At 41.2% G+C, this 106,099-nt stretch overlaps 2 protein-coding genes across 6 annotated transcripts; both read right to left on the bottom strand.

The window, feature by feature from the left end:
- Positions 1 to 2,471: 2,471 nt before the first annotated feature.
- On the bottom strand, positions 2,472 to 76,421 carry LOC136885558 (inactive ubiquitin carboxyl-terminal hydrolase MINDY-4B). Of its 4 annotated transcripts, none has more exons than XM_067158194.1 (11): positions 76,362 to 76,421; positions 29,427 to 29,491; positions 28,022 to 28,110; positions 27,335 to 27,591; positions 25,480 to 25,645; positions 20,014 to 20,079; positions 14,658 to 14,728; positions 11,481 to 11,628; positions 6,627 to 6,829; positions 3,422 to 3,556; positions 2,472 to 2,581 (listed from the first exon to the last, which is right to left on the bottom strand). In XM_067158194.1, exons 2-11 carry the CDS (start codon positions 29,479 to 29,481, stop codon positions 2,533 to 2,535), a joined length of 1,239 nt encoding a protein of 412 aa, XP_067014295.1. In that variant the 5' UTR covers positions 29,482 to 29,491; positions 76,362 to 76,421; the 3' UTR covers positions 2,472 to 2,532. The 4 variants fall into 4 exon arrangements, 3 of the variants coding, with proteins under 3 accessions (XP_067014295.1, XP_067014296.1, XP_067014297.1); XM_067158195.2 differs by lacking the exon at positions 76,362 to 76,421 and adding an exon at positions 52,809 to 52,893; XR_010861561.1 differs by lacking the exon at positions 2,472 to 2,581 and adding an exon at positions 4,264 to 4,410 and having other exon boundaries at positions 3,463 to 3,556.
- On the bottom strand, positions 71,364 to 103,223 carry LOC136885559 (ribonuclease H2 subunit B). Of its 2 annotated transcripts, none has more exons than XM_067158197.2 (6): positions 102,332 to 103,223; positions 101,884 to 102,022; positions 84,660 to 84,759; positions 81,887 to 82,001; positions 80,759 to 81,150; positions 71,364 to 76,459 (listed from the first exon to the last, which is right to left on the bottom strand). In XM_067158197.2, exons 1-6 carry the CDS (start codon positions 102,417 to 102,419, stop codon positions 76,367 to 76,369), a joined length of 927 nt encoding a protein of 308 aa, XP_067014298.1. In that variant the 5' UTR covers positions 102,420 to 103,223; the 3' UTR covers positions 71,364 to 76,366. The 2 variants fall into 2 exon arrangements, with proteins under 2 accessions (XP_067014298.1, XP_067014299.1); XM_067158198.2 differs by having other exon boundaries at positions 84,660 to 84,756.
- Between the last annotated feature and the right edge of the window lie 2,876 nt (positions 103,224 to 106,099).

Genomic DNA, 106,099 nt, shown 5'->3' with positions numbered 1-106,099 from the left:
TCCACTGAGAGAGTTTATGGCTAAGAAACAGAAACCTTAGCAAAGTGTCATGCAACTTTTAGAACAATTTTGTGTACTAACTAGCCTAGAGATGAACCAACCACATTAGGAGATTGAGATCTGGTTTACAACTTGTTTGGAACAGTGTCTAGGCAGACGTTGCTGATGGTTTCTAAACAAAGCATCAGTGGTTCAAATCCCAGTGAATGCTTGTCTTTTAAAAAATGGAGAATCACAGCCCTGTAACACACAAAACTGGAGTGTCCTTGGCTCTGTCACAGGGAAAGGAGTGCAGTGTGGGGGTGTTCTCCTCTTTTACTGTAAGTAATTCTTTCTGCTCTGACATAACTTGCCCAAAGGAAGAAGGTGGAAGTTCCATGGCAGCATATGCGTAGCCAGTACGGCTTACGGGTGAAATTTAACTCTGCAGCATATTTGTAGCTCGTGGTGATCTGCTTCAGATGCTTCGAATAACCCTTTTGCTGCTCAACGTTGAAGGTTATGAACATCTTGGGATTGTGACCACCTTTTCAGTCCTTTTAAACCCATTTATTATTCACATAGAAGAATAGGTTCATACTTCTCTGAATCACAATTTTTTATTTATTTATCGTATACGTATAGAACTGAAAAACAATTTGATGACATACCCAGGGACAGATTGGTTTCCTAAGGAAAGACATTGTGCTGGTAGCAGATCTGTATAAGAGTACTCACAATTGCCAGTATTTGCTCAGATCCTTAAGGGCCTTCGCTAAGGATACTTACCGTCACCACATTTCTTCTATGATTTTGCAGATACAATCCTAACTGACGCATTGGGAAGAACAAACTTTGGTCTAAACACAGCAGGTGCAGATGATTGACCCATTCTAGCTACAGTACCCTCAAAATGATGATCCGATGTATATGCAAAGTACGGAGTGAAAATGAATAATCCACAGAAAAAAGTGACGTGAACATTTCCATTTATGGTGAGACATTTTAAATATTTGGGAAGAGTAAAGCCAGCAGGATGTCGAGGTGTGGCTCAATACTTCAGCTCGAGGGATCTCAGGTTCGATTCCTGTGGCTCGAGGGCTCTGTGTTTGTGACGTTAGATAGGGTCCCATCATCACAGAAGCGCCGTCATTATTTACTGGTGTGGAGACTGAAACAAGCACTTGAAATGTCCCTCCACATCGAGTCACAAAATGTGGATATAAAATTGAGACATAATGGAGCAACCCGACTATTTTCTGTTACCTGGAAATCTCTCACTGCATGAGACATCGACTTTGGATTTGATGAATAAAACAAGCAATTCTTAGTTCATTGGAAATAATATTTTGCCTGTTTTTGAACTGTTTGCGAACAAGCTACAGCACTCTGAAGTGTGATCTGCAAGACTGAACACTACTCACTTTGGCTTTATGACATTCGAAACATTTTGTCCAAACTTGAGAGAGGGAAGAAGGCATAAGCGAGTGCTCGACTTGTGTCCTGGTCATGTCTGACATTCTTGGAGCTCTTCTTCCGCTGCAGTAGAATAACATCTAACATTATTATATTATTATTATTACTATTTTTTTTATAAGATGCTTTTTTATGTCGCTCCGGCACAGATAGGTCTTATGGCGACGATGGAGCAGGAAGTAGCGCTGGTCTGGTAATAATACATGCTGTCACAAACATTGCTATAACATCTTGTTCAAATTAAGTGGATATGCATTTCATATCATGGAGATGTATCTACATACAAAAAGGTGGCATGCCTAATTACCTTCTTGTTAGAATAAAATTTGAATTAACAGGTGTCAATGAGCATTCACTTATATTACTATCATTGCTTACATAACACGTAATTTCCTGCTGTGTATAATCATTATCACTTGGATTATTCTCATCATTACATTCACCTAATATGCGTTCAAGAGCTCCACAAGATACAGACCATGCGAGGACACCGCCATGTTGTTTACAACGATCGACGTTGATGAAACAAATTCTTTTTACGCCAACACAATGCCCCGATACTCTCCTACATAGAATGATACCCTGTGCTGGGAAGTTCACGTTCATAGTCAACAGATGGCACACATCGCTAGCCTAGTCCGTACATCAAACCTGCTTTAGTGGTTATTTAAGGTACTTGGTATGAAAATGGAAAACCAGCCGACAGTCTCCCGGATACTGGCTGCAGCTATCAAGCTCAGTCCTGTAACATGATGTTGCTGAACTTTGTTTGTTGATAATAATGGTGTTATTGGTCTTACATCTCAGGTTTTGGAGACAGTAAATCTAGCAAAACGAGGCTGCCAAGTTGGGGTCAGGTCTACTCAGTGTGGACAATAACTATCCTTGTTGTTTCTGCTTCACCAGATGTGGGAGTGACCGTGACACCCTCCCGATTGTCGTCAGAGCTACATTCCAGATTATGGGTGAGCAGAAACAACTGGAATTAATGAACAGAAAAGGTATCGACAAGTTGTCACAAAATAATAGCTTTATTTATTACAAGGAAGCACATCGACTAAGAAGGTGAGAGAGCCATCACACTGCATGCGAGGACTTGATCCAGGTGATGTGAGCGTCCTGCCACCTGCAAACACAACAAACACATTGGTGGTTAGCCCTGCAGTACGTGCCAAAAGCCTCGATTCAATTCCAAACCACTCCGCACATGGTGATTCGTCTGTCAGATGGTGATGTTAAACCTTGAGTAGGCTACGTGCCAGAACCGGGTTAATCTCATCTCGTTAACTCCTCTGATGAGGTTGATGTCACGAAGTGCATCCAATAATAAGAAGTCGCTACGAAGATTCGTCACACATTACACCTGACCCCGTAGAGCAGGGCCTCTGAAATGCCGAAAATCTCACGCGTGTAAAGTGAGGCGCAGAGGTCCTGTGCACAGTGCATCGGTCCCGCTCGGCTGGGATTTGGAGCGCTACGGAGCAAGCGAGGAAGGGGGAGACAGGCGTGGGGAAAAAGAGAGACAGCGCTATTGCTCCAAATCGAGGAGTGGGGGTCTGCACTCTGGTCAACCAAGAGAAGTCGTCTTTTAAACCTTGCACCCTGAGAGGAATAGGACAATAACTTACAAGATTGTGACTAACTGCAAAAAGACCTAAAGAATGTTGAGAGATGGACAGCAAGCAATGGTACGATCTGACCTTTAACACTGTCTCAGCTTTAGTTACTGCGCTGATGGGTGAAAGTTCCGTACGGAAATGTTAATATCAGGAAAGATCTTCATTGATGTAATCACATAAATGGAATTGTAAATAAAGGTTATATATGTCTTCACATGCTTAGGAAGTGATTCAAGGATTGTAGGAGAGGACATATAAGTCCCTGGTAAGACCCATAGTAGAGTATGGATTACTTTATACAAGAACTCGAAAAGGACGAAGATGTTGAAAGTAGTGTTGTAACTTACTTGGAGAGAATGACCTTCTCGATGGGCGAGGCGAGGGCTTCGACCATTGGCTCCCTGGGCTCTTCACAGTCGTAGCGAGTGTCGATACTGAGGAGACCGTGAGAGCCGTTGCAGCTGTAGTAGTGGAGATCAAATCTGTAACGTGAAAAGTAATCTGCATTGTAGAGACACTGAAGACGCTCTCAAGAACGAGTGTAGCAGTAAAAGTGAGAGGGGAACAATCACTGGAGCCAGAGGACGGGTTCTTCACAAAGAATGACATGTTTCCTTCTTAAAAGCACATTGTCACTTTCTATCAAGTCACACTCTATCCAAACACCTAGGGATTTGAAATTTCAAACTTATCTTAATTTTATTATCATTTAGACTTTCACGGCCTGTCTAACTATTCATGGAGTATATTTTTGGGCTTATGCCGTGTAATTAATTATAAACACACTCTACGCGTTTCAAAAGGAACCTTGACTTTCTTCTTCAGGAGACAACAGAGAAGTGAAACGATGCATTAAAGGTTGCTAGGACAAAGCAACAAGGATGTAGAAGATGTCTCTAGCATCGTGCTAAAATGACGTCCCTTCTACTTCTTGGGGCACCATTTTATGTTCCTTGTTGCTATCTCGTTTCACTTGTCTGTTGTCTCCTGATGAAGAAAGTCAAGGTTAATTTTGAAACGCGTAGAGTGTGTTAATTACACAGCATATGCACAAAAATATACTTCATGAATATTTATCTTAATTTTTACGTCCCACTAAGTATGTTTCAAGGTTTTCGGCGTGAAACTTATCTTAATGAAGTCAATTTCTAATTCCTAGATGGAAACAAACATAAATAGTTTCAAATACCTGAGAGTGAGTTGATACAACATTCTGCCATCACATACAAGTGATTGAACTCTTCTCAAGCAGGGTTATTGTACATCTACAGCAGTGTCAGAGCTACTTCCTGGGCTCCATAACTAAACAAGATGTGCCCCTCGACTTCATTTCAGTCTCAAGAAATAAAATAATACTTTATTAACGGTAATACCATTTTACATAACAGTACAGAAGAATGAACAAAACAAAACACACTGAACAGAAAGTTCAATGGAGTATAAATAGAAAAATATGTACAGATATGTACACAGGTTATGGTAACAGTCACTTATGGAGATTATGTAAGTGATTTCTCAATTTTGACAATGAGCAGTTAAATATATCAATATCCACTTTGTTTAGAGATCTTGACATTCGTTCAATTGGCCCATTGAATGCGTAGTTAGTTCTATGCCAATTTGTAGACAATGTATTCTTTAACCTTGTGCGTCTGTCTGGTACATGTACGTTAATTTTTGCAAGGAGTTGTGGACAATTCACCAAGGAATGGTCAGGGAATCAGGACGCGCTGCGTTGCGAGACTCATTGCTAGTATCGTATTTATTACAAGTATTTTTTACTTATTCACTGGAGTTTCCTGCTTGCTGGGGCTGTACCTTAATTAAGGCCACGGCCGCTTCCTTCCAACTCCTAGGCCTTTCCTATCCCGTCGTCGTCATAAGACCTATCTGTCTCGGTGCAACGTAAAGCCTCTAGCAAAATTGCTCTTGAGGACTAAACAAGAAAGAAAATTAAAATCTGCCTTGAGACTTGTCAAGATAAACAAGCCAGGAACAAGGTAACCCTCATGCAGAGGTAGCAAAAGCCCATTCATAACGGCCTGTTCTTCCCAAATGTTGGACATCATTGACCACAGCTCTTCCTCTGTGCTCAGGAGTCGACTCCATTAGACCCCAGACTATTATGAGGCCAAATTAGAAAGCTAAAACTGGTCCCACCTACCGAACACTGACTGTGAAATAAACCATTGCTGAGCTGCCCTTGAGCCATGACTTCAGCGATTAACTTGCTGAAGACTAACATGTTGTCCTTCAGATAAATGAAGTGCAATGCTGGAATTAATGACAGACTCGGAAACACTTGGCTCATATGAACATAATTTTGTAGCTTCACATCCCTAACTTGGTTGTGTGCAGGAAACAGCACCTTCTTCTCTCGTGTTGCCAGCAGGGCCTCAGATGTGTGGGCACCCTGAAGAATGTTCTGGATAAAGCCTAGCATTTCGAGTGGGAAAACCTTCTTTACAACCAGCGTACGGTCAGCAACAAATAATGGCTGTAAAGTGTAGAAATCTTCTTCTTCCTGGCCTTGTGTGGTCCGCTTCTCCGCAGTCCGTGCGTCTCTTCCTTGGACGATGTACGTCTGGAGTCAGACTTCGTATTCCATAATCGTGCATTAAGCAAAAGAATGCAATGTCTAACATTAATACGTGTTGCTTGAGTCGCCAGCCCATAGACTGGTTTCATGCAGCTCTCCATAACACCCTATCCTGTGCTAACCTTTTCATTTCTACATAACTCTCTTGTAATCTGCTCGTCATATTCATACCTCAGTCTACCTCTACCATTATTACCCTCTACACTTCCCTCAAAATCCAACTGATCAAGTCCTGGGTGTCTTAAGATGGGCCTCTTCTTCTCGTCAAATTTAGCCAAATGGGTCTCCTCTCATCAATTCCATTTAGTATCTCTTCATTCATGATTCGATCTATCCACCTCACATTCAGCATTCTTCTGTAACACCACATTTCTTTCTTTCTAAGCTAGTTATTGTCCATGTTTCACTTCCATATAGTGAAACATCATTCTAATTCCTAATTCAATATTCAAAGTGAGCAAATTTCTTTTCTTAAGAAAGACCTTCTTTGCTTCTGCTAGTCTGCCTTTTATGTCCTCTGTACTTCTGTGATCACTACCCAAGTAACAATAGTCATCTATGTCCTTTAAAATTTCATTTCTTAATCTAATATTTCCTGCATCACCTGAGTTCACTCCATTACTTTTGTTTTTGTCCATATCATTCAGTACTTTCTCCAGATCTTCTACAGTCTCAGATAAAATAAGAATACCATCAGCAAATCTCAGGGTTTTGATTTCCTCTTATTGGATTGTGATTCCATTCCGCTTTGGGTTACTACCTATAAGCAATTTAATGGGCAATGATGTGTATGAGACAAATGGTGAAACCTATCTTTAAAATGAATCCAAATCACCATGTCTGGATCCAGACACCTGCCACAGGTGCTCCTGAACCTAATTACAATCAAGAGGTGTATTTCGTAAAACATCAGATTAATACGAGCTGAAGTGAACTTGACCTCCTTACAGTACCTGCGCTCGGCGTGGTAGTTGCGCAGTAGCTCGCGGTTGGTGCTAAACAGGAGCCCGAAGTGACCGGCGCCGCTGGCCACCCACACGGGCAGCGACGGCGTCTTCAGTCTGGAGCCAGGCTGGGCAGCGTCGTCCTCCCGAGCCTCGTCCCACAGCAGCAGGCCAACCTCGCCTCGCGACAGCACGCCCCAGCGAGGGAGGGCCTAGGAGAACGCAGAATGCATTGTCACTTGTCAACGATATATGTTTTTACGTCTCACTAACTGCTTTTCGTGGCTATTGGAGATGCCGAGGTGCTGGAATTTAGGAGTTCTTTTATGTGCCAGTAAATCTACTGACACAGGGCTGATGTATTTCAATACCTTGAAATACCACCGGACTGAGCCAGGATTGGGTCAGAAGACCAGCGTCTCAACCATCTGAGCCCGGCGTGTTTTCAAGTGTGTTACAGGTGATAAACTTCTGATCTATAGCCAGACAAAATTTCAAGTCACAAAAGCTGGATACGCCAACTCATTACAGCACCTACGACATTTTAATGTGACTTATACTATAATTATAATCTCCTTTGAGCAGTAACGGAACACGTTGCCTTATGAATACAGATTTGAAGAAAATGTTGTAAAATTTAAAGGTATTCATTTGTCACATATTGCCAGAGCGAGGTTGACGCTAAACTGACGTTGCTACTGATGCAAAGCCTGCTCAGAGGAGATTGTAACTCACACTACTCAGTATACATTTTTAACTCATGTTACTTGTACTCCTTACCCAAGACTTTGTCCATACCACTCAGCAATTTCTCAAGATCGTTTGCAGTCTCAGATAAAATAACAATATCATCGGCAAATCTCAAGGTTCTGATTTCCTCTCCTTGGATTGTGATTCCCTTTCCAAATTCCTCTTTGATTTCTTTTACTGCCTGTTCTATGTAACCATTGAAAAGGACGGGGGACAAACTGCAGCCTTGCCTCACTCCTTTCTGGATTGCTGCTTCTTTTTCAAAGCCCTCGATTCTTATCACTGCAGACTGATTTTTATACAGATTGTAGATAATTCTTCGTTCTCAGTATCTGATCCCAATCACCTTCAGAATCTTAAATAGCTTGGTCCAATCAACATTATCGAATGCCATGTACGTGGGCTTGTCCTTCTTAATTCGATCCTCTAAGATGAGACGTAAAGTCAGGATTGCTTCACGTGTTCCTACATTTCTTCTGAAGCCAAATTCATCTTCTTCCAACTCAATTTCAACTTGTCTTTCCATGCTTCTGTGAATAATTCATGTTAAAATTTTAATAAATAATAATAATCGTATGGCCTCAGCTACCGTTTGCAGACATTTCGATTTGACGCCATCTGGCTGTCTGCTCGTCAATTTCGACGTTCCGGTTTACTCTGTCTGCCATCTAGCGGACCTAGAGTAAACCGGATCTCTCTTGGGCGTCTATGGCTGAGATTTAATTAATTTTGTCGGGTAAATACCAAATGTATCACCAGAGTTCTTTTACATGCCGACATCGAACGACATGGAGTGTCGAATGGACTTTTTTCCACCCTTCAAAAATCCGACTACCTCTGCCGGGTTTGAACCCGCTATCTTGGGATCAGGAGGCCGACACTCTACCACGGATCCACAGAGGCAGCTAATAATAATTCATTGCAGCCAGATGGCCATATGATGGGATACAACAATAGGTTTCAAGGTTACTAAGTAAGCATGAAGTATTGTCACACAACAGACGCTCGAGGCGGTTTAGTCTTTGCTATAGACAACTGTGCTCTTTTCCCTTTTACTACACAGTGTTATGTGATATTTGTCGCATGGATTCTCACACAGAGAACATACATTCTTTGTTCGGTTCATTATAATTTATGTTTTTGCAAATTTTGTGATGGAAGCCATGTTCGGCGAGTCTAGTGATAACGTTTCTTAGTTCCTTGTTTTCCCGTGTCCATCGTCTATCGGTCATTGCTTCCATTGCGTAAAAATCCAGTGGTATGTCCTGTTGCTTCAGATCCTTCTGCTCAAGTACTTTCTCCATTTGCAGGGTGGATGGCAGGTGTCGGAGGTCTTCTATATAGAAAGGTTCCCTTGCTAATTCATAGATTAGTCTGGACGGTGATGATCTTGCCACGCCCAGTGCTTTCTTCAGGAATCGTGCTTTCACTTTTTCTATCGTGGTGAGGTCTGTTGTGGTTAGCCTTTCCCATATTATCTCTAGGCCGTATAAGATAGTGGAAGTTATTTTGGCGCGGAAGAGTGTCATTGCTGTTCGTAGTGAGAGTTTGGTTTTTCAGATCGTATATTCCTCTGATGGCAGCTGTTGCTTGTTCCTTTGTGTGGTGTCTGAAAGAGTGGCACGTTATTTGCAGGTATTGACCGACGTGAGTTGTTCTTCGCCGAGAGTAATTTTGTTTTCCGCTGCTAGTTTTCCCCCTTTTTGGAAAGCCATGTACACTGTCTTTCTCTGGTTTATGTTGAGATCATTATCAACTGCCCAATTGTGAAGGTTGTTTAGGACATTCTGTAGCTTTTGCCGGTTTGGGGAACCCAGGACCATGTCGTCTGCGTAAACATAGAGAGAAACTGAAGTTGTTTCCTCTAGAATGATTGTGACGTCTGCTGTCGCGACGTTAAACAGGATGGGACTCAGTGGGTCCCCTTGCAGAACTCCATTTGTCTGGATTATTTCTTTGAGGTCGATATTCCGTCATATACTTCCACCTTATTGTAGGTCAAAATGTTCCTTATTACCCGTATGAATCCGTGGTCCTCCGTTAGCATATGTTCTAGTTTCTGAACAAGCTTTGATCTGGTCAATAAGTCAAAAGCTTTTGTGAAGTCTACGAATACTGTGTGAAATATTTCTTTGGGATGTCTAAGAGCTTCCTCTATGTCATTTAATAGATTCCTTACGGCATGCAAGGTGGACCTTCCTTTCCTTTCCTGGGTAGTGTTGTATGCAGTTTGCAATTGTGCTAGGTTCAGAATCTGTGCAAAGTGCTTTTCCCATACTTCCATTTGGATTTCTGCTTGTTTTCTATTGGACTTTCTCCTGGCGGATACAAAATGGTCTTTAAGTGCTTCTTCTGGCTCCCTAAGGGCTTGATTTTCTATACATAGGGCTTTTTTTCGCTTTCAGCATGGCTTTGTATTCTTTAGGTTTGACTGCATATGTTTCCAGAACGGTCCTTCCTTTATGTAGTTTGGGCTCATGTGGGGCTTACAGAACTTCATTTTGCAGCAGATAGCATTCTGTATCGAACCATGGTTTGGCTGTCCTTTGTATGACCGGGATGGTTGCATATTTTAGGGCTTCTTGTATCGTTACCAACGCATGGTTTATGTTGTTGGCTTTTAGATGCTGATTAGCTCCATATATTGCTCTAGTGTTGTTGTTTAAGGAATTGTCGTCTATCTTTCTGGAAGTTCTTTTGGTTATTTTGTTAAACGCATTTTCTTTGGGTTCTTTGAGTGTGATAGTCATCCTGATGGCTATATGTGTGGTAAGTGGTGTAGAGGATGCCGTCCATAGACCACTGTGATTCCTTATGGAGATGTTCCCTCTATAAAGAACTAGATCGATCACACCCTGTGCCGTTATGAGCGATGTAGGTTATTTCGTCTGGTTTGTTGATCAGGGTGTAACCTTCTTCGTATAGCATATTCAGCAAAGCCCTCGTTTTATTGCTGGGCTGGTCGACTCTACAATTGAAATCTTCTGCCAGGATGATGTTCTTGTCTGACTTTGTTCGGGCAATGGACTCAGCTATTATCTCTATTGTGTCTTCTAAGGAGGAGCCGTACATTATATATAATCCTATTATAATTGTTAATTTTGAAGTTTTCATTATTACCGTGTTGTCTTTCTTAAATATTTTATTGATTGATCCAACTGAAAGTTTGTAGAATATGGAGACCCCTCCCTCTGGTCTGCCTCTTAGGTTTGGTTTTGTAAGTGAGTGGATTGAGTAGACAGTGGTTCGCAAGACTGAGTGGTTCTGTCAAGAAAGGTTCAATGGTTACTATGATGTCACTCTCTGACCAGATGTCTTCAGGTGCTTTGTTGAAAGTGCTTTTTAGGCCTTCTACATTCCACAGTAGGATGTTTAGAGTTTTATAGACGATGGCTGAAAGGCAGTTAAACCCCCCACAGGTGTTTGTTCCATCATCTTCTCATAAAACTGAAGCTGGTTCAGTTAAAACAAGACACTATAAGTAAATTTATAAAATTCTTCAGCATTGAGACACTTAAACGAACCACAAATCGAAAAAACTACAACTTCTAAAACACACGAGCGTGATAATGGATATCTATTGGAGGCTATTTGTTGCTTAAACGCTATTATCTAGGTAAGAAACTGCTTGCTGGAGCGGCAACTGGCTCAGTGGTGAGCCTGCATGGGTGCCGCCACTCTCCGGTTGCTGTTTCTACGACGTGCCGCTTTCAGTAACCACTAACCATCATTTCTTTTGATAAAGAAGAATGCAAATGAATGCCACGATTGTTTGAATGCTCTGTTCAAACTGTAATAAAGTGTTATTTATTTGTAATGTATTTTTCTTGGGCTACCACGGGTAGTGCTGGTAGCCCTAGAATACTCCCCTACGCTTTATGCTGGTACTTTGTCCTTCCTGCAACCATTACTCCTCCATTTTCTTCACATACAGGTGCAGACTGCTTCCCTAACGATGACAAATGCAGTGTTACCAGCAAAAGTCTGGATGAAGAAAGACAAGTTACTGCTGACTTTGTATTCGTTGGTAAAGAAATGAAATGGCGACCCTGCCGGGACCCGTGTGACCAAAGGCCAGCACGCTAAGGAGCCAGTGACATTGTTTCGACTTACGTAGTGTTCCTCGTCTCCCACGTACAGAACTCCATTGTGCAGGTACGGAGTGGCTCGTCCTGTCAGCAGCAGCATCACGACGCAGGCGGAGCCCTCCTCGGCCGCTCCGATCAGCGAGGTCTGCGCCTGGTCCATGTCCGCCACCACCCTGCATCAGACAAAACAAAACTGCAACATCTAGAACAAAATATTAAAGAAAGCGACTCTTTCAAGGGTTGTCGCTAAAGGGAAGACGGTGTTAAATCAGCGAATTTCAAATATTTCTTTCTCGTGATGCATGAGATTTAGATTTTAGTGAATGATTTAAAAATGAAATTGAAATCTAGAATAGCAGCAATGAGAAGCAAAATTCTGAACAAGAAAAATTAACTTTCTTTTCTTTTCCTTCATTTTCCTGCACTTGGGGAGGACGACAATAATGTTGGTAAAATTACGCTTGAGGAAGTGAAAAGAATGGTAAATAAACTCCACTGTCATAAAGTGGCCTGACATGGCTACGTTCCTTCAGATTGGACAAAAACAGTAATTGCATCTTTCTATAAATAAGGGAACAAGAAGGATTGCAACAACTATCGAGGTATCTCGTTGATTAGTGTACCAGGCATCTTGTGCTTTCAGGCTATAGAAGAGTTGTCGGAATCAGGTAACTGAAGGCATATGACAGAGTACTGAGGGAGGGATTCAGTTAGGTGGAAATGTAGTAAGCAGTCTGGCCTATGCTGACGACTTCGTCTTAATGACAGACTGTGCCGAAAGCCTGCAGTCTAATATCTTGGAACTTGAAAATAGGTGCAATGAGTATGGTATGAAAATTAGTCTTTCCAAGACTAAATTGATGTCAGTAGGTAAGAAATCCAAAAGAAGGGTGAATGTCAGATTGGTGATACAAAGCTGGAACAGGTAGTATTTAGCTTGTGTATTCTCCCAGGATGGTAATATAGGGTGTTGTAAAGCTAATGCAGGGAGCTCGCAGTTGCGATCAACAGTATTCTGTAAGAAGGAAGTCAGCTCCCACACAAAACTATCGTTACATCGGTCTGTTTTCAGACCAACTTTGCTTTACAGGAGTGAAAGCTGGGTGGACTCAGGATATCATATTCATAAGTTAGAAGTAACAGACATGAAAGTAGCGAGAATCACTGCTGGCGCAAGTGGGTGGGAACAATGGCAGGAGGTTACTTGGAATGAGGAGATAAAGGCTAAGTTGGGACTGAACTTAATGGATTGAGATGTACGCATAAATTGATTTTGGTGTTGGGGTCATGTGAGGCAAATGGAGGAGGATAGGTTAGCTAGGAGAATAATGGACTCTGTTATGGAGGGTAAGAGAAGTAGAGGAAGACCAAGATGTCTATGGTTAGACTCAGTTTTTAACGATTTGAAGATAAGAGTTATAGAACTAAATGAGGCCATGCAACTACACTAGAGTCCCATAAATCTGAAAGTCCAGTTAATCTAAACTGAAATATTGAATTTTTTTTTAAAAATTCTCCTTACTGAAATGAAAGAACACATTATAGAATGAAGATAGACTTGTATTTTATTAGTCATATTTTACTAGAATAACTTAATGTAAACATAATTACACATTATAAACCATCATTCACTCGTCGTTTATCTTTACAAAGTCTGTTAGTTTCTTTTGCCGTAGTGATTGGAACCTAGTCGAAAATGCAGTGTTAAACCAATGTCTCGTAAACATCACATCAGTGGGCGTAGCAGCGCAGTGTTGCTCGACGTAGCTAAGGCGGCCGCGGCATCTGAACGCAACACTAGTTGTTCATTGTGGTCTTCCTCGTAGTCACTGTTCCTCATCAACTCCAGATTCTTTCTCCACCGTGTTCTTGGCATGTTTGTAATAGTTGACAGTCCACCGCTAATGTCATTTTCACTGTGGTTTCCTCATCTATGGGTTCTTAACTACCCTACTGTAATTTTATACAGTATTTTATTAATGTAACTGCTAAGGAATGGACAGTATTGTAGAAACTATTTTCCTCAGACGGTTGAGGCACCGGCCTTCTGACCCCAACCTGGCTCGGTCCGGTGGTATTTGAAGGTGCTCACATACGTCAGCCTCGTGTAAACAGATTTACTGGCACGTAAAAGAACTGCTGCGGGAGAAAATCCCGGCAGCTAGGCGTCTCCAGAAAACATAAAAGTAGTTAGCAGGACGTAAAAACAAGAACATTATTATTAGAAAATATTTTCCGGTTAATCCAAAAATTTCGTAATCCAAACAGACTCCGGTCCCAATTAGTTCGGATTAACGAGACTCTACTGTAGTTACAAACAGAGTTTAGTAAACTCACAGAAGCAGAAAGGCATAACGGTCTGTAATGAAGGTATGTTTGAAAGTTGAATACATCCCACTGGTGAGGAGGTGTTCTGTCCAAGGGGACAGCTAACTGATATTACCTCAAAGTCTTGGAGGAAGTTGGATGCCTCAGCACTGAGCAACTTAGGACAATAAAGACAAGGTGTGGTTGTGAGGATGGAAGAAGCCAGAGAGACACCTGATCCTGACTGCCTTTGGGAAACTACAAACTGTAGTACATGTAAGGACATGTTCATCTCTTCCTGATTCTAAAACGAAATTTGTAAACCTTAACTTAGTGACACTGTCACATTAGGGTTTTAAAAGATTTTAACAGTTAAAAGTACTTTTGTTGTCATATACAATGTACTTTTAAAAGTTAAGTAGTTGTTATGGGTCTCGGATATTTTGGGAATGTGATCAGTTATTGTTATCTTTTTATGAATCTGGATCTTTTCTCCAATAATTAAAAAAAAAAAAACAATTTTTTAAAAGTTATATCATGCATGTGCTGATGAAATTATAACCAGACTGGGAGAATCTTAAGGGCTGTTGAGGGCAACAGCTGGAAGACTACTCCCCAGAAACATACAGGAAAAATAACAGTCTGGATGTTGAGTGATCAAGTTGCAAACCACTTTCTATACAGCTGTGGATCCAGTGCCAATAGTTTGATAAAATGATGCAGCTTCCCCACGTCGCGCCTTGGTTTACTTTGTGTCATGTTGCTTCAAGAAGGTATTGTCCTTAAATTGAGCTCATACTTCAAATCCTTACCTTTGTGATTGTCCAGAACTGATAATTGACACCTTGTGGTATATTCATTACAAATAGACTGTGAACTGTTAGTAGGCACTCACTTGTCGAGTCCTCGAGTGAGTACAGCACTGTAGAGCAGCAGCAGAGCTCCTGGACCGCACTCCGCCTGGAACTCAGAGACAAATATCACAAGTGAATCTCCCTGTGTCTGAGTAAGGTGGGGAAGGATCAAAACATGAGTTTTCTAAAATAAAAGTTGATTTGAGTGGAAGAGCCAGGGAGGAGTTAATCTCTTGATAGCATCACTGTATTCTGTTAGTAGCGGCACAGTTTACCTCAACTCAAATGCACCATCACTGTAATATTGTTCACCTCAGGAGGGAAGCCAGACCGATGTCAAAGATACTCCTGTGGTCGGGGGCAGTGGAGTAACAGCAACGGTATCCCTTGCCTGTCATAAGGGCCCACAGGGCCGTTAGCTCAGGAGCGACTTGTGCCAGGCTCCTCCTATCTGACCTGCCTCGGTTAACTCTTGTTCTTTTCCGACCCCGACGCTATTAGGATGCGAGGTCCAGGGATTCTTTCAATTTCACGCCCTTCGTAGCCCTTGCCCTTGTGTTGGATCTCTTCACTCTGATCAGTGTTAATAGGGGATGGCTGCCCTCTGTCATGTTAATTCGTTGGCTGACAACAAACAATTCAAAATATTTCATTTTTGAGATTTTACCATCAACCTCAACTTCCACACCTCTGAAAATGTTACAACAAAAAATCTGATGTACGGTATTGATGCCTAATGTTTTCACATTAGTTGCTTTGATTAATTCAAAAGGGGATTGAAGCACTTTTCCAGATTATAATAAATTATGTATAGAACACACCAATTTTTATAAAAATTGTATAACAGGTGTATTTCTGATATGAACATTGAACGCTTCTCCTGAAAAACATGGATATTGTATTGTAACCGGGCTGAGTGGCTCGATCGATATTTGAAGGTCAGGCACATAAAACACCTCCGCATCTCCCAAAACAGTAAAATTAGGTAGTGGGACGTTGTGCTTGTTGTTTTCATACAAAATACGTGGCAAGCCTACTTGAAACATATAAAGTTGACCAATGTGTTTTAGTTTTTTATTACAAGTATGTTGGTACCTATGTAAGGGAACGTGACACACCATTCTTCAACAAAAACCAAGCCAGTCCACAAAATCCTCTATAAACTAGCTTCTCTTCTGTAGTGAATATTGAATTTCCACGACCACATTGGGATCAAAATAAATTTTCAACCTATTAGATCGTGTTCTGGACACCAGTGGGATCTGAAACCACAGCCTCTTGATTTTGCCCGTGCAAAACCAACTACAATTGTTTGCTACATACTTCACTTGTTATGGGTGACATTTTGTGACTGACAGTTAATAGTCGCGCCGGTTATTTACTGCTTCTTCTGAAAGTTTGTTGTGTTCTACTCCCTCTGTTTCATCCAAAACTATTCTTTTCATTCTTCTGCTGTCGATCTCGATCGTTACTTCCTCGACCTATGGAGAGAAGTCGCAGAGTAGAAGGATAAATTCAGGAGACTTTAAACCATTCTGCTGAATGGAATAGAATAGAGATTTCATTTGACACTGCATGTGAATAATTAGTCAAATCTTAGAAGTTAATGTCTCACACTCCAGGACACCGCTCCTCAGGTGGTAGAAGTAGGATCCCTCGCTGAGTCTGGGGGAGAAACCAATCTTCGAGGGTAAAAGAAAGAAATGTTCGATAAATTTCCAAGTTGTTTGAAGTCTGCAGACACCTCTTGTTGTTCGAGTCATGCAGCTCTCCATATCACCCTATCCTGTCTTAAACTTTTCATTTCTACATAACTCCTACATCATACATCTGCTCTAATCTGCTTGTCATATTCATACCTTGGTCTACCCCTACCGTTCTTACCACCTACACTTCCTTCAAAAACCAACTGAACAAGTCCTGGGTGTCTTAAGATGTGTCCTATCATTCTATCTCTTCTTCTCGTCAAATTTAGCCAAATCGATCTCCTCTCACCAATTCGATTCAATACCTCTTCATTTGTGATTCGATCTATCCATCTCACCTTCAGCATTCTTCTGTAACACCACATTTCAAAAGCTTCTATTCTCTTTCTTTCTGAGCTAGTTATCGTCCATGATTCACTTCCATACAATGCCACGCTCCACACGAAAGTCTTCAAAAACATCTAATTCCGATATCAATGTTTGAAGTGAGTAAATTTCTTTTCTTAAGAAAGCTCTTCCTTGCTTGTGCCAGTCTGCATTTTATGTCCTCCTTACTTCTACCATCATTAGTTATTTTACTACCCAAGTAACAATATTCATCTACTTCCTTTAAGACTTCATTTCCTAATCTAATATTTCCTACATCACCTGCCTTCGTTCGACTGCACTCCATTATTTTGTTTTGGACTTATTTATTTTCATCTTGTACTCCTTACCCAAGACTTCATCCATACCATTCAGCAACTTCTCGAGATCTTGTGCAGTCTCAGATAAAATAACAATATCATCGGCAAATCTCAAGGTTTTGATTTCCTCTCCTTGGATTGTGATTCCCTTTCCAAATTTCTTTTTGATTTCCTTTACTGCCTGTTCTATGTAACCATTGAAAAGGACAGGGGACAAACTGCAGCCTTGCCTCACTCCTTTCTGGATTGCTGCTTCTTTTTCAAAGCCCTCGGTTCTTATCACTGCAGACTGATTTTTATACAGATTGTAGATAATTCTTCGTTCTCGGTATGTGATCCCTATCATCTTCAGAATCATAAATGGCTTGGTCCAATCAACATTATCGAATGCATTTCCTAGATCTACGAATGTGATGTACGTGGGCTTGTCCTTCTTAATTCGATCCTCTAAGATCAGACGTAAAGTCAGGATTGCTTCACGTGTTCCTACATTTCTTCTGAAGCCAAATTGATCTTCTCCCAACTCAGCTTCAACTTGTTTTTCCATTCTTCTGTAAATAATACATGTAAAAATTTTGCAGGCATGAGATACTAAACTAATGGTGCGGTAGTTTTCACACTTGTCAGCACCAGCTTTCTTGGGAACAGGTATAACAACATTCTGCCGAAAATCGGATGGGACTTCTCCTGTCTCGTACATCTCACACACTAAATGGAATAACCTTACCATGCTGGTTTCTCCTAAGGCCGTCGGTAATTCTTAGAGTATGTCATCAATTACCATTGCCTTGTTCGTACTTAGGTGTCCCAAAGCTCTGTTGAATTCTGACTTCAAAATTGAGTCTCCCATGTCATCAGCATCAACAGCCTCTTCTTGTTCCAGAAATATTTCATCTATGTCTTTACTCTGATACAACTGCTGGATATGTTCCTGCCTTCTTTCTGCTTTGTCTTCTTTCCCTAGAAGTGGCTTTCCATCTGAGCTCTTAATATTCATACGCCTAGATTTCCTATCTCCAAAGGTTTAATTGATTTTCCTGTATGCAGCATCTACCTTTCCCTGGACCATACAGCCTTCGACATCCTTGCACTTCTCCTTCAGCCATTCTTCCTTAGCTACCTTGCACTTTCTATCTACTTCATTCTTTATTTGCCTGTATTCTTTTCTGCCCTCCTCATGTTTTGCATTCTTGTACTTTCGTGGCTTGTGAATCAGGTCTAGTATCTCTTGAGTTATCCACTGATTCTTAGTTGATCTTTCCTTTCTTCCTAACATTTCTTCAGCAGCCCTACTGACTTCATTCTTCATGACTCTCCACTCTTCCTCTATTGTGTTTGCTTCAGCCTTTTCATTTAGTCTTTGTGTAACATGTTCTTTAAAACAATCCCTCACACTTTTTTTTTAACTTGTCTAGATCCCATCTTCTTGCATTCCTTCCTTTCTTCAAGTTCTTCAACTTCAGATGGCATTTCATGACCAACAAGTTGTGGTCAGCGTCCACATCTATTCCTGGGAAAGTTTTGCAATCCAAAACCTGGTTTCTGAATCTCTGCCTAATCATAATGAAGTCTATTTGATACCTTCCACTGCCTCCAGGTCTCATGCATGTCTAGAGCATCGTTTATGGTGTTTGAACCAAGTGCTAGCTAGGACTAAATTGTGATTGGTGCAGAATTCAACCAGCCAGCTTCCTCTTTTGTTCCTTTGTCCCAATCCAAATTCTCCTACTGTGCTACCTTCTCTTCCTTGGCCTACCACTGCATTCCAGTCTCCCATCACAATTAGATTCTCATCACCTTTAAATATTGTATTAAATCTTCTATCTCTTCATATATTCTTTCAATTGCTTCATCATCCGCTGAACTAGTAGGCATATAGACCTGCCCTATTGTGGTGGGCATTGGTTTGGTGTCTATCTTGACAATAATTCTTTCACTATGCTGGTCATAGTAGGTTACCTGCTGCCTTATTTTCTTATTCATTATTAAACCAACTCCTGCATTTCCTCTGTTTGATTTTGTGTTGATAATTCGGTAGTCGCCTGACCAAAAATCCTGTTCTTCCTGCCAACGTACTTCACTTATACCAACTACATCTAACTTTAGCCTATCCATCTCCCTTTTCAGATTCTCTAACCTACCACAACCATTCAAACTTCTAACATTCCACGCTCCGACTCGCAGAATGTCAGTATCCATCTTCCTGATGATCGCCCCCTCTCGTGTAGTCCCCACCCGGAGATCCGAATGGGGGACTAGTTTACCTCCGGAATATTTTACCCGGGAGGAAGCTATCATCAGTACATCATTCATACAGAGAGAGCTGCACTTCCTCGGGAGTTAGTTACGGATGTAGTTTCCCATTGCTTTCAGCCGTGTAGCAGTATCAACACAGCTAAGCCATGTTGAGTATTATTACAAGGCCTTATCAGTCAATCATCTAGACTGCCGCCCTTGCAACTACCGAAAGGCTGCTACCCCCCTTTCGATGAACCATTCGTTAGTCTGGTCTCTCAACAGATACCCATCCGATATGGTTGCACCTGCGGCTCGGCTATCTGCTTCATTGGGACACGCAAGCAGCAAGGTTGCATGGTACAGAGGGGTGGCTCAGTAGCCTACTAGCAGTAGAATAGTTGTAAGCGTAATGAATGGAACACTGCATCAAACAACACAATGGTTGTGCCTGGAATCTTGTGTAATGGTGGAGAGAAACTAATTTTCATAAATTGTGGAGATGACGAAGTTTTCAACTGGATGAGTCATGTGTCCAACTACCAGATATGAAGGTACAGCTACATATGTTGAAGTGCTGCTTTGCCAAACGAACCTGCAAGGAACAGACGAAGGACAAGGCGTGAAGTCACACTGGTTGGCGCACGAGTTCTTTGGGACAATGAAAGTGAATTTATAGGAACATATGAACGGAAGTTGGCGATGACATGTGTCTCTTTGTACACTGAAGCAAGAGCAGGGACTAAATAAATGTGTGAGCAGACACTTACCAGGTAGAGATACCTCTTGATCACGATCTGGAGATCCTCGAGGGAAGTCACTTCGAAGATCTGCAGCTGGAAAGACAATGTCACAATTACTTCTGTGGCTAATTTGATTGTGTGTTTGTGCCATCTTTAATGTTAGTACAGTATTTGTAGTGTGCTACGGACAAAAAGAAATGACGTATATCACAGTGTGGGCGCTCACTAAGAGACGATATTTTGTCACTAAAGAGGTCAAAAGGGGGAGGGGGTTAATTTTTAAATGAGTATATGTCAAAAACTTAAAATGTTACAGGCATGAAAAGTGGTATTTTGAATCTCCTTTAAAAATAAAGAAACATGTATTTTTTTTCCCACAAAATCCACTTGGCGGGAGGGGGGAGTACTGAAAAGGTGGTTGAATTCTGTAATGGGGATACTTATACCTCGAAAACTGAAGATGTTAGATCTGGAAATAGGTATTTGGAATATCTTTGAAAATAAAGAAACTCGCATGCTTTCGTTTTCGACTTCGGAGAGAAGACTGTTTCTTACTTGTACATGGCGATCTTAGCCGCAAAAGGCAATACCACAAACGTGCTTTTGGGGGTAAATTAAACGCAGTTTCTCGATGAGTTTGTAAGATAATGTCTTAGTGCAGTACTTTTATCAAATTAGGAGCTAGTGTACGATACAGCTCTGACAGACTGAAGAATGGAGCCTTCAGTGGATGAGAAAGCAGCCCTATCAATTGGTGGGTCAAAGCCCTTCAGGAAAATAGCACCCAGCATGCGGCATGTCTCGAGTTATCAGCTCAGCTTCAGTGACAAATACTCAACACGGCCTTATTCGGGCGCACCCTTCAACTTGGCCCCACTGTCGGCAGCCCTGAAGATTGTTTCCCATGGTTTGCTATTTTCAAACCAGGTACCTTAATTAACGCCACTAAATAGTAAACAATGAAACACGAAAATGGGCTGTCGTGTAATAAAGTTACTTCAATTGTTGGCTTGGTGCATTAATTGCTATTCAATACAATAAAATGTTATAACATTTGATTATTCATGGGACCGGTGTGCATCATGTTTTGTTCCCATGAGATTCTCGGTTCAATACAGATTTAATACTAATAAATGATCTTGTCTCAGCCTGTCAAAAAGTGGGACTATCCATGAACCTTTCTAAAACCAAAGTAATGCTTAACAAGTGGGCCCCAGCAGGAAAGCTGCATGTGGGAAACACCACTTTACAACAGGTCAATGAATTTGTCTATCTTGGGCAACTTGTAAACATGAAAGGGGACTTAAGACCGGAAATCTTCCGACGTATCAAACTAGGATGGCAAGCCTACGGAAGAAATTCTTTAGTCTTCAAATCCAACATGCCACCCCACCTAAAGAAGATAGTCTTTGACCAGAGTGTTCTCCCCGTACTGACTTACGGTTGTGAAACCTGGACATTGAGCGAGTTTATTAAGCAAAATCTCAGAATAACCCAAAGAGCTATGGAACGGTTCATGCTAGGCTTGACGAAGAAAGACAGGAAGAGAGCAGATTACATCAGGTCAGTCACGAAGGTCAGTGACATTTTAGAAAGGGTGTTTACCCTAAAATGGCAGTGGGCAGGCCATGTTGCTCGGAGAACTGATGGTAGGTGGACAAAGCATGTGCTTGAGTGGTGTCCGAAAGATCATCTCAGACCAAGGGGAAGACCACCAGACAGATGGGATAAAGACATCCGGAAGATTACTGGGATCAATTGGCAGAACATCGCTCAAGACCGTCCCAGATGGAGAGACCTCATGAAAACCTACCTTGCTTTGGACTTAAAGAGGCCACATCGTAAAAACAATTGAATATGGCTGATAGTGATAGTGATAGTGAAGAATGCGGCGTCCAGGGATTGCTTATCGTTATTCCGTTGTTTGTGTGTTGTGAAAGACAGGTTTTCTTGATTGTGAACGTATTATTTGTGTATATTTCAGACACATTTTAACCGCGGATCCAGTGCAGCAGGAGCTGCGAAAACGGGAATGAAGCAGTTGCTGAAAGAACAGCACAAAATGGTTTTTCCCACTTTCTAGCAGGATGGTTTAACTTGTCTGATGATCACGTTCTGGAAGACTTTCACATTTTGATGAAAATCGCTTGAATGAGTTGCTTCGTCAAAGAACGCGGGAAATGGCGCAAGTTTTTGAATGTGATCAGTCAACTATTGTTCGCCATTTGCATTCAATGGGTAAGGTACAGAAATTGGGTACCACATGTGCTAAGTGACAGTAACATTGCTTGCCCGGCACCAGACACCAACATTGTCACCAGTGACGAGAAATGGTGTCTGTGTGTCGACATGAAGAAGAGGCTCAGCCCAACTCTCCGTGCCAAGGATAGCGCCCAACCACGGAAAATTATATTATGCATCTGGTGGAACAAAGATGGTATTCTTCACCAACAACTTCTTCCGAAAAACATAACGATTACATCTGCTGTGTATAGTGACCAGCTAAGGCTCTGTGGTGACGGTCGTCTGCATACAGCGCAATTGACCAAAGGTGTGACTGCTCAACTTGGCTGGGATCCACCACATTCAGGAGCAATGAAGCTTCTCTTGACCAATGGTAACAGATTTCTTCCAGTTCAACAGGCGAGGTCATAGAGAGTGGAGGTGAACACAGTTACAGTGACAGTACTTGGAGACAAACATGACGGCCTTAGCTGAACGAGTTGCCAGTGTTTACACTGGCTGGTCACCACAGGTTCAACTATGGGTAGGAAGTAAGTAAAATGCTTTGCCTCGCACTTTTACTAGATGTCCTGCACAACTGCGGTGGACAATAGGAGCCATCATTATAGGCTGGTGGAAATCTCTGTGAATACCCTTGTTGTCATGTGAAATACATTTGGGCATCACAGCACCACGGTGAGAACGTTACTTATGTACAGATTTCATCATCTTATTCTCAACTATAATCATAGAAAATGAACGAATGTGTGTGAATTCTTTTAAATGAAACGTAGGTTAGCAGACTTTCAGCTACCCAAAGAGTGTCCCAGTTCGGACTCTTGACAACGAGCCACGAGATCTTGATTAGAGCACTCACATATTGAGGATCTTTAAGGAGATGAAAGTATCCAAATTTTAATTACCAATTTCATTATCTTCACCAGTGTCCTCTGGAACCAACACAGTGAACAAAACAGACTGCAGTTGGTGTGTTCAGGCTTCACTGTTTTTCCTGGGGAAGTAAAGCAGTCAGAAAAGGGACTGTCACTTCGTGGATGGCAGCCTATTAGAAATGATGATTCAGGAAACCAGCAGGTAACCAAGTCAAGAAGTTTGAAACTAATATTGACGAAATGAAGGAATTATCATGTGTATGGATCTTGTTGACTTATTAGACAGGCAGTGCCACGGGATTGTTTCCTTCTTTCTGGCACTTCGCAGACAGTGAAGCTAATCAACAACCAGGTGATCATCTGTATTGAATCTAACCGCTCCTTGATAAATTAAACCAAAAAATTGAGACTGCCTTGACAATGGGGCAAGAAATGGTTATAGATGAAACTTTGGTTCCTTGGAGAGGCTGTTTAGTTTTCAGAATGTAACAAAACTCACAAATATGGAGTTAAGGTGTATAAACTGTGTGCGAAAGAAGGCTACACTGTTAGAATGAAGATCTATGCAGGAAAATCCAGTGAGAGTGAAAGCTGAGTGGGTCATGTTCATTCTGTTGTGATGGACCTTCTACGTGGATTCTTAAATGAACGATGTACCCTCTATGCGATAATTTCTACACCAGTGTGCCTCTGGCAGAAGAACTTCAGAGGAACCAAACATTTGTGTGTGGGACCCTTCGTAGCAATAGACGCGGACTACCGATGATAGTGAGACAGAAAATGAAGAAGGGAGAGGTGGTGGGTCAAGCTAACGCTTACAACAGTGACTCTGGAAAGGAAGCCTCTGTCAGTTCTTGATTACAATGGAGCTAGAAAGGGGGGTCGGTTTAACAATCAGATATCTTCTCATTATTCAGTTCTACAGAAAGGTTTAAAATGGCACAGGAAAGTAGTCCTGGAACGGTGTTGGTTAATGCTTGGATACTTGACACCATGATGTCTGCGAAAACAATCCCACTACTGCAATTTCAAGAAGCCTGGTTGGTCCAGATCCTGTCAACAGTGCGCACACTCTCTCAAGGATGGAAGGAAAGTTCGAACACGATGAGTGGCTTGCTAGAAAGCTCAGCGAGAATGTGGCACATCGAAGGACGCTGACAAGAAAACAAAGCAGGAATCACGTGCATTGGATGTTTTAATAAGGTTCATAATACTGGGTTCAAAATAAAAACTGCCATTGTATGGTAACAAAATTAGTGAGATCATGAGTGTAGTTTAGAGAGTTTCGAGATCACTGAAAAGAAATAGAGAACAGTGATATTTTTAAAAAATATGATTTTAATTTTTATATGCACTGCCTTTATTATAAAGCAAATAAATATGTTCATTTATTGTTTGTGTAAAAATGCATTTATGCTCATGCAAATGAGCCTTTAGCAACATGTAGAAAGGGATGGTAACGCGAGGCTAAACCGAGCGCTGGTGGATCCTCCATCGGCAGCTCACAGAACTACTTCCGCGTGCTTAATGTAACAATAACAGCGAACGTGAATTGCACATAACAAAGTGTGGTGCAGTCCTGGCTTCTCTACATTTCTACCTGCTTTCACTTTGCTCAGCACAATCCCTAGTCCTCACGAGCGCTTGACGTCGGACACTCTCGGCATTCATTTTCTTGCCCGCTCAAGCCACATGATTAGAGGCGTATTTTCTGCATAGTATATAGTTCAAAACTGTTCGATAAATGTACCGGCTTCTTTTCTGTATTATGGTGCGTGTATTCCATGTCACTGTCTTCCACCGCAATTTCCTCGTCATCGCTTGAATTTGTATGATATTCGAAAACATTAATTTCACTTTGAGAATCAATCAGAAATATCGCCAATGTGACACAACCGTCCGTAAATATAATCAGGCGTGATTGGTCGACAAAAGACAACACAGAAAGCAACTCAGTTAAAACAACACGAAACATACGATCGAAAGGGAAAATGAAGGATGTCGGACCCCAGCAAACGCCGTTCCTCCTCCGCAAGGTGTACAACATTAAAACTGTATTCCAGAAATATTGCCAAATCAGCCTTCATCATTACTTTAGAACTTGCTGAGCGATCTGTCGGGTGATTTAAACTGAAGAATCCCGTTGAGCGGCCGAAGTATGGACACTTTTATCAGGTTTGAACTTCATTGACTGTCACGCTTACGTCTGCCACGGTGCCACAGCGAGTTTTTCACTTGCCGATACCTTCATTGTTGGGGAAGCGTCACTCTTATTCCCGTAATGAGAACAGCGTGTGGTGCCGTTCTTCCTCGATGGAACTTTAGACGAGATGGTTCATCTACAAATAGGACATGATGAAGGGAATGTAAAGCTTACCTTTTCGGTGACGCCGTCAGGGCAGTAGATCTGGTTGGGATGCAAGTAGCTCTCCTCCTGGGGGACCGTCAGCACGCAGCGCTTCCGCTCTCCAACTCGCCACAGGATGGCCGACAGCGCGACGCACAGCGCGTCCTGCTGCTCGAGAGCGGTAGGTCTCAGTAGCCTGAAACAAGTCGTTAGGATAGAACGTTTCAAACCTGCGGGCTCCAGGACTTGTGAGGAGCAGCATGGTATTATGTTCTGAGCAGCGGCGTGCTCCTTTATACTGCATGTGACTACGCAAGTACACTGTTGCGAAATTACTTACTCCTTTTGTGAACGTCTGATCATTTAGTAAGTGCATTGGAAGCTTCCAGAAGTTTGTCATTAAAAAGAAAGCTTCACTGACACGGTATCAAGAAAAGTACAAAAGTAAGAATTGTTTCTTCAATTTTTTCCACACTAATTGTATATATGGTCCGTTTTATTAATTTTGACTGAAAACAATTAAAATTACATGACTGCACATTACGAAAGTAGAACTGTTTACTTCATTTGTGAACACAGAACGTCAAAATATGAATAATGTGTGAACAATCCGCTCCCCAGTAGCATTGCGCATCTCAAGTACGGTGTCCATATCAGCCGCGGAACAGTATATCGTACAGAGGCGATCCAAGTGTACAGTTTGTCGCGTTCAATACGAAAAAATAAGTAGACAAAAATAGCAGTCAACACAAGTAAGTAAGTATTTAGCGGAAGTATAAACAATACATAGTAAGTCACTATTAAAGCAGACATTAATAACGTCTCATAAGTTTATTACAACACTAAATTCATGGAATCCGGTAATTAATTTAGTGTCGATTGCAGACACCAATCTCCCTGTAAATAAATGAGAAATATTAAGGGCAGTTAAACTTGTTCAGGTACAAATTAGAGACACGTATTGGAACTTTCAAGTTCACTGTCGGCTACCCTCAGTGCGTACGCGCAGGAAAGAACCCTAGGGCGTAGATGCGATCAACATTCTGAATTTGCACGCCAAACAGTAATGGAGGGTAGACTTTTTAAAAATATTTCTTATTTAACATCTAGGATACAGAAGTCCATACGTGAAAGGATTGTGATTGTCCACAGTAAACTCCTGAGGGGAGAGACATTGTGAAGCCACGCTGAGTGGCTCAGATGATTAAGGCCCATTTCGATCCTGGCTCAGTCCCGTGCAATTTGAAGGTGGGTCGCTAGAACTCCCATATAAATCAATATCATGAACAACATTTGAAGTACGTCATTAGGACATAAAATTACAACTTCGTGCCTCAAACGGTTTTGAAGGGATCAGTAATTTCGTTTCCGGAGCTCACCCTTAGGGGTGGAATGTTTTAAAATATTTCTTATTTTGCATCTGGGATTTAAAAATATATACCGCCATTTGGAACGTTAAACGGTTTCGGAGGAATGAGTATTTTTGTTTTGGGGTCTCAGGACACCAGGTAAATGCTGAGGCTCTGCCGTGTGTGTCGGTGCTGAAATGGACGTTACTCCGCTTCAGAGTAGGCGCAAAGATACCGCTGCCATGGGATTGAAGGGGTTGCCTACATCAAGGCGCTGTCATGCATCCGTATCAGCAAGGGAAGGGAAGCAATGGGATACACAGAGGTATTGAAAGGGTTGCCTACCGCTAGTACCTCACGGCGCTGTCACATATAATATATTAGCAAGGGTACAAAGGCAATTCGCTCGACAGAGATACTGAACAGGTTGCGTACCACCAGATAGTCACGGCGCTGTCAGGTAAAATACTAGCAAGATTCAAAAGGTAATTCAAAGTGTTGCCTACCGCTGCACCGTGACTTGTGTTAGAGCTCACCTCTCGTGGTGGTAGGGGTGCACCATGCCAGACGACATGACGGTGCTGTTGGCGAAGGGCGCTGGCACCCCGAACAGCAGGTGGCGCACCACGTGGGCCTGCACCACAGCAAGCAGACCGCGCACCGTCGAGCGACCGCCGGTCAGTCCGTAGCCCAGCTCGCGCTCAGCGGGCCGGAACGTGAAGGCCGTTCTGAGCCACTCGGGCCTGGGGACGGGGACTGCGGCCGGCGCGCCAAACACCGCGTTACGTAGAGCCTGCAACAGAGCAGAGGAATTTGCATCATAGATATGAGCGACGTGGACAATGGTAAAGCTTCAGCAAGTGGAAAAGTCCTGTGTTGATGCCGAAAACTGTAAAGATCTTCATAAGGTTATGAGGGTATTTAGCGGGTGGGGGAGCTGGCCGTGCGCGCAACTCTGAGCTTGCATTCCGGAGATAGTTGGTTCGAACCCCACTGTCGGCAGCCCCAAAGATGGTTTTTCGTGCTTTCCAGTTTCACACCAGGCAAACGCTAGGGCCACGGCCGTTTGCTTTGCACGCCTATCCCACGGTCGCCATGGTGCCGGTAAGAGCCCTGACCGGGGGCTGCGGTGTAAGAAAAGTCACCTGCGTGGACCTTAAATGCAAGTAATTTTAAAAGTTAAGCGTCAGGGAGTAGAGGAGACTGTTTTGTGCTGTACTTACCACGGCCAGTGCCTCTGTGACGGGTTCCCCGCCCGCGACAGGCGCCTTCTGGTCCGGCAGCACGTGCTTGCGGGCGTACAGCACGCGTTCTGTGGACAAACGTACAGACAAGAGTAAATCTCAAATTGTCCAACATGCTCGCTTAAAACTCCATGGAGGATAACAGACGATCTGACTGCGTGTTTACACAAAATTCTACTACGAACAACTAGTAAAATATTCAAATTCATGTTATTATAGAAAAATAAGCATGGATTCGCTTACATTCAGTCACTTAAGTAGCACCTACAACATAGCCAACCCGTCAATCACAAACACAAGCTCAAACAAAGTGACGTGAACAGTCAACGAGTATTTGTGGAAGAGGTCGCAAAATCCTCTGTTGAGCACCTGCTGGACATGAACTGCATGATGGCGAATGGAACTGTCCGCGTATTTACCTGGAAACCACAGGGAAGTATTGTCACCACAGCCGACGGGCGGGTTCGAACCCACTGCTCTCGCAAATTCAGGGCTTCGCTTCCAGTCGTACCGTGTTAACAGCGCAGCCACTGCGGACTTATAACTTCCGGAGAGGACTAGTGCGTATCTTTAATGGATGACGCCCATGGGCAGCCTGCTCTTTTGTGATGAGGAGGCCCCAGCCGCGATGAAATCGCCCACAAACCAGACCAATGCAAGTTAAAATGCCCAGGCCGGTCGGTAACTGAACCCGGAACCGCTTACACGAATGCCCTGTATGTCGGTCAATGACGAAGTATGAAGGCCATACGCCGAATACGTCCGCAACCCACCAAAAGTGCCTGTAAAGTAGTGAAACATAAGCTTCTCTCGCTTACCAAGACAGTCATACGGTCTGGTGTTAACAGGGACGGTTAATTCCTATCGTTCTCATTAAAGGAGGAGTTAGCTACCACTGGGAATGTACGGACGAGTGTAGACCAGTACCTGCACACCTGTCATGTCACTACTGTGGTGACATCACAAGGATAAAAGCAGTTAAACTAGTTTATGCATAGTTTTCAGCATGACTCGCAATTTGAATCTTCTATGAATAATGTCGATAATTTTCAAATTATGACCAAAAATAAATCATTCCCAAGGGTATTTTCAAAAATGACAGCAGTGTTGGTTGTGCCAAAAAAGTTCCAAATCAAATCGATAGTAAGTAAATATCGAGAATATGAACATGGCTGGGCACTACCACTAGAACCTTTGAGTACAGTACCCCATGGGTCTCTCTCGTTATATCTGCGAGTATAACGTTGTCTTGTGATAGCTTTCGCGTATACAGAGCGAAGGTTCGTTGGAGGAAGCTGCGACACATTTAATAAGTGAATTAGAATCCCATCATCGTTTATGATCACTTCAAGCACAATAAACAGCAAGTGAGAATGTCACTTACCTCTACTTCTCTTGTCCTCCACTTTCGACTCCACATCTGGATTGTCGTTCGACATTTCGTCAGTTCTGTAACACGTGTGCGAAAACAATTCACGTTATTATTATTATTATTATTATTATTATTATTATTATTATTATTATTATTATTATTATTATTATTATTATTTGCAGGTTCTGTCGCGTTGAGCGAGCAACACAGGCCCTTGACTCACCACACTGTACTCTGTCTCGCCGCCTACTGACTGGTCCGCCCGCCGCAGGTCGATCAGCTAGAGCTCTTCCCACCCCCATTAACACCTCGCGAGGGGCGCCCAAACTCCCCCTCATTCCCTTCACTCTTCGAAAAGTGGGACGCATTGACAAGCGGCACAGACCCCGTCCGGACTGTACTACACGACCACGTCTAGTGGCAACAATGACTTCAACAAAGAAACTGGAATGGGGCCTCCTGAGGTTACATATGTAATGTAATGTCTAAACTCATCTTCTACAGGTTTAAACCAAAGAATGTTATTGTTTTAGCTACATTTTTCGGAGACGCCGAGCTGCCGCCAGCAAATCTATGGACAAGAGGCTGACAGTACGACAGTATGAGCCACTCACCCGGCCCGAGCATTCTCCTGGTTTAAAAAAGTGGTAAAGCAGTGGCATTCCAAGATGCGACAGAGAATGCGTGTCTTCTCCTCTAATTAGTTTCGAGAGAGCTCCAGCTGGTGTGAAACACACACATTACAAGTCTTGTAGAGTGAGAGGCGGGACTGGTGGGGTGCCCGGTGGAGGAGAGTGGTGGCGTGACCCCAGTAATTGTGCTGTCAGTCAGCGGAAGTGTCAATAGCCATCATAACAATGGTGTTGTTAACAATATGTACACTCCTAGAGCGGGCCGGGCGCCTGGCGCTAGCTGGCACCACCCGGCACCGCGTTAATTGCTCCTGGCTATACTTGGCTCACCAATGACCAGTAGCACATCCCATCTCGTGTTCATATCAAACAGGGACTCTGCACTCCTTTCCTTATACTGCAGCAACAAAAACACCGAAATGCATTTAATTTCAAAGAATTAACTTGTAACGCTGTGCTATACAATGAACTGAACTGCAGACAATTAGTGATAGCGATCGAGTTCAAGGCAATTCTCCGCCTCATTAACTGAAACGAAAAAAATGACAGGGAGGGATGATTTCGTTTGTGCCGTGAAGCAAGTTGCTTAGTCACGGAGCATTTCTGCGCTACACTGAAATTACAACGATTTCCTTCTTTTACATACAGAACAATTGAAAAGCTCGCATTGTTTTCATTAACTGGTCAAATATACAAATATGAAATAAAGAGTTTTGCTTGTAGATTGCTGAGAATTTTAAAAGTGTGTCCGCAGTAACAAGGAAATGCACTTGTCGGTCTGTGTACGCGCAATAAGGCATTATAATGTAGATTGGATGAAATTGTAGTTTAGGGGAACGTGCCGAAAATTAATTATTTAAATACCTATGTTATTGGTTGTATCCGAAAGTATTGCATACAGCTTCCAATCATTTGTGTGCTACGTACCGAGAATAGCAAATGTTGTAACTGGCGATGCTGTGTAAAGATGGGTATCGTGGTTCAAATCCCGGTCACTCCATGGTACTCCGCTATTCATTCCAGCAACACTCTCCATTAATATTTCATTTCATTTGTCAGCCCCAGGCTTCAGCAGCCGGCATATTTCCTATCCTCGCCGCTAGATTCGTAACCCGGTGAGATGAACGCTGCCTACTCGGCACACACCAGCTTCTCCCCGCATTTCAGCATGATTTTAACAAGCACTACAGAAACATTTTATTTTATTTACGTTGGTCGATTCACTTCATCCTAGGTTCTAATGTTAATTGTGTCTTTTTACATTTCTTTACTTATTACAAGTATTACATTAAGGCTGAAGATGGCCAGGCAAGGCCGAAACTAGTCCCTAACCGGGCGAGATGGCCGTGCGCGTAGAGGCGCGCGGCTGTGAGCTTGCATCCGGGAGATAGTAGGTTCGAATCCCACTATCGGCAGCCCTGAAAATGGTTTTCCGTGGTTTCCCATTTTCACACCAGGCAAATGCTGGGGCTGTACCTTAATTAAGGCCACGGCCGCTTCCTTCCAACTCCTAGGCCTTTCTTATCCCATCGTCGCCATAAGACCTATCTGTGTCGGTGCGACGTAAAGCCCCTAGCAAAAAAAACTAGTCCCTAGTTTAGTAATGTAATTCAATAATATTTCATAATAATAGTATTGGAAAAGGTTTATCATACGACATTAATTTAATAATTATTATTGTGATAGGTCAGTTCTATTGAGACTGGGAATTCCGAAAAGTACAAGTACTTTGGACGTCTCACACTAGAAAATAAACATGAACAACAAACTTTCTAGAGAGAAGTTAAAATAGCCTTGGGTAGGAAATTGCACGTTGCTGCTTGATGGCATCTAATGTCTTCCTTTCTGCAATACTTGTATCCGACGTATTTGTCACGTCATTAAGTCCACCTTTCCTCACTGAATATCGTAATTCTTAATTTGCTTCAGCCCCATTCCGTCTGTGGCGTAGCCTCTACGGTTCCGTACAGAGCTCCTAATGTCCCTTACAAAGAAAGGGGATGTAACTCTTGTCCTTGGTGATTTCAATGCTAAGATAGGTCTCGATGCAGAGGATGAAATTGTTGAACAATGTGGCCTTGGTGAGAGAAATGCCAGTTCAGTTTTGTTCAGAACAACAGCCACATCCCCGACGCTTGTATACATGGACGTCTCCTGCAGATTGTGAAGGTCATATTGTCAGGAATCAGATAGACTTCATTCTCATCAAGAGTCATCTGAAAAGATACGTGAAAGCTGTCAAAACCTACCCTGGGGCGGATGTTAACAGCGACCATAATCCCGTCGTCATGGACTTAACACTTCATCGTTTCGTCAAGAACATACGCTCTGACAGACCTAAGCCTTGACAACCCCGTATTTTGATCTCGAACAACCTTGAAGCTCGAAGAATACAATAAAGAACTTGGAAACAGAGGATACTGAGTCACGATGGATTGCACTAAAGAACATACTCACTGATACTCAAGAGAATGATATAGGACATTCGAACAGTTCAAAAAAACACCCATGAAGGACAGAAGATATTCTACAGCTTACGGACCAAAGACGGAAAGTGAAACATGTGAATAAAGTACAATACCAAGAACTAAACAGGACAGTGAGGAGGAAGTGTAGGGAAGCAAAAGAACTATGGCTCGTGGAGAGATGCAGAGCAATAGAACTTCTCCAAGAGAAACATGACTTGTTTAATCTCCACAAGAAGATCAAGGAACTTGTAGAGAAATATCAGAGGCCATGTAAAGCTATACTGAGGGATGCCAATGACACCATTTTGGTAGGAGCCCAAGACAAGTTGAAGTGTTGGAAAGAATATGTTGAAAACCTATTTAGCGATGTAAGGCCAGACAAACCACCTTTTATTGGCGAAGGCAGCGAAAGAAGTCAAAATATAACCCAAGAGGAAGTACTGTATACAGTCAAACTCCACAAGAATGGAAAAGCTGTAGGTCCGGACAATATTCATGCAGAAAATCTCAAACTCATTGCTGAAGGCCATGGCAGAGGACTAGAGCTGCTAGCTACATTGTTCAACGCATTATATAAATCTGGTAGAATTCCATCTGACTGGCTAAGATCTACTTAAAAAGGGTAGCGTATCACATTGTGATGATTATCGTATGATCAGCCTAATGTCCCATGTGCATCACACCAAAATATCTTGGAGTTACCCTTGATCGCGCTCTCACTTACCAGAAACACTGCTCGAACACCAAGCAAAAAGTGGCAGCCAGAAATAATATTACTACCTGGGGGGGTACACCCCAATACTGTGAGAACCTCTTCCATTGCTCGGAATATGCATCCCCAGTATGGTACAAGTCAAGTCACGCCGGCTGTCTAAAACCTACTCCGTTGAACAAATTGTACAGTCTTGCTGGTATCGCCCCTCCTGATATCCGTCGAGAGGTTGCAGCAAAAAACGAGAGGAAGAAAGCGGATACAGGCCAGTTACTCCAAGACTCAAATCAAGGAAAAGTTTCCTCAGAACAACAGAGGCTCTTAATGGGACACCTCAGCAATCCCGAAGTGATATGTGGCGCGCAAGCCGAAGAATGGTCGACACCAAGTGAAGAATTACCACCTGGTGACATGGAGAAATGGAGTACTTGGAGATTACGGGCAGGCGTGGGGTGAGTGTGGTGCAATCCAGAACAAGATCTACTTCAGGCAACAGAAAATGCTCTGGATGTCGCCTACTTCTGGGCAAAAGTAGTGTAGACTTTTTCTTATAAGTGTGACTTTGTATATAATGTATATAATTCAGCAAGAGTATATATGTATTTATAGTATTAATGCTTCTGATACGAATAAATAAATAAGGTATTTCTGCGTATCATCCACCTCAAATGCGAACACCAAGTTGGACATACTCAGTTTGGCTTTAGGAATGCACTGGGTACTCGTGTTTTGACCCATAGATGCCTAGATATGAATGTAGATGTGCACGCTTGTTTCATAGACTACCGAAAACCTTTTGCTTGCGTATCTCATGCAAAACTTGTTGAGATTTTAAAATCTACTGGTGTAGATGTTGGTGACCTTTGTATCATTTCCCATCTGTACTGGAATCAAACGGCAGAGGTCAAAACAGAAGGAACTACTATTGAGGACTTAGCTATACGAAGAGGTGTCCGCCAGGGATGTGTCCTGTCCCCACTCTTTTCAACATCTACTCTGAAGCTGTGTTCAGAGAGGCTATGGAAGATGTTAATCTAGGTATCAAGATCAATGGTTATGATTTGCTGATGACACTATTGTGTTAGCCTGCAACCCTAGTGATCTTCAAATCATTATAAACAACATCGCGAGGACCAGTGAAACCTACAGTTTATCCTTGAATATTAACAAGACCAAGCTGATTGTATTCTCAAAAACACCAAAACAGGCCTCCCTTTACATCAACAACAACATCATCCAGCAAGTATCTTCTATCAAATACCTTGGAACTCTAGTGAACCAGCGTTGTGATTCAAAATGCGAAATCTTATGCAGGACTGGACAAGCAAAAAATGTGTTCAATACCATGAGGACCTTATTCACCAGCCGAGAACTCAACCTCCAGCTCACAGTTCTACGTTGTTATGTCTTTCCTGTCCTTCTGTATGGTTTCGAAGGGTGGACGTTCAGCCCTTTATTGGAGAAGCGGATTGAATGTTTTGAAATGTACTTATACAGAAGAATACTCCGAATATCTTGGATAGAAAATAAGACAAATGAAGAAGTCCTCAACATCTTGAACAAGAAGGAAGAGCTTCTCATAACCATCAAGGAGTGTAAGCTCAGCTACCTCGGGCACATCATGAGAGTTGAACGATACGAACTTCTCCGACTGATCATTCAAGGGAAGATTGATGGGAAAAAATCTGTGGGAAGACGGAGAAATTCCTGGCTGAAAGACTTGCGGCGGTGGTATGGACATACGTGCCGTTTCGCGTGTGGAACGCCAACCTTCGGAGGGAGACGGCGTCATAAGGAGAAGAAGAATGTACGCATACTATTCCCTTTAGAAATCTTCTCTTTGTTTTCCCTTAAGTTCTTAGATCGACTAAAGACAGTTTTTCCGAAATAATCCCGATAACATAGGTAGTTTGACTGTTGCTCTGTCCGTTATGTGTACTGTGGTTTGCTCAGAGATCCCAATGTAACTGAAGGAATTAACTAATACTAGATCTTTACATTTAGGACACACTGTTAGGACAGGTCTGCCACCTAGCAGAAGAAAGACGTAACAGCAGTTTTGGCTAGAAAATACTTGCATTTCACGGCCTTGTGAAGCATCGCAAGATTGTCGTTAGTGAGTGTCTGTATTAATATCGGTGCGTGTACAATGAACTAGTTTTTTATTATTTCGAGAAAAAATCGTACTGTTTCGTTCCTGGCTGTAAACTGTGATGGTAGTACCGCCAAAAGAAAATGTTCTGGACGAGAGTTATTCCGCAGAAAGATAAGGAATTGTCTGCCAAAAGCAGAATATATGACCTGCATTTTTATTAACTTAAAGGCGGACTGTAAAAACGCTGAAGTTCCTCGTGTGAGGTGGAGCGATGCCTTATATTTTTACAAATTTACCACCGAGGTGAAATAGCGAGAGGCACCCAGTAGAAGAAACGAATGAAGACAGTATCAAGAGGATAAGGAACAAGAATGACGGTGTGATGGCAACAGTCAAATGAAATGAAATGGCGTATGGCTTTTAGTGTCCGAGGACAAGTTCGGCTCTTCAGATGCAGGTCTTTTGATTTGACCCCCGTAGGCGACCTGCGCGCCGTGATGAGGATGAAATGATGATGAAGACGACACATACACCCAGCCCCCGTGCCAGCGAAATTAACCAATTAAGGTTAAAATTCCCCACCCTGTCGGGAATCGAACCCGGGACCCCTGTGGCACGCCACGGAGCAGGACATGGCAACAGTGAGCGGTGAAGTTCAAAGGCAGTCTGTCTAGTGCTCTTACCGATACCCAGTACGTCTCAAAAGGCGAATAACGAATAATAATGTCTCTTTCCTCAGGCAAAGCTAGGATTAATTTTCTACAGGGGCACGGAATATTTTATGTGCTCCTTTTGTTTAGTATGTAAAGCACGATATTGCTTTCGCTGTTTGTTATTTCGTGTGTTCTCAAGTCCAAGTTCATGGGGACTGAGAGTGTGAACAAGCTCTCAGGTCGGTATTACCAACAGGCAGGATGTACCGCGGAATACAAGTCGTCATTCATCTTCCCCCCGCCTACACACTGTTCATTCGTGTAGTGTCGGTGATTGGCTCCACTGAACTCGGTGAGTCAGGTGGTGAGGATCTTCCTGTTCCTTTGAGTGTGGGGCACGTCTGTAGTCACACGCTGCGGATCCCAAGATCGCAGCTTTTTGTTTTAACGAGGCGTACAAGGTCCAGATTTTTAACTGGCTGACTTATCGCGTGCGTGCCTTGATGGTTCTCCTCTTGGCTTCTGACCCGTGTTATGCTACATTCCAATCACTCTTCACTTTAATTGAGAAGGCACAATTGTGTCCATAAAATTTCAGTCGTCTTTTTCTAACAGTGTCTCAGAAGACCTCCACACTTCTTCTGTGCATACTGGCCCAAAGATTTTCATTTTACAAGTTGCTTTACGTCACACAACACAGATAGGTCTTATGGCGACGATGGGATAGGAAAGGCTTGGAAACTTGCCTGGTGTGAAAATGGGAAACCACAGAAAACCATCTTCAGGGCTGCCCACGGTGGGGTTCGATCCTACAATCTGCGTGCAGTGACGTACAGACATCACCAACACGGCTAATGAGGCCGTAGAATATCTGTTCTCACTCGTTATAGTCGTAGCTGAGGAGACATCTCGCTTTCCATCTTCCTTTCCCTGATCACATGCCCAAAGCCTGTTCTGGCTGTAAGATTCGCCGCCAGCACCATCGGTCCATGATTGTCAGAGTATCAGTAATGCACGTCCAACAAGATGGAGGTACTCACCACAGGATGGCACGAGCCCTTTCCCGGTTGATTTTGGTTAGAGAACTAATGACAGACTAAACTACACAATGGGGCGCGGCGACGATTGTGTGTATAATCCCGCCCACATGGAGGCGATTAAAAGAAGCCCTAGGGGAACGTGGGATGCACACCATGGGACCCTTAGCCCTCTCCCTTGGTCAACTCTTGTTGACCCCTGCGTGGACCTTGTCTTTGTTTAGCCGATGCCTTCGAAGTGTCGGACTTCTTCCAGTTTTGTCCTCTTATTAGTGTCAACAGAGGATTGTTGTCCTGTAGTAAACACCACTCGGGTCCGCATAAACTAAAACCTAGTTTAAACGTTTTACCCTATAGGCAGACAGGAGTGGTGCGGTGCGGACGATATCCGCTTGCTTCTGCTTCAAGAGGAAGAAGGGGCGTTGCTATGTTCTTCCCCAACTAGTTGTCTATCACAAGCCAAACAGTCCAAGCCTTCCTTCAGGTACTAACCAATCAATCAATCAATCAATCAATACTGATCTGCATTTAGGGCAGTCGCCCAGGTGGCAGATTTCCTATCTGTTGCTTTCCTAGCCTTTTCCGAAATGATTTCAAAGAAATTGGAAATTTATTGAACATCTCCCTTGGTAAGTTATTCCAATCCCTAACTCCCCTTCCTATAAACGAATATTTGCCCCAGTTTGTCCTCTTGAATTCCAACTTTATCTTCATATTGTGATCTTTCCTACTTTTATAAACGCCATTCAAATTTATTCGTCTACCAATGTCATTCCACGCCATCTCTCCGCTGACAGCTCGGAACATACCACTTAGTCGAGCAGCTCTTCTTCTTTCTCTCAATTCTTCCCAACCCAAACATTGCAACATTTTTGTAACGCTACTCCTTTGTCGGAAATCACTCAGAACAAATCGAGCAGCTTTTCTTTGGATTTTTTCCAGTTCTTGAATCAGGTAATCCTGGTGAGGGTCCCATACACTGGAACCATACTCTAGTTGGGGTCTTACCAGAGACTTATATGCCCTCTCCTTTACATCCTTACTACAACCCCTAAACACCCTCATAACCATGTGCAGAGATCGGTACCCTTTATTTACAATCCCATTTATGTGATTACCCCAATGAAGATCTTTCCTTATATTAACACCTAGACACTTACAATGATCCCCAACAGGAACTTTCACCCCATCAACGCAGTAATTAAAAGTGAGAGGACTTTTCCTATTTGTGAAACTCACAACCTGACTTTTAACCCCGTTTCTCAACATACCATTGCCTGCTGTCCATCTCACAACATTTTCGAGGTCACGTTGCAGTTGCTCACAATCTTGTAACTTATTTATCACTCTATAGAGAATAACATCATCCGCAAAAAGCCTTACCTCCGATTCCACTCCTTTACTCATATCATTTATATATATAAGAAAACATAAAGGTCCGATAACACTGCCCTGAGGAACTCCCCTCACAACTATTACAGGGTCAGACAAAGCCTCACCTACTCTAACTCTCTGAGATCTATTTTCTAGAAATATAGCAACCCATTCAGTCACTCTTTTGTCTAGTCCAATTGCACTCATTTTTGCCAGTAGTCTCCCATGATCCACCCTATCAAATGCTTTAGACAGGTCAATCGCGATACAGTCCATTTGACCTCCAGAATCCAAGATATCTGCTATATCTTGCTGGAATCCTACAAGTTGAGCTTCAGTGGAATAACCTTTTCTAAAACCGAATTGCCTTCTATCGAACCAGTTATTAATTTCACAAACATGTCTAATATAATCAGAAAGAATGCCTTCCCAAAGCTTACATACAATGCATGTCAAACTTACTGGCCTCTAATTTTCAGCTTTATGTTTATCACCCTTTCCTTTATACACAGGGGCTGCAATAGCAACTTTCCATTCATCTGGTATAGCTCCTTCGGCCAAACAATAATCAAATAAGTACTTCAGATATGGTACTATATCCCAACCCATTGTCTTTAGTATATCCCCAGAAATCTGATCAATTCCAGCCGCTTTTCTAGTTTTCAACTTTTGTATCTTATTGTAAATGTCATTGTTATCATATGTAAATTGTATTACTTCTTTGGCCTTAGTCTCCTCCTCTATCTCGACATTATCCTTGTAACCAACAATCTTTACATAATGCTGACTGAATACTTCTGCCTTTTGAAGATCCTCACATGCACACTCCCCTTGTTCATTAATTATTCCTGGAATGTCCTTCTTGGAACCTGTTTCTGCCTTAAAATACCTATACATACCCTTCCATTTTTCACTAAAATTTGTATGACTGCCAATTATGTTTGCCATCATGTTATCCTTAGCTGCCTTCTTTGCTAGATTCAATTTTCTAGTAAGTTCCTTCAATTTCTCCTTATTTCCACAGCCATTTCTAACTCTATTTCTTTCCAGTCTGCACCTCCTTCTTAGTCTCTTTATTTCTCTATTATAATAAGGTGGGTCTTTACCAGTCCTTACCACCCTTAAAGGTACAAACCTGTTTTCGCATTCCTCAACAATTTCTTTAAACCCATCCCAGAGTCTGTTTACATTTTTATTTACCGTTTTCCACCGATCATAGTTACTTTTTAGAAACTGCCTCATACCTGCTTTATCAGCCATATGGTACTGCCTAACAGTCCTACTTTTAAGACCTTCTTTTCTATCACATTTATTTTTAACTACCACAAAAACAGCTTCATGATCACTAATACCATCTATTACTTCAGTTTCCCTATAGAGCTCATCTGGTTTTATCAGCACCACATCCAGGATATTTTTCCCTCTGGTTCGTTCCATCACTTTCTGAATCAGCTGTCCTTCCCATATTAACTTATTTGCCATTTGTTGGTCATGCTTCCTGTCGTTCGCATTTCCTTCCCAATTGACGTCTGGCAAATTCAGATCTCCCGCTACAATCACATTTCTTTCCATGTCGTTTCCCACATAGCTGACTATCCTATCAAATAATTCTGAATCCGCATCAGTACTACCCTTTCCTGGTCTGTACACTCCAAAGACATCACGTTGCCTATTATCTTTAGAAATGAGCCTTACACCTAGAATTTCATGTCTCTCATCTTTAACTTTTTCGTAGCTTACAAATTCTTCTTTCACCAGAATGAACACTCCCCCTCCCACCATTCCTATCCTATCTCTACGATACACACTCCAGTGCCGTGAGAAAATTTCTGCATCCATTATATCATTTCTCAGCCATGATTCAACTCCTATTACAATATCTGGTAAATATATATCTATTAATTTACTTAATTCTATTCCTTTCTTTACAATACTTCTACAGTTCAACACTAACAATTTTATGTCATCTCTACTTGATTTCCAGTTCCCTGTTCCCTTATCACCGCTCCCTAGGCCATCCCGTTTCCCTGAATGTACAAACAAATTTCCTAACTTATACGTACCACTGCGGTTTAAATGAAGGCCATCCGAGCACATTTCGGTTGAGCAATAGTCTACCGATAAAGAAATATGGCAGTATACAAAAATGAAATATTTTTAAATTTAGCGGCAACAATTATTAGTTTCCTTCTTTGAAGCCGTAAAAGACCCCGTATTGTCGTTGATCTCCGCTAGATGCCACTAGTGTTGTTGGGGATCAAGACGCTACTTTTCTCACTGGAGCTCACGCACGCCGCGATCTCAGCACCGACAAGTTTATATCTGACAACGCCCAGAGGTGGGGACAACCGCTCGGTGCGACACAGGCTATATGCACCAGTGGCTATCGGTGAAGCCCAAACCTCAATGATGCAAGTCTAAGGCACATCTGGCACATTGTTCCATTTACAAAACTTGAAAGCAGTGAGAAAAAACATCGCAAATAGAGTATTTCTGAGAGTAAGGCATCGGAGACTGATATTGCAGACCAGACTCTCGCCTTGCTCATAGGTGATAGCTGTGCTAGGCTTCGTTCCGTCAGATCGCCACTGCTAACTACCATCGTATATACTTCCTCACCTCAGATATCAGAGTGCTGGTATTTCATTCTTCACTACAGAGCTGCTGTTATAGGAGCAATATGGTTTTCTTTTTATAGGTAGATCTGGAAAAATGAAGTGCATTGTTTCAGGTTTAGTGTTCTCTTTTGTTGGTTGGAATCGAATCCGTGATCATGGGTCAGACACTACCACTGATCTACCGTTGAAGCTAATTAACCAGTGAACGATCGATACGACGGCTGTAAAATTCAACAAGTTTATTTATAATAATAATAATAATAATAATAATAATAATAATAATAATAATAATAATAATGGTGCATGGCATCTGTATAGTCTTGGTGGTGACCACATGAGGATAAAATGAATGACGAAGACGTCATAAACAGCCAGTCCCCACGCCAGGGGAATTAACAGTGTGAGGGGGTTGATTCTGATCATTGATCTGGGGCTATCGGACGAAACGCAAGCATTCTATCCATTCAGCCACAAAGCTGAACTTTAATTTGCTAAACCTTCGGCTACCATCTTCAGTGATCAGGGGTTGAGCATAGGCAGCCCTGACAACACAGCAGGCTGGCGCTGAAGGCTAAACCATCCATCGAAAAGTGTAGTGATAGCGCACGCCATGATCCCAGTACTTCATTAATGGAGAGCGATAAAGGAAATCGTTCAGATATTGAGTTAGATAGCGAACATGCACGACCCACTCACAGTCCGTGTGACCAGCCCGGCTCTGACACTCAGCCATCCTGGAAGTTTTCCACTTCTCGTCCAAGCAAATGCCGCAATGGTACCTAACTTGAGGCTACGACCACTCCCCCCCCCCCTGATCAGCATACCAGGTGAGGCCTAGGTACTGGTCCCCCTCCCCAGTTGTATTCCACCGACCCAAAGTGTCACGCTCCAGAACACTGCCCTTGAGGGGGTAGAAGTGGGATCCCTCGCTGAGCCTGAGGAAAAATTATCGCTAGAGGGTATACAGATTAAGGAAGAAAGTTTTTTTTTTATTATTATTATTATTATTATTATTATTATTATTATTATTATTATTGTTGTTGTTGTTGTTGTTGTGTTGGGTATTTAGCCCAACGGCTGGTTTGTTCCTCTACAGCTCCACCAACAGCTGTCATAGATAGCCTAGGTGTCACTGAAGAGGCATACTAGGGAAATGAGGAGTGAGGTAGTTTCCCGTTGCTTTCCTCACTGAGCCAGAAGTCGCTATTACATATCAGTCTGCCAAGCACACTAAAATGCATACGCCAACCGACCCTATGAGCAATATTTTCACACCATTCATAGCAGGGACTGTCTGCATAAGGAACGGTATTACTAGAATCACTCATACCTCAGTCACTTTCATATTGTCAAAGTCAAGGATGAGACTGAGACAGGTCAATGAAAGTAACAAATTTATTCTAACCCATACCAGAAGACATAATGCAGTGTAAACACTACATCCTGCCATCAAAAGCATTATTATTATTACAGGAAGATGTCAGTGTCTTCTCTCCCTGCCGGTGGAGGGTAGAATAACAGCCACGGTATCCCCTGCGTGTCGTAAGAGGTGACTCAAAGGGGCCCTAGGGGAGCGTGAGTTGGCGACCACGGGGACCTGGCATTGCTTCCACTTACTTGAGCTCCTCATACCCTTGCCTTCCAATAGCTTCATTTTTCAAAGTGTCGAATCCTTTCCATTTTTTCTCTGATTACTGTTATACAAGGCCCCCCCCCCCACTAGCTCTCAGGGAAAGGCAAAAATCTAACCTAGTCAGGTGTTTTTCTTTGAAGAAAATGATTTAAAAGTCAGTATTACAGTCAGTCCCCCACGAACAGGCAGGTTATTCTACCGCAGAATACAAATCGCCATTTATCTTCCAAAATATTAATATTACTACGTACCCCAGGTCTGGGCCCCCTGTCATATCGACCGCTAGGTCAACAGTCTGTTCATTTTACAACTTTCGAGGCTTCTTAATTCAACAGATCTGTATTATGTCACTGAATGTTTATTTCACGCCCCTGGGGTGATCAACCGAGTCAGCAGATGGCGTGCCAAGCGCTACTACTTCTCATTTCAACCGCGAGAGCGATTTCGTGATCCTCCCGCACACCCTGATCCCCAGGGGAAAGAAGGTAAACACTCCATGACAGCCGGGAATCGAATTCAGCACCGGCGTGTGTCAAGGCCAGCACGCTAACCACTCCGCTATCATTCCTCCAATATATGAAGCGAATACCAACTTGGGTCTAGTTGAAAAAACAAAGCACTTTTCAGCAGGAAGCAGCCGTGGTCTTTAAAAAAGGTACCATTGCTGAATTTGTCTCGAGATGAAATGAATAACTCTTTGAAGAATGGAACACGATGGGTTTCGAAGTCCGGATTACTTGCCAACAACCCGTGCGGGTGAGGGCAGTAGAATAACACCCACGGTATCCCTTGCCTGTAGTAAGAGGCGACTTACATGGGCCCCAGGAGCTCAACTTTGGAGCGTGGCTTGGCGACGACGGGGCCCTTAGCTGAGTCCTGGAATTGCTTCAACATACTTGTGCCGTTCTTCTATCCGACCTCTCTTGGTCAACTCTTGTTCTTTTCCGACCCCGACGGTATTAGAGCACTAGCGAGTCCTTCATGTTCATGCTCTTCGTCTTCCTTTGGCCGATACCTTCATGTTTCTGACGTCTTCCATTTTTTTCTCTCTGGCTAGTTTTCATCGAAGATGGTTGCCTAGTTCTACTACCTCTTAAACGAGTTATCACCACCACCTTACTTGCCTTGGGCCCTACCGCTGTGCTAATCCGGTCGGCTGCTCAATAAATAATAATAATAATAATAATAATAATAATAATAATAATAATAATAATAATAATAATAATAATAATAATAATAATCTCCACTCGTGGCATTTTGGTGTGTATATTCATTCCGTTAATTCTCTAGTAGTTAACCCAGATATGACTACCGACCTTTTAAAAAGACAGCTGATACTCTTTTATTATTTGTCAGTCATTGTTACTAGCTAGAATGAGTTCGGATTAACAATGTTGCGGTACTGGAGGGAAAGGTATGAACTTGCACACTACCCAGCTGAGAGAGTGTATGTGGATGGCATGCGTCTCTAAAGAAAACCATATTACAATCATGGAAGACAACGTGCGCCGACAAAAGTACCTCACTGATTCTTTTTTCATACCTTACATTCTCTTGGCGTGTAAGTATTATATTTCGATATCACCTAATGGTATGCTTTTATGGTTGCTACGCCAATGACAGGAGAATGTAGGTACCCTATTAAAAAGGACAAAAAACAAACCCCATGGCACTACAGCCCTTGAAGGGCTTTAGCCTTCCAAGCGACCGCTGCTCAACCTGAAGGCCTGCAGATTACGAGGTGTCGTGTGGTCAGCACGACGAATCCTCTCGGCCGTTATTGGCTTTCTAGACCGGGGCCGCTATCTCACCGTCAGATAGCTCCTCAATTCTAATCATGTAGGCTGAGTGGACCTCGAACCAGCCCTCAGGTCGAGGTAAAAGTACCTGACCTGGCCGGGAATCGAACCTGGGGCCTCCGGGAAAGAGGCAAGCACGCTACCCCTACACCACGGGGCCGGCATTAACAAGGACAGTAGGCAAATATTGGTCTACGACAAGCTTCGTTTTTGTTTTCAGGTTTATGACTCTTGATGAAATAGTGAGTGCATAGGAGGAAGATGATGACGATTTTATTAAAACTGAGATGTCTCATAGGCAGTTAATTAATGGGTAGGCAGGAAATCTTACTTTAAAGTTTCTTGGCGAGGAGTTCCATAAGTCGAGTTTTCTTGGTTGTAAAATGGTCAATCACATCATCAATTCCTTCAGAAGCATTTTCTCGTTAGAAATGGTACTAAGACTGCTGAGTCTTTCAATGTTCATTGACTTACTCTTCAGAGTGATCATACTCCTTACAGAGGAAGCCGTGGTCTTATGGCGACGATGGGATAGGAAAGGCCTAGAAGTTGGAAGGAAGCGCCCGTGGCCTTAATTAAGGAACAGCCCCAGCATTTGCCTGATGTGCAAATGGGAAACCACGGAAAACCATCTTCAGGGCTGCCGACATTGGGATTCGAACCCACTATCTCCCGGATGCAAGCTCACAGTCGCGCGCGCCTAACCGCACGGCCAACTTGCCCGGTACAGGAAATGTTAATATTAAATGAATCAATCTGACACTTCCTCATACACTGATTCAAGGTCATTGAGGACAATATAGTGTAATTTTTTGAGGGGACAAATGCTTTTCTATATCGGAATAGGCCTAAATGTTAATCAATTCACTTTCCAATCTTTCCCTATTAAAAAGGGATAAATGTTCATAAGATTGCTCAGTTTAATCGCAGGGAAGCTCTCTTTGTGAACTATGAACTGATTTGGATCTAACAACTCAACAAACCGGATGCTTTCAAAATCGCCAAACCGTATTTCCATTTGCATAATTAAGGTGTCACCACCAAACAAAACACACGTATAACGAAAAAGGTTCTTGGTTTCGGAACAGGCTGTTAACCACGAATATCGTGTATACCAGGAAAATTGAAATTTTCTCGCTACTTTACCATCAAAATAATTAATAAGTTAATAACCAGATTAGGCATACACTTCTCTTCGTAAGCCCAAGATGAGAACGGTTTACGTTTTAAAGAGTTCAAAAGACTCGTTAAGTTCCCGAAGGGGCCTACATCACATGTCATTTCAACGCGATTTTCAACCGAATGATGTCAGTCTCGTTTTACGCAACTAACAGTCCATGTCTGAATTGTTACAAATAAAGCCAATAACCTAATGCACGGATTTCCCACCAATTTCAAAGAAAAACACACACTTAACAATATGGTACCGCTACTTCATAGTCACCTTCGCGCTGGGAATTACTACGCTCTGAAATAACACATGAGGTGACATGAGGCTTGCCTCTCTGGGGTCTACACTTTGCTGTGAGAGGAGTGCGGGCGGTAAACCTATCTTCCCTCAAATACAGTAGAGACAATACACGACACTTGCGGATTTCGCCTTGCTAAAATGGGAGACAATTCGACGGTGGCGCTCCTAGTGACTTGACCTGAACAAATCGCGCTAAATTCAAATATCAATGGAAATGTATATACGGAAATGGATAAATAAATTACGTCTAGAAAGAAAGTGGTATTGAGATATTAACTTCGAAGTTGCTAAAGCAATTCTGGATAAATGAATGAAGAATTATTTAAAAGGTTATTATTCAAAGACTGAAATCAGACACATAAACAAGGTGTGAAATGGACTGCTGTGAAATGGCTTGATCTTTCATTTATGCATTACTTTTTTAGCTTTAGCATACCTGCCTGAAATCTTACGGTTGGATTTGTCTTTTTTCCTCATTTAAAAACAATGTATCATCACATTAAGACATTTGTCAATAAAAATATCGGCACATTCCTTACACATATGATGCAATGTATTAACAATGTATTTAATAGCTGGACAATTTTCCTCTTAACATGAAGCCTACTAACAGAAAGAAAATCTATAAAATCCTGGCTTTAATCTGAGAAGAGGGATAAAAGAAAGAAAAGTTTGAAAATGTTGTCGATAGTGATGCTTTGAGGAATATTTACGTACAATTAGAGTAAAAATGTAACACACTCTTGGCTGTATAGTCGAGGATTTTTAAAGTCGCTGGCCTGGAAATGATCTGAACAGATCTTATAATTCTTATACAAGCGTAACGTCCCTTCTTTCTTGTACACTTTATCCAAATCGCTTCTGTGACATTTCAAAACCCACAGATCACAGCTACAACAACACATCGGTATTGAAGGTTAACTGCTGCACTATACAATAAAATATGCGAATTATATTTTAAGCCCGTTAAAACATGGGTCGAGCAGGTCAGAAGATTATGAAGTACTATAAAAATCTCTGTCACTGGAAGAATATATATGCAAACACAATATTACTTACATGTTCTTGTCACGAGGGAACCTGAAGAACGACCGCGCATTTTTCTCTACTTCGTAATTACTGCTGCCAAACACAGCACATACCTTTCCCCTCATGTTGAGAGGAGATATCAAGGAATGACACACGCTACTATTTAATTATGCCAACTCACTGAAAACGCATAAATAACACCAAAACCTTCACACAAAAATACACGTGCTCTTATGACAGAATCAGTACCGTTCAGGTCTATCCGCTAGAGAGAGCTCTAATAGCTGTCCCTCGATATCTCGCTCAGTGTCGCGTATTGTCTCTACTGTATTTGCTTCCCTCCACCACCCCGCGCCTGTCGTCAAGCTGACTGAAGGGAAACAAAACAAAAAATCCTGGGTGAGGCAACTTACAGACTGCCTCCCAGTCAGAACAAGTGGTCTGCTGTCGCCATCTAGCGGGGCGATCAGCGAAGCACATCATCTGCTGTCATCATGTAGCACATATAAAAGAGATTATTGTTGATTTAACACAATAATAACAGCAGATAAATTTGTTACGATATGTATGTTTAATCGTATTTCATAGGGTAGGCATTGCCTCAAATGACTCCAAGTAGTTTCGCCACTGCTCATAGGGAGAAGACAAGAATCTGTCTGAAGCAAGCACACCTCTTCAATGAGTTCAACACTGGAACGGGGGGGAATGTAAGCCTCTACAGAATTTCCACTCGTGGAAAGAAATGGTATTTTTCACGTGATCTCACTGTATTGATGTGTGTGAACAAATTGCGTGGCAGTTGCACAGATTAAGCAAAGGAAAATTGGATCGCCTGACTTTCCGCAGACAGGTTGTAACAAACCAGTGGACTACTACAAAGAAAGATGTCGTCCTTGTAGTCTTGAGATTCCACGTTTGATCAAACAAGGCAAGCAGACGCACTGTGAAGTGCGCTAACGAGTGGCGATGTCATTCATCATTGAAGTGGTACTCTAGTGCAGTACCACAACGAACGATGACTTTCAGATATACTCCCCCACGGTATGTCCTGCCCGTCGTAAGAGGCGACTAAAAGGGGCCCCAGGGGCTCTGAACTTTGAAGCGTGGGTTGGCAACTACGGGGCGCATAGCTGAGTCCTGGCATTGCTTCAACTTACTTGTGCCAGGCTCCTCACTTTGACCTATCCTTTCCGACCCTGGCGCTATTAGGTTTGCGAGGGCTAGGGAGTCTTTCATTTTCACGCCCTTCGTGGCCCTTGTCTTTCTTTGACCGACATCTTCTTTTTTCGAAGTGTCTGATCCCTTCCATTTTCCCCCCTGATTAGTGTTATATAGAGGATGGTTGCCTAGTTCTACTTCCTCTTAAAACAATAATCACCACCACCACCACCACCACCACCTTTCAGATATACCTAGGCCAAGATGTCCCTTACCTTTTATGCATATTTGTAGGTGTGTGTGAAGGCGATGGTACACAATAGTATACAATAAATACCTGACAACTCCATACATGTTACCTTATTCATACATGTGACAAATGCCTTTTAAAAGGACACCTCTTTCTGTCTAAATTAATATATTTTTCCTTCAAAGTTGATGTTTACCTGTACTAACTCATGCATTACGACAATCATGAACGCACTCAAAAGAAATATTTTGGGCATATCTGGGTTAATACGTGCATCGACAATTTTTCATCTGCCAGGGAAAGTTAAATTTGCTACGTAAATTGGCCTGAATTCACTACTGTATTACTGTGTTTGCTGCATCTGAAAACGAAGAGATTGTTTGGGACGGGCAGTGTTATAGTTGGCACAGTATCATAAATAGGGTCCCGCCTTCACGACGCTAAAAAAATTAAATTCAAGCCATCAGGTGACTAAAAGTCGGTGCTGCGAAATTGGAAATGACTGAAGTCCTTTACACAATGAAGACATTCACTTTTCAATAAAGCTAAGTAATATATTTTCAAAGTTAAACAAATTCTGTACCTAATAATCAGCTGAATTTGCCATTTCTTGTCTAACAAGCTGACAGCGCAGGGACTCAGTGCACTAGAATTATTGAGGTGCAGGGTGAAATAGCCAGTTCGAGGACTAGCGCCGGTATCTCCTGTCCCATGAGCTCTGAACATGGATTGTCGATCACAGGGTCCTTAGCACAGTCGTGGCATTTGCCTCCTCACTCGCCTCTCTTGTTCTATTTCGGCCCCGACGCTATTAGCGAGTCTATCATGGCGCTTGTCTTTCTTTGGGCGATACCTTCCATTCTCTCTCCCTGATTAGTGTTAATAAAGGATGGTACTTCTACCACTAACTGAATGTACCACGCATTTTAATACCACTGACTCGGCAAATATCGACATTTACAATTCCTCGCGCACGGTGGTGGTGATTATTGTAAACCACCTCCTATATGGGGGAAGGGGTCCGACGCTTCTAAAAACGAAGATATCGGCCTAAGAAAGACAACGGCCACGAAGGGCGTGAAGACCTCGCATCGCGGTCGGAAAAGAACAGGAGTTATCCAGGGGAGTGCGCGAGTACGAGCCACGTAGCGGTGCGCAGGTCATCAAGAAGCGAGATACAACGGACGAAGCATTACATCGAAGATGGTAACTCTTCATATTATCAAGAAATTGAAACATTGCGAACTCCAAGAACGCTGATGACACATGGTTTTCAATAGTGCATTCGTTTTTAAAAGAGAACCCGGAAATGAACTGAATTCAATCAAATCTGGATATGGAAGTTCAAAAGGCCAGTGTGCTCCGCCTTCGTGCATTCTGAGCAGAGCTCTAGACCTCCTCGTCTACCCCTCAAGTCCTCCTCTGATCGCTAGTTTACTCGCTCGATAACCGTTAAAGGAGGGCGTATGATTGGCCCGTCGCGCTAACTTCATGCAGGTTACTTATACCTGCTTTAGGTATTTACTCTTCTAGTTTGAGTGCAGTAGCCTGTATATTCCAGGAGTTAGGCTAAAATATTTTCTGTTGTTTTTTATTACAATTTTTTCCTTAAATTTTTGTGCATTTTTCTGCAAATATACAAGCTATCTCTTCCATTCTATAGGTATAGTATCATTAGGGTATTATAAATGAACTGTGAAAAATCAAGAGTCTGTCTTCTATAGTTCCTCAGGAAACGGGTTATTTGTCTGAAAAAAATACGTTCTTTTTTTTCAGAAACTGCTATTCAAAATTAATTTAAAATAAAACTTGCTTTTTAACAGAAACAACAGCTAGCACGTGTCAGCACTGCATTCTTCATCTTCTACATTGTCCAAGTGTCCAAGTCTTACTCCTCAAAGAGTTTTGGCAACAAACGAGAAAGGAACAGAAGAACGTGTGTAATTTTTTCATTCTTTGTGCTGCTTTCTTATTGTACTATTGATCTTGTGTGTTGATTATTACATTTTATCATGTCAGGAACAAAAGGAGGGTTTAATATAGTAAAAAACAAGGGAGACCGGTTCTACAGAACTTATACTGGTGTATCAGAGGTTGCCAGTGAGCTTGAAATGGAAGTTCACCCAGTACTTCAGTCCACACCCAGAATATCGTATTTACAACTTAAACAAGAATCACAACTGTTACGCCAGTCCTACCAACAACGTTTCCACTAAAATGTAATATAAACCACAGCCTTCTAAGCCTTATGGTTCTTGACATATGAATTAATAACTGAATAATATTTTATTAAATCGTAAACATGCCCTATGCAACTAATTGCATTAAATACACAGTTCAAAATAATTAGGGAACATGTTTTTGAACGTATGCAATGCTCCACAAAACAATACCTCACACTCAGGTATATTACCAACTAAACCTTTATTTATTACCGTTGAAGTATACAAAAGAACATAGAGGGATTGGCGTTCATTATCAGAACACAAACGGAAATGTCCAAATAGGGGCGAAAACAAAGTGAGAACAGTCCTCCAGAGTTTCAGTATGGTGTATGTCCTCCACGAGCATTTATCACAGCTTGGCACCTACGTGGCATGCTCCGTATAAGTCGACGGAGGTCACGTTGCGTTATCAGGTCCCATTCTTCAATGAGAGCCTGTTCGAGGTCTTGGAGAGTCTATGGTGGAAGAGGACGTCCACGAACACTTGTGTCAAGCCTATCCCACATATTCTCGGTGGGATTAAGGTCTGGACTCACTGCTTCCCACTCCATCTCTTCAATGTCCAGTTCTCGCAAGACAGCTCTGCTGATGCGCGCTACATGAGTCCTGGCAATGTCGTACGAGTACGAATTCAGGGCCAGCGCCGTATGCAGCAACCAACACATGCTGTAGCAGTATCTGTTCGATATACCCCGCAGCGGTAAAATTACCACGGACGACGGCAAGATCTGTACGGCCATCATCACCATCACAGAACCTTGTCCGAATCGGTCACCTTCCTGGACAACTTTTGGCATGTACTACTCACCACGGCGTCTCCATACACGTTGGCGTCCATCACGCTGTGTCTGTGAACACAGGTCTCCCTTGGCGAAATTACCAGTTGACGTGGGTACAGCCAAACAGAAGGCGAGCTGCGTTAACGGGGCACTCGAACAGGACGTCTGGGTCGTAAGGACACTTCTCTTAACCTGTTCCTTACTGTCTGTTCAGGTACCGTGACTCCTGAGGTCGTGATACCAATATAATGGTCCGTTATTGGACATTATAAATTTTCCAGCTAACTCATTCTTGGTGCCTGCGTTTCGCCCTCGTGTGCTAAGTTAGGCTCGTCAGTTGGGACTTAGCACACCACCCAAGACGCAAGGCTAGTGCATACCGTGGAGGCCACTGCATAGGCTCTTTGAAGCCACCAGCAGTGCCAATGCACTATGAGAGCTATGTCTCATTTCCAAAAATAGATGCCTGCCTGGCCATCAAACGCAGGCACCAAGAATGAGTTAGCTGGAAAATTTATAATGTCCAATAACGGACCATTATATTGGTATTATAAATTTACTCATTCGGGACAAATATTTCAGGTTCCCTATGGGAATCAACATCTACATCATCCATCTCCTGAGGTCGTGTTGCAGTTCTTGGCAGTTGCTGAATGACGCCGAACGCACAGATGGTCAGATATCGGAAACCTGAGGGGTTGTCATGCGTCCACGACCTTGTCTAACCCTCCTATCTCATTGTAGCGATTCCACAAGCGGTGAATAACTGACAGAGAGACATTGAGATGCGAGCAACACGACGAAAAGTCCATCCTTCCTGGATCAAAGTGACGGCCCGTGCGACTTGAACCTCATGGGATGTGCTGGTTGACGTACAACGTGCAGTAGTCTGTGTACCTCACAACGGCACACGGACTCATCGCTATTCACTTTCTTTTGAGGGGTCACCTGACGGTTTAATGCATAGCTACGCCTACAGATGAAGTATAACTTCGATTTGACAAACACTGAGTGGCTAAGATCTCAAGGTATGCTGTACGACCATTCGAACCCCATCTACCAAATTAGCGTTCATATACCAGACGTTACAAAACATGTTCTAATTTTTTGAACTGTGTATTTCCAGTCAACCAGATTTAATAAATCATACACCGAATTAATCAGCAAATTCTAAATAACGCTTCCGCATAAAAAACAAACATGTAAACTGTTTAACAAAATAGGCGTAAAGTATACATTAATTATATTTTTAAAATTAAGTGTTCTGTTATTATTAACACCATTACTATTGTTATTTGTGTTATCTGTAGTTATAAGTTATGTACATGTATACGTTTCAAGTGGTCAAGTGTAAGAAAGGGTCCCCTAATTTCGCCACAAATGTAAGTCAAGAATACATAGAATAAAACTTTAAGAATCTTGTGAGTGAGGAGACACGAGTCAGCCCTTGGTGCGGCTTACACGACACGCCAGTCTTGCAATGTAGCACTCTGATTTCGTTTCCTTTCACAGCAAACCAGTGGCGGTGGGTTCTCAGTAGCACAGGAGAACGTGAACACCCAGTTTTAATACATATTTACGCATTCACGGATAATTTAAAACTTTCCTTTCTTTCGACCTGATTTCGACAATCGATCGAAAGCACTCGACTTATATCGAAGCTCCGCTACACCGACAGTTATTCGTTTTGACTGACAGTGCAGCGAGCACACTGGATAATGCGCTATTTGCTGAAGACTATACGCGTGCGCAAAGCAGATGACGTCATGGTTTTCTGTACTGATATTCCCATTAGCGAGGAGCACGGTAAGGTACGTGCCTTGTCGTCTAGAGCCACCCTCAACCCAGTGGCAGTATTACAGTTGACCACAAGGGTCCGCCTCCTCCCCTATTACGGTTAGCCACAGCCTCCCAGGAGCTACCATTGCATTGCATTACCGGCAGATTTCGCTAGTACCCTAATTCTGAATAGGCATTTTCTAGCTCGTTGTGAACATAGAGTTACTAAATAATACACTAGAGGTAGCATTGGCGCCACCGTCTACGAGAGAATCACTGTAGCGAGCGGAGCTCCGCCGTACTCATCAATGTAAATTGGGGACTTTTAAAACTGTGTGGATGTAGATACGGTTTAAATTTCTTACATGTAAACATTCTCAGATACTACAGTATACTTGCGTGCTTCTCTCCAGTAAAAACGAGAGCCCTAAAAGCAAAAATACACGAGAAATGAGTGATAAAAGAGGACGGTGTTCAGTTGTAGTTAAGTATTACAAAATCAATTTTCTGTTCATATCAAGTCTTCTAACAACATACGTTTAGAAGGAGGGCACGCATATTTCGCTACCTTTTGTGTAAATGGCCAGGACTTTGCTATAATTCTGCCCAATGACCGAAAATGTCCTCTCTCGTACGAAGCGGATGAGAGAGTTTTTAGGCCTAAAAGCGTTGGCGAGATTTTGGGGTAAAGTAGACAAAATATTGTCATCGCCGGTTTAGATGCTGGTTTTCTGAGCCCAAGTTGGCAGGTTCGAGCCTGACTCAGTACGGTTATAATTGAAGATGCTCAAATATGTCAGCCTCTTGTAGATAAATTTACCGGCACATGAAAAAACTCCCGTAGAAAAAAATTCCGACACCTGAGCGTCTCTGAAAACCGCGTAAGTAGTTAGTGGGACGTAAAATTATTATTATTATTATTATTATTATTAATGGACTCTGTTATGGAGGGTAAGAGAAGTAGAGGGAGACCAAGACGACGATGGTTAGACTCGGCTTCTAACGATTTAAAGATAAGAGGTATAGAACTAAATGAGGCCACAACACTAGTTGCAAATCGAGGATTGTGGCGACGTTTAGTAAATTTTCAGAGGCTTGCAGACTGAACGCTGAAAGGCATAACAGGCTATAATGATAATGTATGTATGTAATGTTATTATTATTATTATTATTATTATTATTATTATTATTATTATTATTATTATTATTATTATTATCGATGTTTTCTAAATGCGATTACAAGTGGAAATATGACACTCGCTTGTGGTTTCAGCCTATTGTGGAATTTTTATTTAGCTTTTCCTGAAATGTATGATTTGCTTTAAGATTTTTAACTTGTAAAATGATTTCTGTTAATGGAAAGGGAAAGTGGTAAATTATATGATTGAAGAGAATTGAAAAAATACAATAATTTTTACAATTTGCTTTACATCGCACCGACACAGATGGGCATTATGGCGACGATGGGATAGGAAAGGACTAGGAGTGGGAAGGAAGCGGACATGGGCTTAAATGAGGTACATCCGCAGCATTTGCCTGGTGTGAAAATGGGAAACCACGGACAACCATCTTCAGTGCCGCCGTCAGCGGAGTTTTAACCCACTATTTCCCGAAAACAAGCTTACAGCTGCGTGGCCCTAACCGCATTGCCCACTCGCTCGGTCAATAATTTACATATTATGGTTGTATATAGTCCTATATACCATTTAAGGAAATAATATCCACGAAAGTAAAGGACTCAGATGTTCACACGGTGTTGCATATTTAGGCTCTAAATTTTAAAGTCTGATAAGGTATGAATGGGGACTGCTACACGTATTGTACAAAGGGAAAGCAACAAACTGTACTTATATACAGAAAATATATTCATTAGCTTTTAATACTATAAATACACACAGAAACTGAAAAACGGAGCACAATTCCAGGCTATCATGCACAACTTTTCTTATTTTCTTTTTGGTACCAATATGCTTTACGTCGCACCGACACACATAGGTCTTACGGCGACTACGGGACAGGAAAGGGAAAGGAAACGACTGTGGCCTTAATTAAGGTGTAAAAATTGGAAACCTTCTTCAGGGCTGCCGACAGTGGGGTTCAAGTTGACAGCTACGTGACGTAAAGCCCGTAGCCACTCGCTCGGTATCATGCACATGATTTTTCTGCATATTCGCTTTCAAAGGCATGGCCATTCAGTGAAAGGAAAATTTCATCCCTTATATTTCCTAAAACTTTAATTTCAGTCTTCAAAGAAAGTTCCAAAGAATCTTATTCACGCCGACAGGGGAATCAGTCGCGAAGTCAGCCCAAATAGGACAATTCACGTGACAATAAGTGTCACGCAAAGTACTATTTTATACGCACGGAAATGAATTTCAAGGAAACATACATGTGAAATGATAGCCCACTGCCCTTTATGAACCTATCTATGCAGCCATAAGCTGCACAGGTAACTGGCATTTTCCTTCAGAGAAGTATATACTTCAATTTATCGGGAAGCTCCAGTAGTGACAGTGCCAAACAATCCAGCTTTTTGCCAAACAGCGCGCTCGTTCAACTTAGCACGCGACTGCAGCGCCAATGCTACCTCTAGTGTATAATATACTAACCGTCTTACTAATAAACGGTGTATAACTTTTATACAAGGTTTATACACCATTTACGCGAAATTCGTTACTAATAAACAGTGTATAAGCCTCCTGTGTATACATCTGTTATAGTTATTCACTGAATTGCTTATACAGTCCACGACCCTTGTATAAGCGTTGTATAGCAGCGTGTAGCGGAAAAAAGAAACGAGTGAGCAGTTTATTTTCGTGGTATTTATTGTCGACAGTAATATAATCGTTGTAAAATATTCGACTTATCCATTTAACATTGAACACACGTTGAAAGAATGACGATAACGTTGATGATCTTCACGATATTTTAAACATAGAAGACATACGGTACACCATTCAGAGGTTATGGAAGCTAGACATCTTCGTAAAGTAAAACACTTTAAAGAGACGGAATGACAATGAATAACTCCCGTCCTGGGATATCCCGGCACTAAAAGCCATACGACATTTCAATGAATAACTATAAAAGAAATGATGGTTGGGCGTATTTTTGTGTAAAAATGTGTTACAGCTTAATAGACCTTTGATATTGCGAGTTTTATACACTATCTGCCCCTACAAAGATCTTTCTTAATTGAGTACCTACCGTATACAAGGGGACATATTCCTCGAGATAAAAAGTGGCATAACTTGAAAACCATACGTAATATGATATCCATACTTTGTAGTTGAATACGTAGAAATCTGATGTATAAATGCCTAATAGAAACTTTTTTGATCTAATCTTTCGTTTAGCTACAAAACAGGTTTTCCTTTCTCCTGAAAAGTAAGGATTTTGGAATGTGTACCCTTTTCAACTCGCCGATTCAATTACAATTGCTTACGTTTTCAGTACTACCCCAGTTAGGAGCTTTTGATATTTTCTTAAGCTTTTCCATTTCTTTTTTAGCGTCCATTACACAAGCAAGCTGAAGAAATGTTGATATCAATATAAGTCAATTTCCAGCTGTCTCACGGAATGAATTTGAATAACTATAAAAGAAATGATGGTTGGGCGTATGTTTGTGTAATAAGGTGTTACTGCTTAATAGACTTTAAATTGCGAGTTTATTATACATTATCTGCCTCTACGAAGATCTTAGATCTTTCTCAAATTTGAGTATAAGGGACATATTCCTTGACATAAAAAACGGTATAACTTGAAAACCGTACGTAATATGATTTCCATACTTTGTAGTTGAATACGTAGAAATATGATGTATAAATGCCTAATAGAAACTTTTTTGATCTAACCTTTCGTTTAGCTACAAAACAGGTTTTCCTTTCTCCTGAAAAGTAAGGATTTTGGAATGTGTACCCTTTTCAACTCGCCGATTCAATTACAATTGCTTACGTTTTCCGTACTATACCAGTTAGGAGCTATTGATCTTTTCTTAAGCCATTCCATTTCTTTTTTTGGCGTTCATTACACAAGCAAGCTGAAGAAATGTTGATATCAGTATAAGCGAATTTCCAGCTGTCTCACTTAGTGTTGCCACTGCCTTTTCGATATGCCGTGCTACTATGCGACTTTACGGAAAGTTTTGCTCGTAGATAACCAGCAGAAGCGATCATAAAGGCGGTGAACGTGCGAAATACGTCAGTGAACTGCAGGAAGAGATTCCTACTCCTTGGAACGAGTGTATACGTGCAGTGTAGTAATACAATGCGTATACCTCGTTTATTAGTAAGAAAAATGTAAAACGCTTATACAGGGTTTATTCACTGTATAACAAAACAAGAGTTAAACAACGGTATAAGGACTTTTTATTAGTAAGACCCTAACTCTATGGTTGTGAACAGGTGTTTGTAATCGCGGGAAGAAGTTTGCTTTACCTTGTGACTGGAAAATCTTTTCAAGTGAAATTAATTTAAGTGTTGTGTTTTGCTTCTGTGTTGGTATGGTTTGTGACCGTGGTATTCTTTATGTAAGAGGAAATGAATTCGGTTCAGGTAATTTTAACCAGTGAAATATTAACCTATCAGGATAAGTTAGAAACTAAAAGGCTTGGACCGGACAGACCGGATTTGATTATCGAAAAAGGTACAAAAACTGACAAACGCGAGTATAGGCGTAAGTTTAAGAGAGACGTGTACGAAACACGCAAGTGGCTCTGTGGATGTAGATCTAGGAATGCGCTTTTCTCTTTGCCCTGTTTATTGTTAAGCAAAGAAAGAAGTGTATGGAATTCAGCTGGGTGCACAGACCTTGCTCATTTGAGTGGAAAAATAAATAAACATGAAAATTCTCATGCACACAAAAACGCGAGTATTGAATTCTCAGTCCTAGGCCGTGTCAATATCACCACGCAACTGGATTCCGCTTACCGTGAATCGATTAAGAAACATAATGAGCAAGTCGATGCAAATAGGTATATACAGTCTAGATTAATCGACTGTGTTAAGTTTTGTGGAGCTTTCGAACTGTCACTGCGTGGCCACGACGATAGCGAAAATTCTGATAATCCTGGGATTTTCAGGGGACTAGTAAACTTTGTAAGCTCTGTTGACAATGCAATAAAATAGCATTTAGAAAGTGCTACCGTTTTTAAAGGTACTTCCCACACTATTCAAAATTAACTTCTTGATTGCAGGTTGAGCGTGTGCAGAGATGAAATATCTAATGCGATTCATGCCGCTCATTATTTGGCAGTTATTGCTGATGAAACGACACATGTTTCTACATTGCAACACATGATAATTGTTTATAAATATGAAGTTGGAGGGGTTCCGGTTGAAAGGTACTGGGGTTTTGTCAACCCGAAAGCTGAAGACGCGGAGTATATTTTTGGAATTGTTCATGCAGAATTAGAACGCCAAGTGGGGAGTCACAGACAGAAGGTTATTGGACAATGCTACGACGGAGCGGCAGTATTAAGTGGGGGTAGAAACGGGGTGCAGGCCAGAATAAGGGAGATTTACCCTCAAGCGTATTACATCCATTGTTATGCTCATCAGTTCAATTTAATTTTACGGAAAGCGGCATCAATAAATAGTTCGTGTAGGATTTTTTTTTTCCAACTTACCAGCCTTTCCAGCATTCTTTTCTCGATCAGCGCAGAGAACGAAAGTTTCGGATTCGCTGGTAGAGAAGAGGCTTTCGAAGTCTATAACCACCAGATGGAATTTCTGAGCTCGTTTAGTCCAAACCGTATATGAGAACACGAACAATTTAATAGAATGTCTCGAAGAAATTCGAAATTCATCTCATGTTGACGATGTTACGAGGCGGGAGAGCTCCGGGCCTGTACAGTTTGAGAGATACGGAATTTATGTTTTGGCTAAAATTCTTTCACCGTTTGATGCCACATGCAGACATTCTTTTCAAATTACTACAGCACAGATATATCGATGCAGTTAAAGTGAAAGAACATATTTCAGAATTCCGAAGGCATGTTGAGAAAGTCAGGGACTGCACCACGGACTTGGACGCTGATATATCCTGCAATGATCAACTCGCTCAAAGGAGGCGAAAAAACTCAAGATCGTTCAGTAGCTGCTAAAGAAGTATGTGATGTAATAACTGTTCACATGGAAGAACGATTTTCATTCCGTTCTCACTTACTGGCTGGTTGATGTACGTGCGTTTGGTGTCTATTCAGACTCTTTTACAGAAAGAGAACTAAATACAGTGGCGTATATGTATCCCTGCCTAAATAAGACACAGCTGAAGACTGAACTAGAAGTATTGTATATGAGAAATGGCTTTCAGAAAGATGATGGGGCCATTTCCATGTTGCAGTTTCTGCTTGACAATGAACTAGATAGGGACACATTTCCACACGTATGCGAATTACTCCGAATTGTTGTCACAACCCCAATGACGACAGCGGAGCCTGAGAGGTGTTTTTCTACTTTGAAACGAATTAAAATGTTTCTGAGGAACACCATGACTGGAGAACGACTGTCAGCGCTGGCTATGCTTGGGCTATTGAGAAGAGATTTGTCAACATCAGTGACTTCAATCGTAAAGTGATTGAGAAATTTGCGCGATTGAAGGACAGGATTGCTTTCCTGTAGAAACAATCAGCATTTACGTGGGTTGCTAATCTAAATTCTTTAATTTAAATAAGCATGATCTAGTGTTGTTGGTTGTACTGCATGCTATAAATTGTTTAGAGTAGTGGCTATAATTTGCAAAATGAGAATAATTAACATGTGATACAGTAGAACCCTTACTAACCGAGATAATGAGGAGACTATTGGGGTCAATTCGGAAATATATATTTTTTAAATACCCGTAAATGCGGTACACATTCCTTCTATGCTTCTCGTCATATCCAGGTGAACTTCGTGCTGTTTAAAAACCAGGAATAGTGCTCGCATCCTTCAGTGTTCACAGTGCAGTAAAGCTATTATGAATTTTACTATTGTTCTACACTAAGACAGCCGGCCCGCGGTGTAGAGGTAGCGTGCCTGCCTCTTACCCGGAGGCCCCGGGTTCGATTCCCGGCCAGGTCAGTGATTTTAACCTGGATCAGAGGGCTGGGTCGAGGTCCATTCAGCCTACGTGATTACAATTGAGAAGCTATCTGACGTGCTAACCACACGACACCTCGTAATCTGCAGACCGCCGGGCTGAACAGCAGTCGCTTGGTAGGCCATGGAGTTTGGTTTGTTTCCACACTAACACCCAGGTGAACTTCGTGCTGTTTAAAAACCAAGAATAGTGCTCGCATCCTTCAACATTTGCATTGTAGTAAAGTTATTGTGAATTTTACTTTTGTTCTACACTACGGTTACAAATTAGTCTCGTATAAAATTTATCCTCGGTTAGAGGGTTTCTACCAAATTATTTGTGAAGAAGGAACCGTACAAGGAACTGTTAGTGAAATGATTTATGTACCTATGTTACTTTTTTGCTGATTTGAGACATGAACAAAAATGTTGTTGTGAACCTCCTAAAAATTTTGTTCTTTTTGAAACAACGAACCTTTTGTCTTGATATCTAATATTAAGTTATCTATTATTATAGACAGAGTAATAATTAACACTGCAACAAGCTTTCATTAAAATTTCATAGGAAAGTGAACATTTTGTTATAGTACCGTGCATATGGAAACGTGACGAGTGCTATTTATTGAGTGAAATACGTTCAACAAATACATTTGATTAAGTGTCTCGTTCGGAGAATGGAACTTTTAGTGCATTATTTCTGTGAAAAATAACTTATTTTAATTTAAAAGATTGTCGTACTACTACAAATTTACTGAATTTTATTACAAAAATACTTCGAAATTCGCATTAATCTGCTGAAAGATTTAAGAAAAAAATGCATGTATAAATGCGAGGTAGGCTTGCATGAAGAACATATTTTGATCTGGAAAAATGTATAATTTTGTTCTACATCTATAAATAAAATTCAATATTGTGGGCTACATCAGTACACCAAGTAGGCTAACCAGTCTCACCCACACATCGAGCTCCAGCTTGGTATTCATTGATTTTCTGCCTTTGTGGCACCTAAGAAACAGACAAGTGGTGGATGGATGGATTGTTACAACACGGCTGCAGCTACGTACTTTTAGTGGCGTCACCTCAATTCATCGAGTAGATCACATTGATTATCCCCTTAAGAGGAAGTCCGTAGTCTCTTAACACTGACTAAAAGGGGTCCCAGGGGTTCGTGGGTTGGCAGACCCTTACCATCGCTTCCTCAATACTTGTTCTTTTCCGACGGTTGGAAAAATGATGGTCGATGCCAAAGAAAGGGAAGGGCATGAAAATGAAAGAGTACTTAGGCCTCACCACCTTATACCGCCGGGGTCCGAAAAGAAGAAGAGTTGACCAAAAGAAGTGAAAGCGAGTAGCCTGACACAAGTAAGTGGAAGACTCAGCGAGGGCTACCGTGTCGCCGGGGATGTACAGTATTCTTTTGCAAATGGCACTATTACCGAAGTTAACAAGTAATGTGGCAATGTTATAAATGTACGTTACATGCTGTTATTCGCCGATAATGAACCTCCCTCACGACTGATACCAACACTGCTTCAGCGACCTCCTACTGGACTAGTCTCGTCTCACTGGTCAGATTCATAAAGATCTTCTTTTCCGCTTTGGATTCTCTGCAAGACTGACCAGACTGTTGATAGACAACCTCGGCAATGTGCAGCTTCACAAAGATCATCTGTTGATGTCATTTGCAACTTGAACAGCTGAGGCACTTCATTGCAAAATACTTCTTAATCGCCGTCTTCACTTGCCCAAATACTCGTGTGATTTCCGTACGTTATGTTGCCATTCACCTTCTTTTTGTTTTGTTTGCCTTTATGTCCGGGAGAAACGTTATTACCTTGTCCGGCATTAAACAGGAATGCCCAAGTTTCTTGTGCAACTGCGCACGATGGCGGTGCTGCAGTCATTTTAGATTCGCCTTGTGCTATCCGTTTCATTCGTATATAAACAAAGTTCTGCGAACACGAGCATTTCAGTATTATACGTTATCGATCGCCACCAACTTATGGCAGCTTGTTGAGGGCGAAGGCAAGTAATTAAGTAGAAAGCAGGAAGTAATACTGTAGAGTGCCCAACTTACCTTCTCATTGGGGGACAGACACCACGAGTGGTCTGCGCCCTCTTTTCCACGTTAGGTTATGGGGGCGCTTTCTTCACCCTTTTCCCTCTAATTAGAGCTGAGAGACGTAGACATGGCTCTCTCTACACCCTGGCCTTATTTCTGCCGGTTTCATTTCTTTAGTCGACGCACGCACGAAGTCCTGTTTGCGATGACAATCACTGCGTCACTTGGCTGTTTGCTCACTCTGATCTACCGGACAAATCCTGGCTGTTCTAAAACGTTTCACATCGTTTTGTCTCTCCTTCCACCAATTCTACTCAGTATCCCTTTATTCGTGATTCCATCTATCTTCAGACTTCTACCGGCAATACATTTTAAGTGACGAATTTATAGGAAGGAACACACAGCGAGCTCTTTGATGGTTTTATTATCCAAAGCACTTCAAAATCACGCGTATTTACGAAAAGGATCCCAATCATAAATGCAGTAAATAAATACAGAATTTGTAACAACCAATGCAGTCAGTGGGTTGATTAAACGTTTCACATTTTCTTCTCGCCTTCCTTGCAAACTGTGCAGAGCACCAATTCTTTATACCGTGGATATTAAACGAGCCACGAATTTTGAAAATTTCTTCATCACTTTTACTTTATCTGGATTTCGAATCAACAAACTGGAGTGAACTAGAAGAACCGGTCCCGGTCTCTACATCAAGACCGCCTATCGGATGCAGCGGCGAAGCGTGAACAAAGTTAGGGGGTAGACAGAGAGTTTTTTATTTCAACTATTTTAATCATATTATGTATGGAATTTTGTATTCGACGCATACAGATCTGTTCTCAATATTATATTAATGACTCTGAAACGAAGACAAACTCTATAACAACCTATAACCCTAGGTGCAGCGGGCAGTTGTCAAATAAGAACATACTTTAAGAATAAAAAAATAGCAATATAATTCACTGTTATGAGATTGAATAAGAGAAATAAATAGATTTTCGTACAAGTCACCTTAAACAATGTTCTTGTAAATGTGTTCAATCAGCCTGTCCTTCATTTCAGCAAATACAGTAGAGTCTCGATTATCCGACCTAAACGGGACCTGGAGTACGTCGGATCACCGAAAATGTCGGATAATACAGAATAACTTTGAAAATGAACTGAAACAAACAGGAAGGCTATACTCTAGTACTAAAACAATGGCGTGTTTTCCGGTACTCTGTTTATTGAATTATCAATTCAGTTGTACAGTACATGGAGTACTGAACGAAAACATTCCAGATGTCTTACGAAAGGAAACTTTTCTCCACAGATATTAAGCTGCCTAATGCCGTACCGGTTTCTCCACCGATCAAGCCACCCAGCACTGGCAGGAAAATTAGGGTCCCCTTCATTAAACTCCTTCTGGAAATACGCAGCCTTTTCCTGTAGAATGGGGTCAAATATTGGAAGGTCCTTCTCCCGGTGTTGAGATAACCAAAGAAATAGTGCTTCACTTACTTTTTCGTACTCACATTTTTCATTTTTTTCTCTGCTCTGGTAGAGCACCACTTTTAAATTTCTTCCCTCTGTTTTTTCCAGTCTCCCACTGTAACACATCTAACATCCATAATCTGAAGCCACATTTTGAAGAATTTCCCTTTGTCCAGTCTCTTTAATACACTTAAGTTGTCTTCTATAGAAACAATCACTTTCTTCCATTTACTCGCTATACTCACAGAGGATATGAAAACTTTAACATCCGCACCCAACCAATACTACAATGAACAATGACTGAAGACTCACCCTCCACAGCGGGTGTGCCTGAATTTAGTCTCCACCAAAATTTCAAAATAAGTCTACCAGTGTCGGATAAAACGGAATGTCGGATAAGCGAAGGTCGGATGAGCGAGACTCTACTGTATATCTATTACTCTTGTCCTGAAGTCAGGCAGTTCCTTCGCTATAGCTAGAGTTCCCAAGTTAAACAGTATCTGGTTGGTCACTGAATTCCTTGAATATGTTTTAAATCGTTTCAAGATACTCATAGCGCGCTCACTAGAAACTGATGTTAAGAGAATAGACAGCATCAAGTTAAGCAATTTCATTGTTTCCGTATATACACACTGGAGTTCATTATTAAGAATGTAAGTCAAAAGTTGTTGGTTATAATAATACCGTAACTAATATTGGCGGGCAAGAAAATGCATGTACGTGACGGGTTTTGATGCTATCATTCATTTATTGACGATGATGATGATGCTTCATGTTTAAAGGGGCCCGCCATCTAGGTCATCGGCCCCTATTTATTTATTAGGTGTAACTTTGCTATACTTCGTACTTGAATATTATTATTTTACTTTTAGACGTGTCTTATCATAAAGTAAAGCCAAATTAATTATATTTAAAGCATGCCTGAGATGGTAGCCAATAAGAGCACCTTTATAACTGAGATCCGAATACTAGCCATCTAACAATGAGAGCAAGAAGAGACGCTGCTAAGTCTGTCTACAGGGCGGAGAATCTCGATATAGGAAAGTCAGCACCTACAGATTGCATTAGTGTTGCTCTATCTGAAAGCTTTGAAAATCAAAGGGAACATGCACATAATGGACAGCGTCTACTTTCACCTACGTGCTTCGTGTAACTGACACGAGCTCGAGCATTGCCGAAGTGAGACCAAAATAAGTGAAGCGGGGAATACAATAATATAATGTATGTGGATATAATTAATGTTGTAAAAGGTAATTGAATTTACCAAACAATATTTCGTTCTCAAAATGTTAAGGGTACACGCTGTCTACCTTGTCTCCCCTGACGCCTCGCCCCTGTTCAGATTCAGTGTTACCGCCCACCCCTAGTGTTTCTTCTATGGGCTAGAATAATTTTGTTACTTTCATTCATCTGTTTGGCTTTGAAAACATGAAGTGACTGAGGTATGAATGATGTGAAAATGTTTGCTCATAGGGTCGGTTGGTGGGCTTGGCAGACTGATGTGTAACAGCAACGGGAAACTACCCCACCCTGCCTAGGCCATCTATAACAGCTTATGGTGAAGCTGCTACTCCAAAGTGTTGAGGTTTCGAGTAAGGTTCAAAATACACTTAATTCTACCTTTGCCCAGGAGGCTACAATTCCTTTCAAACGTACCCCTGTTGTGTTCCAGAACTTGGATTTAGGTAAAAACCTATTCTGTTCCTACTGAAATAAATTACATTGGTATATACACAATTTAGGTAATTCAAGGCCAATACACTCACTTGAAATTGATGTTGGAACTTATTTTGAACAAAAATAAGTAAACATCCATTATTCAAAGTCTGAAAACTGACTTGGATGGCATATAGGCAACCTGCGCATCTATCTTACCTGAAAGTAATTCTAATGCTGAAGATAGCAGACGAATTAACTAATGAAAGTTAAAATTCTCAACCTGGGACCCCTTGGACCAGAGGTCAGCCATGGCAACTATTGCAGACCGAAAAAAATCTACAAACAGTAACGGAACGCACATTTGTCTTTCAGAAAATGGTGCATGTTAACCTCCTGCAATGCAAGTTGATTTATTTGAAGTCTTGCATTCATGCGACAATGGACGCAAGAATTTCTCAGTTCCTCTACAGACGGCAGAATGTGATAAATACATCAGCAGGTTTACCAGATGTTAATTTGATATTTTAACTGTCTCTCACAAGAGTAGTGGTGATGGAATTAAATTCATCTAGATCCATTAATAAGCAATGAAGTTCTATTAAACTGTCCAAATAGTCTATTGTCTTAGTTACCCTGTGAACGCGTGAATGGGGTTAAACATCAACGCAAAAGGACAGAAAATCATGTTTCAAATAGTCACTCTTAAAAATGTGCCATGTAGAGTTGTGTCGTGGCAAATCAGAAACTTGTCAGACAGTATATGAGGATACATTGAGCTGGATAAGCAGACTTGGTCGTCACATAGCTAATTTGACTGTCGGAAAAGCGCTATCTACACCCGCAGCAGAATGTAATGGCCTCAAACTAGGTCTACTTTTCCCCAGTGAAGTAGTGATGTCACTTGTCTTGCTCCTACCCTCCATTGTGTGGCCGAGAAGACAACTCTTCAATTTCCCACAGTGAATAAGCTGGTTTCCACAATTAATGTTAGTTTGTCTGAAGGCACTTACAAGGATTCAGATATTTTGAGAGAAAATTCCAGATGTCCCACTACTACCAGAACCCATCCTTACTTGCTAGGGATCTTGGCTTTGGGCCGTAGAATATTACAGTAAACATTTTGAGGAAAGTAAAGACATTTTTTTTCTAAGCCTAGACAAGGATGGTCCACGTATCAACTTCAGCTAAACATCTACGTTCAAGACATTCACCTATCTGCACAGCGGAGAACCTTGTAACTAACAAATACAATCTGGCTGAGAGATGGTCTCATGATTGGAAATTGTCTGCCCCTCCAGAGAGTTCAGAAATGCCGTCATAACTGAGAAGGTGGCAGGGGTCGTTCAACCTAGAAAGATCTGGTCGAAATTATATAGAAGTTAGACCAATCTCGATGTATGTGGGGATCTCCTGTACAAGTGGAGGAAAAGACTTTCACCGTGTTGTGAGTGTGGCGCTGTAAGACAGACTGTTAGGCACTTAGTTCAAGAATGCCCACAAACATCTTACAGTGGTGAATTAAGAAACTTCTTCCTAGGGACAACCACAGGCACTTCAATACGTTTGTGATCTAATGTGCAATTATAAATAATTCTCATGTATGTCATACGATAAATAAATAAATAGCTTAAGATGTATTGAGGGATTTATGACAACATTGCATACCTATCAAGCCAAATTATCACTGCCCTTGAATCTATGGGAGAACCTATCTACAAGCAAGAGGCAAGACAAAAAATATGTTTGGCCCCTAGCCCTACTAGGGATAAAATTTGTGGAGAATTTGATAGTGTGGTTCACAAACACCCAGGATTATCAATGCTTCATACTGTGGCCATATGGAACATGAATGCCTAATCTCCTACCATGACGACATCAGTTGATGTGGAAGACTCATTTTCTGCTTACAAGCTAATGTTAACAGGCGACAGGTGCAGGTTAGCTGTGGACAGTGAGCACAAGTTACACACTCCATTATAATAATCACTATTCATTAAAACTTATTTTCTCTCATTGAAACCTATTCTTCATTGGGACCGGTAATGACATCTACGATAGCGTTCAGTTTGCAGGCTACTCGTCTCATTTCTTGCTGGAAGATTGCGACTATCCACTGTCGAAGGACAGGTCTGATATGCAGAGAATGGCACGTGGGCTTACGAATATTAAAACTGAACCGGTTGTGCAAACTGTGCCTCAAACAAGGCAACATTATCAAAGCAGTGATTGTGCTTCAAAAGATGAGGAAAGGTGCAGACGTACTGCGGAGATGGACAAGCAGACACTGCCACTGTGCGAAAATAACACTAGGAAGACAAGTTACAGCTTGCCGGTCAGTTTTCGATGGAACAAATTGCCAATGCCTGACGTATTACACACACAAATTTTTATAGAAAGCAATGCAGTGATGTAAACCGCTATGAGTGCCAAATGAAAATAGAACAAAAATTATTGTTAACACCACAAGCAAGACGCAGGGAAAGCAACTCGGGTAGAAATGATTGCAAAGTTGAATCTGCTGTTGGTACTGCTGACCGGTTGTCGAGGACGATTTAGCGCACGGAACCATTATACCTGAAGCAATTGGGTTAAGAGCACATTCAAAATCAAAGCTCCTGTACAACGCACACTATCCAAATAAGATGTTTTTAACCGTATCTTCAGTTGGGCGGGCAAATCACTGAGCTACTTTTGCTAATGCGATGCACATACCACTAGTACGGGACAGATGTGTTTCGTACATCCCGGCTCAGTCTGGCGGTAATAAGACAGCCTCGTGTCTGTAGCTTTACCGTTAAAGAAATCAACCCGGGCTGAGTGGCTCAGACGGTTAAGGCGCTGGCCTTCTAACCCCAACTTGGCAGGTTCGATCCTGGCTCAGTCCGGTGGTATTTGAAGGTGCTCAAATACGACAGCCCCGTGTCGGTAGATTTACTGGCACGTAAAAGCACTCCTGCGGGACTAAATTCCGGCACCTCTGCGTCTCTGAAGACCGTAAAAGTATTTAGTGGGATGTAAATCAAATAACATTATTATTAAAGAAATCGCATGTCCGAAAACCATAAAGTAGTTAGTGGTATGTTAAAATCAGGGGTGAAGTTTCCCTCAAGGCTCTAACGCTGAGTCTACCCTTAACCCGTATACATAAGTTTTGGTGCAGTGTGTACTCACCGATCCCACAAATGAACACGATAGTGTCCTGCTTTGAGATTACGTGGAAATGCTCATGAGACGTTCTGTTCGGCTGATATACCAGTCCATTTCGCGTGTTTTGAAAGTGATCTGGCGTTATATCAGCTTCGTTGGAGTGGAACATCTTTCCCGCTAACGTGTAGCCATCATGGCATCTTGAAGTATACATTCATCTCTTGTTGACTAAGAAATTGAATGTTTCCTCATAAATAGCGATTCTGAAGATCTATATTTTGATAATGAGGATGGAAAATATCTAACTGGCGATAGTGAACTACAAGAAAGTGTGGAACAAAGTAGTACTGATGAATCTCATGTGGAATTGTCACCCCTTCCTCAGATAAATTCTTTTTTCCCAAATGTAGATGATTTTGATAATACCAGTCCTTGGATCAAAAATTTTATATTATTTTTCAGTAATAGTATCATCGAGCGGAGTAGCCGCGCGTATTAACATGGTTCAGCTAAGGATCCAAGCTCTGCACTCGGCAGGAGAGTGAGTTCGAACCCCACTGTCAGCTGTCTTGAGATTTTTTTTTTGTGGTTTCCCTTTTGCACACCCTAGCAAATTCTGGGACAGTTTCTATTCATAAGCCACAGACGATTCCTTCCACTTCGCTTCCCAGTTTCATTCACCATCGTTCACTACATATTCATTATCTTCTCAACTGAGAAGGGCATCCAGCCGTAAAATATCATCTCACTTCATCCCCGACCCTGTATTGGGCTGCGGGGCTAAGGGGGCGATATGCATTCCATAATACCCCGCCCGTCAAGTAGTTGCTACTGCTTATGCGCGAAGCGGGCTGAGTTGAGCTGAATAGCTAAGGAGCGTGAGTTCAAATACACTAATAAGAGCATAAGAAAACTAATTTGGGAATTTAACCTTTTCACTGCAGAGTTTTGATGACCAATTTCCAATTTCTTTGAAATAGCCCCAGTGTGCTAAGATGGACTCATCAGTTGGTAAATAGCACACCCACGAAGACGCATGGCTAGTGCATACCGTGGAGGCCACTGCGTAGGCTACTTGGAGCCACCAGCAGTGCCAATGCACTGATTGGAATGAGCAGTGTGCATATTTAACGTAATAATGCTAGAGGAGTATTCACGGCAGTCTCCGAGCTGGTCATACCAGCACTGGAACTTTTGACTATTAGACTGGCATTGTAGTACTGTTTGTTAAAAGTGAGAAAATGTGCGGTTTTTCATTTGAGCGAATATTTTATATGATAACATTGCTTTTAATCCCTAAGTTCCTGCTGCCGTTTTTGTAATGGCCTAAGTTGACTAACTGTAGTTAGGAAAACCACAAAGACAGTCTTTCTTAGAATCCCGAAGCGAAGCAAGGGTACATCAGCTAGTTGGTATTACAAATTTACTCACTTGGGATAAATATTTCAGGTTCCCTATGGTAATCAAGACTATCATTTGATGGCCAGGCAGGCATCAATTTTTGGTAATGAGACAAAGTCTCTCATAATGCACTGGGACAGCCTATGCAGTGGCCTCCACGGTATGCACTAGCCATGCGTCTTGGTGGGTGCGCTATTTACCAACTGATGAGCCCAACCTTAGCACACTGGGGGGAAACGCTGGCAACCAGGAATGAGTTAGCTGGAAAATTTATAATGTCCAATAACGGACCACATTATCTCCTAAACATGCGCGTTTAGGCTTGTGTTCGCTGAACCGGTTGCTACAGTACAGTATAATGAAACAAGGTATATAGGGTTTAATACAAGATAAAATTGTTTTATGAACCACAACTCATACTACAATGCTTATCAAGTGAAATATCGCAGTTCTAAGAGCTGAAACCCTGTGCTGGTCTTGTACACTATGTGCGCACCCTTGTGCTTTCAATAATACGGCTTTATTATTATTGCTGAAGTACATAACTCAATACTGGGCCAATATATTTAAAAAGAATTTCATGTTCACAATGTCAATCGGGGAACCCTTCTATGTGCGTTTATTTAGTAGTCTTAAAATAAGGCTTTTTATGTTTAAACAATTGCCAAACATAAGTCATAGCAATAAAATCTATAATACTTTCTAAGGACTCACTAATGTACTTATATACGCACTTATGGAGCTATAAAGTTTACCTCTGCTCTCTTATTAATGTGTAAGAGAAAAATACAATTTAGTTAAGATAATTCTATTTTTAATTTTTTCTATACCTAGTATGAGTAACATGCAGTTCGACCTCTAATGGGTAAAGGGACACGGCCTTTCTAGTAGAATAAGGCTGTGATTTTTTAGGAATTGAGCACGTTTGCTACTTTCGAGATTCATTAAATCTCAGCCTACCCCAAAACATCTTATAGGCTGTTCCTAGCTCCTGAAATTTAGCAGCATCATCACCATCATTTGCATTTGTATACACAAGAGCACATCCTGCATTGGCACACAAAAAAAAAAATCTTGTCACAGGTGAGTGTCATAATTTCTAAAAGAATGCTTACTTTCCAGAGGAAGAGGGGAAGTAGAATAACAGAACAATCAGGTTTCTGAGAGCAATCGCGTACATTTAAGGACACGTAAGCCAGTCAATGAGTGAGGAATTTGATAAGAGGTTAATTTGAGAGATTAAGGGGGATGGGGAGACTGTTCTTGTCCTACCTGCACTAACACATCAAAGGTTTTTGGCGATGGAAGGGCTAGGAGTGGGAAGCATCTTCAGGGTTGCTATATCACGGCCTATACTTGCAGCTCTTCAGGCCTGTGCGCTGTGAGGTCTGAGTTCATTCTGTAGCTTGAGGAAACAGGATAAATAAAGAGACGTTCACATTAGGACACAAAAACTTGTTCTTTATAAGTACACTATGAAAACTTCTCATACACATGTAACAAAATAACAATACAGCACTTGTAAATAATTATCAAAAAAGTAAACAACAATACAAATACTGAAGACAACACCGACACTTGCTGACATGTTGCCACAATAAACACAAAGTGTCAGTACCGCAAGCCTCCTCCAACTGCAACTAGCTCTGTGGCTTCGTTTAGTTTCACGCCTCTTACCCCCGCTTCACCTCCCTCTACCTTACCCTCTTCCATTTGTTTCATATGAAGCCACATACAGCTTCATTCATCAACTTAGCCTCTATTTCCTTACTCTGAGATTACCAGTTAAATAAAGTTATCCAGTATAGTTCTTAATTTTATTGCCTCATGAATGAGCATGTAATAGTGATAACTGCCAAAACAAACTTATTACCCATATCAAGTTCTGACAAGCCCTGTGATGGTATTTGCCTCTCACCCGGAGGCCTCATGTTCAACTCCCGGCCATGGTAGGGATTTTTAGCTGGCACTGAGGGTTGGTTCGAGGTTCACTCCGCCAGCATGATCACAATTGAGGAGCTACCTGACGAGATGGTCGCCCGGTGTAGAAAACCAAGACAAGGGGATTCTTCGTACTTACCACGTGTCACCTCATAACCTGACCACAGGTTGCTTGGTACCGGTAGCACCAGGGGATTATGATTTTTTTTAGAACAAATTGATCACAGCAAAAGTACTTCTTTTTTGCTTTTATAAAACTCCGTTCAAAAATAGAAAACATATACAATGAAACCTTGTTAACACGTTTCTGCAGGGGACAAGGAAAAAGAACGTGTTAAGCGAGAAAGCGTACTGATGAATATACAAATAAAAACTATCTAAAAGCAATATGGAAACAAAATATGATTTTTTTACAACATGAGGGCATTTTACGTCGTGTATCCGCGGGTACAGTGAAAACTATAGGCCTATCTACCATTCCTAAAGTATTAAAAGGTGTGAAAAATATGATTGAACAAGTATCAAAACATTTTCCGGTAGGGATTATAAAATAAGTACACTGAAAGGCATGAAAAACACGAGACAACAAATATGAAAACATGTCCATAGGGGCAACACAAATATCAAGTATTACTGCAGACCACACTATTTCTAAAGCAAATGTTAGTAGAATCCTTTTATTTCAGAGCAGTGGGTTATTTAACATTATTTTTTTCATAGACAATGAATTGGAGGTCACATTTGACCATATGCAACTGAAAGGAAATTTTGGCCGCCATTCTGAATTGAAAAAATTTCGACTAACTTGAGACTGAGTCGAAACTCGAAGGCACAGGTTTCAACATTCGTGACGTCTGCGCGCGCCGCGCTTATGTCAGTCCACTTTCAGTCCAGCTCCATGGCTAAATGGTTAGTGTGCTGGCCTTTGGTCACAGGAGTCCCGGGTATTATAATTATTACTTTCATGTCCATATTGATGGTTTAGTATACGCAATTATAAAGATGGAAAACTTCCACCTAATCTATACTTTATTGATATATGGCTTCTAAAACATATCTATATCACAATCGTATACAAGACCGGTTTCGACCCCTGTTCGGGTCATCTTCAGCTGATCATAGAACCCAATATTAACATAATGTACAATTCAAAGCATCACTGAATTCATTAATGAATATCACATAATACAAATAATAATAATATTGTAGTGTTAAAATGTGTTTTTCTCTTAGTCTAAAATGTTTGTCAATGTTCATATGACTTGCAATGTGCGTCTCTAAAACTCCACTTAACCTATTCCTAAATGCCACATGATTTGTTAAAATAATGATTTGTAATGTTAAAATTGTTCTATAGCACTCTTATAGCATACTTTAAAAACATTTTGATCTGTGTTGATAAAACATTTCATTAATTATGTAGGTAAGTTGTAGTTTGCAGAATATTCTAGTATGTTCACTGGTATGGAGGAGTATTTGTTATTATGCCACATCATAATATGTTATCTTATTTCATTTTGTGGTGTCAGCCTGATTGTATGGTTTAATAAGTGCAAGTGTTCCCCTCTTCATAGTTGTGTTCCATTGGACATGTCAATTGATGTCCCGTTCTTAGCTTGCTCGCGAGCACGTTGTGCAATGCCTCATATGTTTTTTTTTAACAAGGGATAACAAATACAGTAACATTTTCAGGCCTAGGAAAAATGTGATCGTACTAAGTCTAAGAAAAATGTGATCGTACTAAGCGCTAATAGCAAAAACTTGTGATGCGATAAGGGAAGTATTTTTATATAGATTTAATACGATGAGAATTGGGACTTTAAATTTACGACGTACTAAGCGGGAACGCATTGACGAGGTTTCATTGTATTATCTTTTGCTGTGGTGATCACTTCTTACTGTAAGGAGTTACATTTAACTGGCAGTTACTCGCATGGCAAGTGTGGCGTTTGTTATTGGAAACTCTCTATACCTTTCGAGCAGATTCTTAGGAAGGGGACATGTGGTGCTCTCATTCCACACCTTGTCTCACGCTCCTGTTTAATGGGAAATGTGTGAATTTATACACGTTATAATGGCATCAACTGATCAGATACTTTCGTGGTTGGGTGAAACGGTGGAGGAAGTGGACTTTACGAAAGTGATGGTAATGAAACAGATGAGGTTTAAGAAAATGATCATAACGCAGAAACAAAGTGTTTCCAAGTTCTGAGGAAGAAGAAGCACTTTTGCTGATTGAAGGCTGTATTTCATTTCTTTTAGAAAAGGATGGAATTACCATCCTCCTGCTGCAAATGTTCGAACCCAGAAATTTTTTTTTGCAAATGTTCAAGGAAAGATGCTGAAAGCAACACAAGTGATGACTGATGTGTAGAAGGATTATTTCCTATTATGCTGGATTATGTGTTAGCGTTATTTATTTCATACTAAACATACTCCTCCTATGTCAAATTTGTTTAAATTTAAGTATTTGTGTTCTAAATAGTTTGTTTACCCATTTCATGATATGAGGTCGGGGATGAGACGAGATGAATTCATATAGATTATTTTACGGCCAGCGCCCTTCCTGATGCCAAGCTCAGTTGAGGAGCTAATGAACATGAAATGACACTGGATAAGGAGGCGACCTATGATGACACCGTCCCTGCATTTGCCTGGAAGTGTAAACGGGAAACCATAGGAAACCACCTCAGGGCTCGAACCTACGCATTTCCCAAGAGCAGAATTCCCCTCCATAGCCACTTGGTCGTGTTCCATCTTTATACGGGCATATTATGGCCTTTGAGCGCTATGCTCACTAGCGAGTAATGCCAGGTTAACTGAGTCGACACTGGACAGTGGCTTCCTTCTTAAGAAATCTTTTCCAGGAGACAAAAGTTGCTAAGTTCAGAAGAGATCCCGAATTATACTCGCCAAAGCAGGCAGAGGAGAAATGTGACCAGAAGTTAGCCCACAACTGGCAGGTCAACAAGCTGCATGAACGCTGGCCATTTTCCACTCACTAGGCCAAGTTATTTGACATTGAACATATTGGTAACAATTAAATCTACAACACAGAATAGCACTGTGAGCGTAACTCTGAACTTGCCAGCAAGTACGGTAAACAAAAGATACAACATAGCAGGTATTGTGATTCATTGTCCATACCGATGAGAACGGTACCACGGACTCTCCAATCCAAGCTCTTAAGGTATTTTGTACTCTAACCCATAGGCTAGATCTTTACTGGGCAATTTTCTGGCAAACCTTTGGAATTACAAAGAAAACACTTAGGAAATTTAATTCTAATCCTGCATGCACATTCCTTTTGATGACACACAGTTTAAGTATGAGGTAAAACATAGAAAAGCAGTTTTCTGGAAAATTCTTAGAGGGGAAGAAAATGCACATTATTTTTCTCTGGAAAACTACATTTTAAATACAGTTGGAGAACTTAGTAACAGTTTTTAAAACTGGCTGGTCTCCAGAGAAGCTAAGAGGTTATAACACTCTGCTGTTGATAAGTCCAGATTATATCAGTTCCGCTGCGAAGCTCTTCCACTCAGATTTTCTTTTCACATTCTCATTTCTTGAAATAAATTAGACGACAAAGCTGTGTTACTTCTTTGAAGATATGTGACATTCGCAACAAACAGAGGTTTAATTACGGAGAGAAGTGTCTCCTGACTAACGCCACCGCCCATCAAAATGCCAATCTATCTTCAGGTCCTGACAGCTTAGAGCAGGCAGATCTGCATTATACTTTTTGACCTCTGATGTCTTTCTAACTCTCACTGCTGTCCATCAAACGAAATCTGGAAGAAATTGTATGCTAAACTCAGACACCAGTGACTTAGTCGACAAACAAGAGGTTGCCATACCCTGTTTGAAACATTGATCTCGGTTCAAAGTTTATAATTACACCGTACTGAATTCCTCCTCGACTATAGTAACAAGATTCCCCTCTCTACTTGGATGTAACCCACCATGGAACTGGGACTCCACGTCTCCCGTCGAGATTCGCAGCGGGAACAAAAGGTTTTTGTCCATCTCTAATGCTTGTATACACAATTTCTTACATGAAGAGGCCCAGCTACCACCCAGGTACAAATACTGACAGCTATCTCCCTGCTGACCACGTAACTCCCATCCAGTGGTACACGTCACATAGGAAAGAGAAAGCACAGAAGCAAACAAAAACCACCAACAACAACAAAGATAATCTTAAAAAAATATTGCTTGTACATGATAACTTAAGTTGCAGATCAATCTCTCTACAAATAGTTTAAAACGTACAACGATCTAGGCATCTTATTTTAACATCGGCTAATACTAGTGTTTTGTGGCTTCCTCAGATCTGAAAATTACAATTATGATAATGATAATAAAAAAATAACAGTATTTGCTTGTGCAATGTTCCACCTCTGTGACCTACAGAGAAGAACAGAGCACAAGACAATGTGATAAGAACAATAAAGACAATATAGGAACACGGAATAGTCTGTAGCTGCAACATACATTTATTACTTCTTTTTAAAGAAGGCCGAGATGTTCTTGGAGCCGACAGCTGCCTTGGCCCTCGCTTTGTCCTTGGATGTGATGCTCGTCTTGCTGGCCTGCAACAAGGACAGACAGTTGGTACTCATGGTCTGTTCAGAAAGACTTACTACGATGAATAAACTTGAACCTCTGTATAGCGAAGATCAACAAACCCGCTTTAAATTATATTTGTGTTTGGTCCTAACAATTTTCCAATCTCAACACACTGGCTCTTGCATTCGACATAAGGTGCAAAATACCTCACCCGAGTTAACAGGTGTACAATCATGAGCTGAATAATTCTGTTTGAATAGTGCACTCAATGTTTCTGGCAACAAAATTAGGGTTTAAAAATATAGAAACCTAGGTGGGAATGAAATAATGGAAGAGGAAGGTGGGCATGTGCCTGTCAGGAGCTGGATGAGGGGAAAGCAGGAGGATAGCAGATATATGAACATACTGCAGCACACTCCAGTGATTCCCCCTATGAACACACTTGTCCAACCTCTCCCAACAACTTCAATCACTGCCTTTTCATGTGTTTCTAGTGTCGGTGTCACAGAATCTAACAAGTACATAGCACATTTTATTAAAACAAAATGTACATTATTATTGAATGACAATTTGGATCATGTACTTACACCTGAAACTGATGTAAGTGAATCCCTGTGCAGAATAAACAGACTGAAGTGATAATTACACCTCCTTCTACAGAGGTGCGAACCTTTGAATTGGATTATCAGTAATCGCCTCAAACCCCCGAGAAAAATTTTGAGTCAAGTCCAGAGCATGCTCCTTCCTTCTCGATAATGACACTCCTTTCGCCCTTCCCTCTAGCAATCTATTCGAAATTATATCATATTACACAATAAAATTTGCACACATCCTGTAAGTTCTGTGATAAACCAGGTAGAACTCCATAGGCTACACCGCAAGGATTGATACATAAAATGTTACTTTAAATGCTGCTCATTCCTTGTAGCTTGTTTCTCATGCAGCAGCTGCTTTTCTTGCAGCATTGTTCCCACTGTGATAACATAAGCAAATCCAGTGCAGATGTGCTTAATGTATGCCTCACTTCATTCTCAATCTTTCTGTCAACTGTCAGGTTCACTTAACACAGCAAATACAAGATTAGTGAGGGATTTGTAGCGGAGAGCTGCTTAAGTCACAATGAATTTTACAATGCTTATGGGTAGATTGAATAAGTATCATTGCCAACTCACAAGCATTGAAATGAAAACGATTTAGGGAAAAGGCTCGATCATTTTCCTTCTTTTCTCTTTTTCCGTAGAAAATTATTTTTTTGTGATAATGTCAGCTTTTCCGTAATCATTCCCCCTTCAACCGTAATCGTGAGGTGAAATCTGTAAATAATTACGGACAATCCATAATAGTTGGCACCTCTGCTTCTATTGTCCATCTCAGGTAATGCAAGACTGAATGTCAATGTCTATAAGTAGAGGCTGTGAAAGAATGAATGGGAATGAAATAAAGGAAGTAAATAAACTCTTATGAATATGTCCGCGGCCAGAGCAGGTCATCGTATTCGTTTTATATGCTACTAACTGCTTTTACAGTTTTCCGAGATGCCTAACACACCTTGAGCCAGGATTGAACCTTCCACATAAATATTTTCGCCATTTAGGTAACAAATCAATAGCTAAATCACTCCGATCATTACATAAACCCCACGAGCATCACGATGGTCTGATGAGTTCAACAATCACTTTGCTAGGGAACAGCAATCGGTGCAGAATACCATGAACTGTAGATCATCCAACATTATAGGAAGTTTTCTGCCTGTGGGAGCCAACAACATTCCTATCTTCCTACATGACCGATATCATATCACTGCCTGTCTTGTTACAGCTAAATGAAATGACACCCTTATCATTCCTATTCTAAAAAAGTCTCCTGCAAAAGCCCTTTCATATTTTTGTCCAGTATCCATATTTTCTAAACTAGTACTTGTAACTCTCCTACACTCCAGCAGCACATTTGACAAGTTCCACCTCACAAACAGGAACAGGGTTCTGTATTTGGACCTCTGCTATTTATCCAAGTACCTTTGGGAAAAGAAATCAACTACCACCTGGATTCAAGAAGTCAAGAAAGATCTGGAAAGGAACAACATACGAAAAGAAGAATTATTGGAAAGAAAGATTTTTAGGAAGAAAGTCTTACAAATGGAAGGATTCCAAGGGAGGAAGGAAAAGAAAACAGGCACAAAGTGGACTGAAAACAGGAAAAAGAAGCACAGTGAAACAATGAAAGAATACTGGAAGAAAAGGAAAGAACAACTAAGGAGGAAGAATTGAAATTGTAACGTGGTCCTTAGAAGGCCAGAACGCAAGCAGAAGAAGGAAAATGGTAATGCAACCTCTATGCAGATGACCTCAAACCTAAGAGTACTTACTGTCAATTCCTATTTCCTCTTAATGAATGCAGTTAAGACAGAGGCTATAATTACAGTATCACTCCGCTTTTACGTTTATGTATTCATGACTTTCCTCTAGTTTACAACATTTATTGTTGGTCTCCTCAAACTTCTTATGCTCCCAATGTATTACAATCCTCAAGCTCACGCCTGGAAAATTTCAGGCCAATGTCAAGCTGTTTGAGAAGTAAAATGGCATCACATCCAAGCTAAAATACTTCTAGTGACTACGGCATGATGACCAAATCAAATGACCCTCCTCAACTCTTAGAATTTCAGCTTTTCCTTGCGGCTGACGCTCCCTTGCTAGGAACGTTAGTGTAAAAAATTGGTTGTCTTTCTGCCTCAAAGCGTGTTCACATCTGTACAGTGTGATCAATGTTCTATAATGACAGTTATGTTCACCGCACTAGTCTATGTTTTCTTGTCATTTTAGAGAACACCATCAAGATTTAGAAAGTTATCATAATAGATTTTTTATAAGAAAGTTTTAATGTGCCCGTGTGTCAAATATTTATTTTAAACGTCTTCATACCTATTAATTTTAACTTGTATTCTTGATGATAATGTTAGCAGAAGATTCTAACATGCACTAATATACTGTAACTGAGGCAGCAAGCAGAGAGACGTTATCCCACTTCCTCAGTCATTTATCCTGGGACCATGACTCGCTAAGCCACCGAACCCTGTACCACATCATCCTGGTGTACACCATCATCACTCTACACTCTTCCAAAAAACTCTGCAGTCACTTCCAACTGTCCACCTAACCTCATTCTCACTCACTACAAGCCATACCAACCTGTGAACAAAACCGCTGCAAGACCTGCCAAGCACCACTTTTACCAACAGCATCACCGACAAGTCTTACCCATACATGACTGTATTTCATCAGAGTCTGCCCAGTTTCTACACTGGCTTAACTAGCAATTGACTAGTTAAACACATACGCAGCCATCGCAATCCTAAATCAGATCTTCCTGTCCCCATTCACACGAGGCACCATCAAACCACGTTTTATGAACATTTCACAGTTAAGATCCTCAAACATTTACCCCCAACACCACCTTCTCGCCCTGAAGAGATTCCGATTTAGCGCCCTCTCAGGATCAGAGGTAGATTGCTGGCCTCCGTATCTCAAGATCTCAGATTCAAATCTGACTGATGTCATTTGAAACCCCATGTCATACTATGAAGAGAATCTCCGGTGACACATCTGAAGTTTATCCAACTCGGGCAGAGTGACACGTTTCTCTGTAATGTGGTACAAGTCTAGGGGTAGCATGCCTCCATCTTACCTGGAGGCCCAGGCTTTGATTCCCAGCCAGCTCAAGAATCTGAGGGCTGGTTCGAGGTCCACTCAATCCACACGAGAACAATTGATGAGCTACCCGACGGTGAGATACCGACCGCAGCCGAGAGGATTCGTGGTGCTGACCATAATCTGCAGGCCTTTGGGGTGGTAGGCTAAAACCCATCAAGTTTAGTGTGTCATTATCATATTGATATAGCCCGCCTGGTCCAACACCCTGCCAGAATGTTGGCCGGCAGGGTAGGGGAGGTGGTGGTATACAATTTCTAATTACTAGATTGTGTGCCAAAAGCCTGGATTCAATTCCAAACCTCTCCGCAGTGCTCAAACGGAGCGATGGCATACGACACTGTCGATGGGGATTTGACCACCGGTCACTGAGCAGACCCCTGACGCTATTCGACAGTGGGAGGTTATGTGTCGTCACACATTTCATCTCATGAACACCTCTGATGAGGTTGACATCAGGAACGGCATCTGGTCATATTAACATGCTATGAAGATTCATCTCACTTCACAGAAAAATGGGACCAGGGTTGGACATACATACATTAATATTATGCTGATATAACAACATAATCTCTTTGAAGCCAAAAATATTGTTATAAGAAGGATTGATCATACCTTTTCTGGTTTGGTGAGGTCCAACACTCCGCCGTTAGCCACCTCCTCCTGCGACTTGGGTTTCTTCTCCGGCGTGGCCGTCTGCGACACAGCCAGCTTGCGCTTGCTGCTGCTCTCCGAGGGTTTGTCTTCCGGAAGACCCATGTGCTGCAGCAGCTTGGCACTCAGATCGTCCGTCAGGTATTCCGAGACTATGCCGTGGGCGTACTTCAGGTAGGACTCCGTGTCGGGCGCGTCCTGCTTCCCTCCCTTGACGAAGGTCGCGGACACCGCCCCGCCGGACACGTGGACACCCTTCTGTTTGAGGACCTCCGCCACTCTTTCTGTTTTCCGCTGCAACCAGCTCAACGCCTTGTCTTCATTGTACTTGTAAGCATTCAGGTCCTCATCTCCTAGAACACAAGGTACAATAGTCAGTTTGTTTCACACCTACTGCCAACTTCTCAATGTTGTACTCCAACTAGACCAACTACCACATAGTCAATAATGTCACCAGTTGTATCTGATGGAGCACAGCGCCACTTGACATCCCCATTCCTGTTCTTTCTGACCCTCCGCTTACCACACCCGTGGATCCAGAATTTTGGCGATATTGTCGTCGCCTGTGAATTTTCAAATGCCTACTACAGCTGGTGCATTGTTGAAAAGTGCAACAAGGTAAGTGTGTGCAAAGGAATGTGGTTGAATTTTATTTGGTCACGTTGAACCTAACAAAACAACCAAGTTCAAGTATCGTCACTTTGCAGTAAATGCAAGCTGGATGACGTGGATCAAGATATAGGAGTTCTATACCATTCTATTTGAAATGTATAAGATGATGTACGGGACACAGCAGACTGGAAGACACTGATCACTGTTCTACCCAGCACTCGCACGGAAAACCACAGAAGCAACGGAAGGACATTGTAAATGTTACTTGAAACAACATGATTAATCACGTGGAATGGAGAGCTTAGTGCACTCAAATCCAGATAAATGCTACGAACAACAAGATGCCCTGCCTGCATAGAGGAAGGAGAGAGACATCTTTGATTATAGAACGAAATACAAATGATACATGAAAAGCAACAAACTTAATTCTATTTTTGCTTTTATGTAAATGACACATCAAAATGTTCGCGTTCATACCTTTTCGGTCTGCCACTTGGTTGAGATGTTTGAGGCCCGTAGACCTGAGTAACCTCTCTGTCTCCGGAAACTCGTCATCCTTGAGCAGCTGGTCGAGTGGCATCGCATGACTCGCCTGCACAAACAAAATACGTTACCAAGAATCAATTATCTCTGTTTGGATTGTTACCCTACAGAGACTGGTTTGATGCAGCTCTCCATGCCACTTGATCCCACATTTCTACAGTAAGACTCCTCAACAGCAGACATCTCCCTCTAACACACTATTTTCTAGCAGTGATAAAATCCAAAATCTCTTCAGGTACTTCTAATGCAAACACCCTCTATTGCAGAGACAAACACATGAAAGCTACTAGAAATTGCAATTAAACCTGTCATAATGGAGGCTTGTTTTTAAATGAAATCCAGGAATGCATTCAATTACTTTAGTGCAGTTAATTATTGGAGCTAAGCTATCCGCCACTACCTTCCCACCTCCTCTTGAACCTGAAATTAGTACTTTCACTGCCAAGTCACGTTTACATTGACTCGTAGGCTTTACTGTACAGTACGTACTCCCGAGAGCGTGTTCGACACAACTCCGAGGAAGTGTTTGTTAGACTCACACAAGCTTAAGAAGTGCAATATGCATAAACTGTTAAAAGTGCGTCAGGCAGCGGAAATTAAGAAAAAACAAGTCCAGCTATTTAAAGAATGCCACTGTAATGGGAACAGTCAGTTTTAAAGTGCTCTTACTGATGAGACAACGCTTCAGTTGATCAGCAACATAAGGGACCAATGCTATAGGAAAAGTGTTAGAATTTATGTAGAATTACATTACAGTGATTTCAGAGATTCAGAAAGCAGCATGATATGTGGAGAATACCCAGGGTTAATATGGAGAGGGATGTGGACGTGAGAAAAAATAAAGCTGCAAAACTCAGGTGTTTTAAGTCTAAGGACATTATACAAAGTTTGGCACTCAACAGAAATCAAAAAGAAATGCACTGATGACGAGAAGTGATGGCAGAGTGGTTACATCAACTGTAGAGGAAAACGATTCACCAGAAAAAGGAAATGGTAATGTACATCACATCCAGATATTAAGCTTCAAACACATGAAAAAATTCTGATCTCTGCACATTGTGGTTAACTTGGTGAAAGCCCAGCAGTCACTTCTCTTACAAACAAGATAAAATATTTTCTGGATGGTTGAAAGGACAGCAACTGTTCTAGAATTACAGGCTGCGTTTTAAAACTGGCTTATTTCCTTCTTTTCCTAACTCGTTATTCAATTCAAGTGAGCACCAGGCAGGCCGGATGGATACCAGAGACCAGGGGCAGATTCTCCATAAGGTTGCAGGTTTGCGCTACCCCATTGATTTTTTATGTTTATTTTAGGTAAAGTTTTATAATTTGGATTATTCAACTACCGGTACGGTATTTTCATTCGACAAGACAAACCTTTCAAGAGCTTGAAAGAGCAAATACTGACTACAGGAGACCACAAGCCGGTACTCATAGATGTTCACTGCAAGAGCCGCAAAGTTTGCAGCAGAGAGTCAACCTGAGGTAGGATTAAACCTGGGCTGCCAGAGGGATGCGCGGGGAGAGGAAAAGGTAGGCGTGGCTTCTTATACATCGCTTAAATGGAGGTTTATCAACCTAGCTCCTCCTACCACGGCCTCGCTCTAGCTAGCTCCTTGCAGCGCAGCGAGGGATCCAGTCGGCCGGGCTCCTACAAAACCAACTACCTACTAGCAAAGTCGCTAGAGACCGCTGGCGCTCAATGTGAAAGTCTGTTATAGAACAGGGATGTCACCTAGCGACATTGGATGGAAGTTCATCTGTTGGATAAATAACGAATGGCTTTAAATTTGAAAGTAAAAACCACCATTTCTTTCAGTATAGTTGTCTAGTTGTGAGCTTTGTTATGTGCGTACAAGCTAAGTAGCTTATTGATTTCACTGTGCAAACATTCGTGTCAGCATGTGTGTTTTTATTATTGTGCGTTTTTATCAGTTAGTGGTATTTTGCCAGATCATGAATTCGGTGCAGTCTTTAATGTCTGGGCCGTTCCCGCAACGGACTGCCGGAGAAAAATCCGAGGTGAAACGAATGGGTAGGCCCACGCAACGTTTAATTTCGAAACCAGATACAATACCGGAATTAGGCTACCTCAAAGTGTTTCATTTCAATAGGTGAAACAGTTTTTAAATGAAAAAATGTTACTGGGTTGTAGTAATATTCCTGAAAATAGAAATGTAAAATGTTTGTTTTATTTTTAATAATAAAATATATTGTTGATGTAACTGGATTTGAAAATTAGCCTGTAATCATATTATATCAACGGTAAAAATTGTGCACCACTGAACTTTTAAACCACCAACCGCCACTGCCAGAGACGCCTGTGACAGTATACACTAACGGGAGTGATGTGCTGAGACTCTGCTCTCTTTGCATCACGCAGGAGGTATTGTCAGACCATGTCTTGTATCTGATGCATGCAGTATTGCAGTAATTGAGAACTGTTCTACGAGGCACACAACACACTGTGGTTGCATTTGTTCTTTCTTTTTCCGTAACGCATGCTCGTGTTTTATCTTGATTTTTAAAATATTTATTTTCTTTTGAAATTATTTGTTGTTTTTTCATAATTTTATTCTTATTACACCTGTGTGCGGCTTAAATTGTAAGACAAGCTAAATAAGCAGCACTGAGCTGCATAAATGTCAACGAGAGTATTCACTAAGGAAGATGGGAATCGCTCATTTACAAACAGATTTACACTCACCTTTCTCAGGTAGGGAAGAACCAAGAAGATTGGGTCGATGGGAGTAGACAGATGCATCTTGCCATCCGACTTCACTGACTCGTCGATGAACCACGACCTGCTATGAAACAACACATCATTACAGTCTTCCTTCCAAAAGAACAAGAAGTCTGCAGTAGAATGTAAACTACAACTACATACTACTTTAACAGTTGAGCCCCCCCAACAATACAGGAACTCAGTTAATCCAAAGTAAACTTTTAAAATGTGCCTAGTATGCCTCATTTTTGCATTTTCCCTTTAACTGCATACCTTTGGTGGTATTCAACCAGGGCTCTAGGCTACAACAACAACACGGTTTGGTTCCACACACTAACTATTTCTCCATACACACTCTGTTATTTCATACTAGACTTATGTTCCATTTCAGATATCCCAAACAGGCCCGGTCCCAGTCTGTTTCCATTACTATAAAACAGATTAAATATCAACAAGCCTCACCAGGGTTTTAAGACTGGATACATTTATGAGATGAAAGTCTCGACCCAGGATTGCAACCTCAGCTAATCACGCCCCACTACATACCTTGTATCGATATAGAGGCATACTGACATATGATGAAGCTGTTCTACGGCCTCGATTCATTTCCGTGGAGCTGCATCTCCAGTCAAGAAAGAAACAATGTGTCTGTCATTGTTCCTGGTATCGCATATTTTCTTTCTCCTTCACTAGCACCCGAACCAAATTCCTTTGTAGTTTTTATAGCGACAGTTTGTGTTTTATACATTTTTCCACCTGAATTTACCGTTGTGAAAACCGGGTGCGACCAACACACTGACCATTTCACTTTGTTTTCTTCCATACACCTTCCTTTGTCTTCAGTCCATTACTTGCCTGTTTTCAGTTTTGTTCCAAGTTCCTTTCAAAGAGGATGTCGTCATGAGGGAACCCGGCTTCTTATCCAGAAAGTAGCCAAAGATCTGTCTGTACTCGAGCATAGAAAGTGATAGTCTTTTTCTTTGAATGATATCCAATATCTTTTCCACATGAGAATGCAGCTTATGGTTGACTTTAGTGTTTCTGTAATGGAGTTTGAATAACTACTTGTCATGGTACTATGTTGTCTCTATTACATTCATGCCTTCACATCATTTGTCTGCATCTCCGAGTGTTGAATATCGTAACTGTATGGGCTTTTCATTAAATTGCTGATGGTGAGCCATCTAGGGGTGGATTTAGTACTAACAATTCGAAGTGAGTAGTTGGTGCTGCTATCTGGGCGCCAAGAAGATAAGCTTGCTTGGCCGTGAACCGTGCTCTAACAATCAACGTGAGCAGTTGTTCGGTTTCTTGGCTTTTAAACTGGAAGACGCGTTGAGCTAATCTCTGCTGGTTGTGCCTTAAAGATACAAATTATCTTACAAGAAGGGAAGATGGTGTGGATATTTGATCCCGGCTGATGGATTCTCCATCTGGCATAAGTGCCGAAGATGTGGCTTTTTTTTTTTGAAACGATTTAATTTTTCGTAAACACCGACCTCGTAAGTAGCTTCATTGGATGTCATGACTGTTTTAAGTGAGGAACTAATCCTGTTATTTTATGGTGCTAAGACGCTGACCACTTAAGTCTACGATATGTGAGAATTTCTAAAGGTGATGTTCGGATTATTTGTGGGTTAAAAAAAAAAAATATATATATTTAGAGTCGAAAACAGGTCATTGTCGTTATCTTGTAATGTGAAAATATTTGAGGTTTCAATTTAATTTAAGAAGATAATTATATGTTAATTTTTGCTTCTGCATTCAGTTATATTAGGTTTCGTGCACGAAAGGAATAATTATGTTCAAGGAGCTCCGACAAGATGGTGTACGAATTAATTGTATAACCTTAAAAGCCTGGTTTTATTTCTTTTCTTGTTTTAAAACATAATCAAATATTTATTATTTAAAATATTTTCAAACCATTTCGGGCTGTTAAAAAGAAAACTTGTGCTTTAAATGAAAGCTGATCTAATGACTTACTCGGTACATCGTGTTCTCATTTTAATCATGGCGGTTGTCCTGTGTAACACAGCTGTGTAATAGAATGCAAACGCAATGGGGGCGTTGCTGTGTTGAATCTGACATTTGAGTGTCTGCTGATTATTGTGGTCTTGACGTTCATCTGTATTGGGAATAGTTGCGTGCATTGGATCATTTCTGCTGTATTTGACTTACTCCTTCGATTTTTAGTTATCGTCTCTGGGGAATTTTGGATTATTTAATCCTACTTCTGTATTTTATTGCATGTTCGTGAATTATTTCTTCGATTTGTGATATAGTGGGTTTGGTTGATCCTTACTGTTTTCACGCAACCTCCGAAAACCGAGATAGTCTATTAGATAGGTTTTCATTCTCCAATCTATAATGGTGGATTTAATTATTTAATTTTGAATTGAACCTCGTTCATTTATTATTCTAAAGAGGTCTTCTGTTTTCATTCAGCAATTATTGATATAAGGATTTTACTTTCTACTGGGTTATTCTTTTAATTGATCTAAATAGAATTCAGTATTTATCGTATTTTTAAATCATTTAAAAAAAATTAATTTTGAGGTCGGTAAATTATAAATGTTTGGGTATTATTAAAGTTTTCTTAAATGGATCAAGGAATTATTATTTCAGTCAATTAGTTAAGCTTATTTTAAGTTGATTCGCTTGGCCTCTTGTGTCCAGTGCTTCCTCAATCAGCGACGGCCTTTTGGTTGGGATAACTGTAAGTATTTCCTTTATTTTGCTTATTTATCCCTGGTCTGCTAACACTCTTGACCTTAATTTATGTTGTGAGAGTTTCTACCAAGACTTTGTTATTCATAGCGAGGTATCCCGCTGCGTACATGAGTGTCTGAGCTTGGCGATGAAGGACAGTGATAGTTTATTGTAAATGTTTATCGCTATGCCATTTCCGTCTTGGTGATCCTCAATACGAATGCTTCCTTTTCGCACACTCATCATGGTGATTATTGTTTTAAGAGGAAGCACAACTGGGCAATCATCCTCTATTAATGCTAATCCGAGAGCAAAAATTGACACTATTAAAAATGAAGATATCAAGCAAAGGCAACGGCCACGAAGGGCATGATATGAAAGACTCCCTAGGCCTCCATACGTTGGGTCGGAATGGAACAAGGGAGGTCGGAGAGGATGGCTGAAGGCGAGGACCTCACAAGTGGAAGCAATCCCAGAACTCAGCTAAGTGCACTGTGGTCGCTCGCAATGTCTCCTGTAAATTATCATTATTGTATCAGAAACATACCATAGAGTTACAATGGTATTATTTGCACCACATCCAGTGCATTTTGGGTGGCATGAAAGAAGACTAACAGCCTGTCTGGGAGGACCAGGAGCGTGCACCACACTGTATCACACCAAAATATTGGTCAGTCGGTAGAAAAGAGTGACCGCTGTATTATTTCTGTTTTGGCCTGCACAGCCATCCAAAAGGACACAAAATTCTCCAACGTTTCCTGGAACAATTAACAAAGAACATACTTCACTCGGTCTCTTTTATTCAATGCCTTCATGATACAAGTGAAAATTTGCATTTCAATTTCCAGAAAGGAAAAAACAGAGCTGTCTATAGCAGAATAAGAGGTATTGGGAGCACTCCGCATAAAGTCTACTGAAATTCTAATTATATATTCTCTTCATTCTGATGTTTTGTCTTTATCTCACCAACCCTCAGTTCTCCCTTACACTGCTATGCCCGAGGTAACTCTTGCAAAATTTCTGAAAAGGAAATATATAATGCACTCGGCTCACGTTGGCAGTGCCGCAAAGCACCTAGCTTCAAGTAGCAGACGGCGCATTCTTTCCAAGCTCGAACTTATAAAACCTGCGAATACCCTTGAAATCGGAAGATGAGCACTCAATCAGTGATTCGGGTAGGATTACAGTCCTTGTGACAGTGATTGTGCCGAGCCTCAAGTACCGGCTCCTCAAATCCAGAAAAAGAATTCGTTCCGAACCTGATTTATTTCAATGGCGCATAGGTAATATGTTTAGTCCTGTAATACACAGTTTTGATGACACTTCATCGGGTATATCATTTGGTGTGATTCATGATGAACCAGCAGCTTTAGACGTATTTCAGCGCTTCTTTTTACGAGAAATTACGGAGTATATAGCAGTTGAAACAAACAAGTACTTTGTATTTGTTATGCAAACAATACCACCGTCTCCAAGTTCAAGGCTACAGAAATGGAGGGAAACCACGCCTGAAGAACTGTACGTCTTTTTCGCCGTGACAATGCTTATGGCAAGAATGAAGAAACTTAAAATTCTTGAATACGGGTAAACATATCCTCTAATAATGACCCCGCAGTTCTCGGATTTCATGTCTAGAGACAGATATCTCTTGTCATTACATTTCAATGACAACAACAGTCAGCCTGAAGGTGCCTGTAACGAAACAAGTTCAGAGAAACGTTCACACCGTTTGAAAACATTTGCACTGATGAAAGTTTCACGCTTTTCAAAGATAGGCTTTCATTCATACAGTTTATCCCATCAAAGAGACAGATTTGTTATCTGCGAGTGTCAGACCGGATATGTGCTGGATTTTATTGTTTACACAGGGTCAACTACAGAAATAATTCCTGAACGTGAATTGGGTGTATCAGGTGCAGTTGTCTTGACGCTAATTGAGAGGTACTCGCAGAAAGGACATACATTGTGGTTTTTAAGTCCTCAACTGTACGATCACCTACACAAAAACAAAACCAACACATGTGGTACCGTCATGAAAAACTGGAGGGGTATGCCAAAATTTACTACAAAATTGAAGAAAGGTCAAACAGATAACATGATTGCCATCAGGTGGCTCGAACGACATACTGACAACATGGACAGACAGGACTGCCTGTAGAAAAACCCCATTGTGTTATTGACTACAAGTACACGAGGTCAGACATCGAGTGTGTGCGCAAGTCAATGAAATCGTTCCGAATGTTCTTTTTCCACCAGCTGGACACCACTGTTCTAAATTCTCATGCCCTCTTCAATGTCAAAACTGGACAGAACACATCTCTAGCAGATTTTCATCTACAGCTTATAAGGGAACTCATCCAGAAGTACCACATATCTAGATAAACCAGTAAAAGAGGGCGTCCTATATCTGGTGACTTCATTTTGTATTATTTACGTAACTACAGGAACTATTATTATTTATATTATTTCTATATACTACAGGAACTAACGTTCTTATGTACTCTGCGGTGAAAATCGTGGGTTTTCGTGGTCCGGACATTTATATGTTAATAGGTTTTAAACTTTTCTTATCCTGTCACTGTTTTTGTGTCATGCTGTATTTAGCACATGTTTTGTGATGAAACCCTATTCACTAGATGTAATTGGGTTGAGTCCAATGACAGACATCATGGAAGATGGGAATCGCTCATTTACAAACAGATTTACAGGAAACAAATGCACTCACCACCCAGACTGACGGAGAGACATTTCCCATCCCCTGCACAACCTACTCCAAAGAAGAAATTTCCTACAAGATGCTGCCATGTCTGATCCAACACAACAATTGGCGAAAAGAAGAGGCGAGAAACCCAGTACACGTGCGTCAAATGTGATGTGGCTCTCTGTGTTCACCCCTGCTTAGAAATATACCACACATTAGTGAAGTTTTGAAGACAGACACATTGGAGTGTCTGCTGCAAATTATGAAACAATATTGTGTAAATTAGGTGAGTTTATATTTTATAACTTCATGTTTTCACTACATTTCTTATTTTGGCCAACTCTGACTTAAATGCAATTAGGGGCCGTTGAACTAGACGTTAGGCCCCTTCAAACATTCCACTGACCAGAATTCAAAATGTGATGAATACAAATTAAAATTATCAGCAGATCCAACTCGCAATACTGAAAGTTGAAGATAATTCCAAAATTAATAATAATGTTATTTGTTTTACGTCCCACTAACTACTTTTTAAGGTCTTCGGAGACGCCGAGGTGCCGGAATTTAGTCCCGCAGGAGTTCTTTAACGTGCCAGTAAATCTACCGACACGGGGCTGTCGTATTTGAGCACCTTCAAATACCACCGGACTGAGCCAGGATCGAACCTGCCAAGTTGGGGTTAGAAGGCCAGCGCCTTAACCGTCTGAGCCACTCAGCCCGTCAATTCCAAAATTAATCCACTGACTAGAATTCATAAAGATGATGATGAAGAACAACGATTATGAACTTAAAACAATCAGTGGATCCGCCCTGCAATGCCCCACCTAACCGGAAACTAACTTAAAACAGTGGCATATACTGACCAAGGGACTGCTTCCAAAGCACAATCCTGAATTGATGACGCTTGTTGTCTAAAGGGGTCCAAAATCTACGACAATGGCCCCTCATGACAGTACTTATCGCTAGTAAAGTAGAACCAATGTACTTCTAATGTAGCGGTACACAGACTTTCGGTTGTGGTACTACTCACAAGTATTGTACATTGCACACGTAACGCTGACGTACGGTGTTTCTCACATAATGGCACCACTCATAGGCAACGCAAACCCATGGTGCTTCTCGCCTAGGTGTACTAATCACAGGCGATGTAAGCCCGTGATGCTCCAGATATAGTGGTACTGGAAACCCACAGTGAACCTATTGTGTACCTAACTTAGTGCTACTACTCACAAACAAAGGTGACCCACGGTGTTCCCAACGTGATGGTACTAATCACAAGTAGTTTCATGGTTATAATTCAATCATCCCTTGGTCGCCCCTCACAACAGGCAGCGGATTCTTCGTCTGCGTCCCCCACCCACAGGGGGTAATCTCAAGATTCAGGACGCTTTCTGAAAGACTCAACAAATTTGACAATTGTCGGTCCTTAGTTGGTCCGTCAATATACCACGGGTAATAGTTTGGTCCACCATGTCAAGTTCCTAATTTTGTACAATTATTTCAACTCTTACACATTTTGGTAGTCATCACTCCCTTCACCAGAGATTTCTACATAACAAAGTAAGATTCCCCATGTCTTAAGATTTAACAACATTCAACTACTCATAAAACATCGTCAATATATAACGTTGTTTGAACACGCACACATTTCTTGTTATGTAAGAGAATATTTTAAAACAATTCAGCAGGCTGTTCTCAGCTACTAAAACATCAGCTGGTTTCCTTGGAAGAAACTTAGCTACTGTTTGTGTTTACTGTTGGAGAACAGTCAACTGATGTACTACCAAAGTTAAAATATTACCATTAGTATATTTATATTCTTTGAAAAGTGTATGCATAATTATACTTGATTGGTCCATCTGAATACTGTGCTACCTTAACCTCAAACGATCCTATGCTCACATCCACTGAGTGGCCAAAAGTCACAGGAAATGTGCCGCCATGTATGCAGCCTGAAGATGGCAACACGTCCCGAGTTAACTGACAACCAAGGTCACACTTAGGAGATGAAGACTGCAGTTCCTACTTTACAGAGCAAAACTGCTGCGGACCCAAGAACTGAATGCTTTTCACACGGGGCTTGATCTCGAGCGACCACAGCAAACAAGACTAATAATGTCATGTATAACAAGGATTTCCAGTGAGAGTGAGATAGTGTGCAACTTCACAACCCTACCATCTCTTTCCGTAATTCCGCACTTTTTATCAACATATTCAAACATTACTAAAACAAAAATTTGAACACATTCTGACAAAGTTTCTAGCGTTCCACACAACTTCTATGCATGCAGAACTCGAGCCAAGAACACTTATCTAATCTCTGCCTCAACAGTTATTGCACGCCATGACTCTTTGGTGCCACGAGGAGCAACTGCATTACCACGACACGTTTCTATTACGGTAATATGCTCCGATGATAGTAGCCATGTGAGACACATTTACTCGAAGCATCTAAGGTGGCGAGATGTAATATATGAATGCTTAAACAGGAGAGATGTGTTCATCGCCAATGCTAGAATCCCACCACCCCGCCTCTAGAAGAAACTTACTTTTATAACAAAACACACAATCCACGACTGGAAGCCTTTTATGAAGTATTGCGTCACTCTCAGAATTTAACGCAGTTAGATGTAATAGCCAACGTGACCCTGCTACTCAATCCTAACAAATCACTTCTAACCCCAAATGCATCATAATGTGGGCCAATGGCTGACACGAAACAGATCCACTGATAATTAAGAGAGGGATTATTCCTTTCAAGAGGTGTTCTCCAAAACAATCCTGACGTGTTAGACTAATGTTTTTTGTCACTAGCAGGGACGTGCAGAAACCAATAAGAAAAGGCTATACAAACTATGTTCCTTATCGGCACTCCAGCCAACCAACAATAAAGGAACATCACCAAGCCTCTGTCTCTAACCTCTGCAAGCTCTATCGGAGGTAATAGAGAACAGTCTTCATGACAGCTGACACAAGCTGGCCAACAGCAGCACACAAAATGGTCGCAAATCCAAGATACTTCCCTACTTAGCGAGTAGACTTAGGGGGGAGAAAAATCAAGTACCTTTACGCTTGCCAGAAACCCACCAGCGTGCTCATGGAAGTATACATTAAAATTAAAACCGAGACTGTAAATCAGCAGAATATGACAATGTGCTGTATTTCTACTGACTGGCCAATTAAAAAGATAAAGATTGTATCGTGTGCAGATACAGGGCTGTCACAGTTGGCAGAAGAAAGAGAACCGTCGATTTGAAAGTTGTCATGGCGTGTGCTGGCCTGGAAACCAAACCAGACCAATGGTGATGTCACTAAGGATGGGCTGTGACTTATGGTTTTGTCACTTGCCACACCTAAGCAATCCATCTTAACAACTAAAAATGTAGCTGTTGGCAAGCTTGCTGAGTATTGAATTGAGCCGCACCATGCTGGATCTCTAACGTAACTTTCTATGCAAGAGTACTTTTAAGGGCGGGTTAGTAGCTCCATCGCAAGCACAAAGGAAGGATCTCTCCTCTACGCTACTCACGTCATTTTTATAGGCTTTTTCACGTGCGTTAGCCGCAAAGGCTCTACAGAAGTACCACCCTCTCACAAATTCCGTCTGAGGGACAGTGGTTAAGAGTGTCGGTCACAAATTCCAAGATGACAGAGGTTCATGTCGTACAATGTCGGCACTCAATTCACTGATGACACATTACAGTAATTATAAAACTGACCACAGATCACTCAAAAGAGATCTAGATTTACTGATATCTAAGAGTAAAATGGAACATGAAAACTGACACACAGATAGCCTATTGCCATCATTACTTTCATAACAAGAAGTGGTGTTAGGCACCAGACACAAACACAACACTAGTCACTTTATACAATAAACTCACTCCTCCAAATAACATTTCTTATTCTTCTTCCTTGGCATATTAGTTCTCGAAAAGACACACTGGCACAAATATTCACTCAGATGCCCAAGTATTTCTTTTGGAGAGACAGTGCTGGAGATGTGCATCAATGTGACTAAACATTGCTGAGTCAAGTAGCAAGGAAATAAACCAGACCATAAATCTATTTCACAGTCAAGTGATATACCTACATAACATTATGTTCACAAAAACACTACGATGTGAACACCTATACAGATATAAGAATTTCATTGCGAATGATTCAAAACGCACGGCACGACAACAGCACAGTCATCAGTGACAGTATCAATAGCTCACGTCCAATTCAACAAACAAAACGAAGTACTCCAGGGAGATCCACTGAGCCCTCTGCTCTTCATTGCAGCAACAGCTGACGTAGTTCAAGCAATAACATCAGATAAGGTACGTCTATATATCTATGTAGATGATATGGTACTAACATCAACAGACCAGGTAGAATTGCAGATTGCCTTCGATCAACTAGTGCAATGGACAAACGAAGATGAGCTACAAATTAACGAAAAAAAGACAGTGTCCAAGAGCTTCAGAAAAGGGGGACCATAGGCCGCCTTCTTTTACCAAGAAAAGAGACTAGCACACTTCAAATATCTTGGCATGATCTTACAAACACATGGCATCATATTCAGAAAACACATAGAAGACAAAGGCGATGAATGGCATAAAACTCATCAATAGACTATCAATTGGTACGGCAATGAAATTATTCAAAATTAAAATCACTTCTATCATAACATATGGACTAGAATTAATACGGATACACTGCACACAGAGAAAACTGGAACAAATTGAGAAAGTGAAAGCTACTTTTCTGAAGAAATTGTTATGCCCTTCCAAATTCACACCATCTCGGCTCGCGTACAAGCTCACCAGGGAGTCATTCTTCATTGAGGAACTACGACTGCAGCTGCTTTTGCCAGCAACTCCTGCATATAAAGGCCTCATGGAAGTGCTTTGGCAAAAGAAAAATGAAATAACGGTCCGAGTTCTACGCCACACATCTACAGTGATTGGCAACAAGGGAACTATGAGCCAAGACATTTAGTGACACGCTATGCCGTTCATGGCTTCCACTTTAAGGTGTGCATGACCAGCAAATATCACGATCCCGACATCACCTGTGTTTGAGCTTTGTGCAACAGAAGTTGTGATCGATATCACGCAATGGTATGCAGTAAAAGGAAGCGTTCATTAACCCTCAAATGGTCCATATAAACGACTGTTACTGTCACACTATTTTCAGGATTTTTGTATACTTTCACTAAAAATTCTTAAAAATAGGTTTTAAAAGGAAATCATGCAGTGTAATACATTTTATTAAATCTTAATATCATAGGCTATTGAAATAAATATATTTTTGTTTTGTACCTTTCATTATATCTTTACAGCCATCCTGAGTTTCCAAAAAAGTGTTCCAAAATTATATTATCAAAATGTTTGCGCCCATACCAGACACTAAAATATTCGACTTACCCTAGAAAGTCAAATCACAATATTGTGCACAATTTTATGCACTTCAAAAAAATATAAACACTTTAGATGTTATATACGAAAATAAAGAGAGATATACATATATACACAAGCACTAGAACGCCCCCGCAACGTCACTCAGAGGAGCTACCAGAACTAGACTGTGCTCTCCTCTTTCTTCCTCTCCTTTCAGGCCTCCGGAAGTGCTGCAAATTGTGGTGAAACTCCCTGTGAACTGCACAGTTACAACCAGGGCACAAATAACAGGTCCTTCCCCGTTTTTGTTGGTCCACAGATTACGCATAAACGTTCCAGCTTTTCAGGAGGTCTGTCAATGTCACTGTCATTATCACTCGCGTCACTCATTATTTCATCCAACATCTTCCGAATGGGACTTGAACAGAAAATTTCTTGGGTCTTGAAACTAAATTACTCGCCATTTCCGCAAAACTGATAAAAACAGGGCGTACAACAGAACGACACCGTGACGCGGCAGGGCGCCATATTGTACTGCGCAGTTAAGGTAGCGAGCCTAACGACTGAACTTTAAGACTGTGCAGTACATTTAAACGGCAGTCTACAACCTAGCAACTAGAGTAAAAAGAGAGACTGTAATCTGCTGTTTAAAATGATACTAAATAGAGCACATTTGTGTGTCACTACGCATAACGAGAGCGTATCAAATGAACGGCTGCAAAACAGTCGATGTATCGTCGTTGACCACAACAACGTGTACAAAAAGGGCGATGCATCGTCGTTTAACCATTTGAGGGTTAAAAAGATTTTGCAGTGAGGGACAGTGACTATAATATTATATATTATTAGAATTTCATATTGTTTCGTATTGAAGTGAGTTCACGAATAAGTTAAAAAAAGTATAAAATGGTTAAACCTGTCAATACTATTAAAATAAGAAATGCAAGTTTACATTCCTATTTAATTAAAAATGTTTTACCGTATTTACTCGCGTATTAAACCCCTTTTTTCCTATTTTTACAGCCAAAAATAATAAAGGGGGGTCCATTATGCAATAACCTCAAAATTTTGTACAGCGAACACATGACTTCTAAGTTATAAAGAGCTATAAATTGTACGTGTAAACATTCTATACTATTATTTAACAAACTTAGAATGTATTTAAGTTATACCGGCTATTTTCGTTGGAAGGCAGAATTTCTAAACGTAAAAAGACAAAAAATGGTGAACACGACTTTTAGGCCTACGGTACATACAAAAGTCCGTTTTACTTACTCATATCAACGTCATTTGTTACATCTCACTAATTCCTCTGGTGAGGTTGACGTCAGAAAGGGCATACGGCCGTAAAAACTCGCTACGAAGATTCGTCTCACTTCATACTCGATCCCGTAGAAGTGTATTATGTTATCATATATAATTAAATATTGATACAAAAGAACTTAATGGCCAGTCAGCAGTAGGCCTCGCACACAGTAAACCTGATCACTGCTTTCATTTGAATTATCGCCTTGCGCCGCCAACTTCCCTGCCTTGCTACTGGCGCGACGTGTCGGCATTCTAAGTGACGTCATCTTCACGGCTATCTCTCGCCAGTCGCGACAGCCATGCTTCATTCTCTTTGAGCCACACACTGCAATCAATAGCATACGAGGTCCCGTCTTATTGAACCTTTTTAAAATAATTTTGTTCCCGACTATAGAGTCTGAACAGTGTAAATCTATTCCCACTTGGTGTATATGCAGCAGAAGCCACTCCTTCCGAATAAAGAAGTGCTGCAGAAGGCATACCAAACCATCAGCTGATAACTAGCGTATGTTACGAGTTGTACTTCCGAATGCAATACATAGTAACTGGAAACATTCTTTTGATGACTACGGCTATTGAAACACAGACCCTTATTATTAAATATATTTCATACTTGTTCTCTACATTTATCACATCAGGATTTGTGTAAACAGCTGCCCATGAGATAAGACAGGCCACATTGTTTAGGTTAGGTATATTATCGCCCTGATAGTGCCAAAAGTTCGACGGAAAAATAAAAATAAATAACCGGAAAATATACCGCATTTATGGATACCTACAGGTGTGGCGGTAATGTGTTTTATTATCATAACGTTTAATTTTTTATGTTATTGTCTTTTTTTATTAGCGCATACCCTAGTATGTTTTGTTTGGCATCTCCGAAAATCGTTTAAAGTACGTGGGGACATAAAATTATTATTATTATTATTATTATTTGTCAGGTACGTTGGTGAGTAAAACAATCATTTTAACTGGACAGCTTTTATCACGTTTTAAACTTACTTCTCTCCAAATATACAGGCCTATATTGGCCTGAGTTACGAGATATTAAACGACCACTTTGTTAATGATCTCGCCTGCTGTATAAGCACCAACAACCACGAATATTTCTCAACTAAAGTAAACTTGTTTCCTCATCCCGAGGTTGTACAGCTCTTTTTAGACACACCCCCAGTGGAGGGGAGTTACATGTACCGCTTTTACAGCATATCAACCTTCCTGCCATTAGTAAATCTCTGGCAGTACGGTACCGGGAATCAAAGTCAGACCCCCGAAAACAGCAACTAATTGTGCTAACCATTACGCTGGTGGACATTATTAACTACAAAACACAGACATATAGCATGACTGAAGCACGCTTGCAATGCGCGGGTTGGACACGAAGCTAGGCCTATTCATCTATTTGTGTGACGTCAGAGTTGGAGTAGACCTATGCTACTGAGTCAGACATTTCTTAACTACGAAACACAGATGTACTGCATGGATTCGACGTGTTTTTCATTGCGTAGGTCATACGGACGAAACTACTCACAAATTTGTGCGAAGTCATCAGAGCTGCAATAAGACTTGTACCCGCTTCAAGGCGGAATCGTCATCGTTCTCTGACGAATTAAGTTGGCGTGTCTTACAGGCGAGATTTTCTTTTCATTTTCTTCGTCTCGAAAAGCCAGGGGGGGGGGGGTTAATACACGAGTAAATACGGTATTCATCTTGATCAATACTTCAACCTCAATTTGAATTTAAATGACATTTATGAAAAACCTAATATTTTATTCGACTTCCTTATCTGCTTTTTCAAAAATGCTAAATTTACAAACCCAAATTCAATATTCCAGACCTTATACAGTTGCTACCACCATTTTCCACTTCCTATAACACACCCTCCTGACCCACCTTCACTACTTCACCTCCTCATTTATTTCCCTATTCTTCCCTTTATTTATATTTTTCTTCAACCTTTTCTTTCCTCATTACATTCCTCTTTTTTCACTCTCCCATTTTAATGACATTTTCTAACATCTAATGATTTTGACCACTCTAACTTTTAAATTTATACTTTACACTATTCTAAGTTAGACCTCAACTGTTCCCTTCAAAATATCTCACGCTATGTCATTACGCTCCTCAACTGTTCCAATATTGCGCTTTTTAGTATTTTTTTTTCTCTTCACAATTGTTTTATCTCAATGTTTTAACTAACTTACGAAGCACAGTGCCAATCTACTCTTCAGGAACTTGCTACGTATTTCATCTTCATAATGTTTCAATTTATAAACAGGCAGTGGTATTCCCTAAAATAATACAGTACCTCATAAAAGCAATTCAACTCTTCAAGAATTTGCTCAGTACTATACTTGGATACGTATTTGATTCTGGACTTCTTCCCATACGGTGCTCTCTAACGCTTATTTCTTATAAACGTTCCTCATGATTGACACGTAGGGCTGATCCTTAAAATTATACAGTGCCTTATAAACTGCAGCTGATAAATACGTATTTGATTTTAAATTTTTTTCGTAACATTGTGGATAAAAATATAGAAACCCTTACTCAAGGATTATTTCACAGAATGTTACTTGAAATGCTTACAAGTTTACCTTATAATGATTGTAGAAGAGAGATATGTTCAATACGCTTGCCAGGGACCAACCCACCTACCCACCCACCCACATTTCCTTTCATAACCAGAAATACTGTTTTAGATGCCACACTCCATAGTTTATAACGGTGATTGGTTCACGTAAGGAAGAGGATGACGTCACTGACACCTAGGATTGCTAACCCTGTGGGTGGAGGCGGTAGAATAACACCCACGGTAACCCTTGCCTGTCATAATAGGCGACTAAAAGGGGCCCCAGGTTCTCTGAACATTTGAGCGTTGGGTTGGCGACCACGGGGCACTGAGCGGAGTCCTGGCATTGCTTCCACTTACTTGTGCTCACTTTCATCTATCATATCCGACCTCCCTTGGTCAACTCTTGTTCTTTTCCGACCCCGACGCTATTAGGTTTGCGAGGGCTAGGGAGTCTTTCATTTTCACGCCCTTCGTGGCCCTTGTCTTCCTTTGGCCGATATCTTCATTTTTCGAAAGGTCGGTCCCTTCCATTTTTTCTCTCTGATTTATATAGAGGATGGTTGCCTAGTTGTACTTCCTCTTAAAACAATAATCACCACCACCACCACCTAGGACTGCAGAAGAAAAAAATTATGAAGCAGCCAGGGAAGTTTAAAAGGGTCACGGCGTGAGAAATAAAGGTCATTTAGTAGCTTTAAGGTATTTTTGCACCTCGAGGCCAATCTCTGTTACGAGAACAGGGGGCCACACTCCCTTCGAGAGGCTCTTAACTGTCGCCGCATAGCAGGGCATACTGTCCGCACGGCATGAAAAACGTCATTTAGTAGTTGTAAAATGCAAGAAATATGTCACAATAACCTCATTTTTCCTCAAATCCTCCTACATGGGGGCTTAGGCCCCCAGACCCCCTTTGCTTTACTGAATTAATATTAAAAATGCAATAAATACTTCACAATAACCACTCTTTTCCTGAAATACTTCAAAATTTATTAATAATGAAAAGAAACATACACTTCACTTAATGGAGAGGAGGGTTATAGTTGACCAGCGGCCTTAAAAAACTCGTGCACACGTGTATCTAAGGAAAGTTGGATTTGAACAGGAACTCTGCAAGATACCCAACAAAGTGGGCCTTCTTCCTTCCAAATCCTGGAACTGAGAAACTCCCATGCTTCATGTGGCACCACCTATTTTCAATGTTTTGCGTGTGAACAGGTGGCCTATCATTAGGCATAACCCTTCTGGCAATCGTATGCCTTCCAGCAGTCACTGATAATAATAGTTCCTGGCAAAACCCATTCTTGAATGACTGCCAGCAACATATCCTTGTCACGTCTTTCAACAGGCACAACAAAAAAGTTTTTGCAGTTGCCCTGTTCAACACCACCAAACACCCACTGTCCCTCAGTATGTTGCCCTCTGTGGTATTTCGTCTTATCGAACTTACTTTCGTCGACTTCGACGAAAACGCCGGGACCACCAATTTTCTGCTTGTTGGTGTGTACCCAATGAATACACACCTCCCGACAGAAACTACACCAATCAACTATTGTGTTTGAAGAGAAACCAAATTCTTGCCTGATGAATGAAGTAATAGGCACCAAAGTACACAAAATAGTGCAATATCAAATATCGGAAGTTTTGAGTCAGCAAAGAATGTGTTCTTTCTCGCGCTCTCATTCCACCCGCACTGTTTCCCGCCTTCAATGCGACGACGGCATGCAAAAACAATTCTTTTATCTCTGAGTGTACTCAATTTCACACTCCGATCACACGTGCCGCAAATCCTGGTTGTAATAATTAAATTATGTCCTTCAAGGAACAGAATAAAATTATTCTGGTTCTCCTTAAAATCAACTGAAAACGTGTTCACCTTTATGTCACAACCTCCACAAACAGACATTGCTAACCAACAAGAAGACACAGCTGTAGGAAAGAAAGGGTCCCCATACAACAGTTCGAAGCATTGTCGTTCCTCTCAGCGTTCCCTGTCGGCGCTACTAGTGTGACAGTAAGCTGAAGTGCGCCACCTAGTGGTGGGTCGTGTTACTAAACCTTGAGTAAGGGTTACTACAGCTTCGCCGCCAAGAACAGGGCTAACAACAAGAGTTAAAGAAGTATAAAACAAAACAATGCACGGTACACACAAACTTGCTAACATATTGATACTTTAGCACGCAAACTGACAGTCAACAAACTTGAATCAGTACTGTACATGTTAATAATGTAGGCCTAATTAGTTTTGCCTCATGAAACAAAAACATCACATCAATTGAAATAAGCAAGCACCACCCAAGATCACTGCTGAAGTTGGAAACTGTAATAACCACATAGTAAAAATTTAAAACTAGACAGATCTTCATGTATTATTAGCATAATGAACAATACTGATGATAAAACCAAGAACAGCAAACGAAAACATCATCTTGTACAAGCCTCAAGCGTATAAACAAATCTCATATTTATGAATAATGCTATAATCCTCCTTGATAATTTTAATACTGAATCTGAAGAGTAAAATTTCACCTTCTATTTTCAGAGAATGTGAGAACTTCTTGAACCATTCCATCACCAGGACTAAATAAAAACATCGCTGGGGCCCCAGACTGTGGATGGCGAAGCTGTACAACATCTGGTGTGCCTTCAGGAACCTCTAATGCTTCCCCTGCAATAAAATGCACCCCTCCTTTATCAAAACAAAGTAAGAAAAACTTCACTTGTATAATGTCAAACAAAGGTCCCGCAATTTTAACGGTATTTACAAGCAGTTGAAGGTTTTGTCAGGAATATCAAACAAATTTATACATGCAAACACAAACAAACTTTAAAACAATATTGTGGATTAAGCTTTCTGCGTTGAGCCAGAACACCACAAGCTGCACAAAAGACCATCTTTGACATTGACAATGAATCTTGCACGGTAGCTCTACAAAGACGCTTCAGCTTTCTTACGAAAAACGATCAACAAACTCACCTTTCAGAAGAAACACCCATGTATTTGAGCCTTGCTGTGAATTCGTAGTTTTAACACATTTCTTTGGAGAAGCTTTTATCCTAGGCATTGTGAAATATATAAAATAACAAACTTCGGCTCATATAAATAACTTAGCCGACAGCCATCCCCAGATCCCGAAAAACAGAGCCGCTGCCCGGGTACAGGTCTGCCAACAGACATTTCTTTACAGCTGTATTGAATTTTGGGACTATATGCTTCAACTTATAAAAGCACTAAAATACCTCTTCAGTTTAGCATGTATGTGTACAATGGAAGCGTATATGGATAAAACTTTACGGCATAATACGAAAAACCTAAAATCATTGCTTCATTTTAACTTTTCTAACATTCACAACCCATCACTACACACTCCAAAACTATGCAGAAAATACACCAATAACACGCAGAAGTATACGTTTATCAGTTTCAATAAATTGAGACAAATCGAAAGATTATTTTGATATTTTAAGTAAATGTGACTGTACAATTAATGCGTTTTATTTTTTAGCTCTAAAACGAGAGCCGTAGTACGACAACTTCTTTCCTATCACAGAAGAAATTTCAAGATGTCACTTGACCGATAATAAAACGAATGACACAAAATTACTTTGTTTCATACACCACCACTCGAGAGAACCGAATTGTTAAGAAAATTAAAACACGAGGTTGCCCTAGAAATGAGGTCATGACATACGTCCACATTAAATCACATACAAAAGAGTTGCTCTTAACAGCAGTTATTGATCATCATAACTTCGATTGAGAATTACCACTTGGTAAAGTTAACTCCTAATTCAAAGCCACGTGAACAGGATCAAGATATTCGCACTCGCAGGAATGGAAGTTAGGTTACGCAAATACAACGATAAGAAAGTAGACACCCCCTACGTGCGTGAAAACAAAGTCAAGTGAAGGGGTGAAATAAAGCACGGTCTTTCTCACAAAAGACGGACAAGAAGTGGCTTCGACTTCTAACGAATTCGATGAAGACGAGTTGAAAGATAACTTAAAACAACTCTTAACTTACTGTTTTTTTTCTAGTGGCTTTACGACGCATCGACACAGAGAGGTCTTATGGCGACGATGGGATAGGAAAGGCCTACGAGTTGGAAGGAAGCGGCCGTGGCCTTAAGGTACAGTCCCAGCAATTGAGTGGTGTGAAAATGGGAAACCACGGAAAACCATCTTCAGGGCTGCCGACAGTGGAATTCGAACCCACTATCTCCCGGATGCAAGCTCACTCGCCCGGTACAACGCTTAACATGCGAAAACGTAAAGGAGAAAAATAGAGTTAGTTTATATCAGAATATGGCAGTGGAGGCGCGTGGGGGTTCACTACTGTCGAAAATGACGTGTTGAGATTTATGGTTACTTGATGTTTTCATAGATGTAAAATAGTGACATTGCTTGATTAGACCTTTGAAGGGACACGGCTACAGCTCGAAGAAGTTACCAAAACAATGATGAAAGACGGAGAATATGAGGTGCAATTACTTAAAGCTGATCCAGTTTCCTCTGACTTTGGAGACGTTGCTTGCGTACAAATAACTTCTTCAAGAACGCGTTAGGCAGACTACTGTTGTTTATGTACTGACGTATTTTGCTGCTTACTTTTGATAAAACACGCATTACTAATGAAAAGCTCCAGGGGCTCTCAACTTGGGACCGTGGGTTGGCGACCACGGGGCCCTTAGCTGAGTCCTGGCATTGCTTCCATTTACTTGCACCAGGCTCCTCACTTCCATCTATCCTATCCGACCTTCCTTGATCAAGTGTTGTTCTTTTACGACCCCGACGGTATTAGGGCACTCGAGACCCGGGGAGTGTTTCATTTTCACACCCTTCGTGGCCTTTGTCTTTATTTGGCCGACACCTTCATTTTCGAAGTGTAGGATCCCTTCCATTTTTTCTCTATGTTTAGTGTTATATAGAGGATGGTTGCCTAGTTGTACTTCCTCTTAAAACAATTACCACTTACTAATGAAACGTTTCATTAATTACATAAACTTAGGGCACGTAGGCCTATTGATGCTATACAAAACGTAGTTAGCGAAATATTCTGGCTCATTGCGGTTAATTACATCAGAATTGCAAAATCGTCAAATTAAAACCCCACCAAAACCTACCACATACGGCAAACTTTCACCGCGCGCTCTGACTGTGCTTCGGCTAATTTCGAAACTGCTCGATATAACTCGTGTCTATCGCTGGTCCAGTCGCCAGCAATTCCTGGGCTATGTTTTCCCTTCTCCTCACAACCCCTCGCCTTGTGCACCCTCCTTACGTCTCACGGCCCCGCTCGCACAGTCCTGAAATTGAACCTCTTCACTGGTTCCGAAGAGCAACAGAGTGTTGATGTAAAAAATACCGCTACGCGCGTGGATATACAGACCTTATTAAAGGAATAGGCTGTAATAAACCATTTAACATAGACTTATATATTTCTAGGGGGTTCACTGAACCACTGAACATATAGAACGCACCGCCACTGGAATATGGGTACCCCTCCTGCAGTCTAAAAGTTACTTGTGTACAATACACCCAGAGTATCCGCTGCTTTCAGTTTCCTACTCAACTCAGACGGTCTTGAATACAGATCATACTAAAACCCCAATGTGATGCATGTTATGCAGCTTATCATTTTCAGAATGAAACTAGGTTCTATTTTGGCATTCTAATACAGGCAGCATCATAGTTGGCGTAGAAGGTTTGTTTTCTCACTGCCACTTCATATTTCAACTGAGGGGTTATTTACTTAAACAGCCCATGTCATATTTCGATGCCATTTAGTAGAAGGCAATATATCATTCGCAATTATTTGGTGGCTTTACAAAAATAAGTTATGTCATTGAAACTCCCCACGTCAGTTGACATTACAATTTAATTGGTTATTTAGATTAACTCAGTTATCAATCAATACTGATCCGCATTTAGGGCAGTCGCCCAGGTGGCAGATTCCCTATCTGTTGTTTTCCTAGCCTTTTCTTAAATGATTTCAATGACATTGGAAATTTATTGAACATCTCCCTTGGTAAGATATTCCATTCCCTAACTCCCCTTCTTATAAATGAATATTTGCCCCAATATGTCCTCTCATATTCCAACTTTATCTTCATATTGTGATCTTTCCTACTTTTAAAGACGCCACTCAAACTTATTCGCCTAATAATGTCATTCCACGCCATTTCTCCGCTGACAGCTCGGAACATACCACTCAAGTGATAAAAATCATTGTTATCCGTATTGAAGATACTGAATGTAGGATGCTAAAAGGTTTGTTTTTTCACCTATTCAATACATATAAATTTTATAAATTAGGAATTTATTATTGATTCCACTTGAGACATGTTTCGCCCTTCATTGAGGGCATCATCAGTCAAATTATCACCTCAAGGTAAAAAATCAGGTACCTGGTTAGTAGTTGACATGCACAAATTAATACATATTATTAATACACATACAAAAATTAAGTATGGGAAACAGTTGTACAATAGTGATGGTTGAACATATAGGTTTATAGATGAAAAGTCAGCACCAATGCGTAAAATTAACATAGTAGAGTTCGGCAGTGGTGCTCTGGAGAAACAGTTGACGCAATCATAGGAAAATAAAAAGTTTAAAAATATTTACATTATAACAATTAAGGGAGAAAAGGTGTAGTGTTCGGCGTCAATGTTTGTAACCAAAAATTAATGTCAAAGGTTGGTAACTATACAGTATTTACATTGTTCAATTGGACAGTTGAGA

The sequence above is a fragment of the Anabrus simplex genome, chromosome 14 (genome assembly GCF_040414725.1).
Source record: "Anabrus simplex isolate iqAnaSimp1 chromosome 14, ASM4041472v1, whole genome shotgun sequence".
In the NCBI taxonomy this organism is placed as follows: Eukaryota; Metazoa; Arthropoda; class Insecta; order Orthoptera; family Tettigoniidae; genus Anabrus; species Anabrus simplex.
This window is presented reverse-complemented; position numbering and strand designations above follow the sequence as displayed.

Coding starts and splice junctions, on each gene's coding strand:
- LOC136885559 (XM_067158197.2), bottom strand. CDS start 102,419: ATGCCTAGGATAAAAGCTTCTCCAAAGAAATGTGTTAAAACTACGAAT. Junction 102,023..102,331: donor ATGGGTGTTTCTTCTGAAAG/GTGAGTTTGTTG, acceptor ATTTTATTGCAG/GGGAAGCATTAGAGGTTCCT. Junction 81,151..81,886: donor CCAAGTGGCAGACCGAAAAG/GTATGAACGCGA, acceptor CTTGTGTTCTAG/GAGATGAGGACCTGAATGCT.
- LOC136885558 (XM_067158194.1), bottom strand. CDS start 29,481: ATGTCGAACGACAATCCAGATGTGGAGTCGAAAGTGGAGGACAAGAGA. Junction 14,729..20,013: donor TCAAGAGGTATCTCTACCTG/GTAAGTGTCTGC, acceptor TTTGTCTCTGAG/TTCCAGGCGGAGTGCGGTCC. Junction 6,830..11,480: donor TGGGAGACGAGGAACACTAC/GTAAGTCGAAAC, acceptor GCGTTCTCCTAG/GCCCTCCCTCGCTGGGGCGT.